The 143,647-nt window shown below is 41.0% G+C and overlaps 16 protein-coding genes and 1 pseudogene across 17 annotated transcripts; 10 read left to right on the forward strand and 7 right to left on the reverse strand.

Annotated features, from left to right (window-relative positions):
- Positions 1-20,412: 20,412 nt before the first annotated feature.
- H2BC17 (H2B clustered histone 17) lies at positions 20,413-20,793 on the reverse strand (the record flags this gene model as incomplete). The annotated part of the gene is made up of 1 exon (XM_079712075.1): positions 20,413-20,793. One exon carries the CDS (start codon positions 20,791-20,793, stop codon positions 20,413-20,415), a length of 381 nt encoding a protein of 126 aa, XP_079568201.1.
- Positions 20,794-21,106: 313 nt separating this feature from the next.
- On the forward strand, positions 21,107-21,499 carry H2AC17 (H2A clustered histone 17; the record flags this gene model as incomplete). The annotated part of the gene is made up of 1 exon (XM_079712067.1): positions 21,107-21,499. One exon carries the CDS (start codon positions 21,107-21,109, stop codon positions 21,497-21,499), a length of 393 nt encoding a protein of 130 aa, XP_079568193.1.
- Positions 21,500-22,616: 1,117 nt separating this feature from the next.
- Positions 22,617-23,027, forward strand: LOC307058555 (histone H3.1; the record flags this gene model as incomplete). Its single annotated transcript, XM_079712064.1, has 1 exon — positions 22,617-23,027. One exon carries the CDS (start codon positions 22,617-22,619, stop codon positions 23,025-23,027), a length of 411 nt encoding a protein of 136 aa, XP_079568190.1.
- Positions 23,028-28,720: 5,693 nt separating this feature from the next.
- Positions 28,721-29,032, forward strand: LOC307058568 (uncharacterized protein; the record flags this gene model as incomplete). The annotated part of the gene is made up of 1 exon (XM_079712076.1): positions 28,721-29,032. One exon carries the CDS (start codon positions 28,721-28,723, stop codon positions 29,030-29,032), a length of 312 nt encoding a protein of 103 aa, XP_079568202.1.
- Positions 29,033-29,903: 871 nt separating this feature from the next.
- LOC307058556 (histone H3.1) lies at positions 29,904-30,314 on the forward strand (the record flags this gene model as incomplete). The annotated part of the gene is made up of 1 exon (XM_079712065.1): positions 29,904-30,314. The coding sequence occupies one exon, from the start codon at positions 29,904-29,906 to the stop codon at positions 30,312-30,314; it is 411 nt and encodes a 136-aa protein (XP_079568191.1).
- Positions 30,315-32,717: 2,403 nt separating this feature from the next.
- On the forward strand, positions 32,718-33,398 carry H1-5 (H1.5 linker histone, cluster member; the record flags this gene model as incomplete). Its single annotated transcript, XM_079712062.1, has 1 exon — positions 32,718-33,398. One exon carries the CDS (start codon positions 32,718-32,720, stop codon positions 33,396-33,398), a length of 681 nt encoding a protein of 226 aa, XP_079568188.1.
- Positions 33,399-34,171: 773 nt separating this feature from the next.
- On the reverse strand, positions 34,172-34,564 carry LOC307058557 (histone H2A type 1-like; the record flags this gene model as incomplete). Its single annotated transcript, XM_079712066.1, has 1 exon — positions 34,172-34,564. The coding sequence occupies one exon, from the start codon at positions 34,562-34,564 to the stop codon at positions 34,172-34,174; it is 393 nt and encodes a 130-aa protein (XP_079568192.1).
- Positions 34,565-34,880: 316 nt separating this feature from the next.
- Positions 34,881-35,261, forward strand: LOC307058563 (histone H2B type 1-L; the record flags this gene model as incomplete). The annotated part of the gene is made up of 1 exon (XM_079712072.1): positions 34,881-35,261. The coding sequence occupies one exon, from the start codon at positions 34,881-34,883 to the stop codon at positions 35,259-35,261; it is 381 nt and encodes a 126-aa protein (XP_079568198.1).
- A 14,445-nt stretch (positions 35,262-49,706) lies between these two features.
- Positions 49,707-50,087, reverse strand: LOC307058564 (histone H2B type 1-N; the record flags this gene model as incomplete). The annotated part of the gene is made up of 1 exon (XM_079712073.1): positions 49,707-50,087. One exon carries the CDS (start codon positions 50,085-50,087, stop codon positions 49,707-49,709), a length of 381 nt encoding a protein of 126 aa, XP_079568199.1.
- A 323-nt stretch (positions 50,088-50,410) lies between these two features.
- LOC307058560 (histone H2A type 1-D) lies at positions 50,411-50,803 on the forward strand (the record flags this gene model as incomplete). Its single annotated transcript, XM_079712069.1, has 1 exon — positions 50,411-50,803. The coding sequence occupies one exon, from the start codon at positions 50,411-50,413 to the stop codon at positions 50,801-50,803; it is 393 nt and encodes a 130-aa protein (XP_079568195.1).
- Positions 50,804-55,264: 4,461 nt separating this feature from the next.
- LOC307058569 (histone H4) lies at positions 55,265-55,576 on the forward strand (the record flags this gene model as incomplete). Its single annotated transcript, XM_079712077.1, has 1 exon — positions 55,265-55,576. One exon carries the CDS (start codon positions 55,265-55,267, stop codon positions 55,574-55,576), a length of 312 nt encoding a protein of 103 aa, XP_079568203.1.
- A 7,358-nt stretch (positions 55,577-62,934) lies between these two features.
- H4C11 (H4 clustered histone 11) lies at positions 62,935-63,246 on the reverse strand (the record flags this gene model as incomplete). Its single annotated transcript, XM_079712078.1, has 1 exon — positions 62,935-63,246. One exon carries the CDS (start codon positions 63,244-63,246, stop codon positions 62,935-62,937), a length of 312 nt encoding a protein of 103 aa, XP_079568204.1.
- Positions 63,247-65,056: 1,810 nt separating this feature from the next.
- On the reverse strand, positions 65,057-65,437 carry LOC307058565 (histone H2B type 1-C/E/F/G/I-like; the record flags this gene model as incomplete). Its single annotated transcript, XM_079712074.1, has 1 exon — positions 65,057-65,437. One exon carries the CDS (start codon positions 65,435-65,437, stop codon positions 65,057-65,059), a length of 381 nt encoding a protein of 126 aa, XP_079568200.1.
- Positions 65,438-65,748: 311 nt separating this feature from the next.
- Positions 65,749-66,135, forward strand: LOC307058562 (histone H2A type 1-H; the record flags this gene model as incomplete). Its single annotated transcript, XM_079712071.1, has 1 exon — positions 65,749-66,135. One exon carries the CDS (start codon positions 65,749-65,751, stop codon positions 66,133-66,135), a length of 387 nt encoding a protein of 128 aa, XP_079568197.1.
- A 2,312-nt stretch (positions 66,136-68,447) lies between these two features.
- Positions 68,448-68,874, reverse strand: H3C10 (H3 clustered histone 10; the record flags this gene model as incomplete). The annotated part of the gene is made up of 1 exon (XM_079712063.1): positions 68,448-68,874. The coding sequence occupies one exon, from the start codon at positions 68,872-68,874 to the stop codon at positions 68,464-68,466; it is 411 nt and encodes a 136-aa protein (XP_079568189.1). The 3' UTR covers positions 68,448-68,463.
- A 1,707-nt stretch (positions 68,875-70,581) lies between these two features.
- On the reverse strand, positions 70,582-70,974 carry LOC307058559 (histone H2A type 1; the record flags this gene model as incomplete). Its single annotated transcript, XM_079712068.1, has 1 exon — positions 70,582-70,974. The coding sequence occupies one exon, from the start codon at positions 70,972-70,974 to the stop codon at positions 70,582-70,584; it is 393 nt and encodes a 130-aa protein (XP_079568194.1).
- Positions 70,975-71,281: 307 nt separating this feature from the next.
- LOC307058567 (histone H2B type 1-C/E/F/G/I-like) lies at positions 71,282-71,652 on the forward strand (annotated as a pseudogene). The gene has a single exon. The product of its transcript is annotated as a histone H2B type 1-C/E/F/G/I-like (transcript).
- The last annotated feature ends 71,995 nt before the right edge of the window (positions 71,653-143,647 follow it).

A 143,647-nucleotide genomic window follows, 5' to 3' on the forward strand; every position in this document is an offset into this window, starting at 1 on the left:
GAGGACGGGGGTGGGGGGGTAGTTTTGTCGGCGGAGGGATGGCAGGGGAAATCCAGTAGAGGTCACAGAGCAGGGGATTCACAGCTCTCACAGCACCTTGTGTTTCTCAAATTGAGGCACTTTCCAGTCTTACAACTGCCTGATTTGCTGTCTTCTTTCTCATTCTAGAACGAGATATTGGTTTCAATATTGGCTTCGCGGCCTCCCCGCTACACAGGAAACACTCACTAAATATTTACTGCGTGAGTAAATTTCATGAGGATGCCGGGCTGTCCCCACTTTTCCTGCGAAAAGGCAGATTACTCCTTCCATGAGAAGCAGGAGTCAGGGGCGGACCGTGGGGCAGTTTTCTTCTGGCAGAACGCAGCCGATCCAAGACAGATGCCAGCCTTCCTCGCCTTGCCCGACTGGGTCAGGCCACTCCTCTTACCAGTGACCCTACAATCTCCGCAAGCAGGAATGCCCGAACAGCCCCCCAACCACGCCCTCTTAGCCCTCAACGATGACGTCACGCGCGGCGGAGGTAACTATGGAAACCCCTGTCCTTTCCCGAAATAGGAGGGCGCGAACGCTCTCCCAACGCCAAACCTAGTTCCACCTTTCCTCGGGATTCCTCTGAGGTCCCGGTCCAGAGCGCCACAGGGTTGCTGCAATCCCGAAGGGAACATGATAGGGACTGGGTGTTTAAAGGGGACAAAGGGCCGGACATCTGAGGCCCCAGAGCCGGACTCACCTCTCCCACAGGGCTGGTTCCGATCGGACACTTCCGGTGGAAGGACGGAGCTGCAATACCCACCAAGGCGTCCTTCCACACAGACTTTTGAGGCTGCGCAGAAGGAGACGGGCCGGCTTTGGACTGCGCTTCCCAGAAGCCTTCGGATCTCCTCAGGAGCCGGGACTCCATTTCCCAGGCGTCTTCGCTACGGTCTTGAAGTCCTCAGACTTTGAAGGAGAAGGCGTCTTTTCTTCTCTTTGTAGTAGTAAGCTTGCCTCTTCAGCTCCCATGCGGGCCTCATCCTTGACTTCATCCCATTTCAGTATGGGGCCGTGAAATGGAAGCCCACGCAGCAGGAACGCGGCTCAAACTTCACCTTTGGACTTATGGGAAACTTTTCCCAAATCCTTGGTTTGTCCCCCAACCCGGGTGGACCGCAGATATGCAAAACGGGGTTAATCGTAACGCCTGGCTTAAGACTTTGCATTACCCTAAATTGTGAACATTCTTTAATCCATTACCAAATCTATAAGAACCAGAACGTTGACAATAACCTAACCTTTACTACAACTCTTTCTCGTCTCCCTCCGTATTTTGTGTCCCCTTACTTATTGAAAAGATAGTTCTGCTTGATACATACACATGGCCAAACAATATAGGCTTTTAATTTTAGTTGTTTTTGGTCTAAAAGGCATCATGTCACAGGTAATCTGAATTTGCTTCTTTTCACTCAATATGTTAAGATATACCCATATTGTTGAGTTAAAATTCATTTTCATTACTGTATAATATTCCATTTGTGAATATAGCATTGTGTTCATCCTTTCTCCTAAGATGGGTTGATAACACCATTATCTCTCTTTTGGAATACCGCAGTAAACTCTTAAGTGAGCCCTCTGCTTCTGCCTGTCTCCCCCACAGCCCATTCTCAGTAGAGCAGCCAGAGTGATATTATTTTTGCTTTTTTAAATCAGAATATCATTTTTCCCTCATGTGGAACTTCTACCATCCTCTCGTGTTGTATGTTTGCTCTCTCCTCTCTCTCTCTTTTTTTTTTTCATTTATTTTTGGCTGCATTGGGTCTTTGTTGCTTTGCGCAGGCTTTTTCTAGCTGTGGAGAGCGGGGGCTACTCTTATTTGTTGTCATGCATGGGCTTCTCATTGCGGTGGCTTCTCTTGTTGAGGATCCTGGGCTCTAGGCACGTGGGCTCAGTAGTTGTGGCTGGCAGGCTCTAGAGCGCAGGCTCAGTAGTTGTGGCACACGGGCTTAGTTGCTTTGGACCAGGGCTTGAACCCATGTTCCCTGCATTGGCAGGCGGATTCTTAACCACTGTGCCACCAGAGAAGTCCCTGTAGGTATTGTTTAATAGGCACAGAGTTTCCGTTTTGGAAGATGAAAATATTCTGGACATGGATGGTGATGAAAGTTGCACAAAAATGTGATTGTATTTAATGCCCCTGAACTGTACACTCAAATATGGATAAAAGGACAAATATTATACTATATATTTGTTATCACAATTTAAAGAAAACAGCATTCAAAATACATTTTCCTTAAAAATTATTTGGATTAGAAAAAGTTCTTAGCATTGCAAATAAACAAATAAATAAAATTATTTTACATTTAAAATTAGTAAAATTATTTCTTATTCTAAATGAATTATTTGTATATTTTTAATAATCACAAAGGAACTAAAAATAGCTTAGTTATAGAATTTCCCTGCAAATCATTTTTACCAGTATAAAATTATACACCAGTATACCAGTATAAATACCAGTATAAAATCAAACCTAACTATAAAATTAATTGAATCAATTAATCCTTCATTAAGAAAAATTAAAAGCTATTTCAATTTTATTTCTTTTCTATGTTCTCAGAATTCACCTAATTTCACTGACATTGGGCTTGATATGCACATTTGATTCTAAATATCTGATATATCATTTATTTGGACCTTTAGCAATGAATTCATTTTCAATGAGGAAAGTATTATCTTATGTCCAATGTACTCTATTAGCATTTTGCTTCCATTTACTCTTTTAATGATACTTATTTCTAACAGGAAAGGGAATGGAAATCAGAACTTGACAAATCAGATTTATTTCTCTTATCAGTTAGCATTATTTTATGGCAAAAGTGCATGGTATTCCTGCAATGTTTTAAGGAGAAACATGATAAAAGTACTTTTCAATTATTGTATTTTGTAAATGTATAATGTATTGGTAGAAGAAAACAAGGGAGAAAAAGGGATAGAAGCACAGTTAAATATCTATAATGTGAATGAATCACTAAACAATCCAAAGAACCAACTGATATGTAAGCACATGTTACTTTCTCAGCACTTTGATGGCTCCTAAAGATGACATGGTAAGATGTACAATGTGGTAATCCAATACTTATGGTATAGACTATGTTCTCTTAAGAAGACTAAAATGGGGGCTTCCCTGGTGGCGCAGTGGTTGAGAGTCCGCCTGCCGATGCAGGGAACGCAGGTTCGTGCCGCGGTCCGGGAAGTTCCCATGTGCCACGGAGCGGCTGGGCCCGTGAGCCATGGGCGCTGGGCCTGCGCGTCCGGAGTCTGTGCTCCGCGACGGGAGAGGCCACAACAGTGAGAGGCCCACGTACCACAAAAAAAAAAAAAAAAAAAAAAAAAAGAAGACTAAAATGCAGTGAAACTATTTGCAAGAAACATGTATGAAACAAAAAAAAACATTGGAAATCATTAAAGATGTTATATAGTGCACTATGTATATTATACATATATAATATATATATAATATAGCACTAATTGATTTTCACATGTTATACCATGTGATAAACCCCACATGGTTATGATATGTCATACTTTCTATGTAACACTAGATTAAATGTGCTAATGACTATTTAGGATTTTTATATGTATTTTTATGAGCTATCTAGCTCTAATTTTCTTGTAATGTCCTTGTCAGAGTTGGTATCCAAACTATGGTGACTTTATAAAATGAGTCATAAAATTGTATCAGTTATCTATTTTCAGAATAACTATGTAAGAAATAATCACAAAATCCTGGGGCATACAAAAATAAGATGAAAAATTATCTGATAATCTGATTTATAAGCATTTATTGAGCTATCTTCTCATGGTTTTTAATTTAAAATCGCAGTGAGTATAAACACATCTACACACACATACACAAGCATATGTGTAATATTTATTTCTCTTGGAAGAAGTTTAAGCACCATAGCTAAGAAATATACAATTGTGCACAGTGGGTTGAATCCTCATTTCTACCTGAACCTCCACCTGTTCTATGTAAAAGATCTATAAGGATGAAGCACAGATTAGTGAAAGGAAGAATCTATAGAGAATGAAAATGAAACGTTTCTGCTATTTTTATTATGGAGAATATTCTGTTATTCCCAGGAGATGGCAGAACAGTTACAATATATTTGGTTATTCCTACTTCATATCTAAGTGAGTAAACTAAACTTTTTAAATTGTATTAGAAATTAAGTAAAAGGTGATGCTGGGCCATCATAATGTAATTAAGGACATAGTGACCTTTTTTCCCTTGAGATCTGACACTCATTATTCCCTATAACCTATAATATTGGTTCCAAATTTTCTAGAGAAGAATGCTATGAAACTTATTCCTTGTGGGAAAAAAAAAGGGAAATTTTGAAAAGAATTAGGGGGGGTACTTTTATCTTTTTAAAAGACAGTTTTCTGTAGCCAATATGTTACATAGTAAAAAATGAAACAAAAATGAAAGAAAGAAAAGAAAAGGTGCAAAGGAGCAAACAAAGGATATGATTCAGGTTCTCAAATTATGAATTGTTTTCTAGGAAACAGGAAAAACATTTAACTGAGAAAGAAAATGCAAGCAATAAAATTCTACTTTTTAAAGTTTTAACTTTGCAAATATATTAAATGTAAAACCGTATGCAGAAGAAGCTGCAATGATATAATTACCAAAGAGTATGCTGTTGGGGGCTCTGGTTCAAAACAGAATGCGCACTCAGATCCTGTTGACACCAAACACAAACAAAATCCCTACAAACACACTTTCATAAAGGAAAGTTCTTGAATGTCCCTCGGATTGATTTCACCTCATCTGTAAAGACTTCTACCCTGTTCACATGAGGATATCTCACAATCCTTTGAACTGTCATAAATAATTGCATTGTATTCTTAGGCATCACTTCCTAGGTGTCTCTTTTCCCTAAAACTTAAGTCACTTGAAATTTGGGACTGTTTTTTCTTCATCATTCATTTTGTCACTCCCCTGTGCCTGGTCTAGGGCTTCAGAAACCCTGGATCTCCGTAAAGTTGAATGGTAATTATATATTTTATATTTAGAAGGTACAGATAGTCATGTATTCAATTCCTAATTTCATTCTTTATCAGCTGAGTGACTGGGGGCAAGTGGTTTAACCTTTCTGCTCCCTCAGCTAAAAACTTGGGACAAGAATCCTGGCCTTGGAGGTTCTTCTACAGGTGCTCAGGGAAGTAAGTACTGGGCATGTAACAGAAATGATCTCAGCAGATGATCTGATTTTGTGAATTAACATTCTGCTTTCAAATACCTTCAATATACATTACCTGCTAAAGAGAAATGCCCATTGCCTTTGGATCAATTCTGTTTTCTGGGTCTCAGTTTCTCCTCCTGTAAATGAAGGAAGTTAGGCCAGATCTCATCCATCCCAGGAAGCCTTCTTTCTGAGAAATTTTTCCTCGGTGCCACTGAGGTGTGACCAGACCATAAGTCCTAAGTGGCGTTATTCTTTTCTCTGACCGGCTTGTAGCTGGAGGACTAGCCCAGTCACCTGTCTCCCAGGACTTGGGGACCCCAAACCGCAGAAGAGATCCAAGGGCCACCTTCATGCTCACCCCACAGGACTCCCACACCGTTTCCTGATGTGGCTCAGTCCAGCTCCTGCCTCTCCAAATCCAACTTCAGAACGTTGGTTTGATGATCGAACGGTCATTCTAGAGAACTAAACGGCCCGTACAGTCATTGCAACGGTCAGGGCGTGAGTTTTTGCTTCAAGTGACGGGTCAGGGCGTGCTGGAGGCAGGTTGGGGGCGCAAGGGTTCTTTCCACTCTCGCTGTGGGACAAGCCTCTGCCTACTGCGCTGGCTCTGGTCCAGCCTCAGTTCCTCTCCTGGTTGTGCTCCGACCCACGTGATGCTGGCAGGTCTCTCCTGGCGCTTCTGATTGGCTGCCCACCTCACTCGGTTCCCTGACCCTCTCACATCCATCCTTGCACCATCCTTTCTTACCCTAGCTGCTAGGTAACACCGTGCTCATGGAGCCTGGTGTTGACCTCCGCCTTTTTTCTTGAGCTCATACATTAGATACTTAGATATTTGTTAACCTGTCCCTGCTCTTTATGTTTAATTCTTCTGTTGGTTTAATTACTATAGTTTATAAGAAATCTTACTATCAAATCAGCCAAGACCAACTTTTTCTTTTTTGTCAAAATTGTACTGTTCTTTTGTTGGCTCTTCACATTTCCCTAGGAAGGTGTTCAGAGAATGCCTCCCCAAAATACCCATGCTGGCATAAGGATTATTTTGAGCTGAAGGCAATTGAGAAGAAGCAGACAGAAAAACTCTCCTCTCCCACTCTAGCAGGAAGGGCAGGAGGATTCTTAATCACCAGAGACAACTCTAGACTCATCAGCCCAGAGAAGGCATAGAGTTGGATCCTACCACCATAGTGCCATATAAACATTTTGTCACCCTAAAGATTTCCTTGTGTGGCCCCCTGCAATAACCCTTTTGAGTCACGGCCCCTTACAAGATTAAGAAGGAATGCTATCTTTTAAGGAGTTGTCTTGGTGCTGGGAGAATGTTTCTCTTTATGGTTGAGCAGGTTTGGCGGATGCATCAGGCAGGTGCACAACGCACAGTGGAGGGGAGGGAGGAGGCCAAAGGGCAGAGAAAATTTTTTATGTTTAAATTTTTCTTGTCTTGCTGTAAAATGTGAATTTTATTTCACATTACTAAGTCCAGATTTGATTTTTTTTTTTTGGATAGTCTAACCCTTCAGACGTTTGCAGAGCTTGTGGTCAGAGTGCTGTCTCTACTGCTATCGCTGTACTATTGTCCCTACAGGTTCAAAATGATGTCACTTGTGCTAAAGCTCATGATACTAAACCTAGACTTTAATATCTGACTTTGCTGCTTCTGCCTTCCCCAGAAATCTTATTCGACCAGCTTGGAATTTTCTGGTCAGCACTAATGAGGTAATCTGTCACATGGGCCCTCTCCATTCCTCCCCCTCTCCATAGGAAGAGGAAATCTGCATGATAAAGACCTCTGCTATTTCCCAACCCCCTCCCCCACCAAAAGAATGTCCTGGCCCAAAATAACATTTTCTTTTCTTTCGCTAATGGCTTCTTTGCCCCACCTTCCTTTGTATAAAAGCCTTCCATTTTGTACCTCCTCAGAGAGCTCTTCTAGTTGTTAGATGGGATGTTGCTCTATTCATGAATCACTGAATAAAGCCAACTAGATCTTCACATTTACTTAGTTGAATTTTGATTTCTTCTTTTTTTTTTCTTTTAAAACTGCAAAGGTCCCCTTTCTCCTATCATGGTAGTTACTCTCTCCTCCTCTCACCCTTCCCTCCTCCAAACCCTGCAATAATCCACTTGAATAGAGCCTCTCCTTACTGAGTCTGGATTAGCATTTTATTTGACAATATATCCTGGATGAAAAAGTCTTTTATCAGATAAGTTAGTTGTAAATATTTTCTGCCTGTCTGTGGCTTGTCTTTAAATTCTCTAAACTGTGTCTTTCACCAAGCAAAAATTTAAAATTTTGATATAATGCTGAATTGTTTGCTAACATTTTCTTTAGAATTTTTCTAGCTATAAAGGAGATTAGCCTATAATTTTCCTTTCTCTCTCAATCTACTTTAGATATCCTTAAAATCTGGAGCATTTTCCCCCTTGCTTCTTTTTTTTTTTTTTTTTTTTTTTGTGGTACGCGGGCCTCTCACCGTTGCGGCCTCTCCCGTTGCGGAGCACAGGCTCCGGATGCGCAGGCTCAGCAGCCATGGCTCACGGGCCCAGCCGCTCCGCGGCATATGGGATCTTCCCAGACCGGGGCACGAACCCGTATCCCCTGCATCGGCAGGCGGACTCTCAACCACTGTGCCACCAGAGAGGCCCTTGCTTCTTTTTAAAAAGAGTTTGTGTAAGGCTATGTTCTCTCCTATGAGGTGGTTAGAAGGAAGAGGGGACTTGGGTCATGTCACTGTCAGGAAGAAATTTTCTTCTACTCTTCTAAGTTCTTGTGGCTGGTCTAAGAATTAAATTGACATGACACAGATTAAAAGTGTAACAGGGAAGAACAAAAGGTGACTCCATGTTGGATCTGTTTCTTTTACTTTAACCTTTGCTCTCTGTTGCTTTCTGTTACTGTAATCACTAAAAAGATGTTGTCTATAGCTATTAGCATACATAATGACCTCCATCAGGGAACCCTGCCCCCCTGCCTAAATGTTAAACTGAAATGCCTTTGTTCAGCTCACAGGGAAACATTCTGACCCTGCTCACCTGTGAATGGCTGCAAGAAAGAAGAAATTAACACATCCCCTACCCGAGGCTGGTCAAACTAGGAGATATTTTGCAAGACTTAATGGCCTTTTAACTTTATTTCCTAATCTCCGCCTCCCCACCCCCTTCTATTAAAGAAACTAGCATCCAGACCCCAATGAGATGGTTCTCTAGGACATTAGTCTGCCATCTTCTCAGACGCCCAGCTTTCCGAGTAAAGTTGCTATTCCTTGCCTCAACACCTCGTCTCCCGATTTATTGCCTTGTCTTGTGGTGAGCAGAGTGAGCTTGGACTCGGTAACAAAAAGGAGACAAAGTTTAATAACATGTATACATGGAAGAACCCAGGAAAACTGAGTAACTTGCCAAAATGGCCAAAGTTCCCACCTTAAATACCGTCTTCAGCTAAAGATAAAAGAGGATGTTGAGGGTGAGGAGAGTCAGTTATGGGAGGCTACCAGGAAAAGCATAGTAAACAAAGGTGATTGTGATAGAGATTTGTCATTGTCTTCGCCATTGATAAAAAGTTTCTAGAGATTTGGTCATTCTCCTCTTTCAGGTACAAGCAGGGAGACACACTTACAAATAAAGATTTCCCTTAAAAATGTAAATGTTCCATATAAAAGGGCAGCTCCTACTTGATTTTCAGAGCCCTCCTCTGTTAACACAAGTTCGTGTGCCCGATGCACAGTGAGGCCAAACAAACTGAAAGTTTGAGCAGAGAAAGGTTTATTGCAAGACCATGCAAGGAGACAGGTGGCTCATGCCCTAAAAAGCCCCAAGCTCCCTGAAGGAAGTGGGGGTGGGGGTGGGGTAGGGGGGGAGGGTTTGCAGGGTCTGTGATCAGCTTGTGCACAATTCTCTGACTGGCTGATGGTGAGTTCGCAGGGTGGTGTCACAGGGGTTAACATTATCAGTCCTTAAGCTCCAGGAGGCCTGGGTCTATGTGCTTATGGTCCTCAAGCAGTTAACATCTTCCATTTGTTTGAGGGGGGAGGTTTTTTACATCTGCAAAACAACCCAGGAAATGTGCATCAAATGCTATTATCTAGGTACTTCAGAGAGGATCTAAAGCAGAGGATATGGAGGAAGGCCTGTCCTGGGAAGGCTCCATGGGGTCCTGCTCCTTTACATCCCTTGTCTGCTGTTTCTCAGAAAATAACCGGCTTAAAACAATTAATATGCCAAAGACATATTTTAGGGTGGCAAATTCTGCTCCCCTACACTGCAACAAATATGGGCTAGGCGTGGAGTGGAAACTCGGCAGGTGTTACAGATCAGAGACCACTGTCTCTGCGTGACCTAGCAAATATTTTTAATTAAATTAATTTATTTCTTATACAGCAGGTTCTTATTTGTTATCTATTTTATACATATTAATGTATATGACCTAGCAAATATTGGTTTATCAAATAGTACCAAACTGCAGACACAGGAGAAGCTCTGAAAACTGAGTAAAAGTTCCGCTTTTGTAAGAGACATTTATATTTATAAGGGAAATCTGTATTTGCAAGGATGTCTCCCTCTCTGTATCAGGAATAGCAAGCTAACCAAATCTCTAGAAACTGTTATCAATGGAGAAGGCACTGACTTAAATATGCATAACAACCATACCCTGGTTGACCCTGCTTTGCCTGAAAACGGCCCATAACTGATCTAAACCTGGTCACGATCCTTGTCCTTCAACAGGTCTCAGTAATTAATGATCTAAAGGGAACAAAAGAATGCAGGAACAAAGGACTGTTATCAGGCAAGAGAAGTGACAATAGCAAAGATAGTAAATCAGTGGTAAAGACTCCCAGTTCTGTTTCTGTGGTAAAGATTAGCCTGAAGCACATTCTCCAGCTGGCTTGCAGAATTTAAATCCAAGTGCTCAACCACCAGATCAACTGGAGCCTAAGGGATGATGATGTTGACCCTTTATGACCCTTGTGACTTTGACTAAAGCTGCTGACCTTTGCCCCAATTCTAGGCTGAATTCTCCTCTGTTCAAGCTCCTTCATGAATATGCATGTACTCTTAGCTTAAAATTTCCCCAGTTTTGCTGCTCTGGGAGACACTGCTTTGGGAAAGAGCCCTGGTGTTCTCCGGACTTGCTGCAAGTAGTAAATCCTTCCTTCTCCTGATCTTTGTTGGTTTGGTTGTGTCTTTTGGCTATACTCGCTGAGAGGTGAACCCAGTTTTCGGGTAGCAACATATGTAGAAAGAAAGCTTGGAACTTCCCTTTTCTGACTAAAAGCAGAAAATTCTGAGAAATGAGGACTGCCATAAATCCCTTCTCCAGGGGAATTTTATGACCAAGAAGAAGATGGAAAGTCAGCACCAAGATGAATCTGCACAAAGATACTTCACTAAAATAACCCTTGTGTTCTATTAATTTTCCCGTGTATTTTCTTCCCACAATTTACATATCTGAAGCAAGGTCCTGGTGCCACACGCCAGCGGCAGATGGCTGGCAGGACATGCCAGTAGTCTTCGTTCCCAGGGGAAGAGGGAGGTTACAGGTTATGGGGGAATTGACATCCGATTGGCTCATCGGTTGCCAGGGAAACCAGCAGAGGGGTGTGCCCCTTACCGCTCCTTTGATAAGCTATCATAGTGGAGATAGTTCCGATCTAAAGATTAGAACAGTCACTAGGTGGGGCCGGGGCAAGTACATAGGTATTTACTGATTAGGATGTATGATTAAGAGGGAAGGTCAGTCAGGTGAGTAGGGTGTAGATGAAGCAGGCACTGGTCGAGCGGGGGACGTAGGTACAGAGAGCAAGAGAACAGCCACCTTGGGTGGCCTAATCATACAACGTGTGTGTAGGTTGGGGTAAGGCAGGCATGTAGGGCATTGGACATGATTTTAAGGAATGTAGGTTGATCTACACCTAGTTATACATTAGCTCCCATCCACCCCACCCCTAAACTACGCTGAGCCCCTGAGTGGGGCCTTCATAAAAGAGAAGCTGCAGTTCCTGAAGTGGGTGATGGCAGGAATGAATGAATGAGAAGTATGGAGAGGATGGTACTTAATGAAGGCCACCTTCCAGGTTAAAAGAGGGAGAGCAGAGACCCTGGAACTACTGGGTCACGAACTGTTATCCTAGGCCCCAAACCTGAACTCGAATGCAAATGTGTGTATGTGCACACGTTTCTAAGGAGTTTATCCAGATCTTTCATCAGTTCTTACAAGGATCTGTGAACCCACCTGTTAAGAATCCCCCACCCTAGGCTTTAAGGGGAGATGGTCAGAAACAGCAGACCAGCGCCCTTCGCTTTGAGCTATGGTGAGCTTTTAAACGGTGTGTTTAATTTGAGTTTAGCCCTTCTGTCTGTGCTGAGTCTGCAGAATTTTCCTGAGAAAGGGACTGTCAGGGAAATTTGTGCTTCAAAGGAAAATTATAGCGCACCCTTTTGTGTCATCTGATTCTGTGAGAGCTATTTTAGAATTCTGTAGATTGTAGATATCTGATAGCAATAGAAAATAACTCCTGTCTATAGACATGCAAATTAATTGTCTACTGGTGGGACATTTTCTCCCTCTCTAGTCCACCCTCCCCACCAGTCCCCAGCCGTGTAAAAGCCGGTTTGGCTTTTACATTTTATTTTTTTTTACATTTTTTTACATTTTATTTACACTTTAATTTCAATATTCCTGATCTATAAATGGCCGCCTTTCTTCGAATTCTCCTTTGAATTGTAGTAACACCTCACCAGTTACCTCGTTAATGAGTTAAAATTTTTTCAAAGGGGTTCAGTTTTATACTTGTATGAGAGTCACGATTGTATATTTTTGGGGAAAATTACCCCTTAATAAGACCTTTGCTCTTTATTTGACTGGAAGGAGTTTCTAGTGCCACCTCCATAACCATGGCAACCGAAGCATAAGGCAAACAAACCCACAGAACTCCTAAATCTCCCACAGCCTATCCTTTGGGGTGACCAGAGGGGAACAGCACTAGGCTCCTTTCCCTTCCCCTTCCCTCTCGTTCCTCCCCTTCTTCCTCCTTTTGCTCCCCACCCCCTTCCCTTCCTCTCTTCGATTCTCTTCCTCCTCGATCCTCCCCTCCCGCCCGGACGTGGAGCCCCTACACACACACACACACACACACACACACACACACACACACACACACACACACACACACACACACACACACACACACACACACACACACACACACACACACACACACACACACACACACACACGCCCCTACACACGCCCCTACACATGCGAGGGCGCCCGCGACCCAGGGTCCAAGGGGCTAGCATCGTGGGGGGGCGGCTACCGGCCGCTGAGACGCGCCCGAGACCCGGCCGCCCACACCCGGGCCAGCCTCCGGTGTCGCAGGGGGACGCTCTGAGCTTGCAGTGGAAGGGAGGGTTTCCTGAAAAGAAGGAACATTACAAGTTTCTAGTCAGTAAGAGCAAAAAGTAAACATTTTTTTCGGCAAGAAAACTCAGATTGCTTCGATGTAGCGATAAAAATAACAGGTAAAAGCCATGTGGAAAGTGTGCAGAATGCTGCCGCGTGAGCATTGGTGGTTCAGTGGTAGAATTCTCGCCTGCCACGCGGGAGGCCCGGGTTCGATTCCCGGCCAATGCAAGGAACCTTTTGTTTTAAAAAAATCCTTCCAATTTCGAAAATGCTCTGGTTTTGAACTCGGATACTTTCTACATTCGAATTTTGACCTACTCATATATTTTGTGACCATAAGACCCGGAGTCACGTCTGCTAGGTGAAAGGGGCAGGCTGGCTGGAGACGGGGTGTTTTCCTAAAAGAAACATCCAATTTTCTGTGTTCAGAATATATGGAGTCAATCTGCTCCGGATTCATTCTTCTGTTTGAAGCATGAGTAAAGGCAGCGAATGGGCTCTGAGGGAAAGAAAACTTTTTCCAACTTATAAAAACAGCTCCCTTTAAATAAAAATATAATAAAGGAATTACTTTGAACAGCTGTTGTCGCGTTCAGCAGAATGGCGCAGCGGAAGCGTGCTGGGCCCATAACCCAGAGGTCGATGGATCGAAACCATCCTCTGCTAGGTGCTCACGGTTTTTTGGGGGGGAAAAACGAGGTTCCGTAGTCTTAGCAGCCCAGTTTCCCTTCTTTCTGTACCTCATAAAAATGAGGGTAATTCAGGGGTAGATTTTTATCCCAAGAAAATTTTGAGACGAAAATAATTCACAAATCAGAAAGTCTCTAATGTCAGGTGCCCCATTTCAGAGAGCAGAGAATTAATATTAATCCATCCGCTGAAAGGTGCCCATCTTTACCTACTACTGTATTGTAAACGAGAATTTAAATTTAGAGTTAAAAAGTACCATATATAGCTGATTTCAGTTTCAGAGATTTAGTTAAAGGGAGTTGGGGTTTATTTAAAATGACAGTTTTCAACAATCTCTCCCCCCTGCTCTGTTTTCCTCCTTAGCACTTATCACTATGTAATATATATATCACTATGTAATATTCAGTATGTAGTCCCCCTGTGGTTCCTGTAGTATCTACAACATGGCCTGTCACATCTTGGGCATTGCTCGTTTGTTAAATACGTTAAAAGCTACCATTTCTAATACACCAAAGACGACTATTCTTTGTTATTCTTCACCTTCTTCTTTTACCTTCTAAAAAATTACAAAAGAGTACAAAAATTACCACACAGAATCTATCTACTATTTAACATTATGGTATATAAACTACAAATTTCTTTTATATTTAAGGAAAACAACAACAACATAAAATTGAAGTACTCTTCAGCTGCAAACCCAGTCCTAATATCCCCTTTCTCAGGGCAACTCTATCATGAATTTGATGTGCATATCTCCCATTCCTTTTTTTTTTGGTGGATGCATCATACACACAAGGCACAGTGGAGGGGGGATGGGAAGGGGGAGGGAGGTGGGGGGTGGGGGCGCGGGAAAGCGGTCCAAATGGCAGAGAAAATTTTTTATGTTTAAATTTTTCTTGTCTTGCCATAAAACGTGAACTTTATTTCACAATAGTCATTTTATTGTGGGGCCTCCAAGCACACTCTCTGTGTATAGCACAGCTCCCGCAAAAAGCATTTTGCGAGATTGAAACAAAGTTTGTCATCTGTTACATTTGTTAGCAGTAGCTTCAAGTGACCGGCAAGAAGGAGATTTATTTTTAGAAACAGATTATTTTTGCTGGAAGAGAGACTTCAGAGATCACTTTTAGTTCAGGAACAGACCAGGAAGATGAGACCGTCCAGTAAATTACACAGAATGTGGTAGCAGTGGCAGCAGGGTTGGGTGGTGGATAAAACCCAAGCCTTCTGATTCCGCAAAGTGTTATTCTTCAATTATAGTCTTCACTTCATAGCTTTGGATGCCGACTATAGAGATTTCCAAATCTCAGAATTTCCTAGAGAGGCCTAGAAACTGCTTGTGTGGGGCAATAATCTGCTGGCTGAGAGTTGAGTGTCTATTCAATAAGGTTTGGAGGAAGAAAATGGGACTCAGACCAGTTTACCTTTGTCCTCCTCCTTCCTGTCCACACCCATCACCTGGAATCATTTGCATTTTATTAATTATCTACAACTTACATTCTATCTCTGAGTTGTAAAATAGCCTAATCATTCAAAGGCAATCAAAGATGCACACCTCCATAGATCATATAATCCTGGAGGCTCAGCCACCTGGCGCCACCCCACCGGGCACCACTGAAAGGACTCCCTGGGAGCTGTCGACTGAAAAAAAAATGCACAACCTAAAAGTGGAGAATTATGTTTTATTCCGTGGACCTTCTGGGGACTTAAGCCCAGGATGCAGCCTCTCAGATAGCTTTGAGGGACTGCTGTGAAGAGGTAAGGGAGTAGCCAAGATATACAGGAGTTCAAACAAACAAACAAACACCTGGTGGTCTAGCATCAAAATATTACTGCTAATTAAAGAAAACCAGACATCACAAGTTAATGAATTTAGCGCTTTTTTATGTGTGGGAAGATGCAAGAGTCTGGGCTCACTGAAATCATTCCTTTGATATGTATCTTAACTACCTAGGGCCAGTATCCTGCTTTTCTCCATCCTGAAGCCCCTCAGGGTGCACAGTCCGTGAGGGGCAGTGGCTGATGGCTTGATGGCTGCGGTAAAATCCTTCATTTACTGATATGGCAGGTGACATTTTTTGTCCACAGATCCCATTCACACACTTCCAAGTTTGGTAACTTATTCTGACAACTCATACACATTCTGTTAATAATCCTCCTTTCCCCTTTTACTTCTCCGATGCCAAGTTTTCATTCTCAGGCCTGCTTTTATTGCTATACTGACCAGTGGAATTCCAGGATCTAGCCTTGAAAACACAGACACTTTTTAGTGCTGGAGAGAGGAACAGATCCTGTAGGGCTTCGTAAAATGGCTATTTCTGATGATGTTCAAAGACGTTGACCTCAGAGATTGTTACTATGACCTATGTTACTACGAAGTAACATTTAAATTGTAAAAGCCTGTAAGTGATTGTCTTTCTCAAAGAAAATGTCTTGCCCTAGTAATAAGCTGCTAATTGGCAGCTCCTTTTTCCCTCAAGATCTTTATCTTTTTGATATTTGTTAATCAGAAGAAGACAATTGTTTTTTCCTACTTCTCCCATATGCGTGGAGATAAAGTAAAAAAATATTAAAAGAAATCAGTGATTCACTAGAGAGCTGATTTCAACAGAATTTGAGTCTGTGCCTCATGTAAATAGAAGAAACAAGGAGCTAAAGGAGAGAGAGGGGCAAGCTGGGTTCAGGGAACAAGGGTGGGCCATTTGCAGAAGGCAGTGGAACCAGGAAGGGAAGAGGTGGAGCTTCCGCTAGATCCTTACCGCCTCTACCTTCCCCTTCCATTTTATTCATTGTAAGACAGGAGAAATAAGAACAGTTACTAAAAAAAAAAAAAAAAAAAAAAAAAGGAGAAAAATTTGAAAGGACCAAAGGAAAGTAGGTAGAGGAGAATACATCACAGTAAGACAAATATAACATAATTAGAAAAGAATGAGTTTATTTATTAACTATTTAATCTACAATAAACTATTCCAAACAACTTTCACCACTTTTACCTCATTGTTGGTAGGGAGCTGAAATTTTTTAATTATTTGTTTAGTTCACTTTTTTATCCATTTACTTAAATTGCAAAAAAAAAAAAAAAAAAAAAAAAGAGCTGTTGAATGCCTGCTGTGTGTGTGACCCTCTGCTCTGTCTAGAGCTGCCAAGTGAGAAACAGATTCTTTTCAGTTGAGGATTTAGGAGGATGGGGAGATCCAGGCATTTGATCTGGGTTTTGGTGGTATGGAGAGTATACTGAACAGCTTGACATGGACACAGAAATCTCTGTTAATGTCCAGAGTTCTCCAGCTGTGGGATTAAGGTTTTCATGAAGCTTTCAGGTGTTTTTTGTTTAGTCCACACTATTCTACATTTTTTATTAGTTGTGATGAAATAAAATTCATATTTTATGGCAAGATAAGAAAATTTTAAAGATAAAATTTTTCTTTGCCTATTTGGGCCTCCTCCCTCCCCTTTAGTGTGTGTTGTACATCTGTATTAACCAGATCTCCCTAGGAGATAACATTCCTTATTGATCTCATCAAGGGTCACTATTCCTTAGGAGATAGTCATAATCTCATAAGGGGCCATGATGGCCCTGACTCACTACTTGATTTGTATGCACAGGTCCCAGTCTCAAAAACTTAACTGTCCTTTGATCTTTTTTTTTTTTTTTTTTTTTTTCGGTACGCGGGCCTCTCACCGCTGCGGCCTCTCCCGCTGCGGAGCACAGGCTCCGGACGCGCAGGCTCAGCGGCCACGGCCCACGGGCCCAGCCGCTCCGCGGCATACGGGATCCTCCCAGACCGGGGCACGAACCCGTATCCCCTGCATCGGCAGGCGGGCTCTCAACCACTGCGCCACCAGGGAGGCCCTGTCCTTTGATCTTTAATGGGTGGAACAGTTCTCAGAACTTTCTGAGAGACTGTTCCTGGGTTATCAGCCTCAATTTGGCTTGAATAAAATTTTCCATTTCTTTCTTAGATCAACCGATTAATTTTTTTGTTGACAACTGCCAATTTTGAAAATTTGAAGTATTCCGTATTAAAATGCAAATCCTCTTGAAAAAACTGAAAGACTCACTGACCCTGAGCCTGCAGCCCCACGAGGCAACAGTCAAGTGAAATCATAGTGCATAGGCTCTGTAGCCTACAGTTTTCTGCAGTTCCCACTGGTCCCCTTAGTTTCCAAGTGTTAGTTGGCATTTATCAACATCCTTGTGCTGTGGTTGTTTGTAGGGTAGTATTAAGAGAACAGTGAAACATGCTACTAAAACTGGGAAGGTGAAATACAGTGTCAGAAGTCTTTGTACTTCAAGAAAAATAGCAAAGAGCACCTTGTAGCCAGTTTTGCTTTTATCTGCTAGGCCCCCATGAGCATTTGACTTTTAACCTCTGGTTTAGGGTATATCACAACTGTCTCTTTAGCTGCAGTTAAAGCTAAATGTAAACATTTTATGAAAGACAATTGGGAATAGAAAGTTGGAATCAAAGCATCGAAAAAATGGCCTAAATGCTGTTATGGACACAATCGTGGTCCCTCAAAATTCCTTTGTTTTGAGCCCTAACCCCAAAGTAACTATATTTGGAGATAGGGCCTTTAAAGAGGTAATTAAGGTTAAATGAGATCATAAGGGTAGGGTCCTAATCCGAAAGCCCTGGTATCTTTATAAGAAAAGGAAGAGACTCCAGGGGTGCAGACACACAGAAAAAAGAGTATGTGAGGACACAGCAAGACAGCCAGCTGCAAGCCAAGGAGGGGAACCAGTCCTGCCAACACCTTAACCTTGGACTTCTAGCCTCCAGAACTGTGAGAAAATACATTTTTGTTGTTTAAGACACCCAGTGTGTGGTATTTTGTTGTGGCGGTGCTAGCAAACTAATACAAGCATTTTAATAGGATGTTTGTTTGGACTTAGGCAGTAGAAACTGTCAAAGCAGGACTAAGAGACAGAAACGTTTGGAAAGGAAAGAGTCTACCTGCAAAGAGGTCAAGAGTCAGACTTTGAGGAAAACACACACACACACACACGTATTTAAAATGGTGTGTGTTGGAGGGGGGAGCTGCAAAATGACTGAGGTTACCACGTGCACATTGGCCTGTTCATGGTGGAAAAATTGCATCTCACATGGTAATCATTATCTTGACAAGTCCTGACACATTTCCTCAACGAGCAGTCTAGCAAAAATCAGGGTATCATTGCTCTGTCAGGTGTTTAGGTTTACAGAAAACATTCAAGTATTTATTACTTTGAGGACCAGAACTAGGGTGAACATGACCCTATTATTTTTTACTTATTTTAGGGTGCAGAATATTTTGATTTCTTTTTTAAATTTTATTCCTTTTTATTTCCACAGCTCTGACCAGAGCACAAAACAATACCTCTCTCCCTCTCTCACATGCGCACAAGTGACTCTTGAAGTGACTAACAAATCCGGCGGTTAAAGGGAGACAGAAATGATCACTCTACTCATCCTAACTTACTGTTAGTAAAAAGTTGAAGTTAGGAAGCATTTCAGTTGGATCTGGAAAACACGACGCCTTGGATCGGTCCTTCTGTTTTCGTGCCACAAGATGGCAGAAGAGGGCAATACTTCTTATTTCACCCACTCTGAAGGTAATTATCCCCCTGGTCTCTTTACAGTGGAAGAAAAAAATCTCGGAAAAAGCTAATAATAGAAAGAGGGGATGAATATGATGCTGATGAGTTCAGGATGAAATTAGGGGACTGCTCTCCACCAAGTAGGGTAGCTTGTCGGTGGGTTTTGTCGCCAACTCCCAAGACCTAATGACAGGGGCGCAGGGACTGGAAAAAGAATCTCATCTTAGAGGAGTGAATGACAAAGCCGTATATTTTGCAGACCCATTGACCTGTTGGCATAAATTCCTGGAGGCTTGTTGTCTGTGACAGGGACAAGACTGTTCGTCTGAGATAGGGTCTATACCTACAACTTTAAGGGAAGTGACAATAGGGAAAGACAGGAAATGTTACAGCCTGGAGGGGGGATGTGGTAGTAGGGGCTTATTTTGCTGTTAATGGGGGGGGGGGGAAAGATTTACAATAGCAGTCATTTACTGGTGAGAGGGGATGACAGGGTAGAGGAAAATGTTAATGCCTCCAACTGCAAAAAAAAAAAAAAAAAGAATTTAGGCATTGTTGAAAGATGCGGGGGAGGGGGGAATTGAAGGACTTTCGATCATGCCTTGAGAGACTCCATTCCCTAATATTTCTAGCTAGCCCATGCGTTAAGTAAATACGCCCTTCTCTTAAATACTGAGTTCTCTGACTTCTATCGCGGGATTTTAAATCGTGGACTCTAAAATCACTGCCAGATAACTACTCCCCCGGCCTAGCGAGTCCTGGCATATCTCCTTCCGGCACATCGATTAAACACTGGAAGAACGCGGCTTTCCCAAATTGCTGGGTTCCTTGTTCAACCTTTTCTCCTTAAGGAACGTCCCTGACCTTTAATATTCCCGTTGCACTTTAACATAAATCATTTCAACTCACCCTAAGATCTCCGTAGGATAGACAGGTCTAATGTTACCGCACCCATTCTGTAGTGGATGAGAAATAGACACCAAGAGGTTAATTTCGCCCAGGATCCGACTGCAGAACACAGTACCGTTGTCAGCTTTATGGCTCTTGGCTCCAGAGCCCGGTGCATTTCCGCAGATAAAGAAAGTCATCCTTTTACTTTCGAGAAAATCTCTTCAAAACGCACAACCCTGATGGCAGACTATCTGGCCAATTGCAGCCTACGGCGGGCTTTTCAAAAAGTGCTTCTGCCCAATCAGAGACGGGGAGCGTTCCTTGCGTTGAAAAAGTGTAAACAAAAGCGAAATTTTGGCTATTGCAGCTGAGGGCAAAACTGAAAATCTTTTTCAAAGGACGCCAAAGAATCCATACTAAACTTGCGTGACACTGCATAAATGCGTATACTAGAATGTTTACGGAGGGCTTAAGTTTTTACCCCGTTTTCCGCTCCCAAACCTACCCCCTACTCTCCCGAGAGAAACTAGACTAACAGGCAAGTGCACCAGCTATTTCTCTGAAAGTGTAGGTGGCTCTGAAAAGAGCCTTTGGGTCATGTGTGGCAGCGGGCCGTCTCACTTGGAGCTGGTGTACTTGGTGACGGCCTTGGTGCCCTCGGACACGGCGTGCTTGGCCAGCTCGCCGGGCAGCAGCAGGCGCACGGCCGTCTGAATCTCCCTGGAGGTGATGGTCGAACGCTTGTTGTAATGCGCCAGGCGCGACGACTCGCCCGCGATGCGCTCGAAAATGTCGTTGACAAATGAGTTCATGATGCCCATGGCCTTGGACGAGATGCCGGTGTCCGGGTGGACTTGCTTCAGCACTTTGTACACGTAGATAGAGTAGCTCTCCTTGCGACTGCGCTTGCGCTTCTTGCCATCTTTCTTCTGGGCCTTCGTCACCGCTTTCTTGGACCCCTTCTTCGGAGCCGGGGCGGATTTAGCCAACTCAGGCATGATGAAAGAAATTACAAGATTCCCGAGAAGCAAAGAGAGAATAGTGAATCGGTCGAGTCCTTTTTATTTACAAATCCATATGCAAATAAGGTTTAGTAAAGTTCTTCGTCTGATTGGTGAATATTATGATGACGTTGTTTCAATATTGTCCAATCAGAACACGCATTATTAGGAACTGCATTTGCCTTGTTTAAAATGGGACAGCAACTTTGGCCAATGGAATAGCTTCTTTTTCGCGCGCAGCTGCGGTTATAAGTTGGGCGTTTTTCTTTCTCTTTAGTCTTTTTGGTGTACGTTGCGTAAGCGTTGCACTATGTCTGGACGTGGCAAGCAAGGCGGCAAAGCTCGCGCCAAGGCCAAGACCCGCTCCTCGCGGGCCGGGCTCCAGTTTCCCGTAGGCCGAGTGCACCGCCTGCTCCGCAAGGGCAACTACGCCGAGCGGGTCGGGGCCGGCGCGCCGGTTTATCTGGCGGCGGTGCTGGAGTACCTGACGGCCGAGATCCTGGAGCTGGCGGGCAACGCGGCGCGCGACAATAAGAAGACGCGCATCATCCCGCGCCACCTGCAGCTGGCCATCCGTAACGACGAAGAGCTCAACAAGCTGCTGGGCAAAGTCACCATCGCTCAGGGCGGCGTCCTGCCCAACATCCAGGCCGTGCTGCTGCCCAAGAAGACTGAGAGCCACCACAAGGCCAAGGGCAAGTAAGGTCTGAATTAGTACTCCCATCTCTAAGAACAAAGGCTCTTTTCAGAGCCACCCACAACTTCTGTGGAAGAACTGAACACTGTCCTGAAACCTATCACGAATCCCTGGCTAAGTTTACAGTACTGTACGTTGAAATAATGTAGTCCTCCTATTGATTTGACCGAGCATGCGTTAACTCATCTGGTAAAAACTAGTTTGCTCGATTGTAAAACCATGAAATGGCCGCATTTATTGTCCCCTCCCCAGGAACACATTTCCGGTGATTATTTGTTCCAGCAAATGTTAAATATGAAACCAATTTTGTCTTGTTTCTGGGTCTTCATCGTTAAAACCCGATGGTCCACTAGGTAACTAAAACTGCCCCTACTCGAAAGCTCCTTTCAGAGCTACCCCTATTTACAGAACAACACCTAATCACTGGTCAATGTAAACGTATCATTACTCCAGGCCTGCTAAGTACACAATTTACATATTAAAGTCCAATCAGCCATTTGATTGCATCAAAATCAATTAATGAAGTCAGATAGTCATTTACTAGTATTTAGTCAAGCACACATCAAGCTCCCCCTTCCCCACACCACGCTGGGCAAAGTTCTGTGTTCAGGAGGCCGGTGTGCCAGAGTCTATTCTGAAATTCTTTTTTAGGTCTTGGTACAGTCATTAAAAGTAGATCCTGATGCAGTTATGAAATGGAACTACTATTTAGAGAGACTAGCAAATACATTATTTTGCTGTAATTTCCCCCCACATGATCTGAAAAGGGAAAAAGTCTCCAATGAAAAAATGCATTTCTTTTAGGACAATTTAGGCGCTGACTTCCACAAATTCTGAGCCAGGCTCGTTTTTTACTGGTGAAACCTTAACGTTTTGGTCGAAAGCCATAAACTCAGGATGCAGTACAGCCATAATTATTTCCTGCGAAAACAGAAATCACAAAATTAATAGTATGGACAACAAAACCTTTTCAGAGGCGGTAAAAACCAAATGAAGATAGAATTAAAAGCCAATCAGGTTACTCCCGCAAAGTTCTGGCCAATCAGGATCGGATCATCTGTATAAAGTCTGGTCCTGGAAGCGCTCAGTTGCTTCTCTCGCGGCATTAGCACAGAGGTGAAGCATGGCTCGGACCAAGCAGACAGCTCGCAAGTCCACCGGCGGCAAGGCGCCGCGCAAGCAGCTGGCCACCAAGGCGGCCCGCAAGAGCGCGCCGGCCACTGGCGGCGTGAAGAAGCCGCACCGCTACCGGCCCGGCACGGTGGCCCTGCGCGAGATCCGCCGCTACCAGAAGTCCACGGAGCTGCTGATCCGCAAGCTGCCGTTCCAGCGGTTGGTGCGCGAGATCGCGCAGGACTTCAAGACCGACCTGCGCTTCCAGAGCTCGGCCGTGATGGCGCTGCAGGAGGCGTGCGAGGCCTACCTGGTGGGGCTCTTCGAGGACACCAACCTGTGTGCCATCCACGCCAAGCGCGTCACCATCATGCCCAAGGACATCCAGCTGGCCCGCCGCATCCGCGGGGAGAGGGCATAAACTGTCCTTTCTAATCTGGCTTGGGCGTATTTGCTTCCCCCCAAAGGCTCTTTTAAGAGCCACTTCTGTCCTCATTGAGAGTAGCTGTTGTACTAGAATGGGTATTTAGAAAATGGGGGAGAAGGGTTCCTTTCAGAAACTACATATTTATCGTGCAAAATGAGTATACAGAATACTTGCCCAGACTACACACACATACCGTGTTCATTTTGTTAGCTATTTAAAAGGACTTGCTGAACAGCAGCTTATAAGGGCAACAGTGTCTCCAGCAATAAGGTCACCTGGACCCTGAGTAATCAAAGATTTCACTAGAAGGAGTCGGTCAACAAAAGAACTCTCGACCAAGTAAACTGGGATTCAGAGCATAAATATTTATTAGCCAGTCCCTCCCCCACTTCGGATATAGTCGGGGTGCGGAGTTCTGGTTGACTGTTACGTGATGTATTCGCAGTGCATGGAAGGACATGGCACTTTGCACGCCCTAATCAATTATTGACTTGAACTGTCCAGGGTCCCAGGAAGGGCAGAGTACATCTTGATTAAGCCAGACAATGTTGGTGGTTTGCCCGGGATCTAACAGTAGTGGGCTGACTTCTAATGTACTAATTCAGTTTCTTTTATACAACTCCAAAAAGAAAGAATGAATCTGGCTGAAGCTACAGGGGGTTCAAACTAAGCATTTTTGTTCTCATGAGAATTGCATTTCTAACTGTTTAGTAGTACCACCTGGTAACCCTACGGGATAAAGCTCTGAACTGTTTACTCTCCTTCACACCCATTCCAAGATTTGATACTGTAAAATTAACAAATTAGCTGTTTTTTATCTGACAGCTTTCAGGAGACTCCTAATGCAGATGTGCACGAGGAGCAATCCACAGGCACTGTGCATGCCATCAACATCTGGTGACTTCCCTGAGGCAGAAGCCACAGTCAGCCCGTTTGGGACAGTAATACCCCCCACACCACGTGTGCACTTCCCCGTGTCTCCTTATCCCTTACATGAGGTCACACTCACAAGTATGAAATACTAGCTCCAGGAGCGTAGTCTCCCAACTCTGTGTGAACCTGTTGTAAAAGTCGAATTTTGCCCCCTTTTCCCCACCATATACCTATAGGGCCAAAGATCTTTTCGTGTTCACTGTTGTTTCTCCAGAATAGAAAAAGCCTGACACAGGCAGGTGCTCATTAAATTCTAGTTGAATGAATGTATACCTGATTAGCAACCTTATAGACACAGATAGCCTCAGTCACTGAGTGCTTCCCACCTTCTGCATTACACGCTGCATCACAGATTCTTTTTGAATTCTATGGGGAGTAGATATAATACTGACGACAACAATTATATAAAGCTTTATAGTTTCCAAAGTATTTTCACATGTCTTTTCATATGTGAACTTGGTAATAGCTCCCCGGGTTTAGATGAGGCACATATTAATCCTTCACTCGCTCTAGAAAAGTCTGTCTTTTCTAAAGGTAGCCAAGTATTGGGAGAACAAAGCCAGTAAATCTGTTTCGGATTCTTTCAACAAACCCTGAAAGGGGACGAGATCTGGGTAAGCCTCCAATGACTGTAGGAAAATAAAGGAGGAGAAGTCGTTTAAAAAAAAAGAAAGAAAGAAAGAGCTGGACAGAAAAGCCTGATTTCCTTTAAGTGGAAAGGCAGAAGTCCTCCTCAGCAAGGACATCTGCTGGGATTTGGGAGTCTTTTGAGATCTGAACTTCAGATCTCAGAAGTGTACTATGGGTCAATGAGGACATGTTCTATTTGAAGCCTAAATTTGATTGTAGAAAAGGTGGTTTTAGGAAATATCCAAAAATTCTTTGATAATCTTCCCTTCAAAAAATGGAACCTGGGGAATTCCCTGGCGGTCCGGTGATTAGGAGTCCACACTTTCACTGGTGAGGGCGCGGGTTCGATCCCTGGTTGGGGAAATAAGATCCCGCAAGCCACGCAGCGCGGCCAAGAGAAAAAAAAAAGGAACCTAATTCTTCTCCCCTTGAATGTGAGCTGGATTTAGAGATTGGTGTGGCATAAAGCCAAAGTGACAATGAGTACTTTGGAGACTAAGTCATAAAAGGTGCTGTGTTTCCTGCTTGCTGTCTCTCAGGTCACTTGCTGGGGATGGGGTGGGGGAACCCCAGCCGCCATGTTGAGAAGATATTCAGGCAGCCCTGTTGAGACACCGGCACGATAAGAAGCTGATGCATTCTCCAACAGTCAGTGGGCAACTACCAACAGCCGTGTGAGTGAGCCATCTCTGGCCCAGTCAAACCTCGTGTAACTGCAGCCCCTGCTGACTGCTTGACTTTTCACTTCTTGGGAGACTCTGAACCTGAACCACCCAGCTAAACTACTCTCTGATTCCTGACCTTCAGAAACTGTGGGATAATACATTTGTTGTTTTAAGCTACTAACTTTTCTGGTAATTCACTACACAATAATAAATAACAGATGCAAGAGAAAAAACAAGAAGAGTTAGGAGTTATCTGACAGACTTCACTGGTCTAATACAAGGGAATAAATAAAATATAGTGGGCACATAATAAGAAATTCTCTTTCTTCTGAGATCAAGAAACAAATAAATGGCAAAAATAAGAGCTGAACCCAAGAATCAGTCCATACCTGGGCACACCTGTGCCAGGATCCCCAACAGCATTTTCTAGCTTTATTTTAAAAAACAAACAACAACAACAAACAAACAAGCAAATCCAGAATAACCACCAAAACCAAAGGCAAAAAATCTGAGTCCTTTTTTAAAGCATGACTTGCAGAGTACCAGTGTCTTAGTCTGCTCAGGCTGCTGTAACAGAATACCATAGACTAGGTGTCTTATAAACAATAGAAGTATTTCTCACAGTTCCGGAGACTGGGAAGTCCAAGATCAAGGTGCTGTCAGATTCAGTGTCTGGTAAGAGCCTACTTCCTAATTCATAGATGGCTATTTTCTCAGTGTGGAAGAGACAATGGGGTCTCTTTTATAGAAGCACTAATTGCATTCATGAGGGCCCTCCACTTATGACCTAAGCACCTCCCAATAACCCTACCTCCAAATACCCAATACCCTCACATTAGAGATTAGGTTTCAATATATGAATTCTGGGGGAACAGAAACATTCAGTCTATAGAAACCAGTCTGCTTTTAAAGATTAGAAGCTTAGGAACTGTGTTCTTAGCCTCTGTCCCTGTTGTAAACCCAAGAGGGCGAGGCAGTAGAGGACCCTTATCCCAAGGCACCCACACCTTCATTTTGATTCTTGTTTTCTCAGTATCCAACCCTGCAGATGCTAGTAAGTTGAAGTGAATGAAAGGGAATCAGAGTTTCTGGCAGCTATTGTTTTACATATTTCAGTCATGATATCTAGCTAAATTAGGAGACACTTAGAAGGGACTATAAAGACCATGGTATTATAAAAATTTGGAAACAAGGTAGGACATTATATAAAACAAGGAGGGAGTGTTAGGCATGAAAAGCTGTGTATATTAGAGAATACATTTAGGTTTTGAGAGAGTTTCAGGAGAAAGTAAGGGCTTTCTTAAAGGGTTTTGCAAATCAGATTTCAAGCCATGAGCAGACAAGAACAGGGCAGAGTGAACTTCAAGAAAGAGGGTGTGAGGAATTCCCTGGTGGTCCAGGGATTAGTACTCAGTGTTTTCACAGCTGTGGCCCGGGTTCGATTCCCTGGTCGGGGAACTAAGATCCTGCAAGACTCCTGGCACGGCCAGAAGTAAATAAATAAATAAAAAGAAGGTGTAGTAAGATGAAGAGAGGAAGAGGCCAGGAAGGGCAGTAGATTCTGCATCTTCAAATTTTTTAAATTGGTCTTGATAGTGCATGGAGGCATAAATGCTTAAGGAAACTTTAAAGATGAAAGCAAGGATGGTGATTGCTTTGAGGTAGGATCAAGAAAGAAGGGAAACTTTATGCTTCCATTAAGGTTCCGACCTGGTAAAAGGCCAGTCTATGTGGAGAAATAAGACTGTATGGAATGGAAGGAAAGATTTGAGAGGTTAAGTTCATGGATTTGAAAAGACTCCAAATGGCTAGTGGTGTTTTGGATTAGTGTGTGTGTGTGTTTGGGGACAGGAGAAATGAGAATTAGGAAAGGTACTAGTTACTAGTCAGTAAACTAATTTTGAACGAAGAACAATAAAAGAAAAAAATTGAAAACAAAAAAGAAAAGTAAGAGATGTAAACACAATCTACCAGCTAATTCCAAAGGTTTAAGCAAAACAGAGAAAACAAAATCAAGTGTCAAGAAAATAAACGTGTGGCACATCAAATTGAAAATACAGTAATAATGGAAAGGATTGAGCCCAACACTTGGAGTTAAGAGCATTAAGAATTGTCAACCAGACAAGTGTGAATCAGTAGCAACCCTCAGAACATTGGAAAAGCAAGTAAACCTACCTCATTTATTCATCTGATTGAAGGGAGAGGAATTCTATGGACTGTAAAGCATTGCCAACATTTCTCTCAGAAAAGAATCTCTCCTAATGTGAGAAACAAACAAACAAACAACTCCTAAATATTTGTCCCAATTATTCAACAAGAATTTATCAGGCAATATCATTATTATTTGCTGAGAAAGACAAAAAGGAAGCATTTGAACAGTACTTAATTTAAATAAGATAACATTCTCAAACTTAATTTTTTTATTGAATTATATTTGATTTACATTTTATGTAAGTTTCAGGTGTACAAGGTGATTCAAATATATCTATATATCTATGTACATACAGATATCTATCTTTTTCAGATTCTTTTCCATTATAAATTATTAAAAGACTCTCAAACTTTTTAAGCTGAGAAATCTGCAGTCAGTTTGTTCCCTCCATGAAGGTGGGAGAAGAAACTTAACAAACTATTTTAACAAAGAGAATCACACCTTTGGGACACATGGATGTGAATATAAATATTTCCAGGGCAAAGCATTGGCAAGGCAACTGTATTTGTAAATTAAAGGCATGGAGTTTTGGGGTGCACTTGATTTCTCAGTTCAACAAAGGAGAGAAGCGAGGTGGGGGGGGCAGGGCGGTAATCCCTGAGAGGCATTTTTACTTGTTCATGGACTCACCAAGGAAACTACAGGTAAAAGATGACCTTCCTCAAACAGCTTCCTGAAGTGTTTCTAAGTGAGGTGAAGAAAATTTGAAAAAGCCAGTACTACCCTCCAAAATGTGGCAGCCAGTGAGGGAAGGGAAAGTAAGGTGATAGGATGAGTAAGGAAAAGGGGAGAGCACCGACGCTGAGAACGGCGAAAAACCCCACCTGGAAGCTATCTATAATCAGGCGGCCAGCCACGAGGTTTCACAAAAGCTCCCAAATGCCTACAAATCATCGCTCTTGAGATGCGCCCTTCATTCCAGCAGTCACAAGTCGCTAAGAGATGGCAGAAAACAAAACAAAACGGACGGTAAGACCTGACAAAACCAAAAGAAAGGTCTTCCAGGGGCGAGCGAGCGCAACACAATGTAGAAGTTGGGCTGAGGGATTTTTATTAGGCGCCGGGTCTGACCAAGTAGTTTAAGCACCGCCCTTTCCAGTTTGCTGAAAACGTGGGCGGGGCTTCTGGGCTGGAACCTCCCTGAAGAGACGCAGCTGGCTTGAGGGGTTCCCAACCAGGTCCGATATACCACTATATAAAACACCGCCTATGCGAATTGGAGCATCGTATTTGATCGAATTGGTGAGATGTCTGGGCGCGGTAAGGGTGGGAAGGGCCTGGGGAAAGGAGGTGCCAAGCGCCACCGCAAGGTTCTGCGTGATAACATCCAGGGGATTACCAAGCCTGCCATCCGACGCCTAGCTCGGCGTGGCGGGGTGAAGCGTATCTCCGGCCTCATCTATGAGGAAACCCGCGGGGTGCTGAAGGTGTTCCTGGAGAACGTGATCCGGGACGCTGTCACCTACACCGAGCACGCCAGGCGCAAGACTGTCACAGCTATGGACGTGGTCTACGCGCTCAAGCGCCAGGGACGCACTCTGTACGGCTTTGGCGGCTAGAGTTGTTCAAAGGCATCATAATGTCGCTTAAAGGCCCTTTTTAGGGCCACCCACGAAATCTATTAAAGAGCTGTAGGCATTAAGGCGCATTTGAAGTATTTTGGAGTAGTTGTGTTGGGTTGGTGGTTTGGGGGGGGGGGCTAAGAATTTGAAGTTTAAGTAACTTGCGTGTTGTCGCAGTCCCCAGCCCCTCGTCAGCCTTTCCACCTGCAGTGGCAAATTCTCTGATAACTGCTGAGTTGCCAGTTTTTACAGAAGTTTAGTGTAAGCTGGGCTCATTTAACCTATGTCGACTGCGCTCGCACTCCCACGTCAAGGGCAAAGTAATGATACAGTATGACGAGTAATGCCTAAAATACCATTATATCTTTTTTGCAGAAAAAGTTGGCCGACCCTCGTTTTAATAAGCTGAGAGGTTCATTAAGCACGCTGAAGTTTGAGACCACTGGCATAGAACATGGCTGGATTTCAACTTTCAATGCCTCCATTTATCATAAGCTGGTTCCCTTTTATGTTATTCAGTAAACTATTTTTGTCAAGAACCCAATCATGACATCTTGTACTGTATTTAAAATAGTGCAAGGCACTTTGAGATTCTCTAGATAACACTTTAAGAATTTTGATGCATCCTGCAGTCTTTTAAAGCCAACAAGATATCTCCTCTGTATATTATCCTAATGACCGAAGTAGAAGCGGGAAAACGCTTCCTTTTCTTTGAGGAATAAGCCTAGAACCAATTCTGTGGGCGGGAAAGGACGGGGCAGGCGAGGGAGGCAGCAGTTTATTGTCCAATCAAGACGCGAGGGTCCCTATATATATTGGGACGACTGGTTCCTCTTACTACTGTTAAAGTAATTCGCGCCGCTTATGCATGGCTCGCACTAAGCAGACCGCTCGCAAGTCCACTGGTGGCAAGGCGCCGCGCAAACAGCTGGCCACCAAGGCGGCCCGGAAGAGCGCGCCGGCCACGGGCGGTGTGAAGAAGCCGCACCGCTACCGGCCCGGCACGGTGGCCCTGCGCGAGATCCGCCGCTACCAGAAGTCCACGGAGCTGCTGATCCGGAAGCTCCCGTTCCAGCGGTTGGTGCGCGAGATCGCGCAGGACTTCAAGACCGACCTGCGCTTCCAGAGCTCGGCCGTGATGGCGCTGCAGGAGGCGTGCGAGGCCTACCTGGTGGGGCTCTTCGAGGACACCAACCTGTGTGCCATCCACGCCAAGCGCGTCACCATCATGCCCAAGGACATCCAGCTCGCCCGCCGCATCCGCGGGGAAAGGGCTTAAAACTTACACCGCCTTCTATTTAATATACCTCATCCGAAAAGGCTCTTTTCAGAGCCCCTCAACTGTCACCAAAAAGGAACTGTTCATTCTAGAGGATACGTTACCCCCAAAAGAAAAATGGCAGGAGGGTTTTGATGAAATATCTGGTGTGGGCTCAATTGTTACTGTGCCACTTCAGTGCTGCATATTCGGAGATTAAGCTGCAGACGGAGGTTGCTGTATTCTGTGCTAGTCAGCCTATTGAGCTGTTTCTGGGGAAGCGTACTTAAAGTGATAACAACCATTAAACCTTTGGCTACACGAAGCGACTGAAGAAAAACTGGCCCATATCTTGTGAAAGTTTATTGGTTTCTGTGGATAATTGTGTAAATTGCAAATGAAGGGTTTTTTTTTTTTTTTGGTTTTTTGTTTTTGCTAAGTACCCTAGCTCCTTGACTTCAGAAAATGCGCCTCTTGCCTTCCTGTTGCGGAAAGAAGTAGTGGTCGAGGTTCAAGCCTCACAGCTGCCAATTACTACTAGCTGTATAGTCTTTGCCAAATTACTCATCTTCTCTCTGGGACTCACCTAGAACAGCTGTAAAATGTAGCAGATGAATTAGTTTGTAGGGCATGCTTAGACTAGTTCCTGACACTTAAATGCTCAATGAATGTTAGCTCTTTTTATTTATTGTGCTCCTCTCCTGTAAAGCATGACTTCCCCCAACCTTCTTCTCTAATTTTCTGAAAGTTTTGTGATTGAAAAAGTGGGAAATACTTAGTTGGAGCATTTTCTTGTTAAGATCTTTTCCTTAGATCTTTATTTGCATAGTCCTGAAAGAGGCAGGCCTGTAGCAACGCACCATGAACTGTGTCTGTGAGAAGGAATACAAAACAGCAAAAGAGCCAAATAGTAAGTATTTTAGGTTTTGCAGGCAACATATAGTCTGTCACAGTTTTTTAAAAATACAGTTTAAAAGTAGAAAAACTCAGTTCGACGGCCATACAAAAATAGGCCACTGTCTAGATTTGGCCATAGTAGGCTATAGTTTCAACTCCAGGAGCTCCTGAAGAGATGAAGTGTATTGGCCTACAGTTTTCCACAGGGGAGAATTGACTGTTGATTGCATGAGAGATCCTAATCATCACCCCATCCAGGCACAAAATCCTGTCCATGCCTCCGCCTCCCACCTCCCAATAAATAGCAAACTTCATCCTCCATTCCACTTCCTGGTCATTGCCTCAGTTCCCTTGGATGTTAATGTTTTCCTGAATTCTCTTAAACTTCTATAACCTCCAGTCCCTTAAGAGCCAGTCCACACTTATAGTCAGTGGCCAATTATTTCACTGGAAGATACAGGTCTATCTTCACTTAAACACACAAAAATATCCACAGTGATGTCCTACCAAAGAAGGTGTTTTGACCGTGTAATTTGTTAAATGTTGATGGAGGTAAGGACTTTGAGAGCATTGGGAAAAGCACCGTGAAAGAGGGACAAAGTCCCACGCCATCTAAACAGTTTGCGCTTTCGAGGGCTACTGGAAGACCTTGAATAATTTTTAGCAGGTTTCAGGGTTTTTTTCTAAAATACATTATCGGGGTTAAGCATTTTTCTTTGTTCTTATTTTATTGGGTTCGCTTAGGAATTAAAGAAAGAAAGCATCTCAATCAAAAACAAACCAAATTTGTTTGAATGCAGGTCATTGGATCCTGTAGCCAAAGCAATTTCTATTCCTTCTGGAAGAAGTCACTTTGGCAACAGAACTTTTCCTAGCGGCAAAATCCCATTCTCTAAAGACAGTGGCACGTGGAAACTCCTTGGGAGGCAGAACCGGTTTTTAAAGTAAGATCTATATGGTTAATTTGGGGCTGTAGGCAACCAGCTGTCCTGCGCCTGTGTTACTTGCCGCAGTTTGAAACAAAGTTTATGGCAAAACCACGGAACCTAGTGTCTTTCCTCTTGCAAAAATCAAAGGCCGAACTTAGGGACAAAGCCTTCTAAAAAACGTTCACTTGGTACTTAGTAAAAATTTATTGCAACATGCAACTAACTAGCTCGATGCCTTACGCCCGATGCACACATATGAAAAGCTGAAGGGATTTTTAAAAATATCTTTCATTAATTGAGCGTGATTCATAAAAACACAAACAAGTATGTGAACATGGAGGCTGTTTTCCTCCTTTGGAGCTTCAAAGAGTCAAATTCTGTACCACTGTTTTTAGCATTTAATCAAATTTTGGGACTAACAAACACAATTTGGGAGTCCAACCACGAAAGCCGGCTGCCTGAGGGCGGTGGATCGGACGCTCCACCAATCACAGGGCAGCACCGGCTTATATAAGCCCCGGGCCCGAGCAAGGTAGCATTGCAAAACTTGCTCTTTGGGTTTTGAATCTCTCTTCTTCTAGCAGTTTCTCCCATCGCCATGTCGGAAACCGCTCCTGCTGAGACGGCTGCCCCGGCGCCGGTGGAGAAATCTCCTGCCAAGAAGAAGTCTACTAAGAAATCCGCGAGCAGTGGCGCGGCTAAGCGCAAGGCGGCTGGGCCCCCAGTTTCCGAGCTGATCACTAAGGCTGTGGCTGCCTCCAAAGAGCGCAATGGCCTTTCTTTGGCAGCGCTCAAGAAGACGCTAGCAGCTGGCGGCTACGACGTGGAGAAGAACAACAGTCGAATCAAGCTGGGTCTCAAGAGCCTGGTGAGCAAGGGTACCCTTGTGCAGACCAAGGGCACGGGTGCTTCCGGCTCCTTTAAGCTCAATAGGAAGGCGCCCACCGGGGAAGCCAAGCCGAAGGCCAAAAAGGCGGGGGCTGCTAAAGCGAAAAAACCCGCAGGGGCCACCCCCAAGAAGCCCAAGAAGGCTGCGGGAGCGAAGAAGGCGGTGAAGAAGACTCCCAAGAAGGCGAAGAAGCCCGCAGCCGCTGGCGTCAAAAAGGTGGCCAAGAGTCCCAAGAAAACCAAAGCCGCGGCAAAGCCGAAGAAGGCTGCTAAGAGCCCCGCTAAGCCTAAGGCAGTGAAGCCAAAAGCGGCGAAACCCAAAGCTGCCAAGCCCAAGGCGGCAAAACCCAAAGCTGCAAAGGCAAAGAAGGCGGCTCCCAAAAAGAAGTAGAAAGTTGGCGCTTAAGAAGCAAACCCCAAAGGCTCTTTTCAGAGCCACCCAGGGATCTCTGAAAACAGCTGTGCACTGAGTAACGTATATATTTTATTCTAGGCCGGTTGCCAAGGAAAATTGCCCTCTACTTCCACTAAATGTTTTCACCTTTCCTCCTGCTTGGAACTCAAAGCGAAAAACATGATATTCCTTTTAAAATACAATAAAGTTAGAAATTTGACTTGGATCCAGTAACCTGCAAAATTGTCCACAAACATCTTAAATGTGAGTTGCTGACCATTTTAAGATATTTTGGTTCCTGCGTGTTTCGCTACAGGGAACTTTTAAAAAGCCCGCGTCACGTTCAGATAGGTCAACTGTTTCTGTTCAAATGGTAGACGTTTTTATTCCGGTTTATGCGCCACCTAATTCACTGCACATTGTTTTAAGCTCAACAAAAGATTTCCTGGACATCTATTTTAAATTTGATATTGCAGGAATCAAGGCACAGAGCTTAACTTTAGCACTGGCAGAGGTCGAGTAATTTTGCATCTTGACACTGCACTTACTTCCTTATCAAAGCTCTTGATTTCTTCCTGACATTCCGAGGACATGACTAGGAGTCCGAAAAATGGCTCAAACTGCTTGCCAAATTACTACATGAAGTAATTTCTTTTCCCCAGGCAATTATGACAATGGAATTAAGTGAAACTACTGTCCCAGCTCCTCCGCAGAAAAAGTAGGTGGCTCTGAAAAGAGCCTTTGGTTTCGAAGGCGTTGCTCTTGAGGCCTTACTTGCCCTTGGCCTTGTGGTGGCTCTCGGTCTTCTTGGGCAACAGTACCGCCTGGATGTTGGGCAGAACGCCGCCCTGAGCGATGGTGACTTTGCCTAGCAGCTTGTTGAGCTCCTCGTCGTTGCGGATGGCCAGCTGCAGGTGGCGCGGGATGATGCGCGTCTTCTTGTTGTCGCGGGCCGCGTTGCCCGCCAGCTCCAGGATCTCGGCCGTCAGGTACTCCAGCACCGCCGCCAGGTACACCGGCGCGCCGGCCCCGACCCGCTCGGCGTAGTTGCCCTTTCGGAGCAGGCGGTGCACTCGGCCCACGGGGAACTGGAGCCCGGCGCGAGAAGAGCGAGTCTTGGCCTTGGCACGAACTTTGCCTCCTTGCTTACCACGTCCAGACATAATGCAATATTTTAAAGCCTACACCAGAAGCAACTAAGGGGAAAGGAGAAAATCGCATATTTTATAGCTGCAGCTGGGCGCGAAAAAGAAGCTATTCCATTGGGTAAAGTAGTAATTCCGTTTTAAAAGAGACGTGTCGGTCCTTTAAATGCGCGTTCTGATTGGACAATATTTAATGACGTCATTACCAGTATTCGCCAATCAGACATAGAACTTTACTAAGTCTCATTTGAATATGCAGTTGTAAGTGAATCGGACTCGCCTCGCCCGTTGCTCACTCTTTGTTTCTCGAGGATTTTGTTAACGCCACTTCACCATGCCTGAGCTTGCTAAGTCCGCTCCTGCCCCGAAGAAAGGCTCCAAGAAGGCGGTGACCAAGGCTCAGAAGAAGGACGGCAAGAAGCGCAAGCGCAGCCGCAAGGAGAGCTACTCCGTGTACGTGTACAAAGTGCTGAAGCAGGTCCACCCGGACACCGGCATCTCGTCCAAGGCCATGGGCATCATGAACTCGTTCGTTAACGACATCTTCGAGCGCATTGCGGGCGACGCGTCGCGCCTGGCTCATTACAACAAGCGCTCGACCATCACCTCCAGGGAGATCCAGACGGCCGTACGCCTGCTGCTGCCCGGCGAGCTGGCCAAGCACGCCGTGTCTGAGGGCACCAAGGCTGTCACCAAGTACACCAGCTCCAAGTGAGCCACTGGCTGCAAAGCAGTTGATCAGGTTCCGTCATATCCAAAGGCTTTTTTCAGAGCCATCCACGCTTTCCAAAGAGAACTGGCACTTAGTTTAAACAGCTTTAGAGGTAGACAAAAGCAATATTAATCTGAAGCCTTTAGTAAATGCTGCTTAATTTGTGCAACAAATTATATTTTGGGTTTGTGGCATTTCAAATAAGATGATCTGATAACAAGTTGTACATGTTACAGCCATCACCCAAAACGAATTTTATTGTGCTTATTTCACTTACCGTCCAGCTCAGCTTTACTCTGAGGATCAATCTTTGAGTAAGTTAGTGGCTAGCGAATTTCAAATGCTCTTTAACTGAACGTTTACTTATCTTACATCATTTTTCAGCAGTCGTACACTTGCCATTCCATGCCCTGACCCTCACCATGCTTTGTAAATATCACCCCAAAAAATGAATTAAAGGAAAACAAGCAGGTTGTGTCCCCTTTAGATTTTTCATGTAATTTGATCCTGCTGCATTCTTGAGTTTTAATGTTTCACCCCTTTTGGGAATGGCATTTCTGTTCACTATTATTTTTACATGGTCAAATTTTTTAATTGGGAAAAAGAACTTATAGAGTATCCGTTTCTTTTCTGAATCAGCTCCACATTTCATCTCACTCTGTTTTCTCTTTACCTTTTTTCCCCTTGTAATAAGGGAGAAACTCTAAATGAAAAGGCAGTCTTTGAGACCTGAAGGGTGGCATTTTTCTCCAAGGGGGAAGCGCAATCTCCCAGTGTTTAGGCCCGTACTTCAGAGCTAATTAGGCATTCTCAAGAATCAGTGTGGAAATATAAGTCCCAAGCATGCTACAGACTATCAGATATTAAGATAGTAAAAGCCAACATCTTTACTGTTTTTCTAGATATTATTCAATCTTTTCCCATTAAAGGACAGGAGGCCTTGGGCTTCTGGGAATAGAAAGCACAAAATTGGGGCTGAACTTATGAGCTCAGGAACAAAGGAGAGTTAAGCCAAAACTGTAGACAAAAGCCAGTGATTGCCTTCCCTGTAGCCTCAAAAAGTCACTAGAAACATGCAGAATATTTATGGAGTTTAATATTAGTTCATTTCTTTACTACATCAATTAACATTGAATATGAAATTAGAATTGTTATTGATGTAGTGAAGACATGACTAATATTAGGCCTAGAAAGATACAGTTATTTCCTGAAATGCACCATATTGCCGTTCTCCATTCTGTTTCTGTTAAGTCCCAGTTCCTCTACCATCTAAATCCTGTCTGTCCTGCAAAGCCAATCTCAAATCTAATCGCCTCTCTGATTATTCCAACTTGCATTGTTTTACCTTCTTGAAGTTTCTCCAGAGTTTTTTCCTTTTTATTTCAACCTCTCCCACACACATACACCCTGTCTATATGCAAGCTGGGACCTCCCAGTCTTTCCTATATCTTTATGCCTTTATCTCCATTAGACCTAGGAAGTGTGATTTATTTCTAGAGTATTCTTTCAGTATTTAGCATTTTATTTTACAATATTTTTTTGAGGGAGGGGGGGCCGTGCCATGGCCTGTGGGATCTAGATATCCAACCACTACATTGGAAGCACAGAGTCTTAACCACTGGACCACCAGATAATTCCCTTATAATTCATTTTTAATCAACATTACCTGTGTCCACTGTTATGATTGGCCCATGGGACCTACACTTGAAATTAGGAGACCAATTCCTAAAACATTTGCCACTTATTTTAAGAGGCCAAGATTTTGGCTTCTCTGAAACACAGTTTCCCTATCAGTAAACTGGGCATAACAGCAATTCCTAGTCACATGACTATTGTGAGGATCAGTGAGACTGCTTTGTGAATGTCTAAGAATTATTATGCACATATTTTGTATATATTAAAAAGGAATCTTATACATCGATTTGGCATTTGAAAGGCTTAAGGTCATCTTCATTTATCAAACTGAATCTCAAAGTTCAGCCCGTACAGTGTTTTCTAGTTCATTTTTTCTTTCAATAAATATTTGTTGAGCACATATTATGTCCCATAAACTCTTCTAGGTGCCAGAAATATATCAATGAACTAAACAGAAAGGAAGTCATGCACACATAGAGTTTATTTTCTAATGTGGGAACAGACACGCACATAACAAAAACAACAACAAAAAAAGAGTGTCAGAAGATAATGAACATTAAACATTTGGGAGGAAAACAAAGCAGAAAAGGAAGATAAAGAATGGTTTTGTATCTTCCATTTTAAGTAACATAATCACAGACTGCTCATCAAGAAGGTGAAATTTTAACAAAGATGAAGAGACGAGGGAGTGGGGAAGATTCTTCTAGGCAGAAGGAAGCAGGAACAAGAGACCCCGAATGTATATGTGGGGTAAGGGGGAAATACCCGGTGTTAGACAAGGGACAGCAGGTGGCCAATGTGACTGGGACTGAGGTGGCAAAATAGCTGGAGGTGGGAAATGGTGCTGGGAACGGGGCCTTCCAGAATGTGTAGGACCGTATATGACAGTATAATGGCTTTGGATTTCATTCTTATGTTTCAAATTCTTAGTAGCTGCAGAAAGCTGTGGGTTTTGGGTGATCAGCTGTGACTCATTTTGACCCCTGATCCTGGACTTCAAAAGGACAATGGGCATGGTGCTCTGTGTGGAAGTGTCTTTACTTCTTTGCTGAAACCTCTCAGAGAGGTCAGAGAGAAGGACTACCAGGCCAAGTCAGGGCATCAGGGACCCCGGAGAAGTACCAGACCCTTCCTTACAGATATAGGAACTCCAGGCCTTTTACTCCCAACAGTTACTTTTTGTTCCAGAATAGTCCTCTTCTCCAAAGCCTCCTGAACTGAGGAAATTCCTCTAGAAGAATCACTGATTTTGAATCTGTTTCCAGTTGGGGGTCACCAGGGACCACACAAACAAGAGCCACTGACAAATAAGGCTCTTTCAAACATCAAACCCATACCCATCATTTAATACATGTGTCCACTCCTGAATCTTAACCTTTCTCCAACTTCTTTAGTTTTTTCTGGCCTTATTTCCACCCTTGTCTCAAGCCAAGAGAGCAAAATCTCTCATATTTCTTCTCATGGTACATTATCCATGTAACTAGGTAATAATCAAAGGGCCACTCTCACTTTTACATTCCTAGTTTCTCACTCCTCTTGTGTCCAGTGGTTCCCAATTTTAATCATGCATCAAACTTGCTGGTAGAACTTTGAAAAAATATATTACTGCAGAGCTTTGTCCCTAGAGATTCTGATTCAGTTTATCAGAGGAGGGGCCTGGACATCTGGGGTATTTGAAATTCCCCAGCTAATGCTGATGGCTATAAGGATTGAGAGGCACACTCTTCTGTACCAACTGTGGGAAGTAGCCTCTAAGATGGCACCCAGTGACCCCTACCTTCTAATACTGGTGCCCTTCCCACATTGCTCCAGCGTTATGGTCAACAGGATATGACAGAAGTAATGGTATGTCACTTTCAAGATTCGATAAGAGACTTCCATCTTGATCACTCCCACTCTCTTGGATCACTTGCTCCAGAGGAAGGAAGCCAGTCCTTGTCTTGAGTAACCTTATAGAGATATCCACATGGTGAGGTACTGAGGCCTCCAGCCAACAGCATTATAAACAAGCTTTTCCTTGGACTTCAGAAGCTCCAGTCCCAGTCAAGTCTTTAGAATCTAAAGTTTAGATGACCTGATTGCAGCTTTGTGAGAGATCTTGAATCGGACTACCACCAAAGCTGCTCCCAGATTCCTGACCCTAAGAAACTCTATGAGGTAATAAATGTTTGCTGCTTTAAGCTGTTCAATTTTGGAATAATGTGTTACCCAACATATTTAGTTAATAATATACCAACTGAAACCTTAACGATCCTTTCAAGGTCAAATCCTGTTATACCTCTTCCAAGAAACTTTCCCACATTGCCACATTCCAGAATAATATTATTCCCTCCAAGTTCCTACAGCAGTTAATATTAAATACAGTTTGATGTAATAATAATAAATATTAATTATATTACATTTTATATATACAATTATATATAAGTAGTGTTATATTAATGCTATAATATATAATTTATATATTTATATAACATATATAGATCTATAATTTATATAGAAGTATAAAATATAACAATAGTGCCATTTTGCCATTTACTGGTTTATGACATTGCTTATTTTATTCAGTATTGTTCAAACTTCAGTTATTTGAGTTCCACTTCTATGATTTTTTCTTTTTTCTGTATCAGGGTGCAATCTATGCTATTGTTTACTTAATATTAAAAAAACAAAATTCTTTAGGGGAATTCCCTGGCAGTCCAGCGGTTAGGACTCTGCACTTGCACTGCTGTGGGCCCAGGTTCGATCCCAGGTCGGGGAACTAAGATCCTGTAAGCAGGGCTGCTCAGCCAAAAAAGAAAAAAAAAAAAAAAATGAAATCAATGTATTTTAAAAGACAACCATAGTGGAAAATTCCTGCCTCTGACCATGAACAGAATACAACTATAAAACAATATGTAAATATATGTATATATTATTCAATTTCAGTTAAATGCTATTTGCTGTCTACTACTTTTAGTCTGAAACTTGTTCTTTGTTATGAAGTTGAAAGACTGGGGAAGGGGGCAAGGATTAACAAGTGTTTGCAAGGTCTTAAAGATCTGCTAGCACCAAATTAATGCTTTCCCAGTTACTTAATCAGAAAGATTTAGAGAGAGTAGAAAAGAGAATGATATTTTCACTCTGTTTCAACATTTTAAACACCAAAGTCCACATACTACTTATGATAATTTTCCATGCCCCCAGTGATACTTAGTACAGATCTGAGAAAATACTGGTTAATTAATGTACTATTTAATTGAGCCACTATTATATGTCTTACTCAGGAAATATAAAGCTATATGACCCAGGGAAGCTCACTTTGTGGTGGAACGTTTATTAAATTATACTTATTTTTATTTCTCATATTATTTAATAATTATTTTGTTGAAAGAAAAGAAATCTGTGTTAATGTCTTTTTCATAGTAACTTTTATTTGTGCACCTCACCTGGGTCCCAAGAACACACTTGGAAGCAGGGTACATCATCTCATAAAATCCTTCTAAGAAAACTGGAGCCTTATTATTATCTCCATTTTACAGGTAATCAGAAGAATCACAGTGTTAGGCTGCACCCTGTAGGCCTGCAAGTCCTGTAATTGCCCAGCCTCGAGACCAAAGAAAATGCCTGGAGACAGCAACAGAGACATCAATGGTTTATTGAACAGGGGATCTTACATGTCTGAAGCAAAGTTCTAGAGTGACTCCCCACTCCGTACCAACAGCAGACAGGACATGGCAGCAGTCTTCATGGTGGGGGTTGGGTGGGGGGTGTACCAGTGTACCAATTATAGGGGGAGCTGATGTCAGGTGGGCTCATCAGTTACCGGGGAAGCCAGCAGAGGAGGACATCCCTCACCGTCCCTTTGGTTAACAACCATCAAGGGGGCAGATATTTCCCTTTAATAACCCAGCATGCTAGAGCCGTTTTGTTCTAAGAATCAGAAAAATTTCTGGTTGGAGCAGGGGCAAGCACTTAAGCAGATACTGATAAGCTCTATGATTAAGAGGAAGGGTCAGTCCTGTGAGTAGGGTGAGGTGAAGCAGGGACTGTTCGATCAGGGGATGTACAGAGAGCAAGAGAACAGCCATCTTGTGTGGCCTGATCATACACACAGGCTCACTGAAGTAGTATCCAAGGTAACCAGCTAACAAGCATTGGGCAGAACTTCAGTCACAAAAGGTTTTCCAGGGCCTATGTTCCTTCCGCCTGTTTAGGCTGCTTTAGAGTAGGTTCTTTATTAATTCAGATTATCAGAATGACCTTCCTTTGGTGCTCTATTTGGTTTTGCTATTTTCAGCATTTTATTCCCGTTCATGTATTTCTCTTGCTTATCTCCAGTACATCTGGAAGTTCTTCATTTCGTTTGCTCTAATATTTTGTCATTTGAGGGATTATTGAATGTCAGAGTTTACGTCATGGCTCTTCACTCAAGGATCTGCCCTTAAGCAGTAAACTGTACGGCACTTACATCTTGCTTTTGGCATATAGGGGAAAAAAATCACAGTAGTTATTGGCTTTCATTTATTAAGTGTGTATTATCTTTGGATACTGTGCATTATCTAATTTATTTTTCCAATCTAATGAGGTAAGTGCTAGTGGTATCTTTGGTCTACAGCTAAAGAGACAGAGGATTGGGATTGTAACATTATAGTAACATATTGGCTGCTTTATTAGTTTGCTAAAGCTGTCATAATAAGGTACCTCAGTCTGGGTGGCTGAAAAAACAGAAATTTGTTTTCTCACTGTTCTGGAGTCTAGAAGTCTGAGATCAAGGTGCCAGCAGGGCTGTTTACTTCTGAGGGCTGTGAGGGAAGGATGGGTTCTAGGCCTCTCTCCTTAGCTTGTAGACAGCCATCTTTCCCCCTCTATCTTCACATGTGTTCCCTCTGTGCTTGTCTATGTCCAAATTTCCTCTTCTTAAAAGGACACTAGTCATATTGGAGTAGGACTTACCCACTTTCCAAGGACCTCATTTTAATTTAATTACCTCTTTAAAGACTCTATCCCTAAATATGGTTACATTCTGAGGGTTTAGCGAGACGGGGGGAGGTGGATAAAATTCTCCCCATAATAGCTGCCTTCCTTTAAATAGAACAGCCAATAGAAATCAGGGGTGTATGACTACCTTCCCCGGACTAGGCCTAGTTTTGGTTCTTTGGAATGAGGAGGACAAAAGAAACTAAGAATAAGGATAGGTTAATATTTAAATGTCTACTTTAAAAATAACTACATTGTATATACTGCAAATAATTAAACAGCATTCAGGTCTCATCCACAGTGATACTTTAGCCTTTCACTTGGGCAAACCTGGATTGCTGAGCCTCTGGGAGAATGAGTATAAAGGGTCTTCCCGGGGGGGGCTGCTGCTTCAGGGAGAGGCCTCTTCTTGTCTATTTCATTACTGCTTTCAAGGCAGAAATAATGGTCAGATAAGAGATATAACAACAACTCCATGTCTCACGTGGCGCAATTTCAGTGGGCAGGTTTCTCTCTGCTCCTTGGTGGCACATATTTCCAACAATTGAAATACAGTGTGTCTGTAAAGCATTGTGTGAGTATAAGTTGCAATTTTCAAACACTGTCTTCTGGAAAAGTTACAGACGGAGTTTAGTTTGTCTTAATTTCAGTACTATAACCAACAGGCAGACTTTGCTATACATGCTTGTTTCCCACAGGAAAGGCAAAAGTTGTTAATTGTACGATGATGATAGGGTAGAGCTATAGGACCCTCCAAAGAGAATTTGACCAGTATTCTCCAAGAAAAAAAAAAAAAATTGACTTTTTTTTTTCCTGTTCTTGGGAACAAGAGGGAGAAACTTTTTTTTTTTCAAATAAAGAATGGCATCTTTTTCACTATTAAGACAGATATGAATGAGTCATCTCCATTTGTTTTGAAAGAATTTAGTTTGATGATAACAAAAGACTACAAAATCTATCATTTGTACACTGATGGCCACTACCATGAGGCTTATAAACTGATTCTGTCATTGATCCTCTAGCTATTTAGACAAAATACTCCCCTTCTCTGTGCATCAGTTTGTTCATCTAGAAAATAGGTATGGAATGAGAGTGGTCTTAAAGTTCTATTGCAGGCTATCATCTTCCTACATAGGATGGACTGAGGTCCAGGACACTGGAGCAGCAGGGCACGGTGCAGATTAATGGTATATATTCCTCTATATTTCTTAACTCCATCATGTTTTGTGGTTTGTAGAGGTCTATGTTCCATGGTGTAGCCACTGTGAAAATTTAACACTAGGCTTGAAGTAAGCGATAGCTACAGTCTGATGTAGCCTAAGGAGATAAGCATCCCACCTTAAGAAGTCAGGATGTTGTTCAGCGATTTCCCTCCGCCAAGATTTTGGTTCCAACAAAAATATATCAGAGGACTGTCAGGATGGCAGAAGCGGAGAATCCATAGTAGATGTCATTCTGAGTACTCTGATGAGGTTAATTGTTCTGATGACTTCAAAAGGATCCCTTCTCAAGCACGAAGTGATGGATGTAGCTCTGGAAAACAAGGCATAAGCGAAAGTTCAAGGAAAAAAAGATGTGACTGAAGAGATGGTAGCTTTGATAAAAATGTCCTTGACAGTGAGGTAAAGGTGTTTGAATGTTAAGCTCTTTGGTGTGGACACTGCAAAAAAATGGAGCCAGAATGAAATGTCTAAACTTCCAGAGATTTGACTCAAATATAACCTATACTTTTTAAGGTATATCCTATTACCATTTACTGATAAGGTATTGCAGTTAATCTCTGTGTGTTTAAATTTTGGGCTTCACAGACACTTCATAAAAGTTATTGATTTCTTCAAATTTATAAACCTGATTTCTTGAACCAACAATACAGTGTTTAGTCTCTTCCTCTAGTCCTGTGACTAGTATTTATTTACATTCAATTTACCATCTCACTTCTTTGATCATGAACAACTAACCCACTATGGCAACTGATGTGCTAACTTGAGCATCGTTAGCAAGAACTTGAGTTATCACTGGACCAGAGGGTATGCCTGCAGTGACCCATATCAATTTTACACAACTGCATTTTAAAGATTTTAAGGATTGGAAGTCCTAGAGTAATTTATGGGTTGACATTTAAAACAACATTTTAACAAATACTATACCTTGATCCTATGTCCAGTAATAGTAGACTAGGCAACTCAGATAAACCCTGATGCTTAGAACAACTAGAAAACATCCGATTGAAGGGTCAGGCAGCTAGCAAGAAAATGAATTACAGAGCCAAGAATCAGGAAAAGAAGAAAGCCCAGGGTACTAGGCAGCTAGAAAATAAGAAAGGAAGAAAATCTCCATATACTATTGTGGAATGATCTTCAGGATATATATTTTAAAGGAAAAAAAAAAACAGAAACAAAAAAAACCCAAGGTAGAGAAAATTATGTGTAAGATGTTACTGTTTATCTAGTAGAGGGGTACTGGGACTTCCCTGGTGTCCTAGTGGTAAAGAATCCGCCTTCTAATGCAGAGGAAGCTGGTTCCATCCCTGGTCAAGGACCTAAAGATCCCACATGCCAAGAGGCAACTAAGCTGGCGCGCCACAACTACTGAGCTCGCACGCTTCAACTAGAGAGCCCACGTGCCGCAAACTACAGAGCCCATGTGCTCTGGAACCCGCGCCACAACTACAGAGTCCACGCGCCCTGGAGGCTGTGAGCCACAACTAGAGAGAGAAAACCCGCACGCCACAACTAGAGAGAAGCCTGCACGCCGCAATGAAAGATCCCGCATGCCTCAGCGAAGATCCTTCATGCCACAACTAAAACCCAAGGCGGCCAAATAAATAAATAAATATAAAAAAATATAATAAAGGGGAACTAAGAATACACAAATGTATGCTTATAATTAACAAACAAATAATGGGAAGTTAAATCACAACATTAAAAATTGTTACTTATAAGATGAGAGAGGCTATAGGCTAAAGGAGAAAGACCTCTTTGAGCATACCTTGATTTGACCTTGGAACCATGTTAAAATACTTTATATAAGGATAAGGTTAAATTTTAAAAAGCCAAATCCCTAAACATAACAGCAAAATGAAGCAAATGGATCTGTGTATTCAGATGGTAGCATAAGTACACAGGATATTATTTCCAACTAATTTGAAAAACAGTAAATCAAACAGTCCTAGTGTGACATAATTTATTAAGGCAGCAGTTCTCAAAGTTTTCGACCCATGCACGTTTTAAAAGTATTGAGGACCCAAAGAATTTGTGTTTCTGTAGGTTACTACTATTGATATTTACCTTATTAGAAGTTAAAACTGAAAGAATATTTGTTTTATTAATTCATTTAAAAAATGACAATAAACCCTTTTCAACATACATATTTTATGAAGTTATATTTTTCAAAATTATAAAATTAGTAAGAAGATTAGCATTGTTCTGTATTTTGCAAGTATCTTTTAAATAAGTTTCAGGATAATTGTGAAAGTAATTTTAGCTTCACAGACCCATTAAAAGGATCTCGGGGACCCCCAGGGGTCCCCAGACCACATTTTGAGAATCACTGCCTTTAAGACAAAGAGAAAGCTAACATTTTATTTATTTATTTAGTAAGCACATTGTTGGTGGTAATGTTGGGGATGGCTGTGGCAGAAGCTGGGACACAGGACAATTTGAGAATGCCTTGGGAATTAGTGTTTGGATTGATTTCCAACAATGGCAATCATTAAAATGCAATTTGCTCTCCTGAAATTTTATTGAACAAAGCATCAGCGAGTTTCTCAGGGAGCTCTTTTTTGAGACTTGATCCTACAGCATTGCAGGAGGTGGAGTTTCCCCTAATATAAGAACAACAGAACCTTAAGACTGTAAAGCCAGGCACTTTCTGGAGAAGAAGATGCTCGTCTCAGTGACATAGGGCACAAAGACTTTGGAAAAGATGAATAGTGTGACACACCAGGTAAACTTCTTATTCAGCTCATCATAGTATTTGTTCCAATTGCTTATTATCATGGATTCATGGCTTTTTATATGCTGAATCTATTCCAGTAAACAACTACAACTGTTCTGTTTGTTTAGTTTTAATTCTCAAGTTAGCACTATTTACACCGTGGGGATTCTTTCAGGCTTTCTTGGCACTCTCCTCATAACTGTCTTTACTGTTACTCCAAACATGGGAGCTCATCCTTGCTTTCAGTTAGCATGGTGTTCTAGACCCTTCAGAATTTCCCTTGTCTCAAAACTTGTAATCAGTTCCTCTTTAAGGAATTTAGTTTCTTGAATAGAGGTGGAAATCTCCATACCAGGGTTTATGTTAGACTGTTTTGCATGATGCACCTGGCTGCATCAGACGACTTTGAGAACACGATGATGACAGACTAAAAACCCTGTTTTTAAAGGCTAAGTGCCTGTTACTCTTTTCACAGAAAGTCCTTTATCTTGTCTCCAAATAAATTATTTTTTCAATCACTCACTTTTCTTCTTGAGCTGATAGCTTCACTCTTCTTTGCCATATAAAACATCACCTCACCAAGGTTCATTTACTAGAGTTTGGGCTGCCTATCTAAACAATGTGTTTAAAAAACAGTACTATTAAAAATTTTATAAAACATACAATGGACTTTTATCCAGGTATATATTTCTAAGATACACATAATACATTAGTAAGTTTAATATTTCACTTTGAGCTTTTGGAAGAATTAATATAGTCCACAGCTCATAAACATGAGGATGCTCTTACTATGTTTTCTTTTTGCAATGCATTGTCCCAAATGATTCTCCCAGTCATTATCATCTGTACACCAGTTATTTTAAAAGAAAATGAAATTTTAATTTTTCCAACACTTTCCACTTTCTGATTATTCTATTAATTCCATTAAATATAATAAAAATATAATAGAAATTAAAACTTTATATACATGTATGCATGTATAAAGTGTATCCTGGCTAATGGAATCTATAGCTAAAAATCTCAAACGTTTGGCTCTATGCTCTCCATCTCACTGCTGTTCCGTACCAAGAGCCTAAAATAATCAGACACTAGACAGTCAGTGCTTTTATATTTTTTGTCACCCTCTTGGAGTAAGAGTGTTGGAAAAATTAAAATATAACATATTTTAGTAATGTGTGTATAAATAAAACATATTTTATGTGTATATTATATGTATATGCATAAATATATGTACATATACATACATGCACACACTCATATTATGGTATAATTATTTTAATTGCAGAAAGCATTGAATTTCAATTTCTTAAGATTTTTGGTCAAATACAGCTATTTGGCCAAATACAAATACATTAAAACATACGGAGTTATCTTAATATATCACTAGTTTATTTTCAAGATATCAGTTTAAAATGTTGGGGAAGAAGGAGTAAATTAAAACGAAGCTACAATCAAATTAATACAATCAAATTAATATCAAGAATTATTTTTTAGGGGCTTCCCTGGTGTCGCAGTGATTATCCGCCTGCCAATGCAGGGCACAGGGGGTCGAGCCCTGGCCCGGGAAGATCCCACACGCCGCGGAGCAACTAATCCCATGCACCACAACTACTGAGCCTACGCTCTAGAGCCTGCGAGCCACAACTACTGAGCCCGCGTAACACAACTACTGAGGCCCGCGCGCCTAGAGCCATGCTCCGTAGCAGGAGAGGCCACCGCAGTGATAGGACGGTGCACCGCAGCAAGGTGTGGCCCCCTCTGGCCGCAACTAGAGATAGAACGCGCGAAGCAACAAAGACCCAAAACAGCCAAAAATAAATAAATACAATGAGCATCTGAGGTAGTATTTGTTCGTCTCATTCCACACTTGAGGAAAATAAGGCAAAAAATAAAATTAAATTAACGTAGCAATGTTATGCACATAAAATTTCTTTAAAAAATTACTTTTTAAAAGTCCAATGTTACATTTATACAATGTCACATATCAAATTTGAGTGGGATATTTTTATACAATTCATATTCTCAAAACACTGTTCCACAGAACCAACTAGTAAAAGACACTGATATATTTGAGCAATATTTTAGGTGCAACTCCAGAGTCACATCACATATACATATTCCTAGTATTAAATGAGGTGTAACTTTATAGTTTTCTTTTTTTTTTCTTGGACATGTGCAAGGACTTTAGAAAGTTATCATTATTGAACATTTATCATTTTATGCATGAATGGGCCATGCCTACACTCTCAATTTTATATCCTGTATTATTTTCACAATTAAAGCAGACACGATATAAAAAGTCATTTTTAAGAATTAAAACATATAAAAAAAACCCTAATTTATAAATGGATATTTTTCTTCATTCTAAGCACATGAGGAAATCCTCTGGGAAATATTTTGTCTCTATGTTTTATTATAACCTACATTAAAATTATTCTTTTTAATATGACTAATATAAAGAGTCAAAAATTTGAAATTATAAATCACCTAGAAAAAATAATATAATACACTTTGCAAAGATGTAGGTCATACTTATTAATTCTGAATGTAAGCCCTTAAGCAAAGATTCAAAGTAGTTTCCCCATCGCAAGACTTTAGTCCTTAAGAGACTTTTCATGGCTAGTCACTCATTTGTCTTGGCATACTGCAAATTAAACATATTAGGTCACCTATGTATTTTCACATGCAATATGAACAAATGGTAATTTTTGCATCAAGTGGTCACTTTGTAGAATAACATACTTTTTGGGGGAAGCATTTCCATGCTGATTCCCTGTAAAGACTAAAATAGCTTTAAATATGCCATTCATTCCTAAGGGCCTAAAATGAAGAGATGGATTTTGGTTTCCCGAACTGAGGATAGGGGAACAGCCCTTCTCTATTTTTAAAAAATTTATTCCGATGAATAGAGAAAAGTAAATGCAAGTGACATGCAGAAAGAAAGAAAACATGGAGAGGATCCTCACAGTAAAGGCAGGAGTAGGACCTAATCCCTCCCATACAGAGGAATTTCACTCAGAGAAATTAGGGAGTGCAGAAAATGGCAGAGTTCTTCCAACAAAGCCGCGTGGCCCAGAAATCTCCCAATCAGGATAGACTCACGAGGGACACCGTTGGTAAACTTCAAACTGCGCGCCCAGCGTCTGGATTGGCTATCGATAAACGTGACACCTGGTTGATGTGTGCGATAATTTGAATTGGATTCTCACTTCTATTTGTTTTTCTTCTGCCTTTCTAAATTAATATTTGGCAAACCCAAACCCAGGGAAAGGGGAGGAGAGCCAGCACCCCTCCCCAAAGAAAACATAAGTGAATAAAACGATTTGTACCTTTCTTACTGTGTGCCAAGCAATTCATTAGTCAGGTATGTAAACGTTAAAATTAAGGATGGAGCGCTCAAGCCATTGTTAGCAAAATCTTTTGCCGGGTTCAAACTTAAAGGCGAGCGGATTTTCCTTTGGGACAAAGTGCATTTTGCCTTCTTCACTACGTTTGTCTGATAATGAACCTCACCCTTTTCGACATAAAAACATATAAAAATGTCTCGAGCATTGCTGCAGCACCACCTATATTGTAGTGGAAGTAATTTCTAACAAGATGAAAATGAAACGCGAACAGAAGGAAGACCAAATGAAGACAGAAAAGATGACCATCTGCAAACCAAAGAGAAGCCTCAGAATAAACTACCCCTGCTGACAGCAAATCTTGGCCCTCTAGCTTCCAGAACTGCGAGAAAATAAATGTTTTTTAAAGACAAAAAAAAAAAAAAAAAGGAATCGCGGAACTTGTTATACTTTAAACCAAATAAGAAACACCTGCTGCATAAAGTGAGTGCCACTTCTCTTCAGAAGATTGAGTGGCTCTGAAAAGAGCCTTTGGGGTGTGGGCCTAGCCTTACCGCTCGCTCCGCTGCGGCCTGGCTCATTTGGAGCTGGTGTACTTGGTGACAGCCTTGGTGCCCTCAGACACGGCGTGCTTGGCCAGCTCGCCGGGCAGCAGCAGGCGTACGGCCGTCTGGATCTCCCTGGAGGTGATGGTCGAGCGCTTGTTGTAATGAGCCAGGCGCGACGCCTCGCCCGCGATGCGCTCGAAGATGTCGTTAACGAACGAGTTCATGATACCCATGGCCTTGGACGAGATGCCGGTGTCCGGGTGGACCTGCTTCAGCACTTTGTACACGTACACGGAGTAGCTCTCCTTGCGGCTGCGCTTGCGCTTCTTGCCGTCCTTCTTCTGAGCCTTGGTCACCGCCTTCTTGGAGCCTTTCTTCGGGGCCGGAGCAGACTTCGAGGGTTCAGGCATGGTGCGGAGTTAACTGCCAGGCAGTTCAAAAATACCAGGAAGAATGAGAACCAGGCTGAGGCTTCTTCCTTCACAGCTTCTTAAACAAAGGAGATAGTGAGTAAAGTCGAGCGTCTGATTGGTGGTGAATCCTGGAAACGGCACGTTACAGTTTTGTCCAATCAAAATAAGTGTATTTCAAACTCCGATTTCATTGGGTTAAGTAAAACTAGTTTTAGCCAATGGTACACCTTCATTTTCGCGCCCAGTGAAAACTATAAGTAGGGTAGCTCTCGCTGTATCTATTCAGACCTAACTCTTATTGGTGGGTTTTTACTTTCAGTATGTCTGGACGTGGGAAGCAAGGAGGCAAGGCTCGCGCCAAGGCCAAGACTCGCTCCTCGCGGGCCGGGCTCCAGTTCCCCGTGGGCCGAGTGCACCGCCTGCTCCGCAAGGGCAACTACTCCGAGCGGGTCGGGGCGGGCGCGCCGGTGTACCTGGCGGCGGTGCTGGAGTACCTGACGGCCGAGATCCTGGAGCTGGCAGGCAACGCGGCCCGCGACAACAAGAAGACGCGCATCATCCCGCGCCACCTGCAGCTGGCCATCCGCAACGACGAGGAGCTCAACAAGCTGCTGGGTAAAGTCACCATCGCGCAGGGCGGCGTCCTGCCCAACATCCAGGCGGTGCTGCTGCCCAAAAAGACCGAGAGCCACCACAAGGCCAAGGGCAAGTAGAAGTCCGTCGTTCTTTGCAACTCAAATCTTTCCAAACCAAAAGGCTCTTTTCAGAGCCACCTACCTTATCAATAAAAGGCGCTGTGCTTTCAAAGTCACATTGTTTTGGAAAGCAAGATGCTGTTGAATATTAATCCTATAACAAAGTTTGGCTAAGTCATTTACATCTAGGTTATTTCCCCCAAAGTACCTTAAATGCCTCCCCAAATGCAAAACATTTGCTTACATAATTTAGGTTAAACTTATGAGCAAAATTAACATCCCTGTGATTCCTCTACAGGGGCAAATGTCCATCTGAGACAAAAAATTTAGCACCATACGACTTTGGCCTACCTTCCCTTCTAATTCAATTCAGTCTTACTGCCCACCACACACCCTCCTAAATGGGAATAGAGTAGTAATCCAGACAGGTAAATTACTTGTTTAAAAGTAACTTCAGGCAGAGAATACATTTCATAATGGACTGTTTACATCAGTGATGGGGAAGTAAAGGTGGTATGAAACTGCATTAGGAAGAGGGTGTGCCTTAACAAATAGGAAAGGTCGACATTGTAAATCACTTATCAGGTTCTTATAGTCCTAGGCCTGTCAATGATTTTTGCTTCCCCTTTCCCCCACCATCATCGCTCTCACCTTCTCTCAGATCACCAAGTCACCCTAGCTAGAGAGGGCCTTCAATTCCTCTCCACATCAGCTCATGTGTAGTTTTCCTTATGAATACATTGTAATGAAAATGAATTTCTATGGCAGTCCTAGTCCATTGGAATAGGTTTTCCGAGTCTCCTGAAATATTTGTTTTACACACACACACACACACACACACACACACACACACACACACACACACACACAGAGGCCCCCTGCGGTGGAAGCGCCTAGTTCTAACCACTGGACCGCCAGGGAATTCCCAGTATATACTATATTTAAATCTGAACCGCAATCACATGTAAATAATATTCCTTGGAATAAAAGTGACCTCAGCAATCACAAATAGGACGTAAATGTTACCTTTTTTCCCTTTTCTTTTTGGCTTCATTATTTGATGTTGGAAGACCCGAATCCTGATTTCAGTGAATCTAATTATTCAATTTTTCCCTCTTAAAAACTCATCTGCGGGACTTCCCAGGTGGTCCAGTGGTAAAGAATCCGCCTTCCAATTCAAGGGGCGCAGGTTCGATCCCTGGTCAGGGAACTAAGATCCCACATGCCACATGCTGCTGGACAACTAAGCCTGCAACTAGAGAGAGAAAACCGGTACGCCACAACTAGAGAGAAGCCCGCGCACTGCAACGAAAGATCTTGAGCACCACAATTAAGACCCAACGCAGCCAAAAAATAAAAATAAATAAATAAATAAAATAAATGTAAAAAAGAAAGTCATCTGCATTACTTGCGTTTGTATATTTTAAACAACTATATCTCAGAAGTAGAACTGTCAAGTAGAGTAAGTGATATAGCTCCAAGGAAGGCCTATGAGTTCTTTAAATTTTTAATAATAAAATATGCTGTTGTTATCATTATTGACATTGATCATGCAATTACTAACACTTGCTTCATTGCATCATTATATTCCCCATGGCAAGAACCACCACATTGTTAAAATAATGCCTTTACAATTATTGATGTGGTTTTGATTGATAAAATCAATGAACCTATAATCAAATAGTTGATAAATGAATATAAATTTTTGTTTTAAATAAAATAAAATATTCAAGTGTGACATGTCATTGCTTATAATTCCACGTGTTAACTGAGTTTTTTTAAATTAATGGACTATTAACCCAATTTCATTGGATAAGGCACTTACTGTTCTTTACTATCTACATAATCAGAAAAAAAGTAAAACTTGTATTTAAAAATGGAGATAACAAAACTTTCCAAAAATCTTGCCAAAATAATTTAGATATTTCTAATTTCAATTAGATCCTGAAGAACTTTTTAGGACTCCATAGTTTATACTGTAAAGTTGTTTTCATAAGAGGTACAGTTCAATTTTAGTAGCACAAGATTTATGAAAGTATTATTTAAACTTTATTCCTGGAGTTGGTCTTCCCATTAATTTCCCTTTCTGCAGACTCTGGGCTACCATGAAAGAACTTAACAGTATCTTCCCATATTAGATTTGTTGTATATTGTCGGGGAGCAAGGATTTTCCTCTACCCTTCTAAGGTTCTTTTAGCTGGTCTAATCATCAAATTGACATGAGATAGATTAACAGGAGAAAGTCGAATTTAATTCATACATACAGAAACCCCACATACATGAGAAGTTCAAAAACAGAAAGGTAAAATGAGGTATATATGCCATCCTGAGCTAAGGAATGGCTTAGTGCCTTCCAAGCACAGGAGGATAATTCACATGGACAATAAGTGGGAAATCAAATATTGGGTAATTAGTTTGCCCTGCCATGCAGCTGGCTCACTTAGATAAAATTTTTCTCCGATAATAATTCTCATAGTGGGAAAGACCCCCCCAATTCAAATCCTCCTAAGTAGTTAAGGGAGGGGCAGAAATTTATCTTGAGATTGCAGGATCTCAATTGCCTTTACCTCAAAATAATCAATGTGCAAATGTGGAACATTTTGGGGATCTCATTCTGAACACTTTTGGTATCTTATCCATTAGTGTACAAATTCCCTTAGAGTGGAGACTGGGTTTTATTCATATTTGCATATCCCCAGACCCTATTTCAATGACAAGCCCATAAAATATAGTCAAAAAATTCTGTTAATTTTATAATAATAAAAATCCTTATAAACTAAATAAGTGATATAAATAAAGGCAAAAAAGAAGTTGAAAGTTAAACAAGGATGAGATCACATGGAGGAAACTGTAGGGATTTTCAAATGAATAACTTCAAAGTAGCTAAACTGGAGGAAGGAGCCTAAAGATCAGAGGGGTCCAATGAGCAAAGACAAGTTGTAAAGAGTTACACTGCCTTTTCACTTCGTGATATTAATTTATCTGTAAAAAAATTGATCTGCATGACCTTATTAATTTGGTGTACCTCCTGCTTCCTTCTCCATTCTAGCAACAGTCTCACATTTAAATAAATGCTACTGATGTTAATGAATATTAATTACCTGGTGGAATAATGAAGACACTGAGTGATTTTGGGGACCAGTAACTTGGAAGAAGGCAGGGACACTGGACAAGGGGCAGACATTAAGTACAGAGGATTAGGGAGCCTTCAACAATATGAATCTCTGAGGCTCCCAAACAATGCCTTTCCCCTAAGGTTGTTTTTTGTGGTTTTTATAAATTTCTCCTCTTCCAGACCTTTATCTATGCTTACTATTTCAATTGTTTATATGAAAACATTAGTTTCACTGGTTCAGTGGCTGACACCTTCCTGTAATTAAAAAAACAAAACAAAAACAGACTAACAAGAGAAAAACAAAGTTTAATACAGTGTACGTCTCATGTATACATGGAATAAACAGAGGGGAACTGAGTAAAACTCCCAGAAGTGGCCCGAACCGCCACTTTAAATATCATCTTCAGCTAAAGACAAAAGACATGGGTATGTGTGTGTGTGTGTGTGGGGGGGGGGTGTTGTAGGACGTGACCCGGGAGAGCACAGTAAAAAAAGGGGAGGCCGATTAAATCCTGCACCTTCTCCATTGGTAAGTTTCTTGTGAGTTATCTTTCTTTTCCTGGCGCATTGAGTGCGATACCCTTACAAATGGAGATTTCTCATGTAAATGTAAATTTCCCTTAAAAAGGGGTAAATTCTATTCTGTTTTTAGAGCTTCTCCTGTATCTGCTTTTTCTCAGAAACAATCCGCTCAAAATAATCCTTATGCTAAAGGATATTTGGGAGTGGCGTATTCTGCTCTCCTTCATTAGAAATGTCGGTATAGTATAAACCCAAGTAGAGTGAAGAAGTAAATTTTTCTTAAATGGAAAAAAATGATTTATTTAAAAAAACACTGGCTGCTAGGGAGTTGGTTAAAACTGTATTAAAGAGCATTCATAAGAATAACAAGCATACATAAAAAATGTATTTTCTCTTTAAGTAAGGGAAATTGGTTAAAATGTAATCAAAGAGGTTCCAAAATGCCATTTGCGGCATTGTATACATTTTCTTTGAAAGAATATGTGCTTTTATCTGTTCACCAAAATATTGATACGAAATTAGCTACCAGCAATGATCTATGTGTGGTGAGATAACGAGTTTTGCCCTTTTCCACAATATTTATGTTTTGCGTTCGCATTCAAAAGCAATTGTTAAAGCCTTAAACACGGTAACAAAATAGTTACCACCGTGTGAAACACAATACAAAGGAACAAAAAAGGCTTTTCTTTTTTCCCTTTGGTCAAATTCCCCTCCCCGCTCCCGGGGCGGGACTTCCCGCTACATTTCTTCAGGTTCTCAGTTCGGTCCGCCAACGGACGTATAAAAGCCTGCATCTGGGAGGCCTGGAAGTTAACCTTTGTTAAGCCTCCAGGTTGATCAGCATGTCTGGTCGCGGCAAAGGCGGTAAGGGCCTTGGAAAAGGGGGCGCCAAGCGTCATCGCAAAGTTCTGCGCGATAACATCCAGGGCATCACGAAGCCCGCTATTCGGCGTCTGGCCCGGCGTGGAGGTGTGAAGCGCATTTCTGGTCTTATCTACGAGGAGACTCGCGGGGTGCTAAAAGTGTTTCTGGAAAACGTAATCCGGGACGCTGTCACCTACACAGAGCACGCCAAGCGCAAGACTGTTACCGCCATGGACGTGGTCTACGCGCTCAAGCGCCAGGGACGCACTCTTTACGGCTTCGGCGGCTGAGTGTTCGCGCTCTTTATTCAACCAAAGGCCCTTTTCAGGGCCCGCATCTTTTCATCTGAGGAGCTGTGATGCTGGTTTGTTTTGAGCTTGCTTTTTCACGCTTCACATTCTCTACACCCTTGGCTCTTCGCTTTTCTCCTTACCCTTAACTGTTTAGGAGCACAACTTACACCCTTTACTGTGAAAGTTCCTTTGCTCGAGCACAGAAAGCTTAGATGGTCATAAGCTGGAAGCAAACGGGTCACCCAAATACATATGACTTGAGAGTTTTACCAGAGTGGCATTTCTCTTTGTAGATGGAGTGCAAGCGAATGTTTAGAAAGGGATGGAAGAGAAGTGCACCTGGCTCCTCACTAATTCGTAGCATATTTAGTATACATAAGGCCTTAACGATTCGATCACAATAACCTAGCTCCATGTGTCCTCTGCTCAAGAAACAAACCCGTGGCTGTTAAATAGGCTTTAACACTCCAGTATGGAAGGCTGATAAAGGACAGGCTCACTGTAATATCTCAGAATAGTTGGTGAGGGTGGGATGTGATTAAAAGGCATTTCAACTAAATTATAAAAGAAACAAGGTCGCATTACAGAAATGTTCTCTACGGTGAAAAAAATACAGGGCAGCCCTCTAAGCTAGGAGAACTAAGTAAAATAAGATCCTTGGCAGAATTTTTCCTAACACATTAGAAAATCCAGACCTAACCTCAAAGGAGGCCTTAGTATCTTCCCACGGGTCTTAGAAGCTATAGGAAAAAACCCAAAGCCAAAGGTGAAAGCTTGACTAATGCAGAGACACAGACTAAAGGACAATTGCCCACATGTACAAAAAATGAGAAAACAATGGCCAGATTTACATATTTTATAGCTGAAGTTAAAAATTCCCTTGCCTCACCAGTAGTTAATATTCATAATGTCAAGCGCTAAATACGCATCTAGCGTTTCCCAACTCAGGAATGTTTTCTCTTTGAAATACAATCAAGGAAGATAACACAATCTCTGTTCCGTAAAGAGACAGGCCTAACTTCCCTTACCACAAGATTCCATATTGCTAAGCCTACATAATGTTTGAATGGGTTGTACCCATTTAGCTGTATAAAAGAGATTTCTCTCTTTGCTTTGCCAATCCCTTTAGCAAATTGCCTGTGACGTGCTTCACATTCTGGTTTAATGCTTATGCAATAGTAAAACTTTTCTGTTCCTACTTCCTTTTTGGAGAGCTTTTCTGAATTGGGAGATTTTGCTTTTAATTATATTTCCCCAACATTTTCTGAGGGTCTATTACTATTTGTGGCTTTCCATTGATTTCTCGAATAATTTTGACAAAAGTCTCTCAGTTCTTTAAAAAAGAAAAAAAAAACCCCAACAATCAAAAAAAAAAAAAAAAAAAAAAAAAAAAAGAAAAGAAATCCCTAAGCATTCTGTGCATAGTTTAAATGCTATCTTATACCCAATATTTTAGTATTTGGCTGTAGAAATATCTTATTACATTCATAGCCTGATTTCTTTTTGATCTTACTTTTTCTAAATCCAGACCCCCAAATTTTGAATAATGAAGCCATTAAGGTATTATCTATTTATATCTAAATTATTTTTGTAGCTGTGACCACTAGGCCACACGTAAGGTTTGTTCTCTCATTTATATTTGTAATGAAGCATATACAGTTGTGAGAATTGTTCTCTATATATTGTGCAATATTTGAAAAAAGAGGGCAAATCAAAAGAAGAAACTATACATCCCTAAGTTAACCAGATAAAATGTTATTGATATAAATGTTTAACTGTTATACTTTTTAAGTTGGGTAGACCATAATTATATGCATATAAAAGACACAAAAAACTGCCAACAGATTTTGTTCCTAGGTATAAATACCTTCTCATTTGGTGACAATAATAGCAAATACTTTATGGCATATATCAAAGGGCAGTCGGAGGTATGTCAATGTCCTCACTATTCATAATACGTACCTAAATTGGGGATTCTATCCTACTCCATACTGATAATGTTCATTAATATAATACATTGACCAGACGTTTTCTCTCTTATCATCAACAGATAGTTGCTGGTTTTCCATACAGTTATCTCTAAAGGCCTCTGCTACAAAACAGATCTGAAATTGAGTTTTCCAGAAGAAACTTCAAAAGAACTTTAATAAATAACTGTACCTGATACTGTCAGGCTCTACCACAGGTCTGATTTAAGATTTTGTAAGCCATATTAGAAGCAGGCTGCTTAACCCAAGATCAACAAAGCAATGATTAATCACTTTTTTTTTGGCCACATGGTGTGAGGGGATTTTAGTTCCCCCACCAGGGATCTAACCTGTGTCTCCTTCAGTGGAAGTGTGGAGGCCTAACCACTGGACAGCCAGGGAATTCCCAAGAATTAATCACTTGGGACTGAATGAACTGATTTGATTGTGGCTAAAGGTCCTTTACTAAAACCTTTTTATACTTTCAGTTCCTATATTTTTCAAGCTGACTCCTCAAATTTTAGAAAAATATTCCATTAAAATAACTTTTGATAAACAGTAATACTTAACAATGACTTTTGAAAATATAAAATATAGATTGATTGGCCCTGTCTACAAAACAATACAGAAGAGTGATTGGATTTTACATAAAATCCTTTTTCATAGGAATGTGGTTATTAATATAGGCTTAGAACTAACCACTCCTCTAAAACAAGTAAGCCTTCATCCTTTTTTCACAACTATGTCATATTAATAAAAAACAGACCAAGTTAAACAAAAGATAAAAATTTAAATACTCTATTATAAAATACCTATCTAAAGGTATGAACATACTTAATCAAATTCTTGGCTTCCTAAATATTATGAAATATGTATTTCTTATACTATTTGCAGAGATTTAATTCTGCTACAGAGAAACAAATGTGATGGATGAAACTCATAAGATGCACTAAATACTGTATAGATAAGTAGTTAGAAAGTAGAGCACATGTGTGTTAAGTATAAGGAGAAAGGACCAGGAGATCTGCACGATCCTTGAGGCACTAGTTATACCTGATACACCTGGACACTAAATATGCCTGGGATACATGAGGCACTAAATATTCCTGATACACAAAATATATTTGGGATATGGGGTATCCATTCTGACCCCCATGCGTCCTTTGCCCAAGATAACACAAATAAAACCCATGGCTATTTGGCAGGCAAATTGGTGAGCAACAGATGTGGCCAGGGGTAATGATCTCTCTTTGATAGATACTGACCAGGGTCTATCTGTGGACCTTCTTGCCCAAACCTGGACTCTGGGCTTCATAACCAAACCATCAGTAAGGAAGGTTGATGCAGCAGAAAGATATCTGAACATTGTATAACCAATGATTCAGCTACTGTGGCCCATCTCCTTGAAACCTTATTTTAAGTCTTAACTTACCTCACATCTTTCCCCTTGTCTCTGGTTATGTGTTTAAATTGATTTAAAAAATCATGCATACTCAACATTTTGATTTAATTTGAGTCTTTTTATGCCATGGGAGAGCTTGCCTGGTAGTGTGTTTGGAGGCTACCAGGGCATCAAGGTACCTTCCCACAGGACAGTGGGGAGTCAAATGTGGAAGAAGGAAAAATATTAAGGAAACTGAAGCCAGTAACCTAGGGGAGAGAAGACGGTCCTCAAGCCAGGGTGGTAGCATAGTGGTACAGAGAATTGAGGTTTCCATATATATTTTGAAGGCAAAATCAAGAGGATTTCTAGAAGAATTGAATAGACAAGAATGAAGTAATTATCAACTAAATGGGGGAGTGTTTTAATGAAAGATTAGGAGGGGGGAATACCAAGTATTCTATTTTGGACATGTTAACTTTAAGATGTCAAACATCCATGTGAAGAAAAAATATAGGGAACTGTGGGGAATTCTCTGGCTGTCCAGTGGTTCAGACTCGGTGCTTTCACTGCTGAGGCCTGGGTTCAATCTCTAGTGGGGGAACTAAGGTACTGCAATTCACTCGCCCCCCACCCCCACGCAAAAAAAAAAAAAAGAAAAGAAAAGAAAAAGAGAAAGAAATTGGGTATATGTCTGTTTGGATTATAGGAGAGAAGCCTGGGTTGGCAATATAAAATTGGAAGTCATTACTGTACAGATGGTATTGAAAGTCTGAACTTGGTGAGATCTTCAAGCGAGTGAGTACAGAAAAAGTAGTAAAAACTTAGCCCTGTATCACCCAACATTAAGGGTCTGGGGAGAAGAGATGAGCTAGCAATAGATACAGAGCATCTGGTAAGAGAGACCCAAGTGAAGAAAGTATATCAAAGAGAAATTGTAGGGTCACTTATGTCAGTGTTTCCAATAGTTCAAATAAAATGAAGACTAATAATTGGCCATTGGATGTAGAAAAATGATTGTGTATTAGTTTATTTTCTGTCTTTCCCTAGTAAAAAGAGACTTTTTTTTTCCTTGCTGTATCACCAGTGCCAAGTACAATGCCTGAAGCACAGCAGTCATTAGTAATATTAATGAATAAATGAATTAATTAACTAACATTCCTGATGCTATCGACGGAGAGCTTTACTGTATACTCACTAAGTTAGAGTCCTGAACAAGCAATGAAACTGTGTTAAGTAATACATGCTGATTCTCAGGGTATTTAGTCACGATACTTTTTTCTATTTGTTAAGGTTTTATTGTAGACTATGTTGTGCTTTTTGTTTTTTGGTCTGCATTGGGTCTTTGTCGCTGCGCGTGGGGTTTCTTCAGTTGTGGCAAGCGGGGGAGCGGGGGCTACTCTCTGTTGTAGTACGTGGGCCTCCCATTGCGGCGCCTCCTGTTGTGGAATATGGGTTCCAGGCGCGTGGGCCTCAGTAGTTGCAGCATGCGGGTTCAGCAGTTGCAGCACGTGGGCCCTAGAGTGTGCGGGCTTCAGTAGTTGTGGTGCACGGGCTCAGCGGTTGTGGCTCTCGGGCTCCAGATTGCAGGGTCAGCAGCTGTGGCACACGGGCTTTGCCACTCTCCAGTATGTGGGATCCTCCCCGACCAGGGATGGAACTCATGTCCCCTGCATTGGCAGGCAGGTCACCAACTACTGCGCTACCAGGGAACTCCTATGGTTTCTTTTCTAAGGGTAGTTTTCCCAGTACAGCTGGAAAGGAAAGCCAAGAAGTTGTCCATGGTTTCTGATGTCTTGATTCTATAACCGCTGAACCTAGCAGATATTTATAGCAAGAACTTTTTATGCAACAAACTTTAATCCATTAACCACAGATAAAATAAGCCCATGAATTTTGAACTAAATCCTCTCTTGGGAGAAAGGTAAGGACTTGAATTCCTGGACAGGCCCTCTCATTGCAACAAAGGATGATTGATCCTTTGTCCCTTAATTTGGGTCTGAGCTTTGGGTCTGAGAGTTCCACAGCCTTTGAGAGCATTCTCTTAAAGTTGAAATTGATGAAAAGATGGTATTAAAACACTGAGATTTCCCCTTAGATTTGAAAAGGCCTGTGGGACCAGTAGAAGTGGGAAGTGCTAATGAGTTGTATTTGAGGTGACCCAATCCTACAGATTCTGATTAACTGGTCTAGGGAAAGACCAGTTATTATTTAAACAAACAACTTTTTCATAGTAATTCTTATGTGCCTTCACATAAGAGACAGATCTTTTGTCCACATGATGTCTGGGTTTCTCTTTGGCAGTTAAATTCTACGGCTATTCAGAAAAATGAGATGAGGTTGATAGAAAGTGAGAAAGAGAAATACAAATATCACAGCAAACCTATCCAGTTATGCTGTGATCATCCTCAGAAGGCTAAGGAAGGCTCCTCCTGCCTTTTATTTACCACCCAGAATGTGAGTACAAACTAACAGGTGTGACACTGTAGGAATAATCAAGATAATATCTCCAAGTGCAAAAACTGGTTCAGAAAACATATTGACTTTAGGGTATTTCCCATGGCCCCATAACAGACTAGAGAATCTCAGCTGGAATGTGGTTGTGCTGCAGTTAGGGATGAGGCATAACTGAGTAATAACTGCTTCACTTTGCACTTACTATTTGTCAGGCACTGGTACTTAAGCACTTTTCATTTATCAACTCATTAATCCTCAAAACAGTCCTTTGAGCGAGGTATCAATATCATTATCACACAATTGTATAAATGGAGAAACTAAGGCCCAGAAAAGATGTGTAACTTAACCCGTTCTCACCACAAGAGAATGGTGGTATAGGTTTAATCCCAAGCCATCTGCTTCTAATGATTATGCTTAAACGTTTCACCATCTTGCATCCCTGTGGTAGTAAAGTCACAAACAGGACATATACATCTCCTAAAATATTTATTTTTATCTTTTACATCCTAAACAGAGATTATTTTTTATGTCCAAAATATATGTGGGTCTGCTTAGCGGTGCCAAATCGGACGATTTTTCACCAGTTGAAAACAAGTACATTTTTCATTAACATGCTTACATTAGTGACAAAAGAATTAAGAAAAATATGTCTAAATAAAACATGTGCTCTCCATACGTGGACCAGGAATTTTGTACTTTTGCTTTATCTGAATCCATTACTATAACTGTCCCTCCCCAGTTCTTGTCACCAGTGACATTCACCATTTCACCAAATACATAAATTAAGACTTAATGAGCACTAATTATGAGCCTCGCCTTTTAAAATCAACCAAAAAACCCTTTACTCACTTGACTCTATGAGTGGACTAATTTAAGTTTAAAATGTTCTCCGTATCCTTTGTGGTAAATAAGTGATCCTGACTATCCCTCCAGGCACATAGAACATGCCTGCGAGCTTGATTTGACAAGATAGTTATTACCTTTAGAGGGGCAGAGATGTCACTAACTAACCTTAAAGACGAATTCTTTTTCTATAAAACACTTTCCCAGTTTGGGATCTGAATACACTTTTTCCAAGTTACACTGCCAGACTCCAGATTGTGTGTGACTTCTTGCCAGTGGTACAGTGTATTAACTGATACAAAGTTACCCCACTTTTAATAGGTGGTTAAACTATAAAAATTACTTTGTAAAAGAAAAAGTTACATAGTAGCGAACGTAGGCATCTGCAAGAACTTTCCTCACTACCTCCTTTAGCAAACTACACAACTAAATAAAGACCCCGTACCAATTCAGCGTGAATATATCCTTAGGTAAAGAATTGACTGGATAGCGGTCCTGACGACCCCTGCTGTACCTAGGCAGGATTGGGAACACACGCGTCCCAGAGTAAGCACAAAACAATTTCGCAGGCCAAAGTACAATAATTAAATACTTTTTTAACATCTCTAAGCAATGAAAAAATAAGAGAATCACAGCTCTTTACAAGCGAAAAGTAGGAAGCCCTGAAAAGGGCCTTTTGTTAACGGAACAGACACAAAACCGAACAATCAGCCGCCAAAGCCATAAAGGGTGCGTCCCTGGCGCTTGAGCGCGTAGACCACGTCCATGGCGGTGACGGTCTTGCGCTTGGCGTGCTCAGTGTAAGTGACAGCGTCCCGAATCACGTTCTCCAGGAACACCTTCAGCACCCCGCGAGTCTCCTCGTAGATGAGGCCAGATATACGCTTCACGCCACCACGCCGGGCCAAACGCCGAATAGCGGGCTTGGTGATGCCCTGGATGTTATCGCGCAGCACCTTGCGGTGGCGCTTGGCGCCCCCTTTTCCGAGACCCTTCCCACCTTTCCCACGACCCGACATGAGGACCACTTAAGAAGCTCAACAAAGCTTAGCTTCCAAGGCGCGCAGATGCAAGCTTTTCTAGTCCGTTGGCGGACCGAACTGAGAACCTGAAGGCGGGAAGTCCCTCCCTAAGGGGGGAGGGGAATTTGACCCAAAAAAAAGGAAAAGAGGCCTTCTCTGTTCCTTTGTACTGTTTCACGCTGTGGTAACTTTTTTGTTACCATGTTTTAAGGCTTTAACAATTGCTTTTGAATGCGAACGCAAAACATTAGTGTTGTGGAAAAGGGCAAAACTTTATCTCACCACTCAGAGATCACTGCTGGTAGCTAATTTGGTATTTTGTTGAATAGATAAAAGCCCATATTCTTTCAAAGAAAATGTATGCAATGCTGCATATGCCCTTTTAAAACCTCTTTACACTGATGTATTTAACTCAATTTCCGTTGAGTTTTTAATAACAAGTTATTAATGTCTGCTTATTATTCCTTCCCATGAATTCTCCATAGCACAGTTTTAAACAATTCTCTAGCAATTCCTTAATCAGCCAGATTTTTAAAATACTTCTTTTCTCCACAAATGAAATGCGTTTAACATCACACTTGGAGCTATTACTAAAATTCTATTGTGTTCTATATACTATGGTTTCCAAAATCTATTTGTTACGTTCAGAATTAATTTGGGGATAGATGTGTTTTTTTGTCTTTGGTTGATCAAGTGGTCAGCAAGCAAGATTTATGGATTTATTTGCCAGTGATAAAGTACCCTCTTTAATTTCTGTAATGTACTGGGGACACTAGTTCTTCCTATTGTGTTTCCATTAAACTGTGTTAAACATTGTAACTTGTTTCAAGAAAAAAGAAAACGCCTTTGGGTTTTTCGGAGGCACCAGGCTTTCCTGCCAACATAGGAAAGGTATAATCATTTCAAAGACAACTGAAGAGGTGAAGGAAAAAATTTTAAATTTCCAATTCTTTTCTCTTACAAGAGAAAGGACTCAGGTTTATTTTTCAAACTGCTCTTGTTTATTCCATGACTAAAAGCCATCTAATCCCTTTAACAATGCTTATCATTTTACAGTTACGTATGGGAGGTGGTGGAGCAAGGTGGGGTACTCATTGAAAGGAGAGGGAACTAGGTGAGAAACTAGAAAATGGAACAATCTACATTATGCTGTCTCATAACTCTTAAGTCATCAAGTCCTGTCAGCACTCGATCTTAAAATTACCCTAGCTTCCAACTATTAAGGTTGAGATTTTAATAATGCATAAGGTTGTGGGCCCGTTGCAGCTTAGGGAGGAAGCACTCAGACACGCTGGCTGCGAATTCGGCCTCCTTGTCAACTAATACCTTCGACTTCTGAATCCTCCTTGGATTCCTTACTTCAATTTCATAGGCAGTAAGTAGCTAGCTAAGTAGCTTATTGGATAGGACCCAGAAACTAGGTAGCTTATCGGGATAGGATCGAGACAAGATTAAAGAAAACCCCAGGAGTTATTGCGATGCTCTGGCTACTTGCAGTGCAATGAGTTATCTTCAAATACTTCTGCAAACCGAAGGATACATGCCTTATTATTTCTTCACTAAGTACACGAAATCTATTTGTGATAGTGAAAGGTAACTAACGAACATGCAAAAATGTATGAGAATCAAGGCTCCCCAAAAAACGTACAAACTTTTAATCTAAAGCTATACCTACACATTCAAGAAAACATGAAACATTTCAAAACAGACCTAACAACGGACAAGCCCTTTTTCGGAAAGTGTAGGTGGCTCTGAAAAGAGCCATTGGGTGTGAGAAAGTCTGATCAATCGCTCTGCCATCAGTGACTCACTTGGAGCTGGTGTACTTGGTGACAGCCTTGGTGCCCTCAGACACGGCGTGCTTGGCCAGCTCGCCGGGCAGCAGCAGGCGTACGGCCGTCTGGATCTCCCTGGAGGTGATGGTCGAGCGCTTGTTGTAATGCGCCAAGCGCGACGCCTCGCCCGCGATGCGCTCGAAAATGTCGTTAACGAACGAATTCATGATGCCCATGGCTTTAGACGAGATACCAGTGTCCGGGTGGACCTGCTTCAGCACCTTGTACACGTACACCGAGTAGCTTTCCTTGCGGCTGCGCTTGCGCTTTTTACCATCTTTTTTCTGGGCCTTGGTCACCGCCTTCTTGGAGCCCTTCTTCGCGGCAGGAGCGGACTTGGCAGGCTCAGGCATGGCGAAGAACTGCGATACAAAGTATAAACGAAGGATCAGGAAAACAACAGGTACCTCTTTAATAACAAGGCTTTATGCAAATGAGGTGCGGTAAAGGTTTCTAGTGATTGGTGATTCTTCTCCAGTGAAGTCATAGCTCAGTTTTGCCCAATCAAGGTAGGCATCCTGCATAGTCGCGTTTCCATTGGCCTAAATGAAAGTAAAATGTTAGCCAATCGTACAGCTTCCTTTTCGCGCCTAGCAGGGCCTATAAAATATGCGTTTTTAAGTTTCTGCTTGTTATCTTTGATAGCGGTGGTTGACCCCGAATCATGTCCGGGCGAGGCAAACAAGGCGGCAAGGCTCGCGCCAAGGCTAAGACTCGGTCTTCGCGGGCCGGCCTCCAGTTTCCCGTGGGCCGAGTGCACCGCCTGCTCCGCAAGGGCAACTACGCCGAGCGGGTCGGGGCCGGCGCGCCGGTGTACCTGGCGGCGGTGCTGGAGTACCTGACGGCCGAGATCCTGGAGCTGGCGGGCAACGCGGCCCGCGACAACAAGAAGACGCGCATCATCCCGCGCCACCTGCAGCTGGCCATCCGCAACGATGAGGAGCTCAACAAGCTGCTGGGTAAAGTCACCATCGCTCAGGGCGGCGTCCTGCCCAACATCCAGGCCGTGTTGCTGCCCAAGAAGACTGAGAGCCACCATAAAGCCAAGTAGGGATCAAGTTTGGAAGCAACAAAAGGCTCTTTTCAGAGCCACTTCTATCATCATAAAAAAGGTGACACGACTTGGTACATTTTAAATTTGTTCTGTGAAGTACAGGACTGATACTCTCCAGTTAGGCTTCAGTCCTAGGGTATCCTCATCTCTCCTGTTACACATTTCTGAGTTGCTATTTAGGAGTCGTCAACAAAGTTGACATTTGTGTTAGACTAATTTCAAAGTCACTGAAGCTACAAGGTTATTGACATAGCTATCGAGGTCCATATGTGGGAGTTAGGCAAGTGGCATAAGTGAGTTTTTATGAAGCCAAAACATCTGTTGGAGGGGCCCTGAAGTGTTTTTTTGTGAATGATACACAAACTCATTCGGGGTGTCAGTAGAAAGATAGTAAATCCTGCATCTTAAAAAATTTGCTTTTAAAGAGTTGTTTTAAAACGCTTACGATACCAGTCGTTATTTAGGCTGGGAAAACTAAGTAGATATACAAATAGAACAATCCAAGCTTAACTGTAACAACGATGGTGCTGGATGCTATTGATTCCAAGAGCACTAATGATTAAGACTTACAGTTTGAAAAAAAAAGATGAATTCTTCTGAAAAAACCAAAGGCCATTTTCAGAATAATGAAGTAAAAGATTCTGCTATGTTCGTATTTCTGATCAGGCATAGCAAGGTCCTTTAATTCTTTGCCTTAGTAAAGATTCGGAACATGTATGCCACTTGGCAGTTTTGCCATTTCAAGAAATGCAGGCACAAAGGAAATTTCTTCTGTTTCCTCTTTTATTAAATTCTAATGCACTTGTTTTCAACAAATATCACACACTTGGGTACCATGCATTAAGGATACAATGTTAATGAGACGCCGCCGGTCCTAAAGAAAATCTAATGGGGAGAAACATAAGTAAATAAAGAACAATGTAGCAAGATAAGTAAGCTCAGAATATAAGGGGAGCATAGAGGAGTAAGATCTGTGAGAAGTAACACTTGGTCTGAGGGTTAAAGGAAGTCGGGAAATAGAGGAAAGTGTAGGGATTCCAGCAGAAAATGAGCGTCACCAAATTCATGGCTTGTGGTATGTGCAGGCAAATGACAAAAAGTTCGATACTGGCAAATAAGGCAGAGTGGTCACAAGAGAGGAAGAGCCAGAGGGATCTCTAGGCCAGTCCTTTGGTTGCAAATGCCTTATATATACTAATGACTACCAAATCTTTATGTCCATCTCAGACTTATCTCAAGTTCAGACATACACATACATCTACTTTCTGATATTCTTGTAGATCTCCGGGAAATTCAAAATGTATATCCCAGACTGAACATCAGTCATCATCACTACTTTCCCAGTGAATCTTATCTTAGTACTTGGCATCACCATCTTACCCATTAGCATGAGCCAAAATGGTCTGGTGTCTGAGTATTCATTTTTGTGAGCCATTACTATAGCAAAACTCCATGTTCCTTGTATGGAATGATGAAATTATGTTGAAATCCCAGAAAAGCTTAGGCAGAACGAAAACTGACTACCGGAATTCAGCACATAGAGAGTTTAGAGACATGGAATATTTGTATCCACATAATTAGAAATGTACACATAACTAGGACTGCTCATTTCCCCTGAATAAATCTTCAAATAATGAGAACTGAAAGATTACTTGGGGAAGCAATATACTGACTGCATATATCCAGGGGAGGGTGCCCTATCCAGCCAGCAGAAAGGGCCATCTCTGTTGTGGGCCCCTCTTGACTTAATATCTCAGTTCCCCAAGCCAGAAGGGAAGGCCCTGTTTACTCAAGAATACCAATCTGATTAGAAATTGGCCTTAGATGTGCCCGGGGCGGGGGTGGGGGACGACTGCTTCCCATCAAATCTTTTTTCCCATAGGAAGGCTGATTCCTGGGAGGGGACACTCAATTACTTTTTGCTTAAGGTGTTAATCCAAGTAGAAAGCATTAGATCACTTTAACTTGGTAAAATATTAGCATCACCCTAAATCCCATGTAGAAATCATAGGTCCTACATTTCACAAGCCCCCTCAGAAAAGGAATGGGCATGATGACATCTGACAGTCTAATCGTAGCAGTAGTGTGTTTTCTAACTAAAAGAGAAATTAGGAATGTAAGGAAGATCTAATCACTTGTTTTACTAAGTTGGGAGATGGAAATAACACAAAACACCTAGTACTTAGAAAATCACAATGTATAAAGTTAACCTGTCTCCCACAAGCAAAGCTAATATCAGTAATTAGCAGGGAAACAGTCCTTTTTCAGTGTGCATGCGGGCGGCTCTGAAAAGAGCCTTTTGGGGTGGATGGGAGACCTTCAGGCTCACGCCCTCTCCCCGCGGATGCGGCGGGCAAGCTGGATGTCCTTGGGCATGATGGTGACGCGCTTGGCGTGGATGGCACACAGGTTGGTATCCTCGAAGAGCCCCACCAGGTAAGCCTCACACGCCTCCTGCAGCGCCATCACGGCCGAGCTCTGGAAGCGCAGGTCGGTCTTGAAGTCCTGCGCGATCTCGCGCACCAACCGCTGAAACGGGAGCTTGCGGATCAGCAGCTCCGTGGACTTCTGGTAGCGGCGGATCTCGCGCAGGGCCACCGTGCCGGGCCGGTAGCGGTGCGGTTTCTTCACACCGCCCGTGGCCGGCGCGCTCTTCCGGGCCGCCTTGGTGGCCAGCTGTTTGCGCGGCGCCTTGCCACCAGTGGACTTGCGGGCAGTCTGCTTAGTGCGAGCCATGGCTAGATGGTTCAGCTAGCACAAAGGCGACGCCTAGCCACCTATTTATAGCGAGAGTCACAAGCTGATTGGACAAAAGGAGACCAGGACTATCCAACCGGTAACCGGACTGGTTAGTACTCGAAAATATTATTTGTTGTTCTCCCAATCCTCCGATATCGTCAGTTATCTGTGACCTCAATTTTTTTTCATTTTTCCTGTAAAGTTGTTTGCTCTGTAACAGCAATTTCCATAGAAATAAATACAAGCTACATAAGAATCAGAAACTTTTCTAGCAACATTAGAACAAAATAAAAACAGAAGAAATTATTTTTAATAGTATTCTGTTTAACCCCAGATATCTAAAATATTCATTTCAACATGTAATCAATATAATTGTTAGATATTTCACATTTTTTAATTTTGAACTGTTTGAAATACAGTGTGTATATTACGTGTCCACTACTTTGTTCAAACTAGCCACATATCCAGTGATCAGTGGCCACAATTGGTTAATAGCAGCGCTGTACCATCACCCCTCAGCTTTCCTTCAAACACGAATTTTAAGAACTTTTAAATTTTTTTCAGTAAGTACAATCTGATTTGCATGTGAGGAATTAAAGGGTTAATAACTTCATAGGGAAACTCATCCTTACATGAACTTCTTTTCATTGTTAGTTAATATAAAACAATTCCATTGCAGCACGACAACAAGAAGACAACAAGAAGGAATTACATTTTAGGAATGTAATTCCTTTGTTTTTAAAGAATCTAATTCCCCACCAGTAACCTATGTTTACCGCAAGCTACACACCCCTTGAGTTTGCATCTACATCCAATAATTCCTTAGCAACTGGCAGAACCTTAGGAGAGCCTCCTTGCCTGGCGTCTGATACATCTGATCCTCCCCCTCCCCCCAGGGCCTAGAAATTACCAAGGCAAGCTTTTTTTTTTTTAAGGAAAAAATGATCTAATCCCATCAGTACAGGGTCTTTTAACAATAAAAAGACTAAGAAAACGGCATTTAAAAACTAGAACTTGGCATTTTTATCCCGAAACGAATGATCATCGACTTATATAGACACCTGTTTGTATGGATGTGTGCAAGGGAGCTTGGAAAATACTTGAGAACCCAATAATAAACAATGAGTATAATCGCCAGGCACCTCAGCTAACTTTTCCAATAAGAAGCCTGAGTATTTAAATTTTCCTTAATCAGCAATGTAAAAGGTAATGTACACTGATGTGAAATTAGGTCTTTCTCAGAAGTCTTACGGCTCCAAAAACGGCATTTGACCTAAGATACAGGTTTGGTTTGATCCCTGAATACTCAGATGTCTAGAACCCAGAAAACAAAAATTTCTTAAAACTGCCACAAAAAGGCACATTGACCTTCCACCAGAAGTTTGTGCTTTCCAGAGGTTCATGATGGGTAGATGTGAAGGTACAATACTTAAGAATGACTCACTCCACATAACCCCTCAAATCTGCCAATGCTGATGAATCAAAATTTATAGGTTATTTCACACTTTAACATGGAGTGGAAATCAGTTCCTAACACGTTTTGAGGTTGGTATAATTCACCGATAATGGTCCTTCCTAAGTATTATCTAGAGTATAAGCTTTATAAACCTAGTGCTCAGTTCTTCCCAGAAAACTGTAGGTGGCTCTGAAAAGAGCCTTTGGTTTGATTGAGAAACTTGAGCTGCATTAAACTAATCCAGACTTCTATTTGCCTTTGGCCTTGTGGTGGCTCTCAGTCTTCTTGGGCAGCAGCACAGCCTGGATGTTGGGCAGGACCCCACCCTGCGCAATGGTGACTTTACCCAGCAGCTTGTTGAGCTCCTCGTCATTGCGGATGGCCAGCTGCAAGTGGCGCGGGATGATACGCGTCTTCTTGTTGTCGCGGGCCGCGTTGCCCGCCAGCTCCAGGATCTCGGCCGTCAGGTACTCCAGCACCGCCGCCAGGTACACCGGCGCGCCGGCCCCGACCCGCTCGGCGTAGTTGCCCTTGCGGAGCAGGCGGTGCACTCGGCCCACGGGAAACTGGAGGCCGGCCCGCGAAGACCGAGTCTTAGCCTTGGCGCGAGCCTTGCCGCCTTGTTTGCCTCGCCCGGACATGGTTCGGGATCAACCACCGCTATCAAAGATAACAAGCAGAAACTTAAAAACGCATATTTTATAGGCCCTGCTAGGCGCGAAAAGGAAGCTGTACGATTGGCTAACATTTTACTTTCATTTAGGCCAATGGAAACGCGACTATGCAGAATGCCTACCTTGACTGGTCAAAATGCGCTATGACGTCACTGGAGAAAATCACCAATCACCAGAAACTTTTATCCCACCTCATTTGCATAAGCCCTTGTTGTTAGAGAAGTGCCTTTTACTTTCCTGGTCTTTTGTTTCATTTTGATTGTAGTATTTCAGCATGCTTGAGCCTGCCAAGTCCTCTCCTGCCCCGAAGAAGGGCTCCAAAAAGGCGGTGACTAAGGCACAGAAGGATGGCAAGAAGCGCAAATGCCGCCGCAAGGAGAGCTACTCCGTGAACGTGTACAGGGTGCTGAAGCAGGTCCATCCGGACACTGGCATGTCGTCCAAGGCCGTGGGCATCATGAATTCGTTCGCTAACGACATCTTCGAGCGCATCACGGGCGAGGCGTCGCGCCTGGCGCATTGCGCTCGACCATCAGCTCCAGGGAGATCCAGACGGCCGTTCGCCTGCTGCTGCCTGGAGAGCTGGCCAAGCACGCCGTGTCTGAGGGTACCAAGGCTGTCACCAAGTATACCAGCTCCAAGTAAATGTGTTTATAGGCGTTGCCAAACCCAAAGGCTCTTTTCAGAGCTACTTAACACTTCTCAAGAGAGAGCTGGGGCACCTTGCCTGTCATTTCCGTGCGGGGAGGTGGAGGTGGCGGGGAGAGAGGAGGAGGAGGTGTCTTTGCTGAATTGGGGTAATATTTGAAGAGGTGACGTTTAACCCAAATTTGGTGTTAATCTGACAAATGTTCAGACAAGTAAGTGCATTTTTGCGAGCACTTCTGGTGTCAACACTACGTTTTTTGATTCATCTAGCCCGTCTCTCCAGGTTTTGACTGGACAGACAGTACCTGAAAACCTCGAGAACAACAATGACAACGCCAGGGAAATCCAGGACGTCACAGTTAGGAAGCCCCAGATTAAAATGTTTACAGTTTAGCACATTCTATAAGTGCGCCTGGGAGCCTGTAAGCATTGTGAATGGAAGCCATTTTTACGTGTACAGGAACTCCAGAACCATTCACTGCATAGCCCTTTTTCTCGTATCACTTTGCAGCAGACCACGATGCCGTACACTAGTGCAGGAACTAAGGAGCAAGACTTCAGCTACAATATGTGATCTGAACAGTTAACTCCTTAAAAGAAAAGATAGGTACCCCTGAAAAGAGCTTTTACAATTGAAAACAGCAATACAAGATACAATGCAGTCAGCCGCCAAAGCCATAGTGGGTGTGTCCCTGGAGCTTGAGAGAACAAAGTCTACAGCAGTGATCGTCTTGCGCTTGGCACGCTGGGTGTAGGTTATGGGGTCATGGTCACATTTCATAGCAAGACCTTCAGCAGCCCGCGGGTCTCTGTAGACGAGACCGGAGATGCACTTGACTCCACCGCTGCAGGCCAGGCGCCGGATGGCGGGCCTGGTGATACCCTGGATGTTGGCACACACGGCCTTACCGTGGCTCTTAGCACCACCATTAACCCTAGCCCCTCCCCGCCTTGCCGCGGCCTTGCCATGTTGAGAGTACAGATACACCGAAATTCTAAAGTCAACAGTGGAAAAAAGGTGTACTCAAGGCGGGGGTGGGGTGGGGGGGGCAGCCGTTTATTTGACTTCTTCGGACCAAATTGAAAGCTAGAGAAACTCGAGAGGGAAAGACTCGCATTTCTCGTTCCGCCCCCTTCCTTGTTCCAAACAAAGGCGGAGGAGGAAGTACCCTCTTCTCCCGAAGTAGCTGAGCTCATCTTGGATAAGGTGAGGCCTAAGGTGCGGTGCCCTTGGAGGGGAGAAAAGGTGCTGTGGACACAGAGATGTATTTTAGGTACGAAAAAGAGATTAACCAGAGAATGCGGAATGTGCTGGATGGCCTAGGGGCAGGGATGGATGGAGGCTCTTTTTAATTGTGCCCGTTTTAAGCACTTTGAATTTTGAATCATATGTACACATTGTCCATAAATAAACAAACAAAACACACGTAAGGTAATAAATGCTTCAGTAGAGTTGTGCATGGAAAGTCCAAGGAGCACAGAGTAAATAATATTGCCAATAGAGGAGGGTGGTGTACAAAACAGCATTCTGGGCACTTGAAGTAAGAAAGTGGATATCACATTCAAGACATCGGAAATGGTTAGTGGGACTAAAGTCTACAGGAGTGGGCTTCTCAAAACGATGACAGGATTTCAGTATAAAACCACTAGGTATGGACCATGAAACGTTTATCAGATAAGATTCTGAAATATTCACGATTCAAGATGCCAATTTAGCGTTGTATGGTTATTTAAATGAAGCACACTCTCACATTACTTGTTAAATTAATCTAGCAGTCATAGGAGTTTCTTTGTTCCTCTGAGCATGAAGGAGAAAAAGAAAGTACCACTGGTCCGTTTTGGAACTAGTAGTCCTCTTTTTAACCAGCTAAGAAGAGATGTCAAATACAACATGGTTACCTTTGCAGCCAGCCAGGGGATCAGAATTGCAAACTGCATAGATCTATATCTAAGGAATATGCAACAATGTCTAATGTTTGGACTTCCTAGGAGATCTCTTACAAATCAAGTGAGACTCCCACATTTTTATTAACTGAGAACAGACAACTCGGTGGTAGTTTTGAATACCGGCAGAGAATTCCATATTGGACAGGAGAAAGAGAATCTGACAACTCTTTAGATCACATTCTTTTGACTACTTTTATGAAGGAGGATTGGAACTGTAATTTCAGGGGAGAGGAACATCTTGCTTTTTTGAGAATCATTAATTATAGACTTTCATTTTTAAGGTTAGGTTCTGAAATTTAAGTAGTTAATATTATAAGAAAGAGCAGGCCTGAGTTCATATTTTACATGAAAAATAGAAAAAAGACTGCAGAGGATTTTATCCTTCAAAAAGGCTTTATCTTCCACCATCCAGGAAGTCCTCTCTACTGTACAGATTTGCTTATTGTCAATAATAAGGGTATTCTTTGTTTTTTGTTATTTTCATATGTTTAGTAGGTACATTCCTCACCTTCGTTCATGCAAGTTTTTTAATAAATTTGTTTTCTATAACCTCATATTCTTCTATGAGAACCTACTATTTAGTCTGTCTCAGCAGGTTTATAAGACAGAGGTTGTAACAGAGATGCGATAATCCATAGAGCTTAAGGAGGGCCTGCTTTCCTTAAGGAGAAACCTGACTTTCTCCCCTAGCCTGTCTTCCTCTGCAGTGTTTCTATAAGCCTTAGTTGTTATAAACTGGAAGTAGCAATGGAATGCTTCAAGCTGGGACTTTATTAGGATTCTTACATCTGAGGAATATATTCACGATAACAAAACTCACAAGAGATATTCATCAAACTAGAATTCACTATATTAGTTGTAATGAGAAGTATGCCTGGCCTGACTGACCAATTTATTGGTCATATATTGCTTTAATAAGTCAAGAAAGTAAATGAAGTTGCCTGATTCCTAAGAAACATTTTCATAAATCTTTAACAGCACTATAACTTCTCTCTCTTTATTCTTGGTATAATTGTATTTTAAACAGTCACACTTGCAATCTAGCATGAATTGTCTCCCTGGAGGATTTTGAGGTAGAGGTCACCAACAATCCTCACACCTCACCTTTCCTTTGCTCAGATTCTAGCATTCCGTCTCAACTCCGGTGCACATATCTGTCATTAAATTGTTGGAATTTCACTTTTATATCATTTTACATTTGACTGCATGATTTCTTAATATCTGAGAAACATTAGAGATTAGGAAGTGCTTTCAAAGAACCTCATCCATCTATTCCTGCTCCTGTTATGACCAGCTTCTATTTCTGTACCCTTTCTTCAACTTCTGGGAAAGAACCCCACGTAAGGTTTATAAAACTGAATTCCCAGATGAGAGCCCCCAAAGATGCACTTGCGTATGGGAGAGGTTAGCACCCTTCAGGCTCTCAAACGTGTTGATTTAGAATCTCAATATCTGTGTGTACAAAAAAAGACTACAGACTTAGGTACGCGGGTCTCTCACTGTTGTGGCCTCTTCTGTTGCAGAGCACAGGCTCCGGACGCGCAGGTTCAGCGTCCATGGCTCACGGGCCCAGCCACTCCGCGGCATGTGGGATCTTCCCAGACCGGGCACGAACCCGTGTACCCTGCATCGGCAGGCGGACTCTTAACCATCTGCGCCACCAGGGAAGCCCCAAACTAAGAATTTTAAAACAAAACTTTGTCATTTATAAAACTGTGCTGCAGGAAGAAAGGGAAAGGGGTGAAAAGGAGACCTGCAAACTTAACCAAGCAGATGAGTCCAGCCTCTCGTTTAGTGGCCCCCAGGTTTTCCTCTCCCTCTCCATGCAATGAAGGTAGGAGTTAGAACTCTTAGATACCAATACCATGGTTCCTTGGCACAACAAGACAAAACAAAACAAAATACCAGAAAATGGATGATCTGAGGTCACCGAGGGGTGACTTCACTGCTACAAAGAGGCAAATGCCATTCTGGTCACTGTGCGATCACAGACAAGTCAGTGAAACTCATTGTACCAGTTTCCTTATCCGCAAAACAGGGGTAGAAAGCCAGCCCAGTTTCATCAAAAAGTTGTTTGGATCGAATAAGACAATATATGTATCAGTGAAATAATTAAGCATCATGCAATAAGGGAAGAAGTATTATATAGAAAGTATTGCCAATTCCAGTTATAAATCAGGCATATCATTGTAGAGCCAAGGATTTTATGTGACCCAATCAGCCAGCAAAAGGGAAATTAATTTATTTCATCATCAAGTATTTGTTAAGCACCTATGATTATGTGACAAGAACTATGCTAGTATGGAGGATACACAGTGAAAAAAAAGCCTGTGAAAGTTCCTGCTCTTGTGGCACTTTGAGGGGAGGGGTAAGCTAGGCAATAAAAAAATAAATTAATAAAATTCTTAATATATCAGCTCCTTAGTATGTGATTTGGATAAAAATAAAGCAGGAAAGGGGATAGGAAGTTGGGGATCTCAGTTTTAAGGAGGGTATGCAGACAAGGCATCGTGGAGGAGTCATTGGCATAAAGTGCTGAGTCACTACCTGGGGGAATCTGTTCCACGCAAAAGGAATAAGTAACCAAGTCAGGTACTTAGTGTGTTCTGGGAACTGCAAGAGGCCGTTGTGGCTGGGGAAAGGGAGCTATGGGGTGAGCAGTTTTGAGCTTCTTGTGTCTTTTTCTCTTAGTCCAACTTAATTTCTGCACAGAGTCTTGACAGCCTGCATGTTTTCTAAATAGCTGCTGAAAAAAATGCCCTGCAAAGCAAGAGATGGTGCCACCTCTGCTAGGCTCTAGATCCAGGAAAGAAAACAGAATTATTGCAAAACCATCCCGAAAGGTGAATTCCAACAAAGGAGTCTTGCTCTCAGCCATACCCCAGCACCAAGCGCAGAGCCTGGAATGTACACTGAGTGAATGACACCCCAACAAATGTTTTTTTACAGCTTAATATAATAACCGTACATAGCACTTAGATGGTGTCTTTAGGGGAGTTTTCTTATCTCTAATCATCCCACTCTCACAAAACCCCACACAAGCCCAACAATTTTGTAAACAATCATCATTTCTGAAAACATATGACAAACTTAAATAGCCCCATAAGAAGACACTGACGTTCACTAAAGCATTACTTATAGTGGCAAAAAATTGGGGACAGTCCTACTGGGTAAAACTAAGGGAGTAGATCGGGAAAATCCCTGTTTCTAGAGTTGTTCAGGTTACTGTTACTGCATAATAAGCAGCCCAAGCTCGGTGGCACAAAACATTTTATTATGTTCGTGGATTCTGTGATCAGGAATTGGGGCAGAGCACAGCAAGGATGGCTGTCTGCTCCAAGACGTCTGGGGCCCCAGGTGGAGGATCACTGACTTGTGATTCTTGGGACAGCCGCTGAGGGCTGGAATCGTCTGGAAGCATCTTCACTCACATGTCTGGCAATTGACACTGGCTGTGGGCTGGGACTGTCTGCCAGAGCACTTTTATGTGGTCTGGCTTCCTAACTGTGTGGTGGCCCAGAATGCTCAGACTTCTCATATATTCCAAAAGTGAGTCTCCTAGGACACTTAACCAGGAGCTGTGACTTCCCATCTCAGGAGAAAAGTCAAAATCCTAACCAGGTCCCACAAAGCATTGCCAGTGTTCACCCTTAGGAAAGGTCCCTGAAAACCCAGATGAAACTGTCGTTTTACAGAAGTTGTGCAGTCCTCACGATAATTCTTGGGTATAGGACTGTCCTGAGCACAGCTGGACTTCCAGCATCTCTGGCCCTGTTCCGTCAGCGCCAGTTGTGCCCTGAGCCATTGAGACACCCAAAACACCCACACGTTTTCAAAATGCCCCTCCAGGGGGCGGTACAGGTTTGTTGGTGGGGTGGGGGGAACACGTTGTTTAAAATTCACTAGTTGGGATCCGGTGCCTAAAAGATGGATATTTGTCACAAGAGATACCTTTCCAAAACGGCTTTTCGTGGGCCCCATGGTGTAATGGTTAGCACTCTGGACTTTGAATCCAGCGATCCGAGTTCAAATCTCGGTGGGACCTTAGCGACTGTTCCCGTTTTCATTTTTTTCATTTTTATTTCTGCAATCTCGTCCCTTAAAACCAGCATTTCCCCCTGTAATCCAGCCCACCACACGTCAGTCATAATGAGCAATAGTATCTTGGTCAAGCTTCGGAAATCGGAGCCCACCGGCTGCTGGAGCGAAGCTGTATGCAGAAATCAGCGCCGCGGGGAGCAGCCGCCAATCCTGTAACCTGTGCCCAGGTCCGGGTGCGGAGGGGCTGTCTCTCGACTGTCTCCCCTGGCTTTATTCCTAGAAAGGAATCTATGTACGCATGCAAACGGACTTTCTGTTTTTAAAAGAATGGCCACATTACCCTAAAACTGGAAAAGGAAGTCTAAACTGAGACGTGATAAATATCTGATTGGAAGCTGCTTTCCCTCGCGGCTTTGCTCTTCACTGAGCTTTCTCAGAGGGTGGCATCCGAGCCCACACAGGCAGAGCACGATGGATTAGCAGTCCCGGGCCTTAACCACTTTCAGGCCACCTCGTCCCATCTTAGCTGCAAATTCCTTAGATTCTTTCTTAGACCTATGTTAGTAATACTTCTGCACTTCGATTAAGTTGATCCGTGTGGCGCAGTTCTTCAAACTGCAGGTAGCAACCCATGAGTGAGCAGCCCTTGTTGTCACCTTTGAGAATCCTAAGACAGGACAAGTTCTTTCCACTTTGCTCGGGCAGCTTTCCACATTTTAATGACTGCTGCCCTAACCTGCCCACATCTCCAACCTCATTTGTCACCGTTCCTATCACACACTTACCTCCAAATTAGCTTCTAGTCACAAATCACGATAAAATTATTTCTATTCTTCCATTTTTTTTCCCTCTCCACATTTAAGATGCTAAGTGCTCTAATGGGTGAAGTAGACAACATGCAAGAAAAGATGGGCGATGTAAGCAGAGAGATGGAAATTCTAAGAAAGAATCATAAGGAAATGCTAGAGATCAAAAACACTGTAACAGAAATGAAGAATGCCTTTGATGGGCTTACTGGTGGACGGGACACAGCTGAGAAAAGGATCACTGAGCTTGAGAATATCTCTACAGAAACATCCAAAACTGAAAAGCAAAAAAACAAAAAGAAGGGAAAAAAAAAAAAAAAAAGAGAGAACTGAATATCCAAGAACTGTGACAACTACAAAAGGCATAACATATGTGTAATGGAAATTTCAGAAGGAGAAAAAAAGAAACAGAAAAAATGTTTGAAACAACAAAGACTGAAAATTTCCCCAAATTAATGCCAGACACCAAACCACGGACCCAGGAACCTCAGAGAACACCAAGATAAATGCCAAAAAAATTATACGTAGGCATATCATTTTCAAACTACAGAAAAACAAACATAAAGAAAAAAATCTTGAAAGTTGATAGAGGAAAAACAATTACCTACAGAGGAGCAAAGATAAGAATTACATCAACTTCTCCTCAGAACACATGTAAGCAAGAAGAGAGTAGAGTGAAATATTCAGAGCGTTGAGAGAAAAAAAAAAAATCTAGAATTTTGCACCCTGTGAAATTATCCCTCAAAAGCGAAGAAGAAATAAAGAATTACACAAACAAAATTTGAGAATTTGTTGCCAGTGGACCTGCCTTGCAAGAAATGTTAAAAGAAGTTCTTTAGAGAGAAGAAAATGACATAGGTCAGAAACTTGGGTCTACATAAAGAAAGAGCATCAGAGAAAGAATAAGTGAAGATAAAATAAAAACTTTTATTTTTCTTATTCTAAATTGATCTGACTGATAACGGTTTGTTCAAAATAATAATACCAACATGTTTGATTTTATATATAGATGTAGATATAGGTATGAATAACTGAATCACTTTGCTGTACAGTTGAAACTAACACAGCCTTGTAAATCAACTATACTTCAATTTTTTAAAAAGGCACAATCCATTAAAGAAAGAATTAAAGCTGAACTTCATTAAAATTTAAGAACTTCTGCTCTGTGAAAGACACTTTGAGGAGAACGAAAAGACCAGACAGACGGAGAGAAAATATTTGCAAATGACACATCTAATAAAGGACTGTTACCCAAAATGTGTTAAAAGTCAACGAGACAACAACCCAATTATAGTTTATGGCGAGTAATTTTCTATGGCGAATAATTTTCTAACTCCTGCTTTTTTGTTTTTCTGCAAGATGCCTCAAACAGCAGCCATCAAGATTCAACATCTGAGGCTTCAGTCAGGTTTAAATCTGAATTGTTAAGCGGTGAGGAGTTTGCCTTTACCTTATAAAACCGTGCAGAGAAAGGCCTATGCTAGGATTCGAACCCAGGATCTCTTGTTTACTAGACAGGCGCTTTAACCAACTAAGCCACGAAGCCACCACTCTTCAAAGATACTGAGCATCTTATTTTACAAAATGTCATATTTTAATCTGCAAATTTTTTTTTTTTTTTATTTCAGCAGTTTCTTTGGGATTTAACTAGAAGGTGTACCTGGGCAGGAATCTCCTCTTCTAGGAATGGAACCTTGATCTGGCCAGAGATAAAACTCAGAACTGGACAGCCAAAGGACTTGAGGGGGCCGTTTCTTGTACATGAATTTATCAGGCAAAGAGAAAGATCTGGGTGTGGACCCAGTCAATCCAAACATTCCCAATAAGGATTGGGCTTCTTCATCAACTTGAGCAGTTGTCCTTGGACCCTCTTTGTTTGTCTGGTACAGCTGACACAACTCTTTCATTGTGGGGTTACCTGAGGGACATTCACACATTAGGTGTTCAGTATTAATTAGTTATATTCCAACCTTGCTTCAGGATTTCATTTCAGCTCTGTCTCCTCCAGATACACCAGAATTCCTATTTGGGAGTTTCTTTCATGTATTCTTAAATTCCCATGACAACTTTCAGCACTCTTAACTCAGTGTTGCCAGAAGACAATTGATGTTAGAATCACCTGGGAATGCTTGGTAAAATTAAGAGTCTTGGGATCTATCTACCCTATATCTCTTTAGTAAAGGATCCATTGCAAGAGGGGTTCTGAAATCTGCATTTGTAATATGTCTCCCGGGGGATACTTTTGGCCGAAAAGATTGGATTCGCCATTTTAACAATCGCTGGCTTTTCTGGAAGCCCTTGGAGTTCTGGTGCGGTGTCTTCCTGTCTGTAGCCCATACCTAGCTCAATGTGTTTCTTTTGTGGACATATTGGGCTGTCAGTTAACGCATTTTGTCATTAAAATCAAAGTCACAAATTGAACTGCGTCTGTGTCCACTAGGGATTTCCAAATGTAACCCCAAGGTGAGCTCGTTTTAATATAATGTCTTTGGGGCCCCAACCTGTTACGTCCAATTCTTCGCTGGGTGTGGGGTGGGGGCTTGAATTCAGCAGGCAAAACGATGATCTCTTAAGGAAAAATTGGGACAGCGCCTTTGGTAAAGTCGAGGTAGTAGGTGGCGTTAATGCGGTGGTTTCTATTGCTCTCTGCTCCCCTCCCCCCACTCGTCTTCTCTTTTTCGTACTGAGTAAAGAAAAACATTTCTCTGGAACTTGAGGTGATCTAGTGAGAGGGGATCGGAAAAAGTGGGCGGTTTCTGAAAGCACAGGGAGCTTGCTGTGTTTTCTCTGTAATAATCCTCCTCTTATTTTGATGCAACTCCACAAAACCAGAAATAATTCAGTATTTCCTTAAATGCGCACCACAAATACATTGCTTTTAATTAAAAACTAATTGCAAAAGCATAAAGCTCAGCAACCGGGATGGCCGAGTGGTTAAGGCGTTGGACTTAAGATCCAATGGGCTAGTGCCCGCGTGGGTTCGAACCCCACTCTCGGTAGGTTGAGTTTTGATCCCCAGAATCTTTCCGGAAAGGAATACAGGCCTTTGGAAATATACGCGATTGATTACATGTCTATTTTTCTATCCTTTTGTGAAAACACTACTTTGCTTTTTGTCTTCAAGCCTGAAGAAATTGCTTCAGTAGGCAGCATTAAGTGTGTGGATTATATTCCCCCCGTTTTATCAGATTGCCAACATAAGAAAAACCACCCAAACCAAGTCTGCCTAAAGAGATTTCAATACTCCAGCCCTTTGAGTTCTAAGAGGAATGGAACTTTGGACCCATTTTTCTTCAGGCAACAGTAAAGAAGCTCTCTGTAGCCCCCAGGATGTGAGTAGGGGGATTCTCATTGTTTCCAAATGCTTGTACTCAGAAAGCCCAACTCAACTCTGCCTGGGCTGCCCCTCCAACTCTGGAAAATATTGATTCCTCGCCAGCAGAATACGAGTTTTTTATTTTGTTTTCCCAGTTTAAAATGTAAAAGTGGTCCCTTAGTGGAGTTTTTTTTTTTTTTTTTGCATTTGTCTTGTAGTGTTATCGAACATCTTTTATGTTTAAAAGCCATCTGTATTTCCTTTTCTGTGAACTGCTTTTTAATATTCTTTACTCGTTTTTCTACTTAATTGTTAGGTCTTTCTCTTCGGATTTTTAGGAGCTCTTTAAATGAGTCGATTAAGTCATGTTTTGATGTGTCACAAGTAGTCAGGTTGCTATTTGCCTTTGCACTTTGTGGCAAATTTGGACATGTAGACTTTGAACTATGCAGGTGAAATTATCAGTCTTTTCTTCTGGTTTTATGTCTGACTTGGATATGCCTTTTCCCACTACAGGATCAGCAAGGGTAATAAAAGAACTCTATGATTTCTTCTAGAATGTCCATTATTTCTTTTTATATTTAGATCTTTGATATATTCGATTTTTTCTGTGTCTTAACATTTGAGGTATAGATCCAACTCTACTTTATTTCCAGAGGATTACCAGTAATCCCAACACCATTACTGAATATCCATATTCTCTCCACTGATTGAAATGCCAGCATATTAAATTCTGTTCTCTTTAAAATTCAGAGGACCAGAAGCCTGGCATCTTTAAGATGATTTGAAAGAACGTGGATTTTGAAACTCAACAATCATATATTCTAATTCTGGCTTTCCCACTGACTCTCTGAGCCTTGATTTCTTCATTTGTTAAATGGGGATAATCATCCCTACTTCATGGAAGGTAGTTGTAAGAATGAAAAGATTACATATTAAGAAGGGCTGGCAGATTAAGAAGGGCTCTTTGCCACTCTGCAGGTTAGTCCCCTTTCCCCTTAGAAGAAACTCACACCCTTCCTTTATAGTAGTCCTTAAAAGAAACCCAGAAATCAGATAAAAATCATCCTGATAGTTAAGTTCCTTATGTTTTGATATCACAACACCTAGATTCCGCATTTGAAAGTTCTCCGATCCCAGTGGCAGTTCAGTGGGTCATTTTCATGAGCTGCCTTGGGTTTCAAGTCTGAGCCACCAGCTTCGCGTTTGCTCCTGGCCATGCTGGGAAGAAGGAAGGAAGCTCCTCCTGAGAACTTTTATCTGAATAAGCTGGTTTGAGAAAGGCTACGTTTCTGTGGAGAGGCAAGATTCATCTCTACCAAAGGCGACTTTTCTAATCTTTGTTTCTTTCCCTTGGATGGGGTAGAGAGAGGATGAGTGGTTTGTTTTTTTCTGAAATGAGACTCCAGGGAACAAAGATTTTACCTTTATTGAAACTTTCTAAAGAGAAAACACAGCAGTCTCTTAGTGACTGGTTAGCGAAGTTGTTTAGGGTGTAATGCTGATGATACTCATGTCCGGGTTCCATCCCTACAGAGGTTAAATTATGTCATTTTGCTTCACAAGAGACTCAAATGCAGATCTAAAAGTACCATCCCACTCCCATCTCTGCCACAGGGAAGATCTGAACTTGTTGTATCTGAGATTATTAAATTCTTCCAATCATGGGTGCTGCAGGCAATTTCTACTCAACTCTAGCATCTATTGTTGTTTCTTGAGGTAGGCAGAATTCTATGGTGGCCCCAAGATGCCCTCCCCCTTGTGTACAAGTCCTGCACAATCCCTTGTACTGGGAATTTGATTAGAGTATGCTATGTAGCACAGTTGACTTTAAGAAAGGAAGATTATCAGGAGTGAGCCTGATCTAATTAGATGAGCCCTTAAAAGGGACTGGGCTCTTCCTAGAGTCAGAGACTGTGTGAGAGGAACTGAGGGATTTGAAGTGAGGGGTCTCTGTTGCTGGCTCTGAAGATGGAGGGGCCGACGGAATGCAGGCGGCCTGTGGAAGCTGAGAGCACCCAGCTGGCAGCAAGGGAACGGGGATTCTACCATAACCTTGAGAGCTTGGACTGCATTTCCGTGAATGATTTTAGCCTTGTTAGATCCTGAGCAGAGAACTCAGCTACCCAGTGCCCACATTTCTTACCTATAGGACTCTGAGTAGATAAATGGGCATTGTTTTGTTAATCTGTAATAATGGATTATGCAGCAACAGAAAACTAATAGATTTCTATTTGTTTATTTTTTAAAGCAACTAATGTAAAATGTGAAGATGGAAGTGTGATAGCAGAAAATTGAGTTGTGTCTGGTAGAATGTCAAGTGCCTCTGGAGGCCACTCTCCATCTTTGCTTTCCCTGTCCCTTTCTTGGGGACAGGGAGAGCAAAGATGCTACTGAATCTCTTGAGTGACCCTCACACACTTCCTCCCTATGGATACCTGGAAACCAGTATTTATATTTTAGATTAATATAAGCATGTTTCCTAAGTGTTATATATGTTATCTATTGTAGATATTAATTTCACATCTAACACATAAGGTAACAACAACTACCATTTGATCCCTTAAACTACTTGTTTTGCAGCATACATCTTGACATTAAGTATGCAGCACTGGGCTGGGGACGACTAAGTCCCTACCCTCCCAGGCTTCTGGACAGAGGAAGAGACCTGACAATGGTGACTCTAAGAGGTATCTCTTAGTATCCTTTAGTTTTAAGACTAGAATATATATATCCCTGGGAATAAATGGACACAAACAGTTTTAAGGGAATCATTTTCCTGACCTTGGACACCCATGTGGACTCACTGAGTGAGCTGCCTGAAAACTTTCTGCTTTCCCACCTCCTTTTGTCACAACTCTTCTCCCACAAGGAAAAAGGAGATAACTCTCAACCATCCCATATCTTACCCTTCATTATTTCCCCAAGACACAAAGCCTCCTTGAAGCATCTGACAAAATGACTCTAAAAAATGGTGTCAGAAAGTGAATGTCTTTAAAGACTGGTCAACAAAATTATTTTGCAACTCAGGTGGTTTCTTATTGTATTTGCTTTTAAACATGAAAGAGGGTCTAACCCAGTTGTCAATAATAGATAAACAGAAATTTTTAATGGGGACTTCCTTGGCGGCCCAGTGGCTAAGACTCCGTGCTTCGAGTACAAGGGGTGCACGTTCGGGTTCAATCCCTGGTCGGAGAACTAAGATCCCACATGTCGCACTGCACGGCCAAAAATAAAAAATTTTAATGATAATATGGTTTTAGCATGTAATACAGGGGTTAGAAAAATTAGAATCACATTCCTATTTCAAAACTCCTTTAATTCCTATCTACTTATTTAACTCATATCTATAATAATGAAACAGACATAAAATTGATGTTGAAACTTTCAGTTTTGCAACAAGGACTATTCATCCATGGATACACAAATTAATTAGAAAATATTAGTCCCATCCATCTCATTATGAGTTTTCAATTCAATTTTAGTTTGTATGTCTATAACTTATCAAAACATACACTCACAGTGATTTGATCTAATAAAAATTGCAATAACTTAATGCAGAAAACAAATTGTTAACTCAAAGCTATATAGTCACCGGAAATTTTTTCTTAAATTAAGTTCAATGTTTATACTTTTTTGTTGCAGAAAGCACAACAGAGTAGATCAAAAACAGCCATGTTACAATAGAATGTATTTTTGTGGGGTAGGGGAATGAAAATACGAGTTCAAATACAAAAGAGAGGATGTAAAATTTCAAATGTTAGAGAAAACTTATTTTTTTAAATAGATGATAGTCCATTTAAAAAATAATCACTATGGTATTTAGATTCATTTAGAAGAGTGATGGAACACATTTTGAAATGTCACAATTTACAATGTACTGGAAATCAGATTCTTTACAACTGTTTAAACTTATGTGAAATTTTTAGATGTTGACCTAAAAATGTGCAGGGGGGTACATAATTTTTCAGAAGAGTATGCTTTCAAATTTTAAAGACTACTACTTTAGAGCAGGAGTTCTTAACATGTGAGTAACATAGTGGCTACAAACACAGACTTAGGAGTCAGTCTTGCTGGTTGTGTGACATTGGGCAAGTGACTTAAATTCAGCTCAGTCTACTTATCTGTAAAATGGGGACAGCAACAATACCCTATCTACAGAGATAAAGTTGTCAAACTTCAGCATACATCAGAATCGCTTGGAGGGTTTGTTAAAACACAGACTGCTGGGCCCCACTCCCAGAGATTCTGCTTCAGGAGGTCTGAGGTCAGGCCCCCAAATCTGCATTTCTAACAAGTTTCCAGGTGATGCTAATGCTGCTGGCTCAGGGACCACACTTTGAGAACCTTTGGTCTATCTCATAAAGTCATTCATTGTGAGGATTAAAAACATTAGTACATAAACATTCTTAGAACTTCACTGGCCCACAACAGGTGCTAATACATATTAGCCAATCAGTTAGGATTGGATTCACTGCAAAAGAAAATTCTACTCCAGTGGGTTAAACAGAAAGGAGTTAGTATATGTCATTTAGTAAGAGGTCCTGAGGTCAATCATCCAGGGCTGGCACCACTGTTCAAGAATGTCATGAAGTTCCCAGGCTCCCTCTGTCTTCTTTGCTCAATTGTCTTTGTTCCGTGGCTTTTATCATCACAGACCTATAATAGTTGCTGTTCCTCCAGGAATCTTGTCTGAATTCCAGACAGGGAGAGAGAAGAGCAAAGGATATAGGGTAAAGAGTTGATGGAGCATGCCAGCCAAGTCACAGCCCCTCCCTTTATATTTTATTTTTTTAGAGAAGTCACTCGTATTTTAAAAATGTTTCCAGAAGTCCCCCACGAGCGACTTTCACTTGAATCTCAGTGGTCAGACCCAGCTCACATCCCACCCCAACTACAAGAGAGAAGGAGGGGAAGGATTTTGGCTCTCTAGCTACCATGGTGGAGGAAATCAAAGGAGAAAGGAGTTTAGGATAAATAACATACAGCATCTGCCTAAAGGGTTTCCATGAACACACAGAAACTCATGCAAAATATCAAATGTATGTGTATTTTTTTGATGAGTCAGTCCACAGCTTTCATTAGATTTTTAAAGATCAAAAAAATATGGCTCTCAAGCCCACATTTCTTGATTCAAGCATCCAAATATTTTAACAAAAAGGATGTCTACTCCTCTGCATGCTCCATCTCAGCCATCACATGAAATCATAAAACCTGAGAGCATGGAAGCCTTTTAATTGCTATCTCTCTTCCTTTTTTAAGAGATTCTACTGAACTTGTAAATGCTGCTTATGTTATTTAAATACCTGTTTATAAGTAGTCCTACAGGGTAGTTCTTGCGGTGTGCCTGTGTTTTAATGTGACCTCCCAAATAGATCATATACTTCTTTAAAAAAGACTTCTTCATGTATTTTCTTCCTGTTTCATTTATATAAAGTTGGGGAACAAGGAGCATTAACTTAAGAATTAAGTTCTTCTGTCCTGAATTTCAGGCTAGCATTAATAACTGGAGATTTAGGTTCCCTGACAGAAGAAAATGGATGACTATTTAAAGAAGATAGGCAGGACTGGATTTATTTCTTTTCTAACTGTTTAAAACACTGAAGTCTGTACTTTGGGCACCTCTGCTTTAACTATCAAAACAGAGCAGCAGCTGGCAAATTTATTTGCGGTTGCCATAAAACCATATTAAATGTTATTATGAATGGTTTCCTTAAGGAATATGGATTCCTGGTGTCAAATGAGATGTGAACTCTGGTCGGATATTTATTAGCTATTATGGGTTGAGTTGTATTCCCCCCAAATTCAAACATTTAGGTTCTATCCCTCAGTACCTCAGAATGTGACCCTTATTTGGAGACAGGGTCTTTAAAGAAATAAAATGAGGAAAAGTTAAAGTGAGGTCATTAGGGTGGGCCCTAATCTGACTGGTGTCTTTATAAAAAGAGGAAAGATGAACACAGTGACACACACAGAGGGAAGACAATGTGAAGAGACATAGAGAAAGGATGGCTATCTACAAGCGTAGAAAGGCCTGAAACAGATCTTTCCCTCACAGCCCTTCAGAGGGAATCAACCCTGCTGACACTTTGATTTTGGACTTCCAGACTCCAGAATTGTGAGACAATATATTTCTGTTGGTTGAGCCATCCAGGTGTGGTACTTTGTTAGTACAGCAAGGATTCTCTGATGTTGTACAAAAGTTTTCTCTTATTTCTCTTATTCCTCTTATTTCTCTTATTCCTCACGTGCAAAGACCACTTCCTTCTTTCTCCATGCAAGGACACTATTATATAAAGGCTGAGCTGTGGCCGAAAATTTGCCCATGCTTTTCATACTTACAAACACTTTCCTAAATATATGGCCCCTCTGATGTCAGAAAGAATGTCCCAAGTTTTAGCTTAACACAGAGTGTGAGCAAAAGTGTTGTGGACAACTTTCATTCTGTCATGTTGCTTAAAAGGAAGTTGCTTGGTCACAATATTTTCCTTCCCTTTCCTATAGGCTGTGATTTGGTTTTGCCCATGTGGACAAGGATAGTGCTCTGGAGATCGCAGAGCAGCAAGAAAAGCACAGGCCACTGGAGAACTTTTTGGAGAAGAGCTTCCAGAAATTTCTAGCTTACCTTTCAGGACATTCACATGATAAACAAATTTTCTATCCTACTTAAACCACTGTTACTTGTTCTTTGGGGTTCTAATCATATAAACAACCTAACAAATACATGAAAAAAAAAAAGAGAATAAAGGGTTGTTAACTGAGGAGGTGGCTAAAGTTTATACACACTTACCAAGATTATTTCAAGAGTCTCTTAACTGATTTTACTGTTTGGTGTCTTGCGCCTGTCTAACACATTCTCCACATTCTGACTATAAAGTAATCTTTCTAAGATACAAATCTGGTTATGCTACTTCTCATTTAAAACCACTGCCTAGAGTTGTACTGTCCAATATGGTGGCCACTAGCCATATGGAGCTATAAAATTAATAAACATTCAATAAAATAAACTCAATAGTACTAGCCACATTTCAAGCGTCCAACAGCCACAGGTAGCCAGTGACTACCATGGTGGACAACACCGATGTAGGACATTTCCACCATTATGCAAAGTTCTCTTGGACAGACTGGGCTACAAGATGCATGTCTAAGTCTCCTACATGATCTATAAAGCTCTTTCTCCCCAGACTTACCTGCTGTTGCTATACATGTTACCAGAGGTCAGCAGGCTGTTTCTCAGATCTGCACTGTTTACCATCCTGCTGCCTGGGAATTCTGTCTTCACCTTGTCCATCTGGAAGACAAGAATTCATGTTTTAAGTGTTACCTTCTCTACACACATATACTAAAAAAAAAAAATAAAAAGAGCCAGAAGAATTGAACATGATTCAAGACTTATTTCTGAGCATATCTTCTCTTTTATCTACCATCCCTGCAAACAATAGCAGATGAAGGAGGTTCTTCAATTAAAAAAAAAAAAATCACAACTTAACAACAACAAAAAAACAACTTGATTAGAAAATGGAAAAAGAACTTGAACATTTCACCAAAGAAGATATACAAATGGCCAATAAGCACCGGAAAAGATGCTCAACATCGCTAATCATTAGGCATATGCAAATCAAACCCACAATGATACTACCACCTCACACCCATGAGGATGGCTACTATCAAAAAACTCAGAAAATAACAAGTGTTGGCAAGGAGGAGAATAAATTGGAATCCTTGCATACTGTTGGTGGAATTGTAAAATGGAGCAGCGGCTATGGAAAACAGTATGAAGGTTTCTCAAAAAATTAAAAATAGAATTATATGATCCAGCCATTCCACTTGTGGGTACATACCCCAAAGAATTGAAAGCAGGGTCTTGTAGAAATATTTGTACACCCATGTGCAATAGCAGCATTATTCACAACCCAAAAGGTGGAAGCAATCCAAGTGCCCATCAATGAATAAATGGATATACAAAATGTCGTATATACATACAATAGAATAATATTCAGCCTTAAAAAGAAAAGAAATTCTGACACATGCCACCACAAGGATGAAACCTGAGGGCAAATACATCCTCAACCATATCTTCAAACATCCCTGATTCTTATACTAAACAATCATCTTGCTTTTCTTTCTTTTTGTTGAAGAAATATCTGCTTAAACATAGAAAAATATTGCTGAGTGCCTCAGATTAGACAGCATAAAATGAGAACTGTCTTCTTCTACTCAGTCTTTGTATTATCCAAGTGTTGGACTCAGTACCCTGCTGATAAATTTCATTCGGAGAACCTCTACACACAAATTAAGTGCTAGTTAGGCCCCAATGCTTCGTGCTTCGACTAAACAGTGTCAGAAGAATGGTTTCTGCCCAGAAAAGTAAAGAGTGAGATGCACTTCTTGGATCTGACAGCAGCCCAGTTATTATTGTCACCCGCTGCAAACTAGCACTACCTAGGAAATTTAAAAGCTCTCTAGGTGGTTCTAAAGTGAAGGCAGGCTGGCTGTGGAGACGTACTGTCTGATGACGAACCACCACCCCCCCCTTTACCATTACACAGCTCATATTTACTTGATACCCAGAATCATCAAACTGCACTCAACACAGTCGCAACATTTCTGCCTTGCGGGTAACAGTTTTCCACCAAGTATTATTACCCAGAGCATGTGGACTCTCCAGCACCTGTCGCTCAAGAGCCTGAATGCCTCCCTGCATGCGTCCGCCCCTCACAACCACACCCATAAATAGTGACTCGTTACCTATTACCATCCGCAAGGCCAGGCCGCTTCCGGATGGACCTTATTGATGGCGAGTATGCAGGCCTGTGCCATCTGCTCTCTGGCCAGAGGCGTCTCTGCAGAGTCGTCGACTCCGCTCAGCTCCCAAATCCGCGGAGGCTGTGTTGGGGTCCGGAGGCGAAGCGCCGGAGCTTACTTGTCTTCATCCCGCGCCCGCCCCGACACCTCCTGATTTTTACAATCTGCTGCTTCTGAGCAAGAATGTGCGCCATGGAGGCCAACTTTAGTCCCAGACTTAGGCCTCTCGACATTTGCCCAAGTCCCACCTTTGTCAGGTTGGAGGCTCCGAAGCCTAGCCCTTCTCAAGCCGCCTGGAAGCACCAGGCGGTGCTGCCTGGGCACGAGATTCAGGGCGTTCGTTCCAGAGACCGCGGAGGCAGTGTCCGCGGAGGCCCACTCTCCGGAAAACAAAACAGCGAACTCTTCCGCCCTGGGGTTGAATAAAGGGTGGTTTACGTCCACTGACGTTATTTCCAGGTCCGCTCTAGGAACCTGGGAGGTTTCTGCGTCTCTGTGGTTATTTCTAGCTGTTAAAGCTTCACGTGCCTTTAACTCGGTCCCAGGCCCTGCCTTCTAAATGTGCTGGGAAGGTTTGACAGAGAAATTATTTGGGAAAACTTCAAAAGTATATATGCAAAGATAGAATAGTACAATGAATTCGATGTTTGTATCTCACACCTTCAACAATTATCAACTCACGGCAATCTTATTAACATATAACCCAACCCTCATTCCTCCAGACACATTGTTTGAAGTAAATCTCACACACGTGTCATTGATAAATTTAACACAGCCTAGACTAAGATGAAACGAGTTAGACACTTGCCTCGGGCACAAAATTTAAGAGGCTGCCAAAAAGCTTAGCAATAGAGACAAATAATATTTTAAAGCAATATTTTTAAATGAAAATTAATGTAAAAAATCCGTAATGAGTACAGTATGTTAAATAGAAAATCAGTATTACTGATTTTTCCTTCTACTTAGCTCCTATATGACTGACACAAGACTGAAACTAAAGTATCTCTAAAAGATAAGGATGCTTTTGAAAAACATAATCACAATATCCTTATCACATCTAAAAATAATAACAAAAATAAGATCAAGTATCGAATCATTGTTCAAATTTCACCAGCTTTATATATTTTGTAAATATATTCTATAATATATATTATAAAAATCATACATATGTACAAGGTATATATATCATATCTATGTGTTTTACAAACAATTCATTGGACATATATGTCTCAAGTTTTTGAATCTATAGTTTCTCTCTTTCTCCTTTTCATGTAGAAACCTGAGGTTTTTTTCCCAGGGACTTTTAAGAATGCACACATCAGAAAACTCAAGTCACTCACTCCAGTGTAGGGGAGGGAAAATAATCTTTTCCTCTACCCTTCGAAATTCTCAGCTAGGTCCCCTGTAACAAAAGACAGATTAAGAGGAGAAAAATATACAAATGTATTTAAGTTTTTGTGATATGGGGGCCCTCATAAGGAAATGAAGACCCAAAGAAGCAGTTAAGAGTTGATGCATATATACTGAATCAGAAAAAGAGTAGTAACATTATGAAACCATGACAAGGCAAAGGGGCTTGGGCTAGGATAGTTAATTGGGTGAACTGACTAGGGAGATAAGGGTTAATTTGTAAAGATTTCCCTCAGCCTCAACTTTCCATCCTTAATAATAGAAATGTTACTTTTCTCTGAGTATAAGGAAGACATCTTTCACATGGAAATTTTATCTCCTACTTTAAAGAAAAAGAAGGAAAATTAGAGTGTTCTTCTTATAGCTGCTATTTTTCAACTGCCTTTAGCTTAAAATAATCCTTATGCCAAAATGGCATATTTGGGGCTGACATACTCTTCCATCCTTCACCAGCTTCAGTCTATTTCCTAATGGCAAAGCCCACAGATCAGCAAACCTACCTCACAAAAGCAGACTTTGCAGATGGACCACCTGAAACTAGAGATTGTTCCAAGACTTATATGAGCAGGGAAAGCCAGAGTACTAGATCCTTTCCCTTACCAGCTTTCTTCAGCCACACTGGCCATCTGTCCCTACAGCATTGCAAGGTCACTTGGTTTTAGGGCCTTTGGAGTTGCTTTGCCTCAAATCATTCATGGCTGACTTTTTTCACATTCCCTTATCAGCTTGAAAGTGACCTCTGCAGGGTGCCCTTCCCTGGCCACCCCATCTAAAACAGCTTTCCACCCAGTCTTCTCCATCATACCACCCTGTCTTATGTTCTCATAAGTATAATACACCTACCACTATTCAGAATTATCTTGATCCTTCATTTGTTTACTTGTTTGTCTCTCCCACTAGAATGAAAGCTCCATAAAAGCAAACTCTTTGCCTATTTTGTGCACAGATTGGAAACCTGTTGAGGTCACAGGTGAGTAACAAGGAGGGGCTGGAGGGAGAACTCTCTTTGCTAAAAGACATCTCTTAAATAAAAGATATCTCTTAGATATCTCTTAGATAAAAGTATCTAAGGTCCATATGTTATCAATTCCATAGACATAGATCATCTGAAGCATTATGTTATCATCAAAGGTTTGGCGACAAACTTCCATCAGGCCTGGTCTGGGAAGGCTGTCTTGGGAAAGCTGATATCTGGGTATGAAGTTTATGTGAATGAAAGAGTAGGACAGTAGGAAAGAGGTAGGAATGTGAAGGTCTCTCAGATAGTGGTAATGGTGGGTAATGGTACTAGGATGGAGTAGTGGGGCAAAAAGAAAATCAAGGAATGTGGACAAGGATAGAGATATACAAAGAGAAACAAGGATCATAATCAGTGGAATGGGTAAAGAGAAAAGATTATCATAGCTGTGGGATAACACAGGAAAGAAAAGAGAGAAACCTGGTGTCTGTCAATCAGAGAGATGAGTAAAACGATCAAGGTCCATGAAGGAGTAGGATCTGTAGGCTGATCTACGATGGGTAAGCCTCACTGTGCAAAAGCCAGCTAAAAAGTCAGAAGTCATTTACAGTGTTCCCAATGTCAAGGCCTTCTCTTACACTCCATCAATTGCCTAAACTCTTTTAAGTTTTACTTTACCTCAAATATGGACCACACTTTTTTAAATGGATTTTTTGGCCTTTATTTCCCACCATTTATCTTTACCACAACCGCAGCAGACAATGTTGATAGCTAATCAGTGTTCTGAGTTTCAGAAAATAGAATCCACTCTAATTAGGTAAAATTAAAAGGGATTTCTTATGAGTTTCTTGGAGACCAGAATCAAGTGTGGATACTACACCGTCAGAAGCACCAAGCCATGAAAATGCTTCGGTAGAAATCTTACTGCTGCCACTTCTGGTTCCACAAAATCCTAGACAGTAGCTGCAGGTAAACTAAAATATCCCAACAACCATGCACGTGTGAAAGGATTTCAATCTAAAATTGAACCAGAGGATATGAAATAGAGAATCTCACACATGCACCCTCAGAAGAATGGAAGGTGAGAACTGAGGGACTGATTTCCCCTAAATGCCTGTTTTACAGAAGACAGAAACTTATCTCCTGATCCATGGATAGCCGCTAATCTGGCTGGGCTTCCCCCGCTTTACACTCCTTGCCCGTAAATACAGCCACCCCAAACCCTCAACAGACCCACCCTTGGCTTGCTACATGATGCGTTTCTTGAATTTCAATTCCTCTGCTATGCCCAAATAAACTCAATTTCTGGTCCTTTTAACTTGCCTCAGTTTACCTCTTTATTTAGACTGACATATGCCAGAAGAGCTATCCAAGCTTTATCTCACAATATTCATTTCTCCAAAGTCTCGCACGAGTACGTCCGCTCAGCCAAAGCTACGTGACACAGGGAATCCTAGTGACAAGGAGGTCTGAGAAATGTAGCTTTTAGTGCTGCAGGCCCAGTGTATCGGAGGCACACTACAACGGGGTGGCAGAGGTGTAGAAGCCAGTCTATACTACTGGTCACAGTTGCTACCTGGTATCCATTTCACCCTTTTTCTTTCTTAATATAATTCTGATTTTGTTCAGATATGCACTACTCATGCACATAAACTGGATAACTCAGGAGATTCTACCCCCATTTTAAGTTCCAGGGGCAATTCATGATTAGTCTATGATAAATATGTATGTCCTGTGCCTTTATAGGCGATTGATTTACAAATTTAGGTTTAAACCAATGAGCAAAAGTGTTCCCCTGCTGGCTATTATCAGTTCAGAGGTAGGGAATGGATCTAAATTGTCATAATCAAACTTTCATGATTGTAAGAAGTTATGATTTCCTTTTGAATCATGAGCAAAGAAAACTGTCCCGGGTTACCACGGGGGCATCAAAGGTATGGCCTGTACAGGACTCGAACCCGCGACCTTGGCGTTATTAGCACCACGCTCTAACCAACTGAGCTAACAGGCCACCACGTGCACCATTTGTCTTCGTTAATATTTTTAACAGCGTTGACTTTGTGGAATTTCTTTACCACTAACAGGAATTTCATCAGTCGTATTTCCACCGGGCCCACTTTTCGTTAAAAGAGAAAGTAAAGAAGAAAGCTCTGTCTTGGTCAAAAATGAACCTTGTCTTTCAGGACATCCTTTCTTGGAACCAATGCAAATTCTTTTGTAACAAGTACAAAAACCACTTGTAATGAAAATGGCAAATTGAAACATTCGATTGTAAGGACTTTGATGTATTTGCATCTTTGAGACCACAGTAAAGGATGATAAGAGATGGGAAAAGAGTCTTCCAACCTGCAGACTCTTTGGGAATGAGAAGAATGAGTGGTTGGAAGGAATAATAAGAGCAGTATTTTTAAAGAACGACTAATTTAAAGCAATCCATCCATCCATCCCTGAGCAAAAATTAAAAGCTTCCTTCCACAAGGAAATACTGGAAATGTAATGCTTGTGATAAACAAAAGGCATATGACCTTGATAATGAGGCTGAGCTAGGAAAAAACTCATTGTGAAAAAGCTCTAAAATGAACCCAGGAAATAGTAATGAACAAAACTTTGTATGAACAAACTAGGAACTAGATCTGAGGTGAGAAAAGTCAGCTGATTCTTAGGACAGGTAGAAAAGAATATACATTGAATTTGGGAATGAATGTAGTGTTGTGAGAATAAAATAGACCTGCTTTTTAAGGTTGACCCCAGAATTGCTATGCTATACTGTAGTTCTGGTTTTTCAATATTTACTATTTAGACATATGTACCAGGCACTATTTATGTGTTTTAAATGAATTAACATATTTAAATATAACTAACTTATGAGGTGGGTATTATAACCACGCTCATTTTACAAATAACCAAGGACAGAATTTAGAGTCAGCATTCTCATCATTTAGCTCTAGAGAACTTTCTTTTAACTAAGTAACTAAACTGCTTCTTAAAATCATGTTCATCATTTTGTTGCTGGATTACTATATTCTGAGGACCCTCTTATTCAAATAACCAAATTCATAGCATCTTGATTTATACCCCAGGGTATTAATTGTTTCAATTTTCAATTAATATTAATCTCACTACTAATATTGAATATGTAACATGGACCTGAAAACTCCTATCCCAGATAAGGAACTCTGAGCATCAGCCATGTGCACTGCATTATTATGGCAGGGTAATTCTTTCTAGGAATTTTACTCTTTTATTTAGTAATTCACTTCCTCTTCTTGGTTCCCCAATAAGGAAAGGAGGTATATTGAGAGCAAACACCCTACAGATTGATTGATTTTTTCTCCCTCTTTGTTTTTCTCTGAAGTTTTTTTTCTTTTTATATTATACAATTATTTATAAAGGTTCATTGTAGAAAATTTAGAAGGTGTGGCTAAACAAAAAGAAGAAAATAAATATGGTCCATAAATTCCACCATCTGGAGGGAATTACCATTCAACACATTTGTTGAATGTCCTTTAATATATGTGTGTACACATTCTCGTTGAGTTTACACTTTTAAGGTTCTAAATATATATATATATATATATATATATATATATATATATATATATATATATATATATATGTATATATATAAAATGTCAGACTTACAGAAGAAGTGCAAAAATAATACAAATAACCCCTATATACTCTATATCCATTTTCAGCAATTGTTAACACATTTTCTACATTTGTTTGGTTTTTTGTTCTCTTTTCATATGTACTCATTTTTCCCCCTGAACCATTTAAGAGTTAGTTGCAGTGTATTTTTTTAAGAGATCATATTCATGCACACACATTTTTTTGTACTCTAATTTGTCGATTAGCTATATTTCCTTCATATCTTTTCATGAAGGACAATAATTGCCATACTGAAAAGTGAGAGAGAGAAATCAATAAATATTTGTTGAAATTATACCTAATTTTATTTGATTATTGAGCAGCTTGGGAGCCCATATTCAAACCTCTTTGAACATTATATGGCTTAAGAAAGTGCTTTATTTCACATTATAAGAGAAAATTATGGATATCATCTCCATCACCTCCTTCCTTGGGTTGGAAAAGCCTACACTTCGTACAATGGTTAAGAAGTTTGCAGAGTCAGTCAACTTCTGACTGGCAGGACCAACTCATTTTAAAATAAACTGATTTGACAGTGTACAAAGTTGAAAGTGCAATTTGGGACATCCAATATATACTAAGAGAAAAATGCAAATGCAAAACAGTGAATAAATAATTATGCTATGTTTCGTGTGGAAAAACAAGAAAAAGTAACAATCAATATACATTTTACTTGTATATGCATAAAGAAAACCAATAAGGATAAATGAAAATTTAAGGACAGACTTTACCTATGCGAGGTGATGGTGAAAAGTGGGCTGGTGGAGGATAAGAATGGAAGCGAAACTTTCCAATGTATCTATTTTTAGTTTCTCCTTTTTTAAACATGTGAATATCTTATTTATGCAAGAAAAACAAAATTAAAAATGTTTAAAGTTATGTATGCCTTTTATGTTGGTATAAATGTGCAGAGTGTATAAAATAAAGATCTTTTGTCATTTTTTCTACTTATGTTTTGGACAATTTTTCTTTCTATTTTTAAATCTTGTTTTCTCTTCGACGGAACTGGGGAGTACAGAATGACCCAGAGGGAGCAACATAAAGAATGGGTGGTTTTACAATTTGTTCTCGGAGGAAGCAATCAAATAACCCAGTTTTTTCTCCAAGAAATAGTTTCCTTGCAGGAAAAAAAAAAACAAAATGAAATAAACAAAGAATGGCCCTCTGTTGTACCTTTTACCTACAGGTTTCTGCTACTGTTGTGCTTTGTGAGTTGGAGAAGAGCCTGGAGCCTAGAAAAGGTACCAGGCCTTGTGAGGGGTGGGGTGGGGGGGGTCTGTTTACTCCGCCCAAGCAAGCTTCTAGAACCCCCTAGCAAGGAAGTTAGAAGGAAATGTGATAGTTCTACTACGTTCAGAGACTCTTCCTCTGTGCAGTTCGGACGCCAGGTACAGAACTCTAGCATTCTAGGGTAGGTTTACTCTTTTGGGAGACAGAAAAGGTCAAAGTAGCTTGGCCCGTGCGGGAAGCGTTATTAGCACCACCCTCTAACCATCTGAGCTAACCGGCCGGAACAAGGTTAGCATTCTTCAAATTACCAACGATACTTAAACAGCATTGTCTTGCAGTTTACACTGGAAAGACAGAGTTGCTTCTTTGGCCTGGGAAATGGATGAGGAGGGAAGAAAAAGCTTCTTATTCTGTCTCAAGGAAGTGTCCTTCCTCCGGGAAAACTTAATCTTTCTCAAACATCGGATTCTGGCCCGAAAAGACTCAGGCCAACGTCCCCAGGCAGGGCTTCCTGAGACCGCGACGGGTGGATCACGGAACTGACCATTGAGCCGCCACAGACTTCGAAGGACTCGGCTCCTGCGCGCGGGATCCAGATCCCTCTCTGCTCCTGGAGACCATTTCAGGCAGGTCAGCTCCTCTTGGAAGCCTCGGGACCCGGGAACCTGCACCCTGTGGCCGCCTGGCCCCGGGGTCCTTCCGCGGTCACCGCGACCCTGAGTCCTCAGCTGTGCTTTCGGGCCTCCCTCTCCGCGCGGAGGAGTCACGGCCTTGGTGCTGCAGTGCTGGTCATCGAACACTTGAGTGGCTGGGGTCCGCGGGAGGGAAAGAACCTTGCGGATGGCTTCTCAAGAGCATCTGACCGACCATGTCCTTGGGTAGAACCAAAGACAAGGGATGTCGAAGCCAGGACGTGTCAGGGGTCAGGTCAGTTATCTGGACCTGAGAGGAACGTTGGGATCTGAAAGGGAAGGAGGAGCCGAGGCCCCAGTTGGGCAACTCAGTGGAAAGAGGCGGGAAACCTCCTTCGAGAGGCATAACTGAGAAATGCACCCTTTCCAGGCCGAAGTGCACCCTGATCCACCTGCGGGCAGGTGTCAACCCAGGGAAGGGCCAGTAGAGCAGCTAATTCCTGAGTCACCCTCTGCTCTCTTTGCTGGATTCTACTTCTTCCCTCCTTCCCACCACGCCTGTTTCTGTTAAGTTCGGGGTAGTAGTATTGAAGTTAATTGACCTGTGTACATTGTAAAAAGCCTTCTTTATGCTCTCTCCCGCCATTTATAAGTACATGTGTGCATATATATCTATATATATTACATAGTTTCCTTTTGGATATGCACTGCTAGTATATAAAGTGTTTAGTATTTGGTATTCACGGGGTTTTTTTCCCCCTAGAAATGAGAATCATATCCTTTGACTAGCTAAATTTGCCATTTATTTTCTAACTTTCCATTTCAATCCTTTGTTTTTAATATCATAAATGTAAATGATTCTTCTGGTTCTTTAGCACCTTTCACTAAATTTGTACATCTTCCAAATCAACTTGCAGGTGTCTTCATTTGTTTTGTTCTGTGGTGAAAGTTTTGAAAGTTTGTAGAGCAGAATATTATTAGTAGTATCTATCATTCTTGTTTTACTAGGGTACTTGGTATGGTTAAGTGATTTTTGAAAATCTGGGCCACATTCAGACTTACTTTGATAGTAGGCCACAGTCACTTGCTTTTGGTCATAGGTCAGTTCCCTGGAAAATAGGGAAGAAAGAAATCCTACCATTGAATCATTCTTGCTACTCACCATTTCTCCTAGTAAACCTGCAATTTTCCCTTGCATTTTTGCTCTTACCTCTACTCTAAAGGAAGAATAGAGGAAGGTAAGGGGAAAAAATTAAAGAAAGGGCTAAAAAAACCCTAATTTAAACTTTATATTGAGTACTGTAATAACTGTTTCTACTTTTTAAGTGATTCTGGACTCTAGGACATCACTGAAATTTTTGAAAAGAGAAGAATATGATGTCATCTTAAGAGAAAAGTGGTTAGTGACAAAACATATAAAGCATCTAACAAGAGTTTGGAGACAAATGAAAAAAGCATTTTGAGGTCTGAAGCCTTAGACTCTTTTCTAGACAGATTTTTACATAAAAGTTCTGAAAAACACATCAAATCCTAAAAACAAATGTGTTTCTGTGTTATCTGCAGTTTCTTTTGGCATTCTAAGATGTATCTTAAAATAATTTGTCAGACTCTACAAATGCTCAATCCCCCATACTTAGAAATGTGCACAGAATTCTACAAGCAATGATTGCACCCTAAGTACCTTCTTGCTTCTCACTGTCATGGGCCAACAGATTAATTACACCTTTGTTGAGCATCAGGTATGCAAATGTGTCAGAAGACTGACATTTTAAAGAACCCCTTAAAATGGAATTGAATCTAATCAGTAATATTCTGTACCTCCAGAAATGTTGACTACTTAATAGTACTAAATGATAAAACTATTGTTATTCTATAAAACAGCTTTAAACAAATCATGGACATTCACAATCATGTCTTTGTTAAAGGGACTTCTCTTTAACTGAAATGCTATTTCATTCTTGACCTAAACAATTCTTCATTCAAACTTCCTCCCCCATTAAATGTGTCCTGGCTTGGAATCCTCAAATGGACAGCTCCTCTTTTTTGCTCTCAATGTAGGCCTGACGTTGTCTTAGGCCAGCTGTGTGGTTCTTTCTTCTTCATGGCCAGGTATTCATTTCTCGTGTTGGGCACTGGATAAAGTTTGGTGAACCGATTCAAATGGAAAGTCCCTTAAAAAGGTGGAAGGTAAGGCATGGTGATGATGGAAAATGTTGGGGGGAGAGAAATGATTAAGAAGTGTTTCCACTTGGCGCCCACACACTTAGGTGTGTGAAGTGAATATGATAACGACTACACTATGGAAAACTACTTCCAAACATTGTTACTCTGCAGACTCAACTGAGATCTTCTGGATTCAACTGTCCTTGTTTCCTGTTACCATACTTTCTTCTCTGTGTCTACAATTCCACATAAGCAGCACACCAAACTTAGGAGTCTTGAACATCCACAGATTGTTAAGTTTAAAGTTCTCTGAACCTTGCACCTAAACCACGATCACACATGGAAAAATCGAAAGCACTCGGCACTCTCCAGGGCTGACATTTACATCTCGTCTCCATTGTGGAGTCTCTGGAGCTGATCTTTCCTTGGCTGCCTGCCTGGAGCTGAGCTTTCAAAATATCCATGTCTGAAAGAGGTCTCTCTCTAATATCAAACTCATATTTCCATTGCCACCTGCATTTCACATGAGTACCACTTGCACAGTACACCATGAGCTCAACTGATCATCAATCCCACTGGAAATCTGTGGTAAAACTTGACTCCCCCCACTGCCTTACCTGACCAATCAAATTATCTCAAAGTCTTCCTGATTTTACCTTCAGCATATGTGAGATGTCCTTCCCTTCTGTTCATCTGTTGGTTCCTATTTGGATCTTCAATATCTCTTCTTCACCACGATCTACAACAGCCTCTTCCTGTTCTCTCTGTCTCCAAGACTGGCCATCTAAAGCCATTCTCAACACAGCAAAAATCTCTGGTTTAAAATACAAAACATAATTTCCTCCTTAAAATTTCCCCATCTTAAACCTTTCTTCTTTTTCTAATATATTCATTTTAGCCTATATATCTCCCTCTAAGCACTGCTTAGTTGCATGTTATATTTTCATTCTTTCAGTTCAAAGTATTTTCTAGTTTCCATTGTACTTATACTTCATTTAGGAGTGTAATGCTTGTTTCCCAGTATTAGAATTTTCTAATTATCTTTTTGTTATTGACTTTTAGTTTAATTCTGTTATTGTCAGAAAACATTTAAAAAATTGTTTTAGTCCTTTAAAATTTATTGAGACTTGTTTGATGGCACTTGTTTGTTTTGGTGAATTTTTAATATGCACTTGAAAATAATGTGAATTCTGCAGTAGTTGGGTGTAGTCTGAATGTCTGTTAGGTCAAGTTGATTGGTTACTAGCTATGGTTCGTCTTCTCTATCCCTACTTATTTCCCCTTTTCTGTCAGTTTCTCATCAGCTGCTCAAAGTGGTCTTTAAAATCACCAACGATGATTGTGCTTATTGTAGTTCTTGTTTTAGTTTTCTCAGTTTTGCTTCATATAAGAATTGATATGTCTTCTTGCTGAATTGATCATTTTATCATTATGAAATGTACCTCTTTATCTTTAGTATGACTTTTTACTTTGATGTCTACTCTGTCTCGTATTGTATACCCACACCAGCTTTCTAATGGTTGATGTTTTCATAGTTTATCTTTCCCCATCACTTTACTTTCAATCTTTTGTCTTATTTTTCAAGTGTATGTCTTGTAAGCAGGACACAGAGGGCTCCTGTTTTTCTTTGTTTTGTTTTACTATTTAGCCTGCCAATTTCTGCCTTTTAATTGTTTATTCCATTTACATTAAATGCAATTATTTATATTTGGGTTTAAGTTGGTCATCATAATTTTTTTCCATTTGTCCTACTTGTGCTCTGTTTCTCCTTTTCTACCTTTCTTTGAATTAATATTTGTTATTCCATTTAATCTTTGTTTAACCTAACATGTAGTATCGTTTCTCTCCAGCTTCTTTTAAGATGTTTTTATCTTTGTTTTTCAAGAATTTCAACATAATTTGGCTAGTTATAGTTTTCTTTATGTTTATCCTGGTTGTTATTTGCTGAACTTATTGAAGCAATGAGTTGTTGTCACATTTTTTCCCCATTGAACTATAAGTACCCTTAAGATTAGAGCATTTTAATGTATGTAAACTACTCTTTGATTAAAAAAAAAAAAAAAACCTTCAATGATAACGTCTATACTCCAAGAATTAAAGGGCAGTCTCCAATCTCTCATCATATTCAGATTGAAATCTACCTTCCCCTCTTTGGAAGGCACATCCCTCTTCCCTCTGATATGGCTCATATATTTCCATTTAAGTCTCATTTCTTTCCATGCCGTGCTTCAAATTCTTGGATTCCCACCCCCGCTCCACTCCACGAACTATTCCCACTTCATTCAGTTCCCAGTAACAAAATTCCCTTTCTACCTCTCTACAACCATCATACTTCTTTTCATCTATGAAGTCTTAGATTTGGTGTCATTTTCTCTGGGAAGCCTTCAAGGGCATTCTAGTTTTTTGGCTGTTCGAACAGGTTTATTCTGAACATTGTGGTAGATATATTTGGTAAACGCATTTCTATTCATGTATAATATTGTTGATTTCAAAAAAAAATGGAAAAATTTGAGATCTAGGACATCAAGGAATATCTTCATCTATCTTCCGCGTGTCCGGTTTCCGTAGTGTAGTGGTTATCACGTTCGCCTAACACGCGAAAAGTCCCCGGTTCGAAACCGGGCGGAAACAGGCCTGGCTTTTCCTTCTCTGATTTCTGAATTGTTTCCCATTTCAGCACAAAACCTGTGCTTCCTTTTCGTGGTGCCAGACTTCAAAACATACACAGACATTTGCGCTTCTTCTTCTTCTTCTTTTTTTTTTTTTTCATTTGCGCTTCTTTTGAGGTCCAGGGGTTTAAAATGAAAAGCCGTACCGACGCCACAGGCGCTGAAGCCCGGGTCTCCCCGCCTCCCCTCCCGCGCAGGTCGCGGGCCGCTCTTTCTCCTCCTGCACTCGGCGTCCTCCCGCTGGAAGGGCCTAGAGGCCGGAATGGTGTCAACCCGAGGAGACACCCGCTGCACAAGACCCCGCCTGCGCTGCGCGGGAGACACTGGCTCCCTTGGACGTGTGGGTTTTCTGCGAAGTGACTTTCTCCTGAACTTCAGAGGAAGAAAAGTGCTCCACTTCGAAACTGAGCAGCGACCGCAAACTGTCCAGTTATGCTTATTCCTATTGGTACCATCCAGTAGTTCCAAAACTCATCAGGCGTAGATGGGGAAGAAGAGTTGTGGGGAGGAGTAGGGGTGGGGGGTTGAGTAAGAGAAGACCCCTGCCCTCAAGAACCCCCTGGGTATCTGTCCTGGAGAAAGGCGACTCTTCCCTGCATTTTCGGGACCGCCCCTTCCTCTCCGTTCCCACCACCCCAGGAAGATCCTCTGGGTCTGCTTCTCGGCGGGGCTTGATGTTGGGCTATTCAACTCCAGGGGGTGTCCCCCCGCAGGGGGAAATGCCGGATCCGCCCCCTCCCCCCACGCCACCCCCAGGCTCAGGGAGGCCTCGGGGCCCTCGCTTGTCGTTGATTCCTTTTCTTCAGCGGAATCAACGCAACGTTTTCCTAAAACTCAGCATCTGGCATCCATCTCAGGCGGAGACCGTCCCGGATGAAAGGAAGGATCCTGACCATTTCTGAAATCAGTTCGGTATTCGGGCAGTTTGAGGGATTTCCCGGAAATAAGAAAGGGTTCAGAAGTTTGGCGACTTGTTTGTGTATATTTCATGATATATTTTGCTAAAAACCATTAAGGAGGACAGTTTTTCTTTTGGAATGGACATAACACAGGAAGGAGGGTGCTTCCGCTTTCCTGACCCACCTTCAGGGAAATTATTTCGTCTTGCAAGCGTTCAACTCAGTTAACATCCGTGCCTGCACGAAGTGACCACACGGGGGCGACAGAGACTGGGATCTCCGAATGGGAAGCAGGGGCTCCGAATTTGCCCCTACCAGCCTCTTGGAGAGTTCTCACGATCCTTGAGGTGAATTCTTTCAAACTTATTGGGGGAATTTAACTGGGTTTTCCTTAGAGGTTAAGTCACACCAGATCTCATATTCTGGATATTTTGTCTAGATAAAGGCAAGAGGAGGCAGAAACAAGTATTTTAAGAGTCTGAACCACACTACACGTTGTAGATGTCATATTATACAACACATTACGTATAACTGCTCCAAATACCAACTCTTAAATACTTCTCCACCCTCATGTCACAGCTCACTGTCTCTTTCAGTCTGTGTTCCATACTCATGGGCCTTCAGGTAATCCGTCTCTTTGCACATGATGTCTCCTCTAGTTGAAGAGCTTTGTGCTTGCCTCCTTGCTTAGTTATCTCTTGCTCGTGCTTAGATCTCAGCTGGATTATTACTTTCTCAGGGAAGACTTCCTTAAAATCCCTAAGTGAACGTCCTGTATTACTCATAGTATCATGTATTCTCTTTCCCAGCACATTTTACATTTATCAGTGTGATAACTTTCTTAATGTCTGTTTCTCTCACTGGAATGTAGTAAATTGCATGAGGGTAAGAGCAGCGTCTAGTTTTGCTCATCAATGAATCCACACTGCCTTGCATATACCTGATACAAAATAGACACTCAGTAGATACTGGTGTTAAGATTGAACCCTTACCATGATTCTCTGAGGAAGGTATTCTTTTCCTAATTTCACTGCAAGACTCAGTATCTCAGTAATTTGAGATACTGAGTCTTGCAGTGATCGCCTATCTGGCCTAAGTGTGGATCTAGTGTGTGTGTTATGACTCAAACATGAAATACGCCTGGCTCCACATTACCTGTTCATTCCTTAATATCCTATTGGAAGTGGGTGTTTTTTCTTCAAAGTCGCAAAGCTCTGATCTTTGCACCTGCCATGGGTAAGGGAGGAAAACCTTTTTCCCAACCCTCTTAGGTCTGTAGCTGGGACCTATGAATTAAACTGACAAAGGACAGATTACTTAAAGAAAACGTTTACAAATTTTATTGATGTTAATATTTTTATTTTAATTTTACATGCACAGAGACTTCACAGAAAAGAAGTGAAAACCCAAAGAAGCAGTTAGACTCAAAAGATTTTATACTGTTTTAACAAAGGGCAATAAATTATAGAGCAGTAGAGACAGAGAAAAGAGGGATTTGGGCTTCCAAAGGCAGTAATCTGGGAAGGTAAATACATAGGGAAACTAATAGAAGATAAGGGTTATTTTAGCAAGGTTGTTTGTGCAGAGTCATCTTGGTGTTGACTTTCCATCTCTGGTGATAAGGGTTGTTCTCCTCCTTCTGGTACAGGAGATGGGGAGGGGAACATCTTCACAAAGGGAAATTTACGCCCTGCTTTTAGGCAGAGAGGAAGAGGGCTGAGAGGCCTTCCTGCGTTTGCTTTTTCTCCATTGCCTTCAAAACCATCCTTATGCCAAAGTGGCATATTTTGGGGTAGCATATTCTGATTCCCTCCCCATGTTATGTTGTTGAAACTAAAAATGGGAAAGAAAGAGCTAGAACAGTAGTAATAGCTACCATTTGTTACCAGCTTTAAATCAAGTAGTTATTGATTTTTCATATATAAACTAACAAGCAAGCCTAAGGGGGTAGGTGCAGTTGTTATTGACAATCATTTACTTGGTTTATAGATGCAGACACGGAGGAGTGCTCAAGATCACCAAGTTGTAAAACTTGGAGCCAGTATTTGCATCCATGAGTGACTGGGGCTAAAGTGTTCCACATTATTGCAGTTTTCTTGAAGAAGGGTGGGCCTACAGAAAGACATGGATATTAAGATGGTGATACTGAGCATAGAATATGAAAGCGATTTTACCAGATTAGGGAGAAGGCAGAGAAAGCCAGATATGAAGAGTCTCAGAGGACATGGAGAGTAACCAGAGATAACTGTCACAAATATTATGCTTGTTGTTGGTATTGTTCCCCTGGAGGAAATAGGGAAATGAATATTTCAGAACAAAAGGAGACTTGAATTTTTTCATTTAAGCGAATGGGTATGAACAATGGTCCTGATGTTGAGGCAGTGTTCCCTAAGACACAGTATATAGATTGCTGCCTTTGAACGTGAGCATCAGAAAAGTTCTAGTCAAATACATGGTTCTTGTGGAGGAAGCAGTTTGTTTTGAACCATCCCAACCTCTGTAGTTCTTCCTCTTTCCCCAAGTCAGCCAACACTGCTTCCCTATCCTCTCCCCTCAACTTCATCCCTAACCCTTAAGGCATCTCTGGAAGAGCAGAAAGATCTTTAGGAAGGAAGTCTGAATGCTGGGTTTTAGTCTTGGTTTTATTACGTTGTGATCCTGGGAAACTTAATAACCTCTCTGCATCTCATTTCCTCATCTGCAAAATGGGATATTAAAACCCATTTCATTCATTTTCAGCAAATATTTATTGAATGTCATCTATTCAATAAATGTACCAGACATTCCTCAAGGTACTGGGAGTCTAGCAGTAAACAGGCAAAAATCTCTGCCCTCACTGGAGTTTGCACTCTCATAGAGGAGACAGAAAATACACAAAATAAACAAGCTAGTTTTAAAGTGTGTCAAATGATCATAAGTGATATGGAAAAAAATAAAGAACGGGGAGGAGAAGCATCGGAATGAGGGGAGTTTATACTTATGGCCGTGTTTCACTGATAAGGTGATATTTGAGAAAAGACCTGAAGTAGATAAGGGGCTGAGTCATACATATATCAAAGCAAGAGTATTACCAGCAGGGGGAACAGTCAGTGCAAAGACCCTGAAACAGCAATGTGCCTGATACATACAATGTAAAACAAGAGGGTCAGTAGTAACGGCAGCAGAGTAGGCAAGAAGGAGTACAACCAGAGAAATGAGATCACAGACAATCCAGTAGGCCCAGTGAGGACTTTGGCATTTACTCTGATGAAATGAGGAGTTTCCGGTTCAGTTTTGAGCAAAGCTGTGCCATAAAGTGTTTTAGGTTCACAAAGATCTCTCAGACTGCTTTTCATAGAATGTTTTGTAGGCATGAAAAACGTGGAAGAAGGGAAACCTGTTAAGAGATTTGTGCAATATTCCATGTTAGAGATGCAGGTTTCTTGGAGCAGGGCTGTAGCAGCTGGGGTGGTGAGAAGTTTTTCAGATCTAGATACATTTTATAAGTAGAACAAGACAATTCCCCCACATCCGTGGAATGAAAGAAAAATTGGAGTATTAAAAAATGTTGCCAAGATTTTTTTTTTGCCTAAATATCTGAAAAGTCGAAATCGCCACTGAGTGAAATAAGCAAGCCTGGAGTTGGAGAAGTTTTTCTTGGGGACACTTAGAAGTCCGTGATCTTATCTCTTCTTCCACCTTGCATGGAAACAATGCATACTTGTCTTTAGTCTGATGAAGGAAATACTTTCTGGTGAGCTGTGATGGCCGAGTGGTTAAGGCGTTGGACTCGAAATCCAATGGGGATTCCCCGCGCAGGTTCAAATCCTGCTCACAGCGTCCTCGTTTTCGATGTGGCTTCGGTAAAATTGACTGCTGTGCCAACTCGCCTCACAGAAATCCCTCAAGCTGCAGTTCCGATTTAGAACCCAAGATTTTAAAGAGGTTTAAAGACCGTGGGCGACTGCCAGATTTCAATCCCTTTCATTGTTCTGTGAGCCTCCTGAGCCCAGCCTCCCCACTGTCCTCACTGGGTTTAGAGCGCGCTCAAAAGTACTGGCTGCGATGAAATGAAGTTGTTAAATCTGTTAAGAGAGATTACAGCAGCAAACTGTACAGAGGAGACGTTGCAATTTGGGAAAATCGTTCCTCTTTGTGATTGTAGAGAGCCGATGATAAAGAACGCTTCTTTAAAACATTCCCAGGCAGCAATCTTCAGTGTCTGTCCTGATATCAGCGGCTGCTGGTGAGAGCCATAAAAATTTAAGATAATATTCCATCATATTTGCTATGCGCTCTTTAAGACAAGCGTTTTATACAAACGAGGAAATTGAGGCACAGAGAGGATATATTACATTTTAACTTCTGACTTTGCCTTGAATTTCAAAAACTTGGTCTCCTTCTTAACGTACTAAACCACTCTTAAAGCACTTTTGCATTTTCAGCTATTTTGCCTATTTTGAACAGCTAAGTACATTTTTAAGCCAATTCTATTCTGGTTTCTAAGTGTATTTGTCAAATGAGATTCTTAAAATGTATATTTCTGTTGAATTCTTGTCTCCTTATTGCATTTTGAGGGCAGATGAATATTCTGAGGGAAAAAAAGGAATGAAGAGCTCAAAACTAGGCAGTAATATAAGCTGGGTAAGAAAGGATGTGAAACAGAGTGAGGAAAAGTGAATAGATGACTGAGTTCATAGAGATTTGTTCAAGCAACGAGAGCTGCTGCATACTAAGCACCAAACAAGTTTTCAACGCATAGTGAGAGAATAAGTGAAGATTAACCATTGTTTTCAAAGAAATCATTTTATGTAAATCTATGTTATGCAACCAAAGCACAAAAGAAATCATGCTTTCCCAAAGTCCATAAAGTCTCTGGTTTTAACCTCTTACTCAATTAAAAAAAAGCAATCAATCTTTCGGCTGGCATAAACTGTGGATAGTAATGAAGATACGAACATGAAAATACTCATCCAGCAGGGGCCAGTGGCGCAATGGATAACGCGTCTGACTACGGATCAGAAGATTCTAGGTTCGACTCCTGGCTGGCTCGATAAGCTTGGCTTTTACTTCATCTTCCTAGGTACTTTTTTCAAAAAGATACTGAAACAATTTTTAAAGTCTTTCGAATGTATTTTCGTGGAAGTAATCCTTCACCTTCTGTCAGTTGAGTCTGAAAGAGACTTCAGAAGCATCAGAGGACCATCCTGAAAATGTTCTTCCTTTCATCACTGCTTGAACTTGAGAAAAGATATTGGCTGAAAAAGACCACTGGAAGGGAGGGTTTTAAATCAAAGAAACTTAAAAAAAAAATAAACGAAAAAAACTTTCCTGGCAGTATCTTCTCCATCAATATTTTTTCCCATTGGGAAGAGTCCTCACTCACAGAGGACTACCCTGCACAGCTCTTTCCTCGCATGGCTACTAGCAAAAAGAAAAGGGACATCTCCTGGGGAAAGGTTGAGTCAAGAAGGGTTCGGCTGCTGGGGACGCGGGATGCGAGAGGCTCCTTGCCTCACTCAGTTGGGCGCATTAGGCTCCAGTTCTGAAGCCCGGCGGATGCCCCTCTTCCTCCTCCCTCACCAGCCGTAACTGACCATCTTCTGGAAGTAGGCAGGAGCTGGGAAACCGGACCTCAGTGGACAGAAGAACCAAGAGGAGTGCCCTCCCCGTTATTTTTTTTAAAGTAAACACCCCAGGAGAAGATGAGCGTGTAAGGAAGACGTGGGAAGGCAGCTTTGGAGCAGCCCCTCTAAAGAACAGACCTGCCTCTTTTCTCTGTGTGGAGACAGAACAGAGAGGCTGGGGGGAAATCACTGCCAAGGCGGGAGGGTGGGTGGGGGGTGGGGAGGATTTCTCAAACTAAACCAAAAGAGCATCTTAACATGTGGCTCGATTTCCGCAGGTGTAGCTTGTATCCTCGCTCTGCACCGCAGGTAAATTTATCGAAGTTGCCGACGTGAGCTTTGAGGAGCCCTTGAGGCTGAAACGAAAGGAACCACCAAGCGCGCTGCCTCCGGGGGCCCAAGTCTATTGGGCTGTGAATGGATTGAAAGGAGAACTGGCGTCTTACAGCTTCGTATCCCGTTCCCAGCTCTTTACTGCTAAAGGGAGAGAAGATCTTCCGTGAAAGCCAAGTGGCAACCTCACGTGGAGCGGGCATTTACCTTGGAAACTGCCTGGGATAATGAAAGAGAACGAAGCACAGACGTTACGAGGACACACCCCGCGTCTTGCTGCTACTAGGACCACGCTCTAAACAACTCAGTCACTGGCCACCCTGAGCTTGCTTCCTTTTCTCGATTGAAACTCGTTTAAAGCGCCAAAATAATACTGTCTCCTGAAGGTTCACAAAAACTAAGCAGGCACATTTCGTAACTCTTTTTAACCTTAATCCTTCCCTAAAACACAACAGTCTCGTTCCCACACTACTTCAATTTTCTTCAATAAACTTGAACTTTTAAAGTTACTTTTACTTTGAAAAGCTACAACAACCAAGGCGAAACCAAAATACATAGCCTTCGTGTTTCACAAAGAAGACAATATCTGAACTTCCGGTTCTGAGCAGCAGCGTTTCGAAGTTAATAGGTACTTTGGATTCTAAGTGCCTACACGGCAGGCACCAGAAAGTCAAAACCACACCTCGACTGGCCGCTACGGGAATCAAACCCGCGCTCTTGGTGTTATTAGCACCACGGTCTAACGAACTGAACTAACCTGCTACTCTGAAAGTTACTCCCTTTTAAGAAAGTAAACTCGTTTACATTTTTTTGTGTTTGAAAAATAAAAGGAACTTCTTTTCCTCCGCTCCCTCTAACTACATTCATAGACTTTCATGAGGAAAAACTACACTATTTCAATTCTTCTTATTTGGACTAGAAAATCGACGGAGAAATTTTCGTGCAGAGGCTGTCTAGTTTATTTGTGGAGAAAGCACTGTTATGAGATTTTCAATCGTGAATGAAGGGAGCCTCCGGTTTTTAGAAGCATGTCCCTGCTGGTTCACAAATTGCAAACGTCTCTTTAATGACTTGCAACTTAGTGACCTAAGTTTTTCAAGTCGGTATTAAAATTTTCACCCAACTGTGCATTCTCTGTATCACTCAACTTGCATTTTGAGAAGCAGGGGATCCAAGCACTAGGTCGGAGAGGATAGAACAAGTGAGATGTGCTCTTTGGTCCTTGGTGAGGCTATAGTTTTTAACATTTGAAGTTGAAGGAATCTCCTGCATCCTCGAGAAATGTCCCTTTACATTTCCTGAGGTTGTATCATTTCTACTTTTAGAACTTTCATGCTGACTGACCCCTAGTTAAATTTTCAATGAATACATTAATTTAAAGCTAAATGAATCAGCAAGTGATGATTTTGTTGATTTTTAGGCCAACGCTGGCTCAAGAGAGAAGTGTGGGTTTCTAGTGGTAAATATTCAACCGTTACTGGCTCAAGTTCCACCAGAGTCTTCTAAGTTTTATTCCTCTAGTCTTCAAGAGCTCTTGTCTTGGGTTTCAAGAGCTAAGACTTCCAGGTGCTCAAAAATCACAGAAAAGACATCTATCTGACACCTCTTCTGCAGTCACATGTCCTCTGTACGTGTCAAAATCAACCACATTCTGGCTTTTGAAGATCCTTGTACATCCCACAGTTTGTGTATAGATCCCTGATGTTCACATAGAAAGCCTTCGCGAAGGAATGAGCTTGTTTTAGTAATTTGAACACTGAAAGAATTACTGTAAATAAGTGGAGAATGGAAAGTGCTTATGCCCTGCTTCTTACAGATGCCTTTAATAACATCTAGGTGCAAACTAAATAAAGCACTAAGTTTTGTGGGGTATTTTGGGGGTATTTTTGTTTTTTTCTTTACCGCAAGGAATTACTTGAAGCTGTGGAAGAATTTATGCATATGGGCATAGAATTGCATTTTGCCATAGAAATTAAGGGTAAATGTATGTAACCCCTCACTGTATAAATGGCACTACGGACAATATATTTGAAGGTGATGGACACTTGGTATTGAGTCAGTATCTCCTTAGTTCACATTTACAAAAGGATGACAAACAATTGCCGAAACCCGGGATTGAACCAGGGACCTTTAGATCTTCAGTCTAACGCTCTCCCAACTGAGCTATTTCGGCCACCCCTTAACTGGTTTTCTCTCAACTACTCCCTTTAAATAGTCTTTTCTTAACAACCTCTTCCATTTCAGAAAGAAAAAAGAAAAAATTTTGCCTTGTTTTCTGAAAATATAACGTATTTCCCCTTTCAAAAATAATTGTGCCAACAAAAACTCAGGCAATGGGGAAACATACTCAAAGTTTCCTGAGTATGATAGGAAGAACAAAAAAACAGTGATAAAAGAAAATTTATGTATTGTTCTTAAGGATATGAATTGGGTAGCTATAGGGGTGTGGTGATTCAGAGCTTCCCGTTGGAATGGTAAGCTTCCTAGATACATAAGACAACATCATTTGAGATCATTTCTAGCTTGACGCTTAAATATCTTTTACTCTTTCAGTCGTTTTTTATTCCTTTCTATTCTATTAAGGTATAAGTTATATACAGTAAAGCACCCACATCTTAAGTGTACAGAGTGTTGATTTTTACAAGATTACACCCCTTTGTCACCATGCACGCTCCCTCCGATTTGATACCCCCCCGAAGTAAGCCACTGTTCTGAACTCTTTCACTATATCTACTGTCATTTGTTTTTAAACTTCTACATTGAATCCGGTAGACTCCGCATTCTTATGTCTGGCTTCTTTCACTCAATATTGTCTTTGAGATTCATCTATGTTTTCTAAAGTAGTTAAAAGCAGTTTGTTCCTATTTATGGACTTCCATTTCATGGATATACTACAATTTACTTACCCATTCTAAAGTCGACGGACATTTGGTTTTCAATGTAGGGTTATTATAAAAAGCACTGAACCTTCTTGTGCATGGTTTTAGGTGAGCATAATCACTGATTTATTAGATAGATACATAGATACATAGGTGGAATTGCTGGTCTATAGGATATATGTATGTTTAACTTTATTAGGTGCTGCTAAACTGTTTTCCAAAATGCACGTACCAGTTCTCACTACTGAAAACAATGTATGAGGCTTCTGGTTGCTTCACAGCCTGGCCACTACTGGGTATTGTCATTTTAATTTTAGCTACTCAGGCCAGGATGTAGTGATAGGTCTTTGTGATTTTGACTTGCATTTTTGATGACTATGATATTTTGCATCTTCCCATACGCTTTTCCCCATTTAAAAAATTGGGTTGATTGCCAGTTTTTAAAAAATTGATTTGTAGTTCATTACGTATTGTGAATACAAGTCCTTTGTCAGATATATGTGTTGCAAATATCTTCTAATTTGTGGCACACCTTTAGTTCTCCTAATTTTGTATTTTGAACTTTTCAGTTTTAATGAAGTCCAATTGGACTTTTAATCAAGTCCAATCTTTACAGTTAGTGCTTTTTTGCATCCTAGTTCAGAAATATTTGCCTACACTAAAGTCATGAAGCTATTCTGTGTTTTCTTCTAGAAGTTTAAGTATTTTACTTTTAACATTTAAGTTTATATTCCATTTTCAATTTATGTATGGTGTGAGATAAGGATTGAAATCATTTTCTTTACTATATGATTTCAATTGACCCAGCATTATTTATTGAAAAGTCAATCTTTTCCCCCACTGAATTGCAGTGTCTCCTTGTCATCAAACAGGGAACTGCATATGTGGTTTTTTTTTCCCCTGTGCTCTCTTATTCTGTCCCATTGGTATATGTCTGTCTTTACACCAATATTACAGTGTCTTAATTTTTTTAACTTAAAAATAAGTAATAATATCTGATAATATAAGGCTTCAGTTTTGTTTTTCTCACTTTGGATTGCCATAGCTATTCTGGATTTTTAAAAAATTATTATTTCAATATAAATGTTAGAATCAACTGTCAATTTCCACCTCCCACTCTCCCCCAAAATCCTGCTAGCAGTTTTTTGTTTGTTTTTGTTTTTTGGTTTTTGGTTTTTTGGCGATGCATAAAATCTATAAGTAAGTTTGGGGAGAATTAATATTTTAGCAAGATTGGATTTTTCTGTCCAGGACCATGGTAGATTCCTCCATTCAAGTCTTTAATTTCTCTCAACAATGTTTGGAAGTTTTCAGTGTTGAAGTGTTGTTTTAAAAGATTAACTGCTCTGCATTTGATATTTAACAATGCTATTTTAGATGGCATTTCTTCTTAAATTTCATTTTCTAATTGCTTATTGTTAGTATAGAGACATGCCATTTATTTTTGTATATCCACTTTATATACAGTAAATTTGCTAGATTTACTTATTAATGATAATTGTTAGTGGATCGTTTGGATTTGTATGTATGCTATCATGTCAGTGTGATCAATGCTGATTTTACTTCTTTCTAGTCTTTATACTTTTTTTTCCCCCTTACCTGCTGTTTAGAACATGCAGTACAATACTGAATAGAGGTTACTATGGTGGACACTCCTGTCTTATTCCTAATCTCAAAGAAAGCTTTCAATATTTCACCATTGCATAAAGTTAATTGTAGGGTTTTCTTTTCCCCTGAATACTCTTTTAGATTAAAGAAGATACCTTTATTCCTAGTTTGTATGAATTGTAATTATGAATGAGGATTGAACCTTATTAAATGATTTTTCTGCATCTATTGAGATATACATATAATTTTTTTCCTTTAAAATTTAGTGTGGTAATGTATATTGTTTTTTACAGGCTAAACCAAATATTCTTAAATTTACAGAATGAGTTCCATGTGGTCATAATAGATTATTCTTTTAATATGTTGCTGGATTCAATTTACCAATATTTAGAATTTTTCATTTATTTCCTGGAGATATATTGACCTGAAATTTTCCAGTTTTATAATGTCTTAGTCAAGTTTTGATATCATCTAACTTCATCAAGTAAGCTGGGAAGCTTTCCGTTTATATTATCTGGAAGAATTTGTGTACAATTTGTATTATTTCTTTCTTAAATATTTGGAAGAATTCACCAGTGAGCTATATTGACCTAAAGTTTAATTTGTAGGAAAATTTCATATTAGAGATTCTATTTCTCTGATTGATATAGGACAGATCAGATTTTCTATTTCTTCTTGTGTCAGCTATGGCAAATTGCATTTTTCCCTCTGTGAGAAATCGTTTCATCTAAATCATTAACTTCATTGGCAAAAAGATGTTAATATTTTTGCTTTGTTGATTTTTTTCTATTGTGTGTTAGCTTTCATTTCAATAGATTTCTCCTCTTATTTTTAGCATCTTCTTCATTTTACTTTCTTAGAGTTAATTTGCTCTTGTTTATCTAGCTTCTTTTGATGAAAGCTTAAATATTTGATTTTCAACCTTTTCTTTTTAACATATACATTTAAAGACATGAATTTGCCTCTCAACGCTGCTCTAATTATACCTCAGCACTTTTAATATGTCATATTTTCATTATCATTCAATTCTACCTATTTTATATTTTCCATTTGATTTCTTATTTGGCCCCAGTGTTATTTAGAAATGTGTTCTTTGCTTAATTTCCAAATAGTGGGAGATTTTCTAGATACATTCATTGATTTATAATTTAATTCCACTGTGATGTGAGAGTATATACTACATAACTTAAGTCTTTGGAGATTTTGTTCATGGCTCATTATATGGTCTATTTTGATGTGTGTTCCATGTACATTTGAAAGTAATATGCATTCGAACACTGTTCTATATATTGTTTTAGATATGTTAATTTGGTGAGGTTGGCTAATCATGCAGTTTAAATTTTCACATCTTTACTATGTCTAGTTTGTTCTTGTTCCTTGAATTTCCTGAGCATTTTTTGTTTGTTTGTTTGTTTTACCCTGACAGATGTTTGTCTCTTTAGCTGTGGAAGACTGTAGGAGATGACATGCTGGCCGTCAGATATTTTGAGTTTTTAGTCTCCTATCTCCTACAGCTTCAAATCTAGCAAACATCTTGAAAGGGAGAGCAGCTGTGTGTACAAGATAGAGGCCTGTCTCTAGCTGGACTTTCTGTTTTAAACAGTATGATTATGGAAGATTTTACTCTGTCCTTAGAAGCCTTTGGCCAAACTCCCCAAGTATGCTTGTATAGTCCCCCAATCTATCAACTGTCTCATTAAGGAAACTAATCATATTTGGGGCTCCTGTAGTTTCTAAATTTTCATGTCAGCTCCCTTAACCAACCAAATCCTTTTGGGCTTCTCTTTCCTCCAGAACAGTCCTTTTACAAGCTAATCTCAGTATGTTACAAAACAAAAGAAAAACATCCAGTTAATATAAGCTCACCACAGAAGGGTTTACCATTCTCTGAAACTCCAATTCATACAGCCTTCATTGTTTCCATAACACTCCCATGTTTTACAAATATGATGTTTGTAATTGTGATTCATCTCACCTTCTTTCTTGTTGTAGTGGGAGTTTTAGGATTTCGTGTCCTACATAATTTTTCTCAGAGGCAGAAGTTAAGCTCAAACTTCATATTAAGGAGCTTGAATTTAGGACCTCATCTTAAAAGAATTAAAGCTTTACCCAGCATACTACGCACGTTAGCCATAACAAAGACACAGTCTTTGTCTTTATCAAGAAGAAAGAGCTCAGATACTTGATGTGGACATTATTAGAACCCACTGATCCGAATAAAATTATTTCTTACACAATTTTACATAGAAAAGTGCTATCATAACTATTTGAAAATGGAAATACAATATTTAGAAATGTTTAGTTGTTGTAATTAAAGCCTAATTAACTGGGCACCATGAATAATGAGAAATCCCAAAGTCAGTACCTGCTGCACCATTAACAACAATAACATTCTAATCTATAAATAGGAGTCATTATATATATATATATATATATATATATATATAATATTATACATAATATATATTGTATATAATTGCAAAGACAACACATGGGAAATGTCCACAAGGGAAATTCATTCATTAGAGACTCAGTGTCCAGATATTTATTGGTAGCTGCCTAGCATGTACCAGAACTCTCAGAAAGAAAGTGTTCAGGATAAACCATATTGTTTGCAGTTTAGGCAGAGTGAGGCACTTGTGTCATTTAAGAAATGGTGGGAACTATTTCAAAATCTTAGTTTCCAGATGCCAGCTAAGGGCCCATCTTGCAAGATGGTCTTTCTAAGAATAGCAATCTCAGGCTTCTATGTTAACCCTTTTCTGTACAATCCTCTTAAAGGTAACGACCCAGAGATAAATATTTTCTATTCATCTGATTGAGATTTCCAAGCAATTCCCAATGTAAATAACTTCACCTGTAGCTCGTCTACTATTCCCTATAAAAATCTAAGGCAAACCACTTTGCAGAGACACTGATCTTTGAATCTGGAGTTCTCTCCTGAATGCAATAGTCCAAATAAAATAAATCTCATTTATCTGGGTTTTGTCTTTGACAGTTTGTTGCCATGAGTCATAGCCCACCTCAGACACCCATCTTTTCCATCCAGGCACCGAGTCCTCGCATGCCTGCTGTGGCTCTTTCCTGACTGGCAATTTGGAGATCCCTCAGTGAGTCCAGCTCCTGGGCCCTGTGCTCCAGACATGTGTCAGTTGTTGCATGGTAAGGATTTGATTTTGTTTCCTTGTTTGAGCACTATTTTGGTTTGGTTTTGTTGCCAGTTTTTGTTTACCTTTGGCATTTGGGGTTAAAATATAAAATCCACCCCTCAACTCTCACCATTACGTGCTTTTGCATTATGATAACAATTCAGTTCATTACCTCCTAAAATGGCAGAATTTAACTACTAGGACACTCTTTTTATTATGTCTTGATTATTTAAGGTAACAAAGTCTTTCCACTTTCGAAACAGCTAAGGTTATTTATAATTACATTACCTCTTATGTTTACTTTTTTAACTAGACTCTATTCTTTAGAGAATTTTTAGGTTTACATAAAAACTGAGCAGAAAATACAGAGACTTCCTATATACCATCTTTTCCCCACTTCGGAGTTTCCCTGATTATTAACATCTTGCATTAGTGTGATACATTTGTTACAATGGATGAACCAATACTGGTACATTATTATTAGCTAAAGTCTATAGTTTACAGTAGGGTTTGCTCTCTGTGTTGTATAGTTCTATGGATTTTGACTAATGCATAATGTCATGTATCCATCAGTATAATGTCATGCAGAATAGTTTCACTGCCCTAAAAATCTCCTGTGCTCCATTTATTCATCCCTCACACAAACCACCAACCCCTGGCAACCATCAACCTTTTTCACTGTCTCTATAGCCTTTTCCAGAATGTTCAATAGGTGGAATCATACAGTATGTAGCTTTTCAGACTGACTTTTTCACTTAGCTATACACATGTAATGTTCCTCCATGTCTTTTGCATGGTTTGATAGCTCATTTCTTTATCGTGCAGAATAATATTTTATTGTATGGGTGTACCACCGTTTATTCAGTCACTTAACAAAGGACATCTTGGTTGCTTCCATATTTTGACAATTATGAATAAAGCTGCTATAAATGTCTGTGTGCAGATATTTGTGTGGACATAGGTTTTCAATGCATTTGGGTAATTACAAAGGTGTGCAATTGTTGGATCATCTGGAAAGACAATGTTTAGTTTTGTCAGAAACTGTCAAACTGTCTTCCAAAGTGGTTGTGCCATTTTGCATTCCCATCAACAATGAGTGAGTCTCTGTCTCCACATCCTCAAGAGCATTTGATGTTGTCAGTCTTTTGGGTTTTAGCCTACTAAAAGGTATGTAGTGATATCTTGTTGTATTAATCTACAAATCCTTAAGTATATATGTTCAACATCTTTTCATACGTTTACTTGCCACCTGTAGTTCTTCTTTGATGAAATGTCTATTCAGATCTTTTGTCCATTTAAAAATTGGGTTGTTTACCTATTGCTAAGTTTTAAGAGTTCTTTGCGTATTGTGGATATTGGTCCTTTATCAGATATGTGTTTTGCAAATATCTTCTCCAGTCTGTGGTTTATCTTTTCATTCTCTTTGCATGGGCTTTCACAGAGCAGAAGATTTTAATTTTAATGGAGTCCAATTTATCACTTTTTTTCTTTCACCGATCATACTCTTGGTGTAGCATCTAAAAAAGTCATTGCCATGAGAGTTCCCTGGCTGTCTAGTGGTTAAGATTCAGCATTTCCACTGCCCTGGCCCAGGTTCAATCCCTGGTTAGGGAACTGAGATCCCGTAAGCCCTGCAGATGGCAAAAAGTCATCACCAAACCCTAGGTCTGCTAGCTTTTCTCCTATGTTATCTAGAGAAGTTTTACATTTTACATTTAGGTCTGGTCTATCATCTACTTGAAATAATTTTTGTGACATAGGATCTGTGTCTAGATTGTTTTTTGTTTTGTTTTGTTTTGGCATGTGGATGTCTAGCTGTTCCTGAATCATCTGTTGAAAAGACTGTCCTTTCTCTGTTAAGTTGTCTTTGCTCCTTTGTCAAAGATCAGTTGACTATATTGGTTTAGATCTATATCTGGGCTCTCTATTCTGTTTCATTGATTTATTTGTTTATTCTTTCACCAGTACCATACTGTCTTGATCACTGTAGTTTTATAACTAATCTTGAAGTTGGATAATGTCAGACCTCCAACCTTGTTCTTCAACATCCTGTCGGCTATTCTGGATCTTTTGTCTTTCCATATATACTTTAGAATCAGTTTATCAATACATATAAAGTAACTTGCTGGGATTTTAACTGTATCTTTTGAAGAATTAGCTCATTCAATCTAAGTAATCAAATTTGTGGGCATAAATAATAATATGTAATATTCCTTTATTATCTAATATTCGTGGCCCCTCTTTCACTTCTGATATTAGTAATTTTGTGTTCTTTTTTTTCTTTGTTAACCTGGCTAAAGGTTTATCAATTTTATTGATCTTTTCACAGAACCAGCTTTTGGTTTTGTTGATTTTTTTCATTAATTTCTTGTTTTCAATTTGATCGATTTCCGTTCTAAAGTTCAATTTTTACAGTCATTTCTTTTCTTCTTCTTACCCTGGATTTATTTTGCTCTTCTTTTCTAGTTTCCTCTGGTGGAAGCTTATTGATTTTAGATCTTTCTTTTTTTTTTCTCGTATATGCATTCATTGTCTATTTCCCTTTAAACACTACTTTCTCTACATCCCACAACTTTGGATAAGTTGTATTTTAATTTTTATTAGTTCAAAATATTTTGGAGAAACACAGTTCAACCCAAAAGACAGAAGGAATATTTAAAGGTAAAATCAAATATTTTATTTTATTTTTAAAATCAATCTAACAGATAACAGTTTGCTAAAAATAATAGCAACAATGTATTCACTGATTGTAACTTATAGATAATTGAAATGAATAACAACAGTGTTATAATTGATGGGAGGAAGGAATTGGGAAAATTCTGTTATGAGGTATTTGCACTACACATGAAGTTGTGTAGTGTTATTTGAAAGAGTATTTAGATTAGTTATAAATATAAATTGTGAGCTCCCCTAGTTTCTGGTGGTTTGCTGGCAATCTTTGGTGTTCCTTGGCTTGTAAATGCACTACTCCAATCTCTGCCTTTCTCTTCACAAGGCATTCTCCCTGTGTTCATGTCTGCTTCCAAATTTCCCCTTTTTATAAGGAGATGTCATGCTGGTTTTATTGGATTAGGATTCCCCTCCTCTCCAGTATAAATTCATCCTAACTTAATTAATCTGCATTTATCCACATGACATCTGCAATTATCTTATTTCCAAATAAGGCCACATTCTGAAATACTGGAGGTTAGGGATTCAACATATGAATTTGGAGCAGAGGAAACACAACTCAACTGATAACAATGTAGTTGTAACTTGTCTTTTTATTCACTCTGATAGTCTTTGTTCTTTATTAGTGTATTTAGAACATTTATATTTAATGTGATTATTGCTATTGTTGGATTAATATCTACTATATTTGTAACTACTTTCTATTCATTTTCCTATTCTTTGTTTTATTCTTTGTCTTCCACTCTGTTTCTGCCTTCTCTGGGTTTAATTGAGCATTTTATAGCTTCTTTTTTCTCTCCTCTTAGCATATCAATTAGAGTTTATGTACTGGATACTCCAACTAGTACTGGCTCCAGCTGTGAGCTTTTGCTCCTGGACTTCTACCCCCTGGTTACTGTGATTCATGGGATCTGCCTCTCTCTCTAGTTTTTTTGTCAGCAGGTTTCCCTGTGACTCAATTCTCTGATATATCTAAGAAGAGTTGTTAGTTTTGAATTTTTCTTAGCTTTCCTGTTGTTGTGAGGTAGGGAGTGATGACTTCCAAACTTTTTACAATTGGGGTAGAAACTTGAAGTCCTCTATGTCTACTTTTAAAATCTTATTGTTACTTTGATTAACTAGGCAACCAAGTATTGCTTTCCAGTAATATGTGATCCTGTTTAATTAGGTGTTCAAAATATCTGACAACTTTTGACTTTTTTCTTCTTCAAATCAAGTCCTAATGTACATCATTTGCAGCTAAAACTGGCTTCGAGATTTCCCAGAAGGCCCTAGAAAAAGAGGTAAAAAGAGAGGTGCTAGAAAGAGTTTAATTTATTTGATATATTACAATTGATGTGTTGCATGGGAAGCATTGTCAAATTGGAAGAGGTATTTAGCTCTCTACTTGGAGTTAGTCAAACAGCAAAGTCCCCCTGACTGTCCTCACTTCTGACACTATTTGCAAGTTTTGGGGGGTTCCCAGAAACACCTTTGGGTTTGATAATTCACTAGAAGAATTCACAGAACTCACCAAAAGCTATTACGCTCACTGGTTATGACTTATTACAGAAAAAGGATACAAATTAAAATCAGCCAAAAGGAGAGACATATAGTGTAGATTCTGGCAGGGTTCTAAATATAAGACTTTCCTTGTCCTCAGGATGAGTTACCCTCCTGACGTCGATGTGTGACAATACACACAGACTATTGCTAGCTCAGGAATATCACCCAACCTTCCTTGTCCAGAATTTTTATTGGAGTTTCATTACATAGGCATGAGTGATTGACTACCCACATGCTTGAACTCACTCGCTAGGCTGACTGATACTGAGTGAACTGAAGCCCTCGCTGTAAATCACCTGGTTGCTCTTTCTGACATGGCTACAGAGAATGGCCAACCCCACCACCCCCCGCACCCCAAATACACTACTATTAGATGTGATATAGATTACCTCCCAAAAGCTGAGAGCAAAGGCCAGACCTCTCTTTGGGTGTGGCCAAATTTTTCTCTACATGGGAAGGGATGGGCTCCTCCCCAGACCCTCTCCTAGAATGGTATCTGGCAAAGAGAGTGAGAATAATTCTAGTTTTCCAAGAAACTAATAACATAAATGAATAGCCTGTACTGAGGGGAACTGGTTGGCTGGGGATAGGAAAAGGGAGGGCCATTATACATAAAATATTTTGAACCATATGAATATATTATGTATACAAAAAATTTGAAAATTAACAAAGTAGTTATATGAAATATAATTTGGACATGCCAAAGACACAAAGTAGGCCATATTTATGTTATAGATAAAATCACTTGGAGACCCTTTAAGGATACAAATCTTTTCAGCTTGCATCAGCAACAGAAACGGAAACTAGGGAGAAATAAATAGTAAAGAAACCCAAAAGGTCAAAATGGTAAGAAAAGTTTCTTGTTCCACTATTATATAAGATGCTATAATTCTATAGTCTAAAAACTTATTGGAGTATTCTTATATGAACAGGAAAATTTTTTAAGCAGAATATTTAACTCTTTTTCATAATAGTATGAGATCTACAGTAGTTATTTACCCTACGATGGGGTTAAAACAAACTCATTTCGAATTCTAATTATTAGCCAAACATATATATTAGTCTGTTATTTGGCAGAAGCATATATCAACTCTAGAAAAACCTTGAGAAACAGTGTTCAAAATGTCCAATATTTTCATCTGGAACAACCAGAAAGAAACACTTTTTTTTCCTTCTCATCATTCCCATCCAAACCACCTTACTTTTTCCTTCTTCTTTTCCTATCCTCCTCTTCTATCCAAAGTTCTGACTTTATTCCACTGTACAGTTTTGATACTCGATTGATATTTTTGAGGCTTTACTAAGTGTCACATACTGGACTACTTAATTGGAAAAAAACTTTTTAAAATAAAGTCATGGCAATTGTCCTTGATAAGCAAACTAGTAGGAAGATAGTTGTATGTGTAAATACATCATTTTTACAATGAGATAAATGTGAATTTAATATTACAAATTGTCTATTAGTAAGGAGAAATAAATTATCAGATTTTTTTCTGGGCCATGAAGTATGAGTAGGCATCTGTCACATGGACAAGAGGAAGATGAGCATTATCTGTGGAGAAAAGAGCTTAAGAGTTCCTTTTTATTTGCACTGGCAAATCTCTTTTCTGACCTCAGATCTTTACATTCCTTTAGTGAAAGAAACTGCAAGACAAAACAAAACTCTCTTGCTAATGTTGCTCATTTCCCAGAGCTGAAATTTAACCTTTATTTTGCCAAAATGAATAAATTAAATCAATACAATAAACTTTCACCCTAAGCAGTGAGAATGGGGTAAGACAAAATAGTGCTGTAAAGGAAGCAGAGACCTCCACGAAACCACAGGCGGAAAAAGTATGTGAGAGTTACAATCTCTTCAGTCAGCAGCTGAGCTGGGTGCTAAATAAACAAGCAATGAAGATGTAGTCCCTGTCTCCCCCAAGGAGCTTATGACCCAATAAATGAGAGTGAATTAAGATAAGACTGAACTAATACATCAAGTGCCTGGCACAGCATATGTAGCTCACAGGAGAGCGTCAGATCCAAACCGTGGAGGTGGAGCTCTCATCACGCCCTGAGAACAGACGAGTGATCTCCAATGGAAGAAGTAGAAGCAAATGAAAAGGAGGAGCAAAGAAGTTTCAGGGCAGAAGAGGAGTATTTGCCAAGGTACAGAGGCCTTCGGGAACATGGACTGTGAGCACAGAAATATTGAGAGATATTAAGGAGGTAAGATAGAATTGAGAAGACTCAGTAACAGGTAAATATGGGGAGTGTGGAGAAGCCGGGAATCAAAAATGTTTCTCTGCCACAGAGATCAGCAGAGTGTTAAGCTAAGTAAAAGAAATCTAACACAAATGGCTACAAACGGTATCATTTTATTTACATGAGATTCTAGAAAAGGACATATTGTAACGATAGAAAGCAGATCAGTGGTGGCCAGAGGCAGGAGTGTAGGGAGATGATGGACTACCAAAGAGCAGGAGGAAACTTTTTAGGGGAAAGTGCTGTTCTCCATGTTAAATGCAGTGCTATGTGTACAATGGTATATAACTACTGTGGTAGGCAAATGAGGGTTCCCCAAAAGATGTCCACACCATAGTCCCCAGAACCTGTGAATGTGCTTCCTTACATGGCAAAAGGGTCTTTGCAGATGTGATTAAGGTAAGGATCTTAAAACAAGGAGGTTACCCCGGATTATCCAAGTGGGCTTGATATAATCATAGGGTCCTTAAAGATAGGAGAGAGAGGCATAAGAAGATGAGAGTCAGAGAAGATGTGACAGCAGAAGCAGAGATCAGAGTGATGCAATTGCTGGCTTTGAAGATGAATGGGGCCCATGGCCAAGGAATGTGGGCAGCCTCTAGAAGCTAGAAAAAGCAAGAAAAGAATTCTCTGCGAGAATTTCCAGAAGGAACACAGACCTGCCAACAGCTTGATTTTAGTCCAGTGAGAGCCATTTCGGACTTCTGACCTACAGAACTGCAAGACAATAATTTTGTGCTAAGCCACTAAGTTTGTGCTAATTTGTTACAGTGACAATAGGAAATAATACAATTATCAAAATTAATCAAACTGTACACTTAAAATGGGTGAAGCTTATTGTACATACATGTCTTACTAAAAAGGAAATGTTAGAGAACTGTATCTCTGTTTTCTGTTTTGAACAGCTCCGCAGAAGCTGGTGTGACCAGAGTCATTACAGAGTTCTAAAATCAAGCCATGGAAACCAGGGACAACCCCAGCCCTTGACTGGACTGAGATTCCTACAGGAAACATGAATAGCCCCTGGAGACATCTTTGTGCCTCTGGCAACTTTACTTTCACACTGTTTCCTCAAACGTCGTTTGGTCACTGTCTTAACTAGTATTATAAAATATCATGTCATGCATTAGCTTTTAAGAATCATTGAAGAGGCTTTTCTGTTTAAAAATTCAGTAAGTCCCTTACATATAAACGAGTTCCCTTGGGAGAGTGCATCTGTAAGTCCAATTTGTTCCGAGGTCCAACAAAGTTAGCCTAGGTACCCAACTAACACAATCAGCTACATAGTACTGTACTGTAATAGGTTTATAATACTTTTCACACAAATAATACATTAAAAACAAACACAAAAATAAAAAAAAATTTAACCTTACAGTACAGTACCTTGAAAAGTACAGTAGTACAGTCCAACAGCTGGCATTGAGTGCACAGGCAAGAAGACTTATGAATGGAGGAGGGAGATGGTAGAGCTGAAGGATCGTCAGCAATTGGAGATGGAGGGCAAGCTGCAATTTCACTAATGCCTGACGTTGGTGGCACAGGTTCTGGTTCCTTGCTGGATTCAATTCTATCTACCCTCTTGAAAAAAACGATACAGTGATGTCTGGGTAGTAGCTCTTTTTTTCTCGTCGTAGATGACATGGTAGCACTGGATTGCATTCTGAACGGCTGCTGCAACCTTCGTGCACCGTTCTACCTTCAGGTCCCGTGTCTCAAAACTAACAGTGCCTCCTCAAAGAAAGAAAATCCCCTTGCCATTGCCTGCATCGTGAATCTCTTTGGTTCTTCAGTTACTTCTTCCTCTTGTCTCTCTTCGTCCTTTCTCTGAGCCTCCAATTCCTGGTGCTTCTTAGCAGTACCATCTACATCACCACTGCTCTTGTGCTTGCCTCCAGACATCCTGGGCTTGAAATAAAGATACTGTACTACTGTACTCTATACAATACTGTACAGTAAAGTACACAAAAACACACCCACTTGTAGCGGATGCACGCACATGACAAGGTACGCCAGACACGTGAACTAACTTACGTGGTTGGATGTGCAAACACACATTCACATCTTTGAAAGCTCGCAACTTGCAGGTTCGTACGTAGGGGACTTACTGGAGCGACCTCTGTTCCTTGTTCTTCTCTAACTATGCTCATGGGGCCATTCCCACGTCTAGGCTTTTGCATTTGTTCTTACCTCTGCCTCCACCTCTTTCAACATATATATCCAAGACTTTCTCCCTTATTTCCTTCAGGTTTCTGCTCAATTGCTTAGAGAGGCCTTCTCTAACAACCTCACCTCATATAGCACTCTCAGCATAATCCCTGGTATCCCTGATCCCTCTTATACTATTTTTGTTTTTCTCTATAAAACGTATCATCACTTTGTCTAACTATATATTTATATTTAATTGTTCATTGTTTATTTCTCCCTACTAGAACTTAGATTCCAGAGAGCAGAGGCTTGATTTTTTGAATTTTACTGCAGTAATCTCAGCACCTAGAGTGGATCTGGCAAAAAGCAGGCATCAGGTATTTGTTGAATGACTGCCTTTGAGATACAGTGCACAGGAGAGGGAGTGGATTTGAAGCTGATGATTATCCCACGTGTTGATGTAACAGACCTGCGTGAATTTCTGGACAAAAACGTCCTGTAGGCAGTAGGATGCATAAGTCTGGATTCAAATGTGAGCACTGGATGGGAAAAAAATCTTACAATCATCAGTATTTAGAGAGATGTTGTAATCAAGGGAATGAATATAATACAAAGAATGTATATATCATTGGATGAGAAAAAAGCTGAGATAGAGCTGTGGGATGTAGCCATATGTAAGAGACAGAAGAGAAGGGGGGCCCTGTGAGACAATAAAATCCAGGATAAACTGGTTAAAAGCAGAGCAACATTCAATCATTTATTTCAGACACAGCGTCAGGATGAATGTCGTTTTTCCAAACCAGGCCGTTTATTTTCTGATGAAATTAGGAAGAGATACATACATAGCCACCTATGTTTCATTGCTGGGGGAAATTTTTTCTGTTTCCCAGTCTGGTTTATGTAAAGTAGGCGGTGGAGCCTGACTCAAAGCACATTTATATTTCAAAGATGGAGTTCAGCAACCTCACTGCAAATCTTGTGAACTCAAAGCTAAGATGCCTGACAGCAGCTTCCGCAAATCCGTGAGCCCCGGTGACAGCTGCACGAAATTGCAGAGCACGAGACCCAGGTTTTCCTCCTCCTTGCTCAGTCCCCAAGGATCTGAGAAATGGTTTTTGAAAAGGAGCGAGGAAAGGGTGAGGGAGACCCATCTGAGGCTGTACAACCTGACTTTAAATTCTCCTGATTGAGGAGAATCGAATTTGCTTGAACATGTTCAATTTGCCTCCTTTTGGCTTGTGATTTCTTCCTATGTTTGAAAAATGACCAAATATCCTCCTTAATCACGGAATATCTGCATTCTCACCATGGAAAATGTAATTACCTCTTTTTTGCTTTTTCTTTAAAGAAGAGGGACAGAAAGCAGTAGAATGAAAAGAGACTGAAATCGTAAAGGGCAGAAAACATGCTCCAGGTGAGGCTCGAACTCACAACCTCGGCATCACCCGCACATATACTGCTGTATAAGTACCGCGCGCTAACCGATTGCGCCACTGGAGCATGCTTTCTTTGCGTTCTCGGTGCGCGCTCTACAGAGTCAGGAGAGACGGGAGCGCTCGGTCCCCGAGACAAGCTAGAGCTGGAGCGCGAGGCACTGCCAGGGACCCTCTTCACCCCTACCCTCCTCCACCGCGGCTACCCTGGCGAATAAAACACGCTTTGTTCGAGATGCTTTTATCTTTCGCGGAAGCGTGTATGTGATCCTTCCTCTACGCCAGCGGAAATCAGCATTTCCCCGGGATCCGGGGGTGCTCCTTTTAGAAGCCCCGAGAGAAGGCTGAGGAGAAAGAGCGAGCGGACTCTGGCTCTTCCTCGCCTTGACCCCAAGAAGGGAACGATATCCATGGAAGACAAGGGCTATTTGGCTGAGGCAGAGCATCACCGCGCACCGCCTGGCTGGTCCGTGATGCTTCCTACCAGATGGAGGACGCCGAGAAGCCGAGACAGCCCAGCTCTCGCTCCGCGAGTCTCCCAGCACCCGCCGCGCTCCTGGAGGGACTACCCGCCTCGCTGTCCAGCACCTCCAGGCTGCGCCTCCGGGTTCCCCCAAATCCTCCCTGAGCCTGCATGAAAACCGCATTCGAAGTCATACAGCCAGCTCGTCCGGCATCTTTTGCGGGAAAAGCCAGAGTGGTAACCGCTCCTTTGTGGCGCGTGTTACAGAAATCAAGGCGGTGTCCACCACCCCTAATCCCACCCTGCTCCTCCACCTGTTTTGACCTTCTTTAGAGGTTCATTGCAGATAGTTTGCCTCTGCGATCTAATGCCCACCCAGTATCCTCGTTTCCTGCCTGGGGCATCTAATTATAAAGGCTAATTTTGTTTATTTGTGTGTTTGCTTGCTTGTTTTTGGCGTGGGGAAATCGCAGCTGTCACATACACACGAGATATGAAGGCTTTTGGCTTTTATGGAATAATTCCTGTCAGAGAAAAGGAGATTGTGTAAAGAAAGGAATAGTCTATTCCTGACCACAGAGTACTTAACAAACAGGACAGAGAGTAATAGACCAGTGAGCAAATTTCTCCATACAGACGCATGAAGGTATGTGAGGGCAGAAGTGTTTCCACATCTCGGTGTCTATTGCATTACTGAATTGGGATCTTTACATACACCTTAAAGTGAGGAGCAGTGAGAAGCGATATAGACTCTTTAGTAATGACCATCTCACCACACGATCTCCTCCTACATTCCCACCACACAGTCCTAGAGAGAGACCGAGATCTGCCTGAACCTCTAGAGGTCATTCCATCTAAATAACAATAACAGCCACTAGTTGGATCGAGCTTATCATGGGCCAGACACTGTTCTAAGTGATTTATATAAACCTCATAAGAGCACTCATGGTGCTGTGTTCCAAGTCTGGATCTAGGTAAGAAGAACCAGTATCTAGGGAATTACTGTTCTGAAGAGATGAAAACTTACAAGACTCACAGTATGTCACTGGATATTAAACTGACTTTCATTAACACAACATAAGCATTATAATGGAGAAAAATGTTGATAGAAAGCTAAGTGCATTTAATTGTTAATGTTAACACACACACACACACACACACACACACACACACACACACACACACATTCTGATCTCTGCCTATTCTTCCATGGAAGGCCAGCCTGTATGGACTACAGCATGGGCTCCCCTGCCCTGTGACTTCAGCTTTGAGTTTCATTTGTGGGAGCACTAGCAGGAAACCAGAATGAGAGAAGACAGAGAGGTTGGAGTATTTATTTCTCTGGATCCCTTTCTCTGGGTCAACTTGGTCTAATTCATCAAAGTGGACATTTCCTTCAAGCTCCAGATAAATACCAGAAGTGAAATTGCTGGATCATATGGTAGTTCTATTTTTAATTTTTAAAGAAGCCTCCATGCTGTTTTCCATAGTGACTACACCAATTTACATTTCCACCAAGAGTGCATAAGGGTGCCCTTTTTTTCACATCTTCAGCAACATTTGTAATTTCTTGTCTTTTTGATAATAGCTCCATCTTTTAATTGGGGTATTTAGACCATTAATATTCAGAGTGATTATTGATATAGTTAGATTAATATTTACAAATTCATTATTGCTTTCTATTTGTTGCCCTTGTTCTTTTTTCCTACGTTTGTCATATTACACTTTTTCTGACTTTTGAGGTTTTAATTGAGCATTTATATGATTCTATTTTCTCTCCTGTCTTAGCACATCAGTTATACTTCTTTTACTTTTTTTAGTGGTTGCCCTAGAGTTTGCAATATACATTTGCAGCTAATCCAAGTCTACTTTCAAATAACAGTATACCACATCATGAATAGTGTGAGTGCCTTATAATAACAAAATAATCCCAATTCGTGTCTCCTGTACCTTGTATCATTGCTGTCATTCATGTCACATACATGTAAACATACATAAGCAAATATATATACATATACATATGATATGCAAATAAGCATACATGAGCAAATACTTTGTTTACACTATTATTTTGAACAAACTGTTATATGGCAGATCAATTAAGAATAAGAAAAATACAGGGTTTTATTTTACCTTCATGTATTCCTTCTTCAGTGCTCTTTCTTTGTCTAGGTAGACCTGAGTTTCTGACCTGTATTTTTTCCTTCTCTCTTAAGAAGTTCTTTTAGCATTTTTTTTGCAAGGCAAGTCTACTAGCAACAAATCCCCTCAATTTTTGTTGGTCTTTCTTTCTTTTTTTTTTTTTTTCAATTTATTGGCTGTATTGTGTCTTCGTTGCTGCACGCAAGTTTCTCTAGTTGTGGCGAGCGCGGGCTACTCTTCACTGTGGTGCGCGGGCTTCTCATTGTGGTGGCTTCTCTTGCTGTGGAGCACGGGCTCTAGGCATGCGGGTTTCAGTAGTTGCGGCACGTGGGCTCAGTAGTTGTGGCTCGCGGGCTCTAGAGCACCAGCTCAATAGTTGTGGCTCACGGGCTTAGTTGCTCTGCGGCACGTGGGATCTTCCCGGACCAGGGCTCAAACCTGTGTCGCCTGCATGGGCAGGCAGATTCTTAACCACTGCCCCATCAGGGAAACCCAGAAGTCTTTCTTTCTTGCTTGCTTCTGAAGGATAATTTTGCAGGGTACAGAATTCTGGGTTGGTGGGTTTTTTTTTCTCTCAACACTTTATATATTTCACTTCACTCTCTTCTTGCTTGCATGGTTTCTGAGGAGAAGTTGGATGTAATTCTTATCTCTGTTCCTCTATGGGTAAGGTGTTTTATCCTCTGGCTTCTTTCAGGACTTTTTCTTTATCTTTGATTTTCTGTAGCTTAAAAATGATATACCTACTTGTAGTCTCCTTGTTATGCATACTTCTTGGTGTTCTCTGAGCTTCCTCAACCTGTGGTTTGGTGTCTGACATTAATTTTAGGGAGAGCCTCAGTCATTATTGTTTCAAACATTTCTTCTCTTTCTTTTTCTCTTCTCTTTCTGGTATTGCCATTACCTATATGTTACACATTTTGTAGTTGTCCTACAGTCCTTGAATACTCTGTTCTGTTTTATTCAGCCTTTATTCTCTTTGCTCTTTCAGTTTTTGGGTTTCTATTGATATATCCTCTAGCTCAGAGATTCTTTCCTCAGCTGCGTGCAGTCTACTTAAAAGCCATCAAAGGCATTCTATATTTCCATTATAGTGTTTTTTGGTCTCTAGCATTTCTCTTCTTCCTTCCTCCCTCCCTCCCTTTCTCTCTCTCTTTCTCTTTCTTTCTTTCTTTCTTTCTTTTTCTTTCTTTCTTTCAATTTCCATCTCTTTTCTTACATTGTCCTTCTGTTCTTGCATGCTGTTTACTTTATGCATTAGCCCCCTTAGAATATTATTCATAGTTGTTTTGCATTCCTGGTCTGATCATTCCAACATCCTTGCTATGATGCTTGCTCTGTCTTTTCAAGTGTCTTTTTTTTTTGTTTTTGGATTTTGCCTTCTGGTATGCCTTGTAATTTTTTCTTGATAGCCAGACATAATATGCTGAGTAAAAGGGACTGCTGTAAATAGACCTTTAGTAATGTGGTGGTGAGGTGTGGGGGGCAGGGAAGTGTCCTATAGTCATATGATTAGGTCATTGACCTTTTAGTGAGTCTATTCATCTGGACTGTGAACTTCACAAAATTTCTGTTTTTTTCTCCCCCCACCCTTAGATGAGATAGGATGATTAGACTGGGCTGGCATTGGGTATTTTCCTTCTCCCATATAGAAGGCTAGAACTGACTGAAATAGAGTATTTCCCCTCCCCCAAGTCAATATGGCTCTGCTAATACCCCATCAGGTTAGGCTCTGGTTAACTAGTTTCTCCCGAGAGCAGACCTTTTATAGATGGACAGAGTCTTCTGGTGTATTTCGAAATAGTTCTTCTTTTTTTTTTCCTCTGCTAGTATTATGAAAAACTTTTTCTCCAATATTTATTGTGAGAACTTGGTTGAACTCCTGGTGGTAAATCTCACAATATTGTTAGGGCCCCCCTGTGACTGAGCTCTCCTGGAGTTTTTAACTCTCAGAGTTGTCCACACTGAGCCTCCAGAAATTCATAAATTCATAAATTCCTAATTACAGTTTAGTGCTCGTTCCTCGGCAGTTTCTGGTCATGGGTCTCTTCTTGGTAGGTTTGTGACTCGTATTCACCAGTTTGTCTCTCCAATCTTGCCAGTAGGGGTTTGCCCTCTATTCTCCTCTCTCTTAAGGATTCAAGAAGAGTTGTTGGCTTTTAGTCTGTTCAGCTTTTTAATTGTTGCTAGGACAGGGCAGAGACTTCCAAGCTCTTTACCTGAGGAACTGGAAACCATGTGTTGCGTTTTTTAAATTACTGAATATAGTGCCACATAATTAACAGCTTTTTACCAGTGTGTGCCAAAATCAAGGTCCCTGAAGTTCACTGGATAAACTGCAAATATTATAGACATTAACACTGTAAAGTTATTACAAAGATGGTTTTAATTTTCCGTATTATTTCCTTTAACACCAGGCTAAATAATTTCCTGATAATGTCATCTGTCTACAGAGTACGTGCAGGTTTGGAAATGTGGCATTCACTCATTCATTTTTAAAAAATGTGTTCACACATATTTGAATGCCAACTTGCTGTGGTGATACAGCTCTAAACACGGCTTGGTTTCTACTATCAATAAGTGTCACATTAGAAGAAAAAGAGAAAAAATACATCAATTATTTACTAGATATTATTCAATATATGCTATAATAAAGGTGTACAAATGGTGCTATGAAAAGACACCTCTCACCTAGATTGAAGGTAAAGTGGTATATGAGCTGAATTCTGAAAGATGAGTAGGACTTAGCTAGAAGAAGGGATGGAGGCATATTTCGAGCAGAGAGAGTGGTATTCATGAAGCTATGAAAAGCATAAATAACTCTGAAGACTGAGGAACAACCAGAGTCCTCAGTTGCAAGAAACAGACAGCTACTCTGGTTGATTTTAATAAAAATGAATCATCTGTGCCTGTCCTGCATCTTTAGCAATTTACAATAAAATTTTCAAACATGGTACAATATAAAGTGTGTTGGATTGTTTCAAGAATCCAAAGTACTTTTTGAGGAATGTATCTGTGACTTTTGGGTATTATTATATTATTAATTACTTAATACAAATGTGGTATATGGAAATTCCATCATTTTAATCTTTGATATAGATTCTTGATTTTAGCAATTTATGTTAGCCATTCAGAAGTGAACAGGGGTTTGCTTTTGCAGACAGCTAATTCCAATAATGAGATCATAAATTGAGACCGGGAAGATTAGTTGCTTCCTACTTAGGTAAAATCTTCACCAGCACTGTGTTACTTTCTTTGTTCTTCTCTATGAACTGACCTTAGTTCCTTGGCTTTCAGGTAACTTTTATGCCTCCTAAGGTGTTTGCAAACTCACCACACTCTGGTTACATTTCTTCCGCTCGGCTTAATTCAACAAACAGTTACTGAGCACCCACTAGGTTCCACACTCTGCAAGGCTCTGAGATACAATGTCAAACAAGATATGACTCCTGCCTTCAGGGGAGCTTAAAGTCCATTAGGTAAGTATGATAAAATCGATAATTACAATATCTCTTTAGGCCTATAGCACCGAAGTTAGTCAGGACTCTACGTTGCAATTTATTGAATCCCAATAAAAATTACTGATAGTTCATCAGCTGTCTTATATTGGTATTAATTGTATTGGTGGCACTTCGAGTGAGGTTTTCATACCTGAATTTCAGATATCATCAAGAATTCAGATGGCACAGCAGCTTTATTTCTGTTATGTAATTCCTTTTGTACTTGAAAAGGGCCATTTTTAGTTCTAGTTCTAGGTTTTGGTGTCAAGGATAACCGAAACTCACCCCTTAGAAATACATCTCTTAATTAAAGTCTGCGCGGGATGGAAAACGAACGTTCTTAAGGCCCCAGTGAGATTCGAACTCACGACCCCTGGTTTACGAGACCAGTGCTCTAACCCCTGAGCTACGGAGCCCGGGTTGGTAAACTTTTTACTCCTTATCCTAAAGCAGATTATAAACTAAAATCTTTAGATTTTTGTGGTTTTGTTCTCTTTTGATTGGTTTCTAGAAAATTTGACGCTCTGCCCTCATCCCCTTTTCGATTTTCTGGGCTGTGGTCAAACAAATTCCCTCACTCTCCGATAGTTTTAACATCCCATTCGATTCGCTTTTGTCAAAGGAAGTACAAGACCCTTAAATCACCTCTCAGAGTTTTGTTTGAATCCGGAGCAGCCGACGGTCAGAGGTTGCACGTTGACGAGAGTGGGGAATAAACAGCTTGCCCATTTGCCAAGATGCGGAGGTTGGGGTGAGAACTACTGGGCCACTTGATTTTAGTTACAGCCACGCCCGCTGCTCTGCAGTAGCTTTCTCACCGATTGAAGGCCACATATTCCAGACTTCAGTTCTTAGAGCCTTGGGGGAAAGCAGGCAAGATCTGTCTCAAACTCCCCGGTATCAGCTGTCAGAAGAGAGACTGAGGGGTGAGGGTAATGATGAGGCCAGCAGGAGGAAGGAAATGGAGCGACCTCCCGGGAACAGAAGCCGAGGAGAGGCTCTGCCTTTTGTAACCTAGTCCTTGAGGCTGGAATACGTTTTGGAGCCTCAATCCGGGGCGTAAAGAAAGGGCCATGTTTCTCCACCGCGCGTCGCTGAAATCCAAATAGAAAAATTCTGTCCAAAGGAGCTGTGGCAAAGATACCAGAAAATTGTTAATTTCCACCCGGGTAAAGGGGCTGTGAGGGTCACACACACACACAAAAATCTGTATAGCGACTCAGCTCGCACAAGCAACAACCATAATGTACAGAGAGCTGGTAAAGAAGAAAACTCAACCACAAATCCTAGGTCTCCTGTCCCAAGTCAGAGGCCCTGTGCACCTGAAACAAAGCAAGGACTGTTTTCTTGTCTACTTTCAGGATTTGATAGCTGGCTAATAAAGAAACAATGGCTCTTAATTACAAACAAAAAGCAAAACCAAAACACCTCGACTACTGACAAATACAAGTAACATTAAAACAACTCAGCAAAATAAGATTTATTGGTGGAGAAGTGGGGAATCCAGTCTCTGTGCATCTGTCCCAACCCGGAATACAGTTCTCCCATAATCCAGAGGAGAGGCTGCAGTCTCTGAAAAGCCAGCCAGCCAGCCAGCTCTCTAAAAGGTCTCCCAGGGTAAAAAATAACACACTCCACCTCCCACTCACCAAAGTCATATACAGGCAAAACAATGCCCCTGTGACCTGGAGTGTCATAAATGCAAATAATAGGGAAACGCAGTAAAAAAAAGAAATGGGCGTATTAAAGAAGTTGAAATTGAGGGGAGTGAAAGAAATGTGAGGTCAATTTTATCACTACTACTCATCAGCGGCTTCCTAAACTTCTCTGGACTCAAGGTCTGCCTCCTGCTTTCCGGAGGAGCCAGTTTGTTCAGATTCTCCAAAATCCTAAACTTGCCTGTGCAGAAGGGCCTATCTCCGGAAGCTCCACCTCATCTCCTGAGTATCAGAGAAGAAGGGGATGCAGGCTCAAGAGAGATCATAAAGTCCCAACAAACCTGTGATTTGCAGTTTTCTCAGATTTCATCCTGTATTTAGGTATAGTGTTCACCTCTGGTTTTCTTGCACCTAAAGAAATGTATAACCTCAATGAAATATGGCGAGACGGGCAACAGGAAGAAACTGTCCTCAGGACTTTTCAGTAACATTCTCCTCAAGGTCTTTCCAGTTTCTGTCTGCTGCCTGGGCCCAAAGTCACATGCTTTAGGGTTTGTTCCCATTTTCAGGTAACAAAATGTCCATTACCCAGTACTCATCATGAATTTATTGTCTCTCAGTCTCAAATTCACCCTTTTTGCCTGCCTTGTGGAAATGGATATGAGTCCTTTAAATAGTTCTGAAGCTCTGCAGGTAGAGGATGGTGGAGAATCATTGCAGGAAGAAGGGGGTTTTGCATCCTGGTTCCCACGCACTACTTGGACTGCTGCTTCCCCAGGACCTTGCTCCTACACCAGGCATGGCTTTCCTCTGCTTCAGGATCCAGCAGCAGCCAGCAGCCACCACTTCCCCTGGCCAGCGTCCCCCTTGAGTGTTTTATAGTGGAGTGCTCTCAGTGAGAGACCTCTCCAAGAAGAGCTTTCCAAGAAACGCTGGAAGATGGATCTCCAGCCAGTTCCAAGGGCACATTTCAAGCAAGTTCTGCTGGTACAACCCGAGAGCAATTTCTCCGCTCTTCAGTGAGCCATGTCCGTGCCTTCCCCATCGAGGTCTGGATCTTAGCTAGGGGTGGGGTGAAGGGTAGAGGGCTCTTCCTTCTGTGCTTTGGCTCAGCTGTAGGTGAGGGGCACTTCCTAAGCTGTTTTCAGCCCTAAGGGTAGTGACTGGTCCTTATATTTGCTATTCCTTTATTCGTCAGTGTTGTCTTTACTTTTTTACTAGCCAATTCCTTGTTTCTCCAACCCCTTCTTTAGGTAATAATTCTCTATATTAAGCTCTCCCTGTTCATTATAAGAGAAATACTTTCTGGAGATGTAATGTACAACATGACAACTGTAATTAACAACACTGTATTGTATATTTGAAAGTTGCTAAGAGAGTAGATCTTAAAAGTTCTCATCACAAGGAAAAAACGTTGTAACTGTGTGAGCTGAGAGTTGTTAACTAAACTTATTATGGTATCATTTTGCAATATATACATATGTCAAATCATTATGTTGTACACCTTAAACTTACACAATGTTATATGTCAAATATATCTCAATAAAACCAAAAAATAAATAAATAAACAACTTTTCCTGCCAAGTTTATTTGTTCCTCTCTCCTCATTGGACCAAGACTGATCCATAACTAACTATTGCCATGTAACAAATCATACTAAAACTTAAACGGCTTAATTTATCACCTGTCATTTATTCATTCTCACAGATTTGTTGGTTTTCACAGAGTTTGGGCAGAGCACAATGAGGACGGCTTGCCTCTGCTCCGTGATTTCTGGAAACTCAAGTGGAAGACTCTAAGACTGGGGGCAGGAAATCATCTGAAGGATGGGTTACTCAAATGTATGGCAGCTGCTGCTGGCTGTGCACTGAGACCTCAGTTATTTTCCATGTGGTCCCTCCCTGTGGCTTAGTTTGGGCTTCCTCACAGTGTGGTGGCTGGGTTCCGGGGACAGATGTCTTGAGAGAAAACTATTGGAAGCTTCTATCACCTTTTATGACCTAGCTTTGGAAGTCATAGAGTATCTCTTCCATCGTAGTCACAGGCCTATCCAGATTCAAGGGGAGGGAAGAGAGACCCCCCCCAAACTCTGGAAGGAAATGTGTCAAAATTGCATTCAAAGAAAAACACATGGCATGAGATACAGCTGTATGGCCATCTTTGGAAAATACAATCTACTACAGGTTTTTTATGACTGAACTCTAACCACTTAGAAGCCTCTATCTCCTCAGATTTCATTTATCCAATGTCCCCTGGACTTGTAATGAAATTTTTGAGACATTAAAATAAATTAATATTAATATTAAACAGGCGCCTAGGAAACATACTACCCAGCAGTTCATGGAATATTGACTGTGCTGGGTCCTGCAAAAATCAGTCTATAAAGAAAATTGAATTATGGCATATTTCAGTTGCAATTTCATGTTTACATTATATTTTGATAATATCTATTTTCAAGTATCCCAAATATTTTAAACCTGTATTCAGATGTTTTCATCTACAAAAAATATATATAAATAGACTTCAAGAGTGTATAGGAATATACCTATGCTTCAAGGTATAGGAAGCATTAGTGCAAAAATTCAACATATGTATATATTAAAATATAAACTGTCAATTTTGCATACTTTGTAATTGTACTGTTAGTATAGTGAAAAAATAGTCACAATAAAAAGACTAAAATCTACAAACAATAAACTTATTTTTTAAAAAGAGATGCTTCCCATTTAGTTTTAGAGTAATAGATGAGGTAATTACAAATTGAAAAGTGATAGCTCTCAAATTTAAGTGTCCCACAGATTTAGATTTTACAGCCTAATTATAGAAACTTGGTGATACTCCTAGTTATCGGAATTTTAAATTTCTTCTCTCCTTTAATCCTAGAATAATCATTGCAACAAAGATATTTCTTCTCTTTTTTTTTCTTTTTGTTCCCCCCCCCCCCGCTTTGGCTATTTCATTTTCAGTCACTTAAACATATATTTTTTTTTCAGTCATAAAAGGTAAACATTATGTTTCAGAATAGCTGCGGTCACCCAAGATGGGTAATATTTACTGGAAGGCATCTGAGAGCTCTAGAGAGAAGAAAGGCAGGATTATTACTGTAAAGCACAAGCGACCCTGAAGGTCAGAAGATGGTGATGGGTGGAATGAATGATGTAAGTATGGCTTCAGGAGATAAAATCACAGTTTGGATGGGTTGAGAACAAGGGGACTGACCCTCTCTTGTCCAGAGCAGTGGAGTTGACCATTTATTCACTTAAAGTTTCCACCGATCCTGGGGCAGCATAGAACTGGACCTGCTGGATAAAGGTTTGAATCACAAAGAACACAGAGACCTGGGGTCCAGATCACATGTGGGGGTCGGGGCCATAGGAGGAGATTTGTGTGAGGCGCGGGACCCTGGTCTGGCGGGCGGCGGAGCGGAAAGCAGGAGACTGGGCTGGGAGTACTGGGGAAGGGGGAGGGGCGAGGAGGGAGTGTCGCTCAGTACCCTGCCACCCCGTCTCCAAGGCAGAAAGAATTATTCAGGTCCTCACTAACGCTCGTACTCTCCTACCTCTCTCTGTTTCTCAGTCTCTGAACTCAGAACTAGTCTGACAAATTTTCAGAAGCTTCCTTCTGGGACGCAGCGAGGCGCTAACCTCTCAGAGTCTGCAGTATAACACTTTCAAAGAAACGAACGTGTCAGGATGGCCGAGTGGTCTAAGGCGCCAGACTCAAGCATTTGCTTCTCATTGTTGGGGCTTCTGGTCTCCAAGTGGAGGCGTGGGTTCAAATCCCACTTCTGACACATTCCTATTTTGTTTCACTTGCCACGTTCAGGTCAAAAGTTTCACCTTGGATAGCTCATAATAACTCAACCCTCAACACCGCAAATATTTCCCACCCTGAAGGACACTCGAAAATGAGAATTCCCCAGTTTGAGAATCTTAGGATACTTTCAGAGCTATATGGAGGCAACCTCCAGCGCTGCCTTCTGTGAGATCCCTCTTCCCAGGAAAAAAATACCATAACAACTTGTGGTCTTTTCCTTAGTGGATCAACTGACCAGTCATCCACACTTGGATCTTGGGTTTTTACTGTGGGAAGAATTACTGAAACCTTCACTGCTTTTCTGCACACAGAAAGGAATCTGTTATAAAGTTCTAACAAAAAGTTTCCTTTGTCACCTTCTTATATCACCTCTAAAATCTAAGAGGGAAAGTCCCTCAAGATTATGACACTGCCGAAAACATTTTTTGGTTATCAATAGCCAAAAAATGCTCATACTATTAAAATTAAGTAAATTGATAGCTCATTTTGAGATTTCTTTTCAGAATGATGTGATCTAGATGTCTTGTCTTTCATTTTATAAAGTAAAAAATGCCTTCTATGAAGTTCTACATAGGCTAAGTAAGATCTTGGTCTTAAAATTAAGATCTTAGACTTCTGCAGCTTTGACATTAAATGAGTTTTTCTTCCTGTATAGCTTTTAAATCACTACACAGCAATTTTTCTCCTAGAAATGTATCTCAGTGAAATTCCAGCTCAGCTCCATACTTGGCCTTACCTAGTGTAGCATTTTGCAGTACCAGATTGTTAGAGGCAACCTAGATGTCCATCAGGTGTACAGCAGTGGCCACCCATGAATTTCATACTATGTAGTAGCTGCACATAGAAGCAGATGTAAATGTAGCAAGACAATAGATTTTTCAAAGTGCGTTGAGTAAAAGAAAAAATACCAGGATGAACAGTGCCAGTGAAAATTAAAATCACACAAAGCAACAGCATTTTTTTTTTTTAGGGTAGTTTCTTTTCTAAAGAACATTAAAAACTTTAGAGAGGATCTATATGTTGGGGGGAGAGGAAAGGGATGGATACAGGCCATGAAACAAAGTAGAACTGAAAATGACCTTTCATGGACCAATAACACAAATGAGCCCTGGACAACCAAGTGTGATTAACTTACCTTTTGAACCCAAAGCCTCTCTTTCCCTTCCATCATTAAATTCCACTTTTTTACACTCTACAGATTCCTAAGCACGCACCACTCTTTTCTGCTCTGCATTTCCCCTGCAATCATGAAATTCTAAATTATTTTTCTCCATTCTCCTTTTCATCTTTTTCAACCATTGTTTAGAGTTGGGACTATTTATTTTCCTGTTACTGGCTTTATTTTCTATTTCAAAGCATTCCTACTGTATTTTGGACTAGACAGAGAAACCTAAAAAGTATTGATAAAATAAAAATAATTTTACAATGTTTACTTCTCTTTATAAGGTACCCAACACCTGCTCAAGATGCTGAGTACTGAGCTCTGAGGATCCTTCTAGCCAGGAAATTGTTACAGAGCTTGATTTAAAAAAAAAAAAAAAAAAAAAAAACTTAGGAGACAATGTTCTGAGTACTTGCCACTTTCCCCAACGTGTCATTTCTTATTTAACTTGGGAGATGGTAAAATAGGTATTGTGATGTTGTTTTTAAATGCAAAAGGCAAAACCAGAAACTGTATATACTTTCTCCTTTTATATCTTTCTCATTAATACAAAAATACAAAGGCTACAAATTGATTTTAACAATTGTATGATTGTTTCCATTTTGTTTCTTTCAATTCCTCTCTATGGGGAAAAGCTGTGAATTTTCCAGTAACTTCCCCACTGGAAAAGTCTAGGACTTTGCGTGGGAGACCCTTAAGCTGAGCTACCACTAAAGAAAGTCTGGGTCCTTCTGGCTGGTGTGGTCTTGCAGGAGACTGGCCTTTGATTTGCCAACAGCGAGGCGGACAGTGTAACGTTTTCCTCCTGCGCACAGCAAGTGGGCCTCTCCGGGAAAGGGAGATCTTCCTGGTTACTTTGTATTTTTGTTTTGTTTTGTTTGTTTTTGAGTCAAGTTCCTGGGTTTCGTTAAGATCAACAGGCTGACATAACAAGGCACGACCTTCTGCTGGAAATCCACTGCCGGCTTCTCTCGGGAAGAGAGGGTCATCATCGGTGGCGCTAAGATTTTTAAAATGTGCCCAATTGGCTGTGGGAATACTCCAGGTTCCCTAACTGGGAATTTTCATTTGTCGTAAGCTTGACTGGAGGTTCGAGAGATGCTGGTGGAGGGGTGTCTTTAGAGGCAGAAAGGGCCGAACTACGGAATAAGCGAGGATGATGCTCAAGTGCCGGGGGAACCAAGGTGGGAGGGCAAGAGTGAGATTTTTAAAAGGCTGAAAGGTGAGTGTGCCTGCCGGGAACAAAACTGAATCCTGTCAGAAGTGGGATTCGAACCCACGCCTCCATGTGGAGACCAGAAACCCCAAAGAAGGGAAGACACAATGCTTGAGTCTGGCGCCTTAGACCACTCGGCCATCCTGACACGACAGCAACAGAATCTCAGCGGTAACAATTCTGTCCATGATTGAAGACTGTTCCATCCAGGACGGAGAGGAACCAGTCATTTTTAGAAATTACAGGAGCAAACCAAACACTATCTGCAAAACCGAAAGACAGGAAAGGAGGAGTTTTACGGCGAAGACGTGCGCTGGGCGAGAGAACTGATGCTGCTCTGAAAACCCGGAGCCCACATCACCTATTTTGAGTCTCTTTCTCCCACTCCACCCCTGCTGAGCACGGTTACAAGACCGACCTTAAGGAGTAGGGGACCTGGGATATAGATTTTATCGGCCCATGTTGCAACTACCGGCTTTCAGGAGCTTTCCCCGCTGCTCACAGTATCTCACAGTATTTTATCTTAAGTTTTTATTGGTGGAGACTGGGCCTGTGAGTGGGACTTAAAGATTCCCTGTACAGTAGTATTTCCAGCATCTTAACCGTTCCTGCAAGGGTCCACTCCCTTCTCCTCTTCTCTCCTCCCTTTTCTTCCGTTGCCATTTTTCTCTCCCTCTAACTTATCTTCCCTCTTCCTTTCTTTCCACCTGCGTGAAAGAAGGGATGTGAAGTGAACAGGCAGGACGGGTTTATTATAGGACACATAATAGGAGAAATATAGAGCATGGAGGACTCAAATTAGGTCTTGGTCTTGGTTTAAAATCTCTACTGAGTTTTAAAAAATGTTTTTGTTGTTGTTAAAATCCCGCCTGCTTTGGTTAAAGAGAGAGGTTCATCCAATATTTTCTTTCCATTCTGTCCCATAGTAGCCTTTAGTTAGTCTCCTAAATTAATAACCTTCAGGAACTTTTCATTTCCTACAGAAAACAACCCAAACACATATGTATGAACTGGCAAAACAGCTATTGAAAGATCCAATTTTGTGTGCACAATGATCAGGGGTGAGTTGTTTTCTTTTGCTTCATTTTTGGTCTTCATGCAGAGAACCTAAAATACAGTTTTAAAGGCAATGCAGGAAGAGTAGAAAACATGAGGATCTTGAATCAGATGTGTATGTTTGAATTCAAGCTTCATCACTTACAAAACTGTGGTGTGTGATATTTTATATTATTGAGACCATCTGTGAACACTTCCTTCATCTGTAAATTTAGAGGGAAATCCCTACCTCAAGATTCTTGAGGGATTAAAAAGAATTTATGTAGGTACTTTCCCCAGCAAGCCATGTGACGAGGAGCAGTCACTGAAGAGACCATTCACCCTCGAGGTTCTATTTACAACCTCTGGCATTTATACAGTTTTGCGACAACCCAAATTCCCTGCTCCATTTCCTTTTCTAAACTATGGTGTCCTACCTTCCAAACACTTAGAAAATGTGCTCTGGGTTCTCCTTTTCTGCCAATTAATAATCTTTCAAACGTAACAGCTCCCCATTTCCCTTGGTCATGTGCTCTGTCATTCAGCCCTCGACATCCCAGTCAGGAGTTCTCTCTCCCTCTTTTGAACCCCCCAAACATATTGGTGTTATCATTCAATGAAAAGCTGAAAACTTGACTTTCAAACAAATATAATATGAACACAGTGTCGAAGATTTCATATATCTCACTAATCAATGAGTAAGCTGTTAAAACTGCTTCAAAGGAGAATATGAAGAACAGACAACACACAATCTGAAAGGATGAAATAAATGTGCTAACAGATGCAAAATTGCTTAATATTCTGTAGGGCAATAAAACTTAAGATTGGACTTATTTCTTCTATTGGGTAAAATTGTATCTC

Source organism: Hyperoodon ampullatus, assembly GCF_949752795.1.
Source record: "Hyperoodon ampullatus genome assembly, chromosome: 10".
NCBI lineage: Eukaryota > Metazoa > Chordata > Mammalia > Artiodactyla > Ziphiidae > Hyperoodon > Hyperoodon ampullatus.